The 144,179-nt window shown below is 40.3% G+C and overlaps 1 protein-coding gene across 3 annotated transcripts; it reads right to left on the reverse strand.

Moving 5' to 3' along the window:
• Positions 1 to 15,149: 15,149 nt before the first annotated feature.
• CDH6 (cadherin 6) lies at positions 15,150 to 118,741 on the reverse strand. Of its 3 annotated transcripts, none has more exons than XM_039548900.1 (12): positions 118,526 to 118,741; positions 65,936 to 66,291; positions 44,217 to 44,511; positions 42,668 to 42,787; positions 40,536 to 40,703; positions 38,824 to 39,011; positions 37,130 to 37,383; positions 31,278 to 31,414; positions 26,738 to 26,859; positions 25,819 to 25,936; positions 25,480 to 25,731; positions 15,150 to 21,843 (listed from the first exon to the last, which is right to left on the reverse strand). In XM_039548900.1, the coding sequence occupies exons 2-12, from the start codon at positions 66,161 to 66,163 to the stop codon at positions 21,353 to 21,355; spliced, it is 2,373 nt and encodes a 790-aa protein (XP_039404834.1). In that variant the 5' UTR covers positions 66,164 to 66,291; positions 118,526 to 118,741; the 3' UTR covers positions 15,150 to 21,352. The 3 variants fall into 3 exon arrangements, with proteins under 3 accessions (XP_039404834.1, XP_019141827.1, XP_010398470.1); XM_019286282.3 differs by lacking the exon at positions 118,526 to 118,741 and adding an exon at positions 118,164 to 118,182; XM_010400168.4 differs by lacking the exon at positions 118,526 to 118,741 and adding an exon at positions 71,545 to 71,642.
• Positions 118,742 to 144,179: the final 25,438 nt, after the last annotated feature.

Genomic DNA, 144,179 nt, shown 5'->3' on the forward strand with positions numbered 1-144,179 from the left:
TAGAATGGGGCTTTACCTAATCTCTTTCATACTGAAAGCTTATAAAAGTAATTTTAAAAAGTGAAAGAAAATTCAAGCAGCTGGTCCTGCATGGTGGGAGCTTCTCTCCACAGCCATCAGGTTCACAGTTGCTGCTGAGCTCCTGCTGTGGCAGCTCAAGCTCATAGCTCCAAGGCCACTGCTCAGCACCTCGGGACAGTGTGTGACAGGCATCACTCGGGTAGGAACCAGCAGCGTTGTCACCTTGCCTTGGAGCTGAGGTTTGGCCCTGCTATGCACACGCAGGAGAAAGCAGATCTCCCTGCTGGATTCACAGCCAGCTGTTACTGCCTGTAGTTTTGTAAAGTCTGTATCCTCCCCAGATCCATTAGAGGTTAGTATGACTCTAAGCACAGGATATATTCCAGCATGGTGACAGAAGGAAATAAGCATGCAAACAGCTGTGCTCTCATCTGTGAAAAGTACTTGGCTTCAAAGTGCCTAAGATACTTCCTTGGTTCCTTGAAAAGGAATTGTTTGAGAGCTTTTGGGGCTGCGGATAGGTAGAGGGGGCCATGGATAAACATCACAAAAAGAGAGGAGCATCCTCTCTTCTTGGTCTTGTGCTGCCACGTGTGCTGGTTGCTGCAGGAGGATTGGTGGCTGCTGGTCCAGGGCAGTAATGGAAGGTGGAAGTGCAGGCTGGAGCACGATCCTCACTGGGAGTGTTGTGTGCCAGTAGCAGGGCTGGTGGGAATATATCCTGTGCCTTTTCAGCTGGTAGCAGGCAGAGGAATGAGCACAGAGTTTAGCCCAGCCTTGACTGGCAGAAACCAGTGAGATGGTCGTGAGAGCTGGAAGTAGAAACAGGTTCCTTACTATGCAAGCTGTTGTTAACCCCTGACCAAAACACTACTTCCTGCAAGGCAGTGAGGAGTAAGGCTAGAGGTCCAGAGGACAGTACATCAGAAGAAGAGCCCAGTTCCATCAGCTGGTGCTTCCATACTGTTTGGTAATGGCCTATCTCATGGATTCCCATGTTTTGAGGGGATTTTTGCCTGGTCCCATGCACGCATGCATTGTACAGGCAGGCATATGTGTGCACACATGTGTAGGAAGTGAAACACATGAGTGTGTGTGTGTGTGGGTTTGTGTTTGTACAAAGAAGTTTGGGACTGTGCAAGTGTGGAAATGAAGGAGGCCCAGAGAGACAGCTGCATGACTCCTTTGCCTCCCAGGCAGATCTGTCATTTCTGGCTCTAGGATTGGTTTGTTTATTCTGTTTAATGATGCTGACCTTTGTGTTGGATAAGTTGGCCTGTTGCAAGGCTAGGATTTGTGGTCTTTTGGGACTTTAGTTGTTTGGAAGACTGAGGATTTTTTTACTACATCAGGTCCAAAGAGAATGAATTCTGATGACCCAGCTGCCCTTATAACTCATTTGCCCTTTACCTTTTGACAGAAAAAGTGACTTCAGACTTAGTCATATGTTAGAGACTGTCTAAATTTGAAGAATATTCTTGTAATAAATGATGTCCTATGGCAAAGAAAAATTTAAAGTTCTTTTGAAAGTTCCTATTTTTACAATGTATTGCATATGCTTTCTTGGGGAAAACTAATCTTGAATTTGCCATGTGAGTTTTAGAAAGGACTTACTTGGAAAAGTAGGAAAAAAAAATTGGATACATTGCAGGGAGTATTGCCTCAAAATTCATTGTCTTCCTTGAGAGATCTTATGCCTTTATATGTTACTTTATTGGTCTCTGTATGAACAACCAGTTTCTTAAGAAATGGCCCCCAAATCTTTCTTGATTTTGGGCCCCCCAATCCGATTCCAGAATCTCTTTTAGCTAAACAAATCCCTCAGGATTAGCACAGAAGTGTTTGCACCTGAGATGTTTTACAGCACATCAACCAACAGCTTCATCTCTTTTCCAGTCCCTAGAATTTTAGTGGCTACTGTTCTGCAATCCTTATGCCTAAGATTAATTTTAAAACACGACTGTCTGTCTCTGTTGAGCTGAGAACGTCAGCTGGAAGTGGGAAATCACGTTGTTTTCACTTGCTGTCCATGGCAGGGGCTTTGCAAGCTCTGCTGGCAGCTACAACTTCACTGTCGGCAGCCGGAGGGCCATGCAGGTCACAGCCCAGAGACCCACAGGCTGCCCAGGTGGCCCCGGAGCTCAGTTGACTGTCACATAAATACAAGAGCCAAAAATTCTGACCTGTTTACTTCCCCCCAGCTCCATTGGTCCTGCTGGGTGGAAAGCAGGGAAGGGGGAACAGAGAGATTTTAGTACTTTTCATGGTAAGTTAAGCAGCACTCTTTCTGACTTCTCACAGGAAAGGGATCTGCTGAGTAAGAAAGTGCTGATTTCACATCGTTGTTTTTCGCGGTAGAGCTACGCTGTAAGTACCAAGCCCGAGAGGAACGAGAGCATAGTCAAATTAATGAAAAATAGGTTATGATGATAAATTATTCAAGTGGATAAAATTACTTTAGGTTTGGAAGACATTGAAACTTAAGGGCCAGATCCTTTTCTGGTGTAAAAGGATTCAGTTTCATCCCTTTCAGGGAAACAAAGGGAACTTACATCATTCAGTTCAGGATCTGACTATGACTGGCAGCATAAGCACTCATTTAAAACTCAGTGGCATATATTTCATCTACTTTGGGTGACAGCCATAAGGTGAATGTTTTAAATTCTGGCATGGCATAGCCTTTCTTTTGAGATCTGTGGTGTGATTTTAAAGGGGATGAGATAAAAGCTGTGCCTCTCCAAAGGCACATTTTCTCTGATGTTAAAGGAAACAATGTAAAAATATGCCCACTAAATAAATCATCAGGGACTTTCAGAATAGATCACATCCTTACGTCTTAAAACTTGTAATACAACTGAAGTTGTTCACTTGAACTCAGTTTCTTTTGTTCAGCAATTTTTCCCTACAAGGAGGCATGTGTAGAGAAGGCAAGCCTGGAGGAGACACCCCTTCAGAACAGGTTCCAGTGAACAGAGATAAAGAAGCTCCTCTTTTGACTTCTGGCATGGCACTATCAGAAGTTTAGTCCTCATTAATCCCACTCCCCACTTCCCAAGGAGGTGATAGTGGAGAACAGATGGAAGGCTGTTACTCTGCTAAAGGTGAATACCAGCAAGCCGTGAGTGCACCTGGCTCTGCAGAATGGCCTCTGGATTTTTAAGTGCCTTAGCCAACACAGGGGAGGAATTGTGCTCATTTGGCTTCTGCTGCTCTAGGATGACTTTTCAGTGACATTTTCCTTCAGCTTGCATGCACATATGCACACAGTTGTGGAGGGCACAACCAGCTTTTGCAGGCCATGTTTGGAGTTAGAACTTGCAGTCAGTTGCACCCGTAGAAAAAATAGAATACCCCAAAATCAAGAACTTCTAGTAAGTTCTTTTATTGTACTGAACTCTAAGGCTGAATCACATCCTACCAAGCAGCAGACACTGAAGTCACAGCTATGGCCCCCTAGGCCCCTGCTGTGATTAGTGGAGGGAGAAAGCCATGTCTCCAGAGACTAGTTCATGTCTTAGGCAGGATGAATCACCCCCTCTTGTCTGAGAAGCAAAGGGTGACACTTCTTTTATCTTTCTGAACAGTCTAATGCCCATAGTTACATGAGTTGAATCCAGGTTTTAAACATTTGTGGCACATAGCTATAAGACACAAGTGCTCACATTAAGCCAGCGTGGCATGGCCTCCTTAACACTTTGCATAGCCATTGCTGTGAGGAGAACGCTTCTTTATCCCCAAATGACTCTTTCAACCATCCCCTTGTGTGCAGATGTGAAGAGGAGTGACAGTTTCTCCAAAGTGAGAGTATTTTCAAATGTCAAGAAGCTTTATTTTTTAATGTGTTAAACCATATAAAATCCCCAGATAATATACCTCATAAATGAAATGAGACTAATTAGTAGGAAAGTAATAAGAGAGCATTTACAGGGGTTACATCCTGAGGTCCAGTCACAGCTATAGAAAATGTGGGAGAGGGGTAAAAACTGCAATCTGCTTTATTCCTCTAGCACTGGCATTCATAGTTGTTAATTAACCCCAGCAAGGGCAACCTTAGAATGGCAAAATGAGGAGAAAAATGTTAAGGGACTATGAACTTTGTCTTTCCTTTCTCTCCCCTTTGTCTCCTGTCAGTGTCCCTGGGCAGGCACAAGCTCCTCACTGCTGAGCCAACCTGCCCTTGCATCCATAGCAGGGCTATGTCTCTATCCTCCTATCTCTTTGTTACAAACTAGGAAACTTGGGTTCAAGCTTTTTCCGTGAAAAGAGCTACTGGAACACCACAAAGCTCTTTTGGCACAGGTCATCAAGGTTATGTAGCTGCCCAACTCCTTTTTTTAGATGAGAGTCTATTACCCATTTGAAAAGGCAGAAAGAAGCACTTCTTGACTTTTGGAATTGGAAGGGTAAGCCTGTTATGGCTTTTGAGCACTTGCGTACAAAGGTATGGAGAGTTGTGTGAGGGCTTAAAACAGACTGTGGAATTGGAATACCATCTGTGACAGCAGAAGTGGAAGTTGTAGTGACTGCACAGTAAAGGATCCAAATGGCAAATTTATGTTCTGGGTTTCTTAAGCTTGAATAGAAGTATAAGGTCTCTTTCTTAACTCATCTGAGTCAAGAGGGTCCTTCCCTTGACTTTAATGAGCATCTATATTGAGCTGAAAGTTGAACCTTGAAATGAAACCTTGGCATCCAGGTAACTGAGATTTTAAAAGCATGAATTTACAGTTTGTCAAAACATCAAGGAGATACTGCTGATGAAACAGCATCTATGCTACGTACTAAATCATAATGTACTTAGTGAAACACAGATGTCTCCCGAAGGAAAATGCCTATTGAAAACCAGACCCAGGTTGAACTAGGGTTCACAGCTTTTAACCATTACCTACACCTGAACAGCTACAGGCTCTCTTGGAACAAGGCAGAATTCTAAATGCTTGAGGCAAACACAGCTGAAGGAGTGTGCAGTCAAATCAGTGTCCACTGCAAAAGCAGCATCTGTGTCTATAGAATGATTAAAGGAGCTGGATGGAAAGGGAACAAAATGATGAGGAGATGCTGTGGCTGAATTAAAACTGCTGAGAAGTCAAATAAGATAAAAAAATAAAGGACAGGACTGACTTCAGCTGTCACAAAAGAAAAAAAAAATTATGAACAAGCAGGTGCCGTGAGAGAACAGGCATGTTGCGAGCAACACAATTTAATCACTGTGCCAATCTGAAGTTTACCAGGTCATTGTGGAGAAAAATCACCAACAGGGTGCCAGGGAACACTTTCTTCTTTGTTTTCTCTCAAAACTTAAATTGTTTAAATTTGTTTCCTCTCAACTTTAATGGATGTGTTCTCTTAATCTTTTTATTTTTAGTCCAGTCTTCTTGAATATGTGCATTGATTGCACCTCAGCTACCTTCAAAATTTTCACTAGCCTAATTACTCTTAGAGTTTTGCTCATGTTTAGGCTGAACTTTTTCATTCTTTGTTTATGGCCATTACTTCTTTTTCTGTTTTCTTCTGAGACTTGGTGTAATTTCCTTCCTTCATTTACATTGTTACCTTGAAGATATTTACAGGGAATGTTTGTTTTCTTCCTGAGGTTTTCTTTTCCCCTGTGTTGATCCTTTCAGTTCCTTTCTTTTTCCTTCTCTCTCCCTAATTTGTATGCTCTCCACCTCTTATTACCAGTACAGCTAACATTTTGACTAATTTCTCATGTGATTTTTTTCTCATGTATTTAAGATTAATAGCTAAGTAGCAGAACTGACCTTAAAAATCTGTGAGGGACATTTCCATAAAAATACTGGATAGTATCTCTTTTTCACACTGCTTCATGGTTTTAATGTCCACAAGCAGCAAGCTTGTATTGCTAAGCCACAGTTACACACATGCACACAAATAAATATCTTTAGCTTTCATTTTTTTGCAAGTACAACTTTATATTCCCATTTCTTTAATACCTCCGTGGTGCATATCTTAAACTGCCCCGACCTGCACAGGTTCTGTATAACTCGTGTACATACTTGAGACCAGTGTGTGCATTTGAACAAGCAGAGTCTGTGCTCATCCAGGAAACACTGAAATGGCATTCAGTGGGCATGTCCTCCTCCTTTTTGGATGCCAATCCAGGTTTACAGCTGTGTATAAGTGTGTTGACCTGCATGTAGACATCTAACAGGATTTTCAGAAGTGTCTAGGCAGGCTGAGCCCCTCATTTCCTGATTTTACTGGTCTACCCCTGAATTCCTTCAGATGTTTGCTACCTATTCTGCATAAGCTTGCCTGGGCGGGAACTACCATTTTCTCCAGGCAGTACTGAGAAGAGCAGAGCCCTGCTGTAACCAACCAGACAGTGCCTAACAGCAGCAAAACAAAACCAGAGTGGTGCCCAGGGTACGTGCAGTGGGAATTAGCACGAAGCAGAAGGAGCCGAGGAAAAACACACCATGGAACTGGTTCATCTGATGATGAGGGAGTGAAGAAATGAAGATGAGATTTATCTTAGCACTTCAAGATGAGGCACTGTCTTTCTGTTCTTTGCAAACAGATCGATTAAAAATACCCCAAATAAAGGAAGGTGTTGGATGTATAAACAGTGCAAGAATGTACATTTCCTTAAAATCTCTGGCTGCACATTTGTGTATAAAAGTTACCTAATAAATGGAGAGATGCAACCTGAGAATGTGTCTGTGCAGGTAATAAGGTGCCAAGGAATGGGAATCTCGAGTCTGTCAGAAAAAGAAATGTGTTTAACAAGCCACAAGCTCAAGAAGATACAGTTCCTTTGCCCTGAACCCCTTGCTGTCACTGGCTGCTGTCAACTGGAGGGTTTGATTTCAATGTTGTGAGAAACCTCAGGCAATCTCACACAGTGCAAGTGAGAAAATGACAGCCCTGTGATGATGCAGCCAGTTTTCCTGATCAGCGTGATTGTATGAGAGCGCTGTACTTAGTTATATCGATTTGTCTCTGAGAGCTCTTTCTGCCACATAAATCTCATTGAAAATCTTTAAAGATCTTGCCCCAGAAGGCTATTATGTTATTTTTCTCTGTAAAAAGAAGCAGAGCCAGGAATTCATTTCTCAAAGTTTTAACTAGATCACTCCATTTATGAGAAGGTGTGAATTCATCTGTTTTACATTTTGAAACATCTAAAAACAGCACTGCACTTTATTATCAACCTTTACTTCTAAGCAGTACTACAAAGAGCTGTATTTATCTCCTCTCCCTTTCTTTCTTGGATAAAGAGGTCTGAATAAAGAAAATCACCTTTCTTTTAGATGGGGAATAGGAAGGAGCATTGTGCTTATTGTAGATCAAGCCTTAAGTACAATAGGCACCACATTGTAAAGATACTATTTGCACCACTTTAGTTAAAAAGCCTGGTAGTGCTTCCCTTATGGAAATTTTCTTTACAGTGGCTAAAATTATTTTAAAAATAAATAACCACTTTGAATTAAGAATCAAGCATTTCAGCTCAGCCAGAGCTAAGGAAGTTCAAAATACAGGTTCACATTAAGTCTCCATAGAATTATCAACATGTCTGAGTCATAAAGTGTGTCTTTGCACCTGGCAGACTCATTTCTTCTAGCATATATAGAAGTAAACATGAGAAAACACAAGAAGTTTGACCTTTTTTAACTTGACAAAACCACTTTTTTCAAATAAGTGAATCTTGAGTTTGAATCATCTGTAACACAGAAAGAACCTAAACACCTACATGTGTGTGAGTTTTAGGCTGTTCAGGTACAGAATAGATTGTATGACAGGACTATAAGGACTATTTAGTAATACTAAATATTTGGTACCATCAAATTTTTTTCCTCTTTAATAGCATACTATATTATATTATTCCTTGGCTTGCTCTGTCACTCTGCACAGATGCAGTAATCTACACACACCCTGTAACAGGACTGGGGACTTAATTTCCTTCTCCTCTTTTCTTCTAAATAAACTAACTCCAAGAACTTTTACAGCCAGGATGTGCCCCAGTGTCATTTATTCATTTAAACTGTGCAGCCTAGCGCAACTTAAATATAATTACTGTACATCAGAACAAAGCTAACTTCATAAAGCCATGACATGGCCAGCAACATCTGATTAGACAAGCATCCTCTTACAAGTGCAGAACCATTGGCAGCAAAGGAGGGTGCTGCTTTAATCCAGGACAATAACAGCGATTAATGCTGTGGTCACAAACTTGCTCCGTTGGAGGGGACAGCTACAGTGGTCATTTCTTTGAAATTGGCTTCATACAAAAGTACAGGTGTATCCCTCTGCAATAAATGACAAAATTATGTTCTGCTTAATTTTACTATTATTTCCTAAAGTACATTCACATTTGTGAGTTCTCTCCAAACCTTCTTGCTCTAGGTATTCTTATTCTGACATTATAGTAAATGACTTGAAGTTGCTACAGCAAACAGATGAGAAGTGTAATGCAGTAAAGCAGCAGGGTTTCTGAGGGCTGGAACCAGCAGTGCCCAACAGTACATTTGTTACACATATACCTTTAGTCACAAGTACAACTCTCATACCTGAAGCATATCAGCATATCTTCACAAGTGTGGAAGTGTTTTTTATAGTGACAGTTCAGACTGATTAGAGCTTGAATCCATGTCCCAGACTTGAAGAAAACAGGGCATGAATCTTGCCCAGATTGATGCACATATCTCACTTTATGCACCAGGACTAGTGCCTTTAGTTTCCCGGAACTGACAGACTAAATAATCATCATATACAAAGAAATTCAAAGTCAGTTTCTGAGCCTCCAGGCTATAGAAGCCAACACCATGTTTTTTGGAGCAGTCTTTAAATGTCTGAGCTCCCTTTGATCCCCCTTTCCCCTGATCCTGATGGTTCAGGTTTATGGGAGAGATGTAAATACGGCCACTAACACTTTATGACAGTCCAATTTATATTCCTGCCAGGCACAATGTTTCTCTAGCTGCCCCTCAACACTCCTTTACATTTCCTTCAGTGGCAACCCATTTTGTACTTAGGTGAGAAAAACACAGACTCTTGTCTCCCTCTTCCATGGCTGACAATAAGGGGATGGAGGGGTAGGAAGAGAACTCTAGCTGGCCACTCTGTTCATAGGAAAGAGGTTTTCCTAAAGCTACTTTTTAGGTCTTCCTTTCAGTGTTGGAGGAACCATATTTTTGTCTCTTTCCTAAACTCAACACCCCTTACACCAAACAAAAATATGTGCCCTATTTGCCAAGGAGCCTAGAAAGTGTTCTTGTGGTCTCTGTCTCACTGCTGTCCCAAAGAGATTGGGCAGTGGGAAGGCAGTCTAATGGGGAAGTATTTTCCCTTGAGTAATGAAAATACCTTCTGGAGTTTGCATTTTCTGACTTCATCACAACATTAGCTCCAGCAATGACAGTTGTAACTCGTGCTGACAGTACTGGACATATAAAAAAGAGCTTTTGGAGTTCACCAATTATTAAAAGGTATAAATGGTAGTGAGTGCCCAGAACTACCTGCATCAACGAAATGTGAATAGTCCATTCACACTTGCAGGGATAAATCAGACCATGGGCAAAATACCTGTCAGGGTTTCAAAAGACAAGAGAAAGTAAGATGATAAGTCAGTGCAATCATTAGCATAACAGCTTTATATACATATACGTATATAAAAATAATTAATACATGGTGTAAATGTTTATGAAAGTATGTAGGTTACCCAGAGGATAAAAGAAAGGAGATGCAAGAACAAGAGCTCAGTGAAATAAAAGTGTGCAGTTCAGCTTTGGTCCAATTGGTCTGGAGGCTGGGGATGCAGGAGGGGTGACCAGAGCTGGCACAAAGCAAGCACTATCTGCAGGAAAGACATGACCTTCCAGTGGAGAGGAATTGAGAGAGAGAAAGCAGACAGCTGACATGTTTTGATGATGTCTCAGCTGACATAAAACGAGAGTTTGCTTTTGGTTTTGGTTTTGCAAGGTAATGGTTAATGGGCAATAACATGGAATGCTGAATGTTTGGCACAATGTTGCATGTGTCATGACCTTCCTGCCAGAGATCTTTGTTCACATGTGTTTCTTTTATTTCATGGTCCTCAGGAGCAACATCTGTAATCTGAGTCCCTTTTTGTCCTCTGCTGCACTTCATGCTGGTCATTAAATAGTTAACCTGCACTGCCTTTCAGGAGTCCCATCTCCCTTCTGCCAGGATCAATGATAAAATTCTGACTGTGAAAGTGAGGGAGCCCGTGGGCCAGATGGATATTTGGTAGCAAAACATTTGAAAGACTCTTTCTGCAATAAAGAGCTACATGAAGTACTTGCTCTAAAGACAAGCACCAATCTCTTGTCTCCATGGTATTTGTAATCAATATTATATTACAGGTTGATTAAATACCAAGATATTAGAGCAGTGAATCTCAAAGTGTATTTCTGACTTTTCTTTGTTTCTCAAAAACAACTGTAGCAATTGTTTAGAGAAATGTTGACAATACCAGAAAACAACAAAATTAAAATAGCATCATAATCAATATCTCTGAACATGCAATCTTGGCAGGGGGGAAACACTCATCATTGGATCAGTACCTGGCAGATGCTGTAGGTGGGCAAGAATATTACAACTTCATGGCCTAGATGTCTGGCCCATTTACCCTGTGCAAGTAGACAGTATAACATGGAATAATTTCTACACATAGCTTCTTAGACTAGTATCCAATGTGTGCATAAAAGGTGGATGCCACTCAAAAGGTGATTACAACCCTGGGAAGCCAAACAGAATGGTTTAAATCTGTTGTCTTCACAGCTGCATAACAAAGGATATGTCTGGTGTGCATTTGACACTGGAACATAAAAATGGGTAAGCAAGAGAATGAAGGCCATGTGAAGAGCCACGGCTAACTGAGCCATAACTCACAGCAGGAGCAGGTGCCTTGGCCCTCTTGTCTCTGGATTACATTTTTCTCTTTAGGCTTTTGTCTTTGGCAATAGACATTAGGTTGGTGTCTGAACACAAATGATAAAGTCTGGGAGCAGTGTGAGAAGGAGGAGGCGGAGAGAATCTGGCTCTGTACTCTAACAGTTAAAAAAAGCTGGGCCATCAAAATGCCCAGCAGTGGCAAAAAAAAAAGATTCACCTGCCCCTATTTTTCATTCTGACAGGTACACCTTGGTATGTGGGGGATAAAAGTACATGAAGCAGTAACAGGCTGACGAATGCTCTCTCTGTGAGCTCCCAGAAAACAAACTTAGGGGAATGCTATGTCAGAGACCAAGCCAGTCAGACCCACACCGTCTCCTTAGGTTCCTACAGCAGCTTACTCACTTTTGATTTACCAGAGCTCTTTTATTCAGTTCTCTTTTCAGTGTCTTTTTTCCAAAGTTAAGGTTTGTTCTTTGGGGGCATTTTTGGGTTTATTTTATTAGAGGAGGTTTGAGAGTATGTTTGTTCTAATAAGCTGGAGCTGTAACTGGGAAATGGGTTAAGCTTGCTTCCAATTACGATAATTGACATGAAATACCCAATTGCACTCTGAGAGAGAGAGAAATAAGTTCCCCAGCTGAGCTGTAGAAGAGAGCAGCTTTGTCTAACAAAGAAGGTAGAAGCAGATGTTTAGAAAAACATGTAAAAGCAATCAGGAGGGGATTTATACATTTGGTTATTAATTAAGATGCATGCATGAGCAGCCATCCAGCCCAAGTTCTGAGTTAAGAAAGGCAAAATCCCAAAAAGGGGTACAAGGAGAGTTGTATTTAGGAGGTTCCTGGGGTTTTAATTTTTTTGTTTGACTGGGGGGGAGGGGGGGTGTTGGCTTGGGGTTTTTTATTTTTTGTTTGTTTCTTTCTTTCTTCTGTAAAGGAGAAACCGCCCCAAAGGTTTTTGAAAGTTTCAGATTAGCATGTCCCCTTGCATACAGTCCTGACTCTGTTCTCTTGATCACACTAAGTTTGTTTCTCTTTCGCTTAAATAAAGTAGGATATGATGATATGGTCCTATCAGGCCATGATTGTCTCCACAGCTAGTAAAAATATAAATGGTTTTGTGCGCTCTGTGGTTTGCCAAGGTTAAAAAATGTGTAATGAGTATTAGAGCAATTAGAAATAGTGAGTTACTGAGGAGTTCTGACGATGCTCATGTTTGCTTCTGTGTGGGGAATAAAGGAAGTGGAATCAGCCTTCTGATTGGAGGGACAGAGGTACTTGAGGATCTGATGTGGAGATAGACAGCTGCTGAAAAATTTAGTTGTAGCAGTAAGTTTGGAGAAAAGAAAATGCAGAGAGTGGATATTTGCTAGTAACTGTCTGTACTATAATCAGGGAAAGATCTACCAGTGTTGGCAAGAAAGAGGAAGAGCTTCAAAGATTTTGGATAGAATATGTTTCTATTTTTTTAATTTAAATTTGTGCCTTATCCAACAAACTCAAATTTCATTTGCAGCGTCAAAAGGGATGTTATCTGAGACTAAGATTGGAAGAACCAACACTGAATTCACTTGGCTGCTCATTTAAGTGATCGTTCCTGCAATTTTTATGCAAGTATTACAGCATCTTAAATGTTTGCTCTTTTCTTTGGTTCTCTTGTTTGAGCTGTCCTGGAAATTCATAGAAACACAGAATAGCTTGGGTTGGAAGGGATCTTAAAGATCATCTAGTTCCAGCTCCCCTTCCATGGGCAGGGGGGACACCTTCCACTGGACCAGGTTGCTCAGAGCCCCATTGAACGTGGCCTGGAACACTTCCAGAGATGGGGCATCACAATGTCTCTGGGTAACCTGTTCCAGTGCCTCACCAACCCCACAGTAAAGAATTTCTTCCTAATATCTAATCCAAACCTACTTTCTTTCAGTTTGAAACCATTCCTCCTTGTCCTGTCACTACCTGTTCTTATAAAAAATCCTTTTCCATCTTTCTTGTCAGCTCCCTTCAGGTACTGGAAGGCAGCAATTAGGTCATGTCTTCTCTGCTCCAGGCTGAACAATCCCAATTCTCTCAGCCTTTCCTTCCAGGAGAGGAAGCCCATCCCTCTGGTCATCTTGGTATCCCTTCTCTCTAAACTTGCTCCAACAGCTCCATGTCCTTCCTGTGCTGGGGACCCCAGAGCTGGATGCAGCACTCCAGGTGGGGTCTCACAAGACTGGAGATGAGGGGCAAAGGAGGGGGAGACAAACTCAACAAGAACTTAAAAAAAACCCCAAAAACGTTTTTGGCTTTAATGGCTTGTGTAGCTGACTTATCTCTGTGGTGACTTTGGTAGTATTAATGAAATGCTTATTTGCAGGGGGTTGTGGTTGGTGTGTTGCTTTTTGTGGGGGGGGAGTAATTTTGCATCGATAAACCTGGTAAATTAATGTTGGAAAACCAAATACATTTTCTGGCTGAAATGCTACCCTTTAGCTGACTTTTCTTTATGATTGAAGTGCTCTTTGATATAGTAAATCAAATAAGAAGGCAAGAAATATGACAGATTCCTCTATCACATAAATAGAAGTGGTTCTGCTTTCAGAGCCTCAGCACACGTGGAGGGTTGCAGAGTCTGGAGCACCTTTCACCAGGTGGACATCCAGGATTTCTTCTCCTGCTACTGCCATTGTTTAGAAGACAAAAAGCTCATTCTGATGTTTTGTGAAATCCTGTAGGGCTGCTCTGATGCACGAAGTGACAGAGCCGAGAGATGGGGTCACTGCAGCCTCTCTTGTGCTTGCACCTGCAAGTGTGTGTGTGTCCCCAGGGAAGGGTGTGGGGGCAGTAGATACATCCCCCATGTGCAGGGCAGTGCTCAGTTTCTCTGACTCGGGGTTCAGATGATGAGGTAAATAAAAACCGTGTAGACTTATGTATTTATATCCTTGTGATCTCCTATTGTTTTTAAAAGCTGGGGTTTTTTGGCTGTTCATACAGAGGTTTTCTTCTGGAGGTCCACCAAAGATTGCAGGTGGATATTTGGGCTAATTTCTCATCAGTTACAGAACTTCCTCAGTCCTTTCAAAAACCCCATGTGGGTTTCAGCGTTAAACTGTTTGTGATTCATTCTAATGCTTTTAATGAAGTATTACTTTGCTGTGACCTTTCTCACTCTTTTCTTTATCCTTGTTCTTTAAATATGATGGAATTTCTGGAGATACAGACAGCTCTTTTATTAAGGAAGTATTAAAACGAAGAATTTTCCCTGGAGGTTTTTCTCCTTATGTAAAAAGATACTGCAAATGACATTTGGATTCTCCATAAGTGCAATGAGACTAAATTTTTTTTTGATTCTCATATGATGAAAGACAAATAACTGAACAGTGCTATTATAAATTATGTGATCTTTATATGCTTAAAGAAAGGCATTCTGCATGCTTTACCTTGACAAAGCTTCTGCTGCCTTCCTGGGGAACCTTGGCTTGTGATCATAGACTAATATCCTCCTCATAGTAAGCATCACTAAATGGTGCCTTCTGGAATTACACCAGTCTAAGGAGGCCTCAATGATCACAGAACAGTGATCCTACTGCCTTTACAGAATGGTGCAAGCCAGACACTTAAGAATGGAATTTCAAAGACTGAGTCAATTTAGCCCTTTGTCTCAAAGGGATTGGAGAATCTTTTCAAAGGTTTATCTTTATGATAGTGTTGTAAATCCATAACATAGATTGAGAGAATTAGAAAAAAAAAAACAAGTTAGAAAAAACAATTTATTAAGTAATATCATATAAATAACTTGTTACAAAAATCAATTTGCAAAAAGGCAAATTCACTCTGTCTGTGAGAAATTGTTGTTCAAATTGGTTTCTCATCAAATCCTTAAATTTTATTTCCCCCTGCCCCCAACCCCCCAAAAAGAAGCCAGTACAGTGAACAGGAAATAGAAGGGAGAGAGTGCACACTTTCCATCTGACAAAAACGAATTGCCCATCCACGCTGCAGAAGAGATAATCATTCCAGCATGGGTCCCTTTGCAACACAGGGAAGTTCTAGGTGTAAGCCTCTTGGGTGACAAAATTGTCACCCACAAATGTCCCTCTCTGCTGAGCAATGACCAGATCCATCCAATGCTGAGGCTCCTTTGGCACAACCAGGGGATGACATCATGAGAGACTGTGTGGCTGGAGTATGCCAGCAAGTAAATCTTCCCAGGTGGAGGCATCATTTTCAATTTATGCTTGGGAGTATTTTTAATTAAAAAAAAAATCAATACCAAAAGCATTTATTTTAAAGGGTTTAAAAAATCACAAATCACAATAGGAGTTTGCCAGATCGATTTCGCTCAGTAACACAGTTAAGATGCACATAGCATTTATTATAAGGCCTTTCTTTTAATTTTTCAGAGCAATGAAAGTAATCACAGAATTAAAACAGTACAGTGATTCTGAAGAGTTTTTTGTGTCAAAATCCAGAACAATTTTGTGTTTGCAGTGTTCTTTCTTTGTTGTCTTCACCTGAATGCTTAATAATTCTATAAGTTTGTATCTTTAATAAACACTAAAGTAATAGATCATAGAAAACTAAAAGCTTATAGAAAGTGTCTCCAAGTATATTTACATAAATAGTGCAGTCTCATAGGAAAAGTCAAAAGCCCATGGGAATGGAAAGGATTTCTCTATATGCTGAACTTATGCCTTATTTGTCGAATCGACTTTGTGGTAGGAGAAATTTAAACATAGCAGCTCCTTTTTTCTTTTTTTTTTCTTTTTTTTTCAAATTTATTTTTAAAGAAAGCAAAAGATGCATGAAGAAAAAAAAGATAAGGGCAGGTTCTGTAAAAACTCCTTTGAAATACAGTAACTCTAAACACAAGATGACAGTTTTGTGGCTTTTGAGTGCCACAGGCCTGCCTTGCCTATGACTGATTACCTCCCCTCACCCCCCACGCAATTCACCTCTCTTCTTCTTAAAATGCTCAGTTCTCTGACACTTGTACTTCCTGTAACCCCAGCCACAGCTTTTGGATACCTACCATTGAATTTTATGAACTGTTCAGGAAACTGTTTAGTGTATGACAAACACAGGTCTGGGCTCAACAGTGTAATATTGCAAAATGATGGGCAGGATCGAGATTGTTTCAGCTGGCTTAAATAAAACTGCTGAGGGCAGAGACTGGTATTAAAGGATTGTGTTGGTGTTCTGTGTTTTTCTCTCTTCCTGGAGCAATGCATGAGTCTGTAGACATTAAATATGCTTTTGTTTCTCTTTAAGAATGGAAATGATCTCTGAGAAAAGAACTCTTTCTAAAGACGGAATTGAAAGCAAAAAATATTGCGGCTTTGACATTTACTGGACGAGGCTGCTGTTTCACAGGTGTAGATGGGTTGGAAAAATCCTGCCCTTCACAGCTCATGACATAGCTCATACTCACTGGAAGTAGCACAATGACTGTTACTTTGTCAGCTCTCATTTGATGAGGAAGCTCAGACTGCAGAGTTAATTGAAATGCAAATAGGCAGGGGGATGGCAGCATCCATTTGGGACAGTGGTCTTCTGAACCACTTCAATACTACTCATAGCCGAAGGAAACATGGAGAGACCTTTCTAACAGACAGGGGTGCTTGCAGAGAGTTACCTGCTCAGAACCACTGTGAGGAATTCTCTCTGCAGAAAACCACCAAGACAATTATGCTGCAGAAATTTACTTGCTTTCCTTCTGAAAGATCTACATGGAAATTGCCTGGATTCAAGCTGCTTGGTCAAAAAAGACGCCTTTCTCCCTATCCATGTAGATCTCCCTCTGGTGTGCCAGGAAATCTGAACGTGTTAGAAGTCCACTGTTGGTTCTGCTCAACTAGATAACTCTGGTTTTGAAACATGGCCAGCTTCCAGTGTTCATTATTTCCCTTCCTTTTAGTCATACTGTACATATGTAGACACACATTTCTAGAGCCATTTCTCTCTGCTATACTTTTTCATGACTGTTCTGGTTTTTATGGTACTGCAGATGTTCAGTTTTTTAGTCTTGCGGGATTATTTTTTGTTTTGTTTTCATAACAGGGAAATGGAAAAGTTGTAACTTGTAATGTAGACTGCTACTTCCTAAAGTGGGTTATTTCAAGGTTGCCTCTTCCATTCACATTTAACAGTGACAAAACACCCATCCATAGAATGAAGTAAGGCCAGAAAAATATATCTGTTTCTTAGGAAAAATTTAGAAAATATTGGTACAGGTGACATGTTCTTCTACTATGTATCTTTTCCAGCCCTTTATTAACAGAAATAACTGAAAAATACACACAATTTGGTTTTCTCATGGTTAGACACAACTCCATCTATGTCAGGTTTGGGAACACATCTCAGTCCCGTGATACTGCTGGCAGAGCCTTGTGCAGAGCTCTCTGCAAGTCTTTGCCTCAGCTCTCTTCCAAGCACCTGTCTACATGGAGGTGTCCTGGCACAGCTGCACTGGAGGCATGGGCTGCCACATCTCCCCATACTGGTGCTGCTGTGGGATGGAACTGGGTTTAACCTGAAGTAGTTCACCTGGGGTAAAAAACCCCCAACAAACACAAAGCAAAAACAACTCCCCACCAGTTTTCTGGGCTAAAGTGACTTCTGTTGGGAGTTGAGATGAAATAGTTACTGTAGAAACCTTATTCCATTTCAAGTGTAGAAATGTTACTGTTCTGCAGCAGCATGGCTGGCATGGACTCCCAGGTCCCTGTTTCATGTTGACTCCACAGAATTCCTTGGCATCTTTTAATACGTTTCCTGTTGTTAGGCCAGATGCTTTCCCAAATTAAAACCCAACTGCATTTTTATCTCTCTACCTGGCTTAGCTAAACTGCCTAATAATATTTCTTCTTCTGAAAAAGGCGTGGTTGTAAGAAGAGCAGGCTTAAAACAGCCTTGAAAGCCACTTCATAGCCCATAGTCCAACACTTGTTTATCTACAAATGACAATTGTAGCACTGTGTGAAAGCATTGTTAAATACTCATTTCTATCATCTAGCACGCCACCATGCAACAAAGTGCAAAGAAATACTACTGCAAAGGTTTGTATTCACTGCAATATGGCACTTTCAATATTTAATATGCAGTAATGATTTTATAAATTGCACTTTGTGGTACTGCCAAGCAAGAAGAACAGAAAGAATTGAACTCTCCTTGCTGTGTGAGAGGTGCTAAATCTGTTTAATTTGCAGGAAAAAACAGACCTTAAAATGCATAAATGATAATTTGGATGCAAGGTTGCCTCAAATTTTCTTAGAAGAATGCATTTGCTATTCAGGCACCATATTTGTGGTGACATAACATAATTTTATATATATAATGTATTTACATAACAGGCACGAGTAGCCACTCTCTATTATTTACTGTGTCACTCAATGGACAACATAAAACCATCTTTGAATTAAAAGGAAAAAAACCCAAGCCAACCCAAAACTTGTGTCTGGACTGCTACTAACAATCACTAAATCAGACAAAATCACTGTACAAACATAGGAAAATAGTTACAAGGAGTTCAGTGATCCTCCTGTCTCGTTACTCCACCCCAAGAAGTGACTAATGCAGGCTGACTTGCAGGGGGCCCAGCCCCTTCAGGGCACCAGGGCTGTCTTCAGCCAAGTGCCACTCATTCCCTCTTCCCAGTGAGCTGGGGGTGGCTCGCAGGGCCAAATACCTGCGTGGCTTCACTGCCACCTCTGTTTCCTACGGGCTTAAGGAGGGGAAGGGACAGCTCACTGGCTCACATCGGGCATCCAGCTGGATTCTGAGCTTGAGGCTATTTGCTGGAGGCAACCCCAGAGTGCAGGGTGAGAGAGGCCTGTGTTAGGAAGTCACTGGGAGAGCCCCTGGAGGGATATGCTGGCCCCACTGACTGTGTGAGGGGAGCAGCCTGAAGTGAGGGACCTGTGGCAGGTGGTGCTGAGCATCTGCTGCTCCTCCACATATCTGAAATCCAGATGGTCTCTCCTGTCTGCCAGAGCCAGCTTTGGACAGATTGCTTCCTAGAAGTTCTGATTTCAAGGAAGCCATGAAGAGCTAGGCTTTTATCATCTTAAATTACTTAGGGGCCCTCACGAGGACATAATAAAGCTCTAACCATGCCATTGCCATTATGATGGGTGCAACAGCTCAGCCCCCCACTAAGTGATGGAGTTGGGAACCACACTCCGTTCGACTTTAACACTCTGAGAGGCCTCCAACAGGGATGCCGAGGGCTCTGGACCCTTGGAAACCCTGGGCTCCTCTGCTCTGGAAGCATCCAATCTATAATGCTGGGCATCTGCAAGCCAGTAGCTTCTGTGCCCTACAGCTACAGGCGTGCAGTGCTCCTCCCTGTGAATGAGTCCTTTCCTGCCCAGCCAGGGCCACAGCATGGCTGGCTCATCCTCTTCCCTCTGAGCTGGTCCACAAAACCTAAAATTCTGTCATTGTGGTTGTAAAAGTCTAATATCTGGGACTCTTACAGCTCTCTTTAACTCACTAGGAGTAATGAATTCCAGGGACTAATTTTTAATTCCTCTTAGTTTTCTGTTCATTAACTTTTTTCTCATCTCTCTTTATTTCTGGAGTAAATTGGAGCTGTTTAATTTTCAAAATGATTTACTTAAAATTTGGGGGAGGAGGAAAATAGATCCATTCCTGTAATGCTGCTACTAAATACTGTTTCATGAAATAAATGAGAATAGTTACACGTGAGGTATTTAAAAAAAAAAAATCCTTCTCTCCTTGGCACAGTCCCATGGGCTGGTTCCCTACTTTGGGACACAGGGTGGCATTTAACTCCTGGAACTGGATATGCCCCATGGCAGTCCCTTAGGGTTTCCTCCAGATAGCCTCTCCTAGATGGCTGGATTTGAAGAGCAGCCACTACGTTTGACGAACCAACTGAAATACTGAGTGGTGTGCAAGCTATAAAGAAAACTGTTTTGGCCCAAGATTATGGCATTTTCCCCCACTCCATGCATGGACAAAAATTACTTAGCTTGGCAAAGCAGATAAACACACACAGAGAAACTTGTGGTTAAAATTTTAACATTTGGTGAAATCTTTAACAACCCTGGCTGAGTAGTTTATTTTAAAAAATGAGTGATAATTATAAACCCTACTTTTCAAGCTGCTGGAATGACCATTAATTCTCACTTATTTGTTCATTCAGGACTTGAGTCTGGAAGAAAAAAAAAGGAAAAAACTACCCGAAAGCATGGAAAGTTACTTCCTCTGGCAGACTGCCAGTGTTTTCCATTTCTAAAGCATTTTCCAAATGACTTACATAGTTCTTGCAACATCCTGATGAGGTAGGCATTATTTCCCCATTTTATAGACAGCAAAACTGGGCAGAGAGTCAGTTAGGAATCCACCCTGGACATCCAGGCAGGGAAGGTCAGGACAAAAAAAACCACTTTCCTCCTCAGCAGTTGCTCCTTTTGCCCCAGAGGGTGGCAGTCACCTTTAGGCCACTCCTCCCCACCTGCACATGAGAACAGGCAGGAGTAGCCGGATATGAACACCCTGACGCCAAGCTCCCCAGGACAGTGGCCATCACTGATGTGCAGGTGGGGGCTGACTGAGGAAGTGCAAACAAAAGCACAGTTATGATCTGTTCCTTCCTCCAAGTCATGACCTAATCTGGAGCTGCATTTGATGACGTTCCCTGTATCGCAAAGCAAGCCTGTGTTAGAACTGGGAAACCATCTAAGAATTAGGTATTGGGGCTACTGACCACACACACGTGCACACACACACATCTCTCCAGCGATGCTAGGTCCAACGAATATATACACAGCAGTCAATGAACTATATATATGTGTGTGTTAGTATGATTCAGCGCAATGGGGCAATGGTGAGTTCTAGAGAAACACTCAGGTTTAAATGACCATTAAGCGTCTCTACCCTCCTCATGAGTAAAATGTGTGTTTGATGTTCTTTTCTCAGCTTACTCTACTCGTATAATAAACCTTCATTCCATCACCACTACTTTTGACTATAATACATAGGGTAAACTAGGGTACCTCATTACATTGGGATGTGCAATACACAGTCGACAGAGCAGTCGTCTGAGCTGAATAGTCTGAATACAAGTAAAAAGCAAGTGAGCTTAAACAGTAATATACTCCAATTTACAATATAAGCAGAACAAGTAAAAATATTGCTCCCCATCTGATCTTTTTTTTCTCTCCACTACTGCTGTGCCTGTAAGATTGGCTTGGTAAACTGGATGCACTCAAAAAAATAAGGATTTTGCCTCTTGGAAGCTCATAAAATGATACTAGAAAAAGTTTTCTGATGGCTAACCCACACAGACTGCAGTCATTAGACAATTCAAATGGATAGAATAGAGAACCCTTTCACACAGCTGTGGAGAAACAGAAAGAAATAGCCACTTCACATATCCCAGTGCTGTTTCTGGGAATGAGGAAGAGAAAAAAAAAAAGAGAAAGAAAAAAAAAGACAACATATTAAGAGTCTTTGTCACTGTCCATGGAGCCATACATATCTGCCAGCTTTTTAAACCGAGGTCCCCAGTCACTGAGGTAATCGTAGTCCTGATCTCCGTCCGTAGTCACCGACTCCAAGGAGCTGAGGGACTCGGCCACAGAACCATTACCTTCGTACGCGTAGGTTGCTAATGAGTCATATGGGGGTGCTGTTGGATCTGTATCATTTTCCTTTAGCCGCTGGTTAATGAAATCTCTGACATCCGTGTTATCCCGCGCTGTTGCAGTCCGCCGTGGCATAAAAAGTGTTTCCGGCACAATGTCTCTGCGTAATTTATTGTCATCTATGGCTTCGGGATTCCTCAGCGTGCCAATATCAAACGCCTGCGTGTCTTCCTCTCCACCACCTTCATCGTTGTAACTGACAATGTTGTCTCTGATGTCTTCTTTGGAAATTATCAAAGGCTCTTTTTTCCGCTGCCGTCTCAGTGCTGCAAACAGCACCACGGTAACTACAAACAAAAACAACAGCGAAAGAGAAAGGGAAAGCAGGTTAATCCCCAGCTCCACTAAAGCCCAGAAGAAATGCTGCGCCTCTGCTTGAATTTGAAGTTTCAGAGGATGTTTTGCAAAACTGAAGATGTGCATGTCAGATTTTCAGGCTGCGCTTGCTGTGCCTGTGAGTTCCTTGGGAGATGAAATGGCATGGATGCACAGAAGAAAGGGGATGTCAAGCCTGCAGGAAGCCAAGCAGAATGTCTTTTTGCCAGTAGGCACTTTGTTACCCAGAGCCATACAGTAATTCTGTCACCTTGAGAGCAGAACTAGTTTAATGAGAGTTAGGAAGGAAGAACCACCTTCTCCACAATAAATAACACCAGATGTTATTTAGGTTGAACCCCTTGGACAATATGCAACTTCTGCCATGGACAAGGATGGTATCTACTGAGCTTAGCAAAGCTGAATTTCAAGATAACTAAATCTATCCTCTTCTGGGAAAAAAGCTTGGAATATGGAGTGGATTTTCAGTTAGCACAAAGTCTGAGTTTTATTAACTTCCCTGGAATGCTTTTACAATGTACATCACCTTAAAAAGTACACAAATTAAATCATGGGCTGATGAGTTATGATAAAGTTATTTTTTATTCTGACAAAGGCAGATTTCTAAAACATATTTTATGTCCTTTGTTTTAAAGTGTGCATGTTCATACACATATTTTTCATTTATTTGGAGGGGAGGAGCTCTTTCCATGACTCCAATCCGAATTTTAATATTTTTACTCAATAATGATTCTCATTACTGATGGAAAAGTGGACACAGAGGGAGGAAAGGGATATGGACAACACTTTCCTACAGAAGCTAATTTCAGATTTCTTAGCTGAATACTACATTAAGATGTAAATGGCTGAATATTGACAAATGAACAGCAACAAGGAACAGGGATGTATTTCTGCTGTCATTATTGCTTTGGTAGTCTGAAGTCTGCAATGCCCAGCATTTCAGCTCTGCCGTGCAAACTCCAAGGAAAGACACATCTTGCTGTCTTTACGGTTTTTTCATAGCAAAGCAAAGCAGAAATGCCTAAACTCATTGATGTGAGATGATAAGGCGGATCAAAATGATCTTTCATGTCAGCTTTGTTTCTAAAATGGCGTGTGAGTCAAAGCACAGTAACTGTTAAAGAATTTTTTTTCAGTCCCTTCCTCCGTTGTAACCTTTTAAGGCCAATGGCAAGGACTAAGGGTGTCCCCAACACAAAACTTTATTCCATTGAACCTGATCATTCTTAACTTCCTTTGACAGACAAATTCTGGTGGGCTTTTTCTTTTGGTCAGGGGGGTGGTTGGGTTTTTTTGTTTGTTTGTTCGTTTTGGTTCAGTTTTTTTGGGGTTTTTTGTTGATTTGGTTGGTTGTTTTTTTAAATAATGAGTTCCCCTGCGGGATTGCTTAGAGCAAAATACTGTCTGTAGCTGTGCCCAGGTACCTTGTAGGTTGACTATGGAAGGTCACCAAGAAGACAGGATAAAGTAGGAAAATGCTGTGTCTTACCACAGGAATACTGCAAATAAGGAAGAACATCTGTCAATATGAGCTGAAAGGAAATAGTGAAGTTGAAGGATTAGGAGAGGTGGTTCAGATGGCATTAGAATCTCAGCCTAATGATGAGGATTTACTTATGGTGTCACAGAAGGGTCCTAATCTGAGCGATGCTTCTTCGTGCTGCTGTGCAAAAATGCAGTAAGAGACAACTGTCTTCCTCAAGATCAAAAAGCTGTGGTGCTGTGTGGAAGGACTGGTGAAAGGTGTGTATGAAAGAAGAGAGGTAGCTGGAGAACATTTTGGAGAACTTGAAAAACCCAGTGTCAGTTTGGAATGGGCTTCTGGAACAGTGAGTGGCAGAATGGTCTGATAAAGCACAGGAATGACAGATTTTACAGCAAAGAGTTGCTGAAGTATCTCATTCCAAAAACAGTGTTACACAGAACATGCAAGGATGAGACTTTGATAATTACATCACGTCTGATATGTGGATTTTACTGTTTTGTGCTGAACTTGCAGGAAAAAGACCCCACCATAAGCTACATGTTGAAGTTCATCACCTTTATTTGCATGTCTGTGTTCAGCATATCTGAAGCCTCCTGATAAGATGCTAAACTTACTCAAACTGCATATAAACCTAGCAATTTACAGGCAATTTTTGTTGCTGCTAAACTTTGAGTTGTGGTTCAGGTCTGCCCAGAGTATTGTTTTTCACTCAGTAGTGGTTGCACATTCAAACCCTGCAACCAACCTGAAAATAGAAAATTATATAGTTGAGTTAATTGAAAATCTGCTTATGGTGCATGGTGGCATGAGCAGTAATTGACATAAAGTGCTGCTTAGCACACAGAATCAATTATTTTCGATTGACATAAAACAGGAAATCGTTTAATGTCAGATTGGTATTAATGAGCACAGTTTTACTAACGAGTGCAAGACTACCTGCAGCATTACATTACTTTTTCTGGTAAGGAACTTAATACAAAGTGAGCTCAGCCCTTAGGGGCAATGATACCATGTTTTGAAAAATGAATTTAATGGTGAATTAAAGATCAGATTGTTATTGTGGGAATCTTTTCTGAAAATGGGATAGTGCTCATTTGAGGAAGTCATGACTATACTGTTAAAAGTCTGAGAACCACAACATCATCTTTGACTCATTACTGGATAGGGAAATTTTGTTAAAAGTAAAGATCAGGATGACTCTGCAGTGGTGATAAGCATGTCCAAGGAAGATAGGAGTATGGTAAAAAGAAGTAGAATCATGAAGGAAACATCTTCTTCCCTGCCTGACCCTACTGCTGTAAAATTGGTCCGACTCCCTTCTTTCCTCCAAGCATCCTAATAACAACTCCCAGAGAACAGCCTACGTTGTATTGTACAGTTGTCCCCAGATGAACAGGTACAGCTAATGGCCGAGTGACCAACTATCTCTGTTTGCAGTACAAGAGGGGTGGAACCTGAGAGGAATGTGAGAGATGGTGCAAAGTGTCCTTATTTTCATATATATTAAAAAAAAATGTTGACCACCTGTAAGTGCTGTAGCCAGAGCTCTGCACATCCTCCACACTCAGGATCCAACCTCTTTCTAATCACAGGTGGGTGAAATGGAGGACCCTGCAGCGTTTGAGAGAGTCCTTTAGTATCATTCAGCATCCTTTTCCAACAGAACAGAAGCACTGAGACTTGTTTCTCTTCAGTTTAGAAATGAGAAGTTAATTCTTCAAAACTAAGTTATCTGCCCTCCTTCTGTGGTCAACAGAAAGGGATGGACACCTGCAGAGGGTTATGAGTAATGTGTCTGGTCCTCCTTAGATACCAATAAGAGATGGGATGAATGTCTCTCTACAGGTGTTTCTTTCCATTGACCAGAGGGTGGAGCCCAGCTGTCTCCTCTTCCTCATATATCGCTAACTTTTAGATAACTAAGGTTAGGTAGGTTGTGCCCTACACACCCCATCTGTAGCAGCCCTCAGAGGAAATACAATAAAATATGTACAGGATGAAACAACGATGTCTTTACTTTGCCATTGTCCTAGTCTGGGAATAATCATTATAGCAATGCAAAATAACCACAAAAGGAACAAAAAGTCCCTGAACTACTTACCAAGTAATATAATGATGCAGAGAAGAATGGCAATAAGAGCCCCAGTGCTAAGACCAGTAGGATGAATCAAGGCTTCTGCATTACAGGACAGCATCTTCCCTCGATGGTCACAAGCACACACTCGAATAGTCACCGTTTCAGTGCTGCTCTGGATGGGGTAATCATTGTCTGATATCACCACTGGCAAGAAGTAGGTACTTGTTTCATGCCGGTTATATCTGGTTTTTCGGGTGAAAATCCCTGCTGTGTTGTCTGGAAACATAAAGCATGCATTAAGACTTCATCTGAAGACTGAAAACAAGGATAAGATAATAAAGAAAAGTCTTCCTAGAAATTCACCTCTGTTGTCCTGTAGTGTAAAGTTTGAGCTGCTGGCTGCCTCGGGAGCTATGGAGAATGAAAACTGATGTCCATTGTAAGAGTCATCTTTATCAACAGCACTTAATGTTTGTATCAGCTGAAACAATAAGAACAAAATTATCTCCTAAGTCAGTGAATTTTATGTTTATTTATGTACTCTAAAAAAATCTTGTAAAAGCAATCTTTTGTATTTTTTTTTCCTTCTGCTTCCAGGCAGATGATGTTGCTATAATGAGCTAAAGAAAAGTGATCCGCATGCTGCTGATGCTGTTTAGGATCACCCTACTATCACCATGCTATACCATTGGTGAGTAACATAAGGAATTTGAAAGCTGGCAGGAAAATCATGTTGATTTCAACAGAAGGCTTGTGTTAATGCCACTCCAGATCGGCAGGAAACCTTTGCATGTGACAAGCAATGGAGATGAAAGGTGAGACAGTCCAGGATGACTTTATATTTGTCTACCCAAATCTCATGTCACAGAAATAGTTTGGCTGAATCTTCCAAATTATCTGCTGCTTTGAACTACTTCACAACAGGAGTGGTAGACTGAGAGTTATCTAGCAGGAAAATAGTTGTATCACAGACAGGACCTGTAACACTTATAGACCTGAAATTGTTTCTGAAGGAGACAGTGGAGGTACCTGAATAAAGCAGAGGATGAAATAATGAAAATAAATCAGGGGTAACAAGGTGCAGTACAGAAAATAACATTCAAAAACATACCATCATGTTAGCTGGAAGAATACTAAGTGAAATAGATACTGTGCAGCCACTGTTAAATTTTGCAATTAAGTTTGATGCAATGCAAAGTGCACCTCTTGATGAGGTAATGCAAGAGTAGTAGCAAAATTCATTTCATTTGGAGTATTTTCTTAGTACAAGCAGACAACACACCTGTTCTGCCTTTGCGTTTTCACAGACGAAGGTCTCATAAAACATGGCAAACTCTGGAGCGTTGTCATTTACATCCAAAACCTTAATGAACACTGGGACACGGCTGCTTTGTTTTGGGTTGTCTGAAATGACAAAACCAGAATGGAGATTTTATTTAGCCCAGTTACTGACTCAGTGCAATGGAAGAAAAGGACAGACTTGGAGGCTCGTTGCCTTAATTCTTCTCACTCAGAGCACTTCACTTACATTCTGTTTATTTCTGGTGAATGTGTTATGGGATGAATGTAGTATCATTAATTCTGCATAAACTGTAGAGTTAAGATAGATTAGGAGTCCAGGATTTACAAATTCCTTTGACCATTCCAAGTGTGATTATGAATGTATGTGTGATATATGTAAATATAATACTGGAACTAAATTAGATCTATTTATTAGCCTGACTGATACTGTTTAGTGGCAGTGAAGTATCTAGAACATATTCCCTTCCTTAACTCTCAAACAGGAAGACTGAAGAGTCATGAGGATGAGATTGAGTGGGTTTTTTCTTCTCCATTTGTTAAATGTAATACTCGGTGCTGTACAAATCTTGTGGCACAGTTCCTTAAGATACCATGATTATCATTATGTTATAGAAATAGTAATTGCAGCTGTGATCACAGATACTTTCTAACCTGTTGTGAATTGTTTTGCCTGGTGTTCTAGGGTAAATACCAAAGTGTATCAGCTGAGAAACATAAGCACTATATAAAACCTGCAAATCCCCCTATGTAAACAATATTTTTTTCCCTGTAAGGACTGCATAGTGCCAAGAGGTTGAACTTGACAAGGATATTCCTGAGCATAGAATACTAATGAAAATACTGTCATTGTTCTGGATAAAAATGAAAACATCTGGAAATGCACCATACTGTATAGACCATTCCTTTTCCTGTTGGGAGGAGACAGACCTTAGTCAAAAAGATGCAGAGAATAAGGAAGAAAAGCAGTGGCAGCAACCCTGCCTAGAGCCAGGCATGGTGAAATAGGCAAGATTCTGAGTCAAAAAGTCACACCGTAACAACCACTGACTCCTAAAAGATCGGTACAAGATCTGGTCCCAAACAAATTTTTCATCACTAATCAAAAGAAACCCAAGAGATATCGCCATTGATCTGTCTCCTTTGTGCTCCGTATCACACAATATCCACCTAGGAGTATGTGGGTATGGGAATGTCAGAGAGTGAAATCTGAGTGGAAGAGTGTGATTGAAATAAGTTTCATTTAAAACAAACACCTTCACCTCTCTTATATGAGGGCTCACACTGAATTTTCCTATGTTGATTTCCTACCCATGTTAATATAGTTTATTAATACATTTTAACCTATCATTCAAGTGAAAAAATAGTGCAATAAAATATAGCGGATCTAAGACTCTATATTCCTCTGCAAGCATTCATTATAGTAGCTGGTTGGTTTTATTATTATATTTATTCATTATAGTAGCTTCTATTTATTCATTATAGTAGCTTGTTGACTTTAATAAAAGTCCTATTAATGTGTTTATCATCCTTTTATAAATGTGAAAATGCTTTCTCCAAAATTGGCACTGCTTATTTGTATTACAGAGCTCAGTCATTTGGACAAAATATTGTGCTTTAAGGCTCCACAGTCCCACTGAAGTTAATATGATTCCATTAGGCATAAACCTCTAATACGAGCCATTGGGCTAAATTCATTCAATGTATAAAATAACAGTTTATGTATAATACAGACTAGGCTGAATTCTGTGCTAAAACACATCAATAAAAGAGTTGAATTTTTATAACAGGTAGAAATCAAAGGCACTCATTTGAAGTCACAGGACTATTGGCAAGGCTATTTTGTAGGGCATACTTTTCTAACAAATACATTCAAATATATTCACAAACATGTTTCTTCTCCTCCCAAGAAGGAGAATTGTTTTCTTTCCCGCTTTTTAAACCTAAACCTATATATTTTCATTTTACTTCTAGGTGCTTAAGGTTCTCACAATTTAAAATCATACTGTAATAAACAGAGGCTTCATATAAACTCTAGGCTCTTCGAACGTATGCCTCTTCTCTGGTTTAATGGAAATTAATATACATCTTCAAGTCTTTTCTTTTTGATATATTGTGTCATCATCTTTCAAGTTATTTGTGCAAATTAATTTATGTAGGTTCATTTGTTTGCATTATCCTTTAATTAATGCTGGGGTCCATCTCCATTGACTCAACAAACTGCTTAAATCTATTTCTCTCTATAGGGGTATGTTTTCTGCTGAGCCAGCAACCAAAATGTTAAAGTGGGTTTTTTTTTCAGAATACAGCCTCAAAGTCCTGCCAGTGTTTGACTTGCCCCTAAGTGTTAAGTAACAAATATTTAAAAACACTCTGGGAATTGTCTCTGGTAAATCACCTGTAATTCTGCAGCTGTGACTCACTAGACCTGTGTCCCCAGTTTTAATGCCAGTTTGCTGTCTGACTGTGGCAGATGTACTGACCCTGTGTTTCACCAACTATTTATTTGCAGCAGTCACAGCATGACTGATTCTCTGGGCTGCTGAGCAATTGCAGCTCATACTGGTGAAAAAGGAGAACGTTTAGAAATGGAGCAATCTAAACTTACTGACAATTCTAGACAAAGGCAAAACAACTTCTGTATCTTTTTTTTTTTTTTAACTACAAAACGAAATCAAGAGCAGTCATCACTGGAAGGTGTTTCTCTTTATGCCTTTATAATTTTTTTTTTTCTATATCAAAGGGAACACATTTGAAGGCATATCCTGCCTATAACCTGACTGGGTATTTCTTTTAGATTACTTCAGTGAAATATACTTGGAGCTTGGTGAGATAATGTCACTGAGAGTAATAAGTGATTCTATGGAATTTAGTGCAATGGGACTTTAAGTAGCCTTGCTAGAAATTTCTGGGTTTAGCCAGGAACAATAAGCAGTGGTATTTTCCAGTCTAGTCCCTTGAGACTAAAATTAGTGAAGTGTCCTGGATCAGAACAGTAACTACACTTCAACCAAAAAAATTGCCTTTGGAAGACATCTACCCTAGTTAGGACAAATTTTGTCTAGGCTTAGTAAAGCACACCCTGGGAAGCAGCCTGAAAGGATTCTGACTAAAGAGAAATGGTAATTAAGACAGAAGCCTGTGTCAGACACAAGAGGTTAAGCTGAGAGGGTTTGGTGCAGTAGAAGGTCTGTGCTTATGGGAGAAACCAAATGAGAACTTCCTATAGATGCTAAGCTGGATTTCAGAAAGAATACAGTCTTCTGTACTGCAAGTTATTTCAGCCCAGCTGGGGTCAATGCAAGTGTTCTTGCTATTCCCAATGCTAAATGTTCTTGCTATTCTTTCATTTTTAGGCATTTATTTTTCCCTTCTGCTCTACCCAGGAGCTGCCTATAGTGTACAATTTTTGACCCTAGAACCCTCCTTCAAGAACTTCATAGAAACACAACCATGCGACTAACATTCAGTGTTTGGCGTGCTGAAATCCTGTACCTAGCATTAAAAGGTGCAAACTTTCATGGGAGGGAGAAAACTATTAATGTCCTGTCATTCCTATAGGCTCATACCCACTACTCCACCATACAACCCCATTTACTTGCCTCAGTAGCATTGTTTTACGCTGGTTTTCAGTTTTAAAGAAGACTTACACAATAAAGAAAGTTGAGTTCTTTACACTCTTCTCAAATACAACTAAAGAAAAGTAGAGCTTACGTTGTCTCAGAAAAATCAAAAGTTTTTTAGCCTCTGAGGTGCAGAGAGACATTGTGACACTCAACAGAACTGGTGTTTATTTTAAAACTTATCTACCATTCCATCATAAACATAGGTACGGCGACTCTGCAAAAGCAAATAGAATTGCATTCCCTGCTATTTGAGCATGTGATGTACTTACAGATAATGTATTAAAACAAAGTGGATTGTTTATTAAGGCCATCTCGAATACATGCCCTTATCTTAGATCCCTGGCATTTCGACTTCTAAAATCAACAGGTCTAGGATTATCACAAGATTACTACTCTGTAATCCTAAACTAAGTGACAGACTGATTTGTAACTACACCTTGTAATCTCAAAGGATGCACACAAAGTAAAAAATGGAGATGCATAAAACTGATTAAGATCTGGGCACCTAGCTCAGCCCAGCCACCTTAGCCTTATTTGACAACATCCAGTCTGAATGAGATTGAATTCAGCCAAGGAATGCAGTTTGGCTTTAAACCATCTGTTTTGCTGCATGTCAGTTTCAAAACTCAGCAACCATGTTCGAAATTTGAAGTGGCTATAACTGATCAGAGAACACAGAACTGTCACATTTTCTCCCTGCTAAGTCACCTCTTCATGAACTGTGTCCCTAATAAACACAAAACTGCAGATGACCTCTTGCAGAGTTACTGCTTCTTCATTAGTATTGAGTGGGCTATCCATAAACCTGACATGTGTCCAGCTGTGCTTTCCACACACTCAGCTAGAAGGCTAAATTCATTACATCAGGGACAGGAGTCGTATTTAGGTTTAACTTACTGATCTCTGCTGCTATTACTGTAATGTTGTGCCACAGCAGCGTTTCCCGGTCAAGGGGTTTTGAAGTGAATATTGAACCATTTCCTGAATTGATGTTGAATACTCTGTCCATATCAGTGTGACGATCTACAGAGTACCTGCAAACACAGAGACAGGGGTTAGAGGCATGCTTTCCTTTCAACGTCTATGTTCTAAAACCATTTTCTAAGACTAGACATCAAACAGCGAGTAAATGGGGTTTCCTTTTGTTTTCAGCACAGGCTTCAGAGTCTTTATGTATTCACACAAAGAGCTAGTTCTGAGCTACTGGATAATGACACATTGGAGGTTTGATTTAGAAGGTGGAGTATTGTCACTGAATAAATGAATTGCTGCAGAATTTACATACCTCTGAGAATCATCAAAGCTTTGTTTTTAGTGAAAAGTGTGAAATCTGTGTCCTGAAAGATACGAAGTTTATTTTAAGGCTGAGTTGGCTTTTCCTTTATAAAGCCTTCTTTTTATGGTTTGATATCTCAACTGTTCCAAATAATTTCTGATATAAAATTTGACAGCTGGGGTGCATTTGTACCTTTCACTTCCCAGCATTTAAAAAGGCTGCCCGCCCAAACCAAGTCAGCACGGAACAGAGATTCATTATTCCATGGTACATATCACACAAAGGTTTGTTGTAACTCATTAAAACGAACATTCTCAGCCCTGCTTGATGGTATCTGTATGTGAAAATGAATGCTAACAAGCTCTGGATGAGCTCAGAGTTTAAATACAGATTCAAATTTTCAATCTGATCTTTTGCTTTTTCCCCTGAACTAAATCCAAGTTTAAAAGTAGAACTCTCCAGTTCCCGGGAGAGGGTGCTACCACCTTGATCCAAATGCTGTGACTTGGTTTCATCTCTCCTGAAGGGAAAATTCTTGCATAAATTATGGAACTTTTGACAGAAATATGTCTCTGATGTTGCCAAAGCAAGAATGCAATTGCATTATTCTGCTCTTGTTTCAAGCCCAACTCATGTACAATCCAGGACATAGGAAGCCCAGTGTGCTCCCTTGCTCTCCTTGCAGGCCACGTCAATGGAGACAAGGCAGCTACTGCTGTGCCTTGTGTCCAAACAAGGGTAAAGATAATGGCTGAGCTGGTAAGCAGTCAGATGAAAACTGGGCCAGGAGAATGACTGGCAGAGTTTACTGCCACTACAGAATTCAGGGGAACTCAGAGGCTGAAGAAAAATTTCTCTCCCCTGCTCTGCCCTAGAAGCAGCTGCAAGACACGTCCTTTATTCTGCACAGACTTCCTAGTGCTTGTGCAGTGTCTCTTAAATTCTGAGAAAGATCTTGCATGAAAGAAGAAGGGAATAGAAGAAACCAGCTGAACTGTGATTCTGACAAGCTTTAAAACTAACTTGCTAATTATCTTCTGATTTTTTTTCCTTCTTTGCAAATAAAAAAGTGGGATATAATGCCTACAGCAAATTAGACTTATTAGGTCTTATTCCAAAGTAAGAATTTAAGTGTAGCCTACCTTTCAAAACAAAACAATGGCAAGTATTAATTATTTGTACTAAACTGTTTTCCTTCTTCCATGTTAAATTCCTAGAGAAGCACCCAAATGACATTCACAGGTACTAGCACAAAAAGCTAACATTTTTTGGTAGGACTTGCATAGGCATAGCTTGCTAGGTCTTCAGGAGTCCAGATTTAGTTTTCATTCATTGCTGTCACTTCACTGACAGTACTGCAATTTTGGCTGCAGAAGTCAGCTGTGGTGTCCCTAACTTAGCTCCTTTATGCAGCAGTGTGACATTACCATCAGCTTGAAAAGTGTTGTTTTGTCCAAATCTAAATACCAGGTGTGAATCTGTTGACTTGGCTGAAATGTTTAATGGGAACAAGTTTATACAAACTGGTCTGACTCTTTTATATATTGACAAAGTAAGTATTTGGTATGGTAAACATTTCATTTTAACTTTCATTCATTCAGGCTTTTATATGATATTATGTTGGTATCTTCTGAATTCAATTATTTTCAGATATTCTGTAGCTCATTTCCATATCTTTCAGCTGTAATACTTTGGCATTTCCATTTTGCAGTTAAATCTAGATTCTGTATTCTTCTTTGAAATGAAATATCAGGATTTTCCATAGATTAGCTGTTCCTGCTAACTGTAATACTATGTTTCAGACTCTTATTCAGCAAGACATTTAAATAAGCAACTAGCTTTAGGCATGAGTTGTCTGTTCATTGGGGGTTTTTTCTTCAATTTTACTTTCACTCCAGCTTCATATTTTGAATGGACTTAAAATATCTCACTGTCTTAGCACATTTTAATGCCTTGGTGTATTGCAATCACTATCTTTGTAAGATTTCCCAAATTCAATCTCTGGTACAGTATCTGGAAGGAAAAAAAAAAAAAAAGTTCTGGACTTTTTCTAAGATTACCAGGGTTGTAACATTGAAGAGTTTTTCTTCAAGATATTACAAATTTTAAAGTATTTGTAAAGCCGTATGTATATTCAGTCATTTGTACAGCAGAAACTCAAACTCATAAAAATAAAAGCAGCAGAGACAGTTTCTTAATGGAATGTTAATTTTATTTCTTCATATGCCAAGGAAAATACATACAAGGCCAGTGCATGTAAAGTATATTCCAATTATAACATTAAATCTGGTCTAGAAGGATGATTTTAATAAGGTAGACTGTCACTTCTGTTTCTCAGTTTGCATAATCCAGTCTCTTTTGATCAAGGATTTTTAATTATGTTGAACTGGTGGTGATTCTGACTTCTGGATCACAACCTAGTAGGAATTAAGTAGACAACATCAAACTAATTTTTACATTTATTTAATGAAATTACTGGTGTGTATTTGTCAGATTTCAGGACTTCATCTCTTTCAAGCTTTGAAGAATTGACAAGCTAGGAAGTTAAAAAGTATCTATGCAGACTCCAGTCTCTCCTTGTACATAACAGGAAGAAGGGAAGGGTAAAAGAATCTAACACATGCAAATATGTTGTCAGTAAAATACACAAACAAAATTTAGCCTTACATTTGTTTGCAGATCATTTTCATCTGGGGTACTTTAGTAAATCAAATCACAGCAGGAAGACAGTTCCAGTGACTGATGAACTTCATTATGCCTCTGAGGAGTTACTATAGCAAAAAAACTCAGCTAACAATTTTAAAAGATCTGATGTACAATACAGCAGTGCCAGTTTCAGCATTATTTTTTCATCAGTATCCAGTGGTTCATATTATTTCTGTGTAGATCAAACACAAGTAGAACGCAAAACTTTTGTTTTATAACACAGCTGGACAGTAGAGTGCTACTCGGGAGTGTGCTAATGTTACTACACATGGACACATTCAAATATAGCAAAACATGTACTGGTGCTTTTTTGTGTTTTCTCAATGTCATGTCAGAGCAAAACTTACTTATAAGACTTAGGCTGAGGCAATTTAGCTCTACCAGTACACAGGTCACAAATGGTTATGCAGTCTTACAGCCAGGGCAGATATCCACTTCATTTTGCTATCGCTTCATTGTCTTGTGATGTTCAGCAGCTTGCTGTCTAATGTAACCACAAGTCAGGAAGATTTGTGGGTCAGGAAGGAATGTGTGTGAATTTTTCATAATGCATTTTCATAATGATATTGTGAAGGTTTCCTTTAATGGAAGATCAAAGGGGCTTTCATCTAACAGAGTTAGGGCTCAGTTTGTTTAAGAAGAGAAATCTTCACTCGAGTAGAGGAGAAAATGGAAGGTTTTCAATGTAATATCAAGTGTCTAAAGATTTTATTTTTAACTGTCAAGAAAAATTGACAAGCAAGTGACAAGTCATATATATACAGTCTAATTGCATCTTCCCCGAAGCTCAGAGTGAAAATCAGATTTCGCATCTCTATTGCATGATAGAAAAAAAAAAATTACCCTGTCAAAAAGATGCAGACTCAACCCATGCCCCTAAATTCTAGCAGATGCCCAAGATATTAGCACCATAAAATTACATTTATTGCAAGTTAACATCTCTCAGGTTACTGCTCTCTGCTGATTTCCTTTCTCTCTTACTGATTTTCATGTTTTTTCTTGCTATGTTTATTTCTATTACTCTAACCTCTTTCTCATTTTTATTTTTCTTCTCCTTGCATTTGGCTGTGGCATGCTATTAAGGTAAAAAGTAGACAAGCTTTCCGCTGCACTGCATCAGTTTTGACACTTCTACTAATTTTTGCCCAGTAACTATCCAGTACTTAAATATGCAAAGTACTTATACTGTATTTAAGAACTGCCCTTTGAAAGTTAGGTAAGTTTCAGCACACACATTCAATTAATAGCAAAGAGCCGGCAGGCAGTACTCAACAATGAACAGCATAGTCCCTATCCACTGTAAATCACTTATAATTAGGAGCTGGTGCTGATGTGAAATGCAAATGGTTGTAGTTATCACCACAGGGAAGGAGGGAAGCACTCCCCTTACTCTCCAGCACCATTAGATACAAAAAAGCAGGTTCCAGTGAAGACTGCAAGGGGCCAGCGTGTCACCCCAACTAATTTTTCACCTTCATGCTAGCATGTCCATGAAAATGTGCTACAAAAGATGTACATTCTGTCCCGGGGCTTCACCAAAGTTGGCAAAACATTATGCTGTTCTTTAAGTGACTGAGCTCTGCTGGCCCAGAATGGCATGTCATTGTTGCGTGTCACAATACAAATTTAAAAAAACCTTGATTACCGGTAGAAGGTATAGTCTTGAACTAGAATTCATGTGTAGGGCATGCTATGCAAACTGAAGATAGAGGGAGTTTCTGCCAGAAACATTTTAGAATTAGCATCTTTATCTAGGAAATTAAAATTATAATATTTACCACTTTCACAAGATGAGCTAAGAGCTTAAAACTTACTCATCATTGTAAGATATCTTGATGAAAGACAGTAGTTTGCAGAAGTGTAAAGTATTGATGGACTAGATTTTTATTAAACCTGCACTGTTCTATTATGATCAAAGGCTACTGTTGAATTTCCAAGGTGCCCAACTCAGAAACCTGCTGAAAATTGACCTGGATTTAATATTGCTGCACTTTTCAATTCCTCCTCTTGCTGCCTTGTCAGTAGCAATGAACTTTAATTAAAGCACACAACTATTTAGAAGTTCTTTAGCACTCTATCCAGTATGACTTAAGCACATTAAGCATGCACTGAAACAATACACAATTTACAAAAAAAGAAGTCTTAGGTATAGCTACTCCAACCTTAACATTTCCTCCACTTCCTCTAAGAACAGTTTATTGATTCATGGCAAGTTTAATTTATGAAGCTCATGAGACTGACTCTTATCTTACAAGCCTTGCACTGATATAGGTGAGATCAGAGCCTGTGTGTGCACATGAGCTGATTTTGAGGCATTTCTACTTGCAATTTAGAGAAGATAAATGTGGCCTCTGTTAAGCAGGTCTGGACAGATGGAAGAAGAAAAGGCTGCTGAATCACCACCCTGTCATATAGCCAAGAGGATGCACTGTGCTGCACTGGAAAATGTTAAAAGTGGAAGGAAAATACTAAGATTTTCTTAGTGCTCTTTTTGCAGTAAATTTTTCATGGTAGAAATAACCCCATACATTAGTTATTGAAGAGATTAGGATATAATTCAAACTGCAAAAGCCATGCAAAAACATTCACACATACCTAAACATGCCCAAGCATGAGAGATCATTTACTATGTAAAATACTCCATATTCAAGCATGCCCTACAATTCACATTGTTACAAGTGAGGATTTTTTTGTGTGTGCTGACATGATAAAAGCAAAATTAAAGCTGTAAAAAATTTACAGACAAGCTGAACTAGTATATGCTTACTTGACAGGGTTCTTGGCAGCATCTGGATCCTGAGCAGTTACTGTTCCTATTACACTGTTTAATGGAACATCTTCTTTCACTTCCATTATGTATGCTGGTCTGCTGAACATGGGGGGTTCATCTACATCCTCCACCTGAATTCTGACAGTAGCTGAGTCCTTGAATGGCCCCAAGTACAGGAATCGAGGGTCCACATGAGTATTGGTAGCTTCCACTTTGAGAATATACAAGTTTTTGTTTTCGAAATCCAGTGCCTGGGAAGAAAAAAAACCAGAGTTTGAGAAGTCTGTGGGGATTGCTGTGATTCTCAGCCAGATGAGCAGGATGAATGGTGGGAAGTCGTGGAGAGGCCTCTACTAGGTAACAGGAGCCTGAACTGGAATTAAAATGCTAAAAGAAAGGAGAAAGTGTGCCCAGCTAATACATTAAGAAGAAACTACTTTTTCAAGGAATTCTATGCCAGGAACTCCTAAACACCAAGTAGTTTTCTCATATAGCCTTAACTCTTCATGTCTGTTGTTCTGTCATTTTTGGCATTTTGATGATTTCTTATCTGTTTTGTGCCCATAAGCACCACACACTAAAGGAGGGAAGATTTTCTAGGTATTGCTTGTTTAGATACTGGCATTCCATCACTGAAATGAAACACTGTGACATCTAGTGTCTGGATATCCAAGACCACCTACAGCCAAAGCCAAACATGATTTTATGATAGGCTATGACTACAGCACACTCTGTTAAAACTATGAAGAAACAGTATTTAGAGACTCTTTGTCACTACTTGGGAGAAATGTGGGGACAGAGTAGTCACCCTGCTTTTCCATTCCATTTTAGAAGATTCACAGCTTCTGTCAGCAACAGACAGAAATACAAACGGAGTTAGACTGATATCATAATCAGCCCCTGGAAGGCATCTCCTAAAAAACAAGCAATGACAGGTGTCGTACTGATATCAACAAGCAAGTGCATGCTCGGAAAATCTACACAATGTCTATCTAGTGATGACTGAACTTGAACTGATGAAGGATGATATCTGTAACCTTATCAAGTTTGCCTGATAACCCACTGTAAACAATATTTCTCAAACCTTTTCTGACAACCAATGTGCAACCTAGTAGATGATGTCCACTGTGATCTCGCAAGGCACTGTGATTTTTTTTTCTAAAGCATGCTGATAGATTTATTAAATTTTTACAAAATGTGAGTCAAAAGAAATTTGTCTATATACTTTAATATATTATAGCTGCACTATTCAACATCCTCTGATAATGCAAAATAGGCCATGTGATACTCATTGCTTCTGTGGTCTTAACACAGTATTTTCTACTAAGCGAGCAAATCCTTTAAGCATCATAGGGAGAAAATCACAGTTGGATGGTGGTGCTTCCTTGAGTTTTTCTGTGGGTATGTTCAGGCTGTAGAATTTTTTTCTCAGTTGCATCACACTCCTTAGGTAATTTACTCTCTCAGGTCCTCCAAAGTATGTGCATTGGTTTAGTACAGGAGGTGTAAGAGGACGGACACCAATTGCTTGTATAAAAGAAACTTTACATAGGTAATGTAGAGATTCCCAACAGATAGAGTTCAAATTAACAAAAATGACATGTTGCACTAAAAATGAAAAACAAGTATGTGCTAGATAAAGGTCTGACCGGTGTTTCAGAGGCTGGGATTAAGCGTGTTAAGATGTGTACCTTTTTCACAGTTATAATTCCTTCCTGTGTGTCCTTGTCTGTGGTAATTCCAAACATGTCATATCCATCCCCCTCAGTGATGCTGTATTCGATCTCTGCGTTTTCATCCACGTCGGCATCGTTAGCTTTTATCCTGCCAACGGGGGAGTCGAGTGGTGTAGACTCAGGAGCTCTGAACTGGTACGTGCCTGCAGCAGAGAGAGGGAAATCTGGTTAGTCAGTCTCAACGTGCTTTGGACACCACCTCTCAGTCCACTGCCAGGGTGGGCATGTGTACGTGAGTTCGTGAGTCACTGTGTCCACAGGCCTTCCTGGGGCAAAAGCCTTCAGCTTCTGCCATACCTTCATGTGGATAAAAGTTACTAATTTTCCTATCTGTTTTCTCATATGGAGGATGGGCATTTTGCTTTGCTACAAACATGCAACTTTAGCAACAGATGTCCCTTTCTGGACGTTCTCATGGTCTCTGCTGGCCATATCAGAATTGTGTACGAAAAATGTCTTGAGGCCAAAGGGCAAATATTAAGAACTGTCAGAAGCCAGTGCAGCTTAGTAACACTAAAGCTGAATCCAGCTCAAATGCCTATTAAAAATGTACTACATTGAATTTTTGTCTGAAAAAAGCTACTTGTGGAATGTTGGCATTATGAAGCTGTATCTTTGGCTTTTATATTGAAGACGCTTATGCCCAGAGATGTATAATTAACTCATTGGGGGCAGAGTGCTATATTTCTTCTTAAGTTGCTCTAATTTAAATGGAAACTCTTTGCCCACAGCTAAGAACAGACTTTGAACCTAAATGACAAGTTGCTTCCAATAACTTTCCCAGCGACTTAACTGCCAAAGCTCACTGATTTGTCTGATAGTATCTGCAATTATTTTCTGTAACAGCTGCTCTTGACTTTGACACACACTGACACTGTGATACACACACATCATACAGAGAGCAGTGGTTAGACAAAGTAAAAAAGGAAAAAAATAGAGTGAGAAAGAAGGAGGTAAAGAGAGGGAAAGAGAAGAGGATGAAAGCTGAATCACTTTGAATCCCTTAAGGCAATGAATGGTCATTAGTAGGAATTACTTTCTAAGAGAGCTTGCTCAATTGATTCCCATAAGTATCACACGTGTATCTACCGAATTATTTGAGACAGGGGAAGTAAATAGGCAGAAATACCTGATATATTTATGTATGTGCTTTTCTTTCTGTATGCAAAGAATATAGGAAAATTCATTGAAGCAAATGCTTTCTGGTTACAAATACTCATTTCTACTGAATTTGCTCTTGGGGTATTTTTGCATACTTAAATACATTTATTTCAAAACTTAAATATATTCGATTACAACAGATACCTTAAACTGCAATCAATCACAAAGTCTGAAAGAAATAATAGCAAACAAGAAATACAGATCACGGTGATCAGAGTTACTTAACAGGTAGGAAAAACGGAAGCTGTTTCTGCACATTAATTCACCTCTCAAGACTGTCAACTGCAAATGGAGTAAAAATATTAAATATTTGTTTCCCAGTTACAGCAATTAACCTTGGCATGATGCTATTACTTAGTTATGTGCTCTCTTTTGCTTTCCTAAAGGAAGTTTGATACTCAATAAATTCACAATGGAAAAACAACACCTAAGGTGAACAAAAAACAAAACAAGAACCATTTTTTGTCCATTTTAGTGTTACAACATGGAATGTAAATATTCCATACTCTGGGGGAAGCGAGGTGGATTGTCGTTTACGTCAGTCAATGTGATGTTCACGGTGGTGGTTCCTGATAATCCGCCCATCTGGCCTCCCATGTCTTTAGCCTGGATGACCACTTGGTATTGCTCCCTATTTTCACGGTCCATGTTCAGTAAAGCAGTTTTAATAATGCCTGTAAATATGAAAATTGAAGAGTGGGGAGTTCACAGGTAGTGACTTTGATGGAAATTCTTATTAAAAGAACGAAACAATCTCTGTGTAGTAAGTAAACTTTGTCCAGTACAAATATTTACTGTTATGAGATGGTTCATTAAATTACAGACTTGTCATGCCACATCTCAGGCTACTGCCTATGTGACAGACACAGTATTAGTGGTACCCACAGAAAGATGTTCTAGTTATTTGTGAGCTGTGTTATTTTACATCACTATTTACCCTCTTTCAGCTCCATGCTAAAATTTCTTATTGAACTGGAAAAAAGCTGTTTGTTCATTATTTTGACAGATGTGGTAAAAAAAAAGAAGAGCTAACTTCAGCAAGACACCATTAAAGAGTGCAACAACATTAAATGGAAGAAGCAAAATTAATTAAGAACACTATGAGCATCCAAACATGCCTGAGTATATATATTTCTATTTATACATCGATTGAAACGATTTGCCAGTCACTTCCTTCTTCAAAGGCACAAGTATCAGTTATAAAGCCAACTCCTATTGAAATTCAATCATTCAGATTTACCATGAAGCAAAATGCTTGCCTTCTCACTGGGTCTCTTAAGGTGAGAACTGACTCCTTTGTAGGCAAAAGGGGTGAAATTCAAGTACGGAAATCCATGACAAAATTCACAGTGGCTTTGAAAGGGACATGTTTCACTCTAGGAGTTCTGCAATTGATTTCCATGGCAGGAAGATCAAGACTGTGGTTTACTTAGCTTCCCGTGCCCCATAAAAACCTCTCGATAGAAGTTTATTAGTGGTGAACTCCCAGCTACTTTATCCTTATTATAAGTCTGGAAGAGCACATACTGTACTGTCAAAGTCAGAAAAAGTGCATCAGTGCAAAAATCCTGGCTTGTGTTATCCAATACCTTGTGCTTGAAGGGAAGCTCCCTTTGAACTTGCCTCTCTCCCTTTTCAGAACTGTGCACACCCTTTCAGCTCAGGTTTCAGTTTGAGACATACAGTCTCTCTTTCCTTCTCCCTGCCTGAGCTTCTAAGATTTATGTAAGAAACAATCCTAAACCTGATTGCCTGGGATAATCTATTTCTTTCCTGTAAGCATGCTGAGGAGAACCAATTTCCCAAGCTTCCAGCGACCTAACACAGTGGATGTTTCCACTGAAGGAGTTTCTTGAGATTATTTGTTTCTTTTTGGAAAACTTAGTCAGAAAGCTTGGGAAGAGACTACCTATATTCTCAGGTAGTCAATGGTACACCAGATTCAATCAGACAGAATATGTATGTTGTACATGCACAGGTTCCAAAGCTGTCTGTTAGTCAGACCATTAAAAATTCGAGTCACTGTGTATAATTTAAACATCTTCCAAAAACAGAACTCAGAACTTTGGGATTCTATTTGTGATCTTCTAGTTTAGTGCAACAGTCAATTTTACCTCTTCCATCATTACTCTTAATTAAGATTTCTTTCATAAAATTAGCATTAAAGTGATATGTTGCAGATGTACAGAAATTATGATTACTTTAAACAAGTTTTGAAGAAGCAGACGGAGAAAAAAACCTCACCTGAACAAACCCTTAGTCTTAATTTAGCCATTATCAAGATCTATGAGGATTAAGCACTTTTTTCCACACCCACCTGTTGCTCTCTTTCATCTAAAAGCCAACCTATTTGGTTTAATTTAAGCATCCACTGCAGTGTCCGTACCCACTGCTTGTTAAAAATGATTGAAAACTGATTCACATCCAGTACTAATTGTATTTATTAGACTTTGCTGGTAAGATTAAAATATTGTAGTTGTCATGTTTACAGAAGCATCACTCTATTAAATTTGTCAGATTTTGCACTGAGTAAGATGTAATCTCTTCAAAGTTTTTTTACTAATATATCCTAGCTTGGCTTAGCATGTCATTTTGAATTACAGATATTGTCAGAGAATGACAGATAAGGTCCCCTGACCTGTCTCAGATTCAACGGAGAAATATGGTTGTCCCTGGAGAATGCTGTAGACAACTTTAGCACTGTTGCCATAAGTAGGGTCATCGGCATCAGTTGCAGTGACTTGCACAACAAAGGTACCTGCAATGAAATATTAAAAAAAAATAAAAATTATTAGGTTTTTTCACGGCCAAGGCAGTTTATGATGTAGAGAAAAAAATAATTCATGTTCAAGTTAGACTTGTGGCAGGAAGTTAGAAATATCTTATTTTGTAGAATTTTCTCTGTTCATGAAGGACATAAACTCAAAATGATACCTGTCTTATTCTCAACTCATTCAAACACACAGTTATTGATATGTGGATCCTTCATCGTGTTTCTCATGAAGGAAACAGAAAAGCACCCTTCTCCAGATATTGAAAGCATTCGGAATCTGAATCTAGGTCTAGAATATACTTTTGCAAATTTACTCATGCTCGTAATGTATTTGACAGAGGAATGTAAATACAGTTTTTCATGTGTCTTCTAGAGAAAGAAATGGTGTTGAATCCTAGGCAAAGTGTTAAGAAACAAAAAGTTAGCTTAGATTTTGGCATTTAAAACCATTTGTGAATACGGTGTTCACATATTAAAATGTGAATACTAGGTTCTCACTTCACCAGATGAGTTTTCATCCACATGACAAGTCCCATGAATGAGGGGAGAGAGTATGCCCCGAAGTCTTTATTTTCATATTGCTTGAGCTTTATTTTAATCTCATTCTTGATCATGATTAATTAATGCTTCTCTCCCTGGACATTATTTCAAATTAGAAATGTGCTTCTTGGAATTCAACCATCCATTGCTCTCTGACAAAGAAATCAAAATCATCTCCCTAAGAATCAAAGAATCAAAACCTGTCAACTTCTCAGGAAAAGATCCCATCTTAAAATAATTTTCCAAGGAAGTTCTTTTTCTTGTCTTAATTGATTTTTACAGCTCAATATATTTTAAATCAATAGAAATATTTCAGTGGACTTCAAGGGACTCTGGAGCTCTTTTTTTTTTTTGAATGGAAAGAACAACAAAGGTTATAGGAAGTTAATGGCATATCTGAGAACCAGTGGGTGACAGAAATGTGTACAACCCCTTCTCTACCTACCCTTTTCCATTTTGTTTACTTTCCTGAACTAAAGAAGGGTTGCTGAACAGATCTAGAAGTGGCATTGACACAGGTGACCATGGAATACCGTATTACTACACTGCTACTAAACCATATTAACAATGTGTGTTAAACTCTGGGGTTGTGTAAAGGAGCTCGACTCACTTTCATTGACGTTAAACCAGACAGTATCAACATGTATTTTTTGTGCTAAAACAGAGGGAGCATACCCAGCTGCCACCTCTTATTCCAGCAAATCGTTGCCACTATTTTCCTGGATTTTTATGTTTTTTAAATGTCTGAGGTGCTATTACTCCAGACTCAAACAGCAGATGTCTCTCTTCAACACTTGTAAACTCTGGGCTCTTCAATAACTCCACAGAAAGACGCCAGACCAGACACTGAAATCAGTTATTAGTTAGCACCTACCAACATCTGACATTTCGGGAATGCTGGCATTGTAAACGTCCTTTGTAAACATTGGCTCATTGTCATTGATATCATGGATCTTAATGATGAACTCAGATTCTGGTTCCACTGGTCTTCCAGTCCTTCTGTTTATAGCCTGGGCACGGAGTATGTATACAGGCTTTTCTTCCCTGTCTAGTCTCTTTGTGGCCTGGATGTCACCAGTGTTTTCATTGATAATGAAGAGGTCTCCTGCTCCATCTCCAGAAAGGATGTATTTAAGTGATCCATCTCCTTTATCCTGGTCTGAATGCAGCTGGTGGTGAAATGGGAATTAAAAAAAAAAAAAAAAAAAGAAAGGAAAATAAATAAATAAATATTTGGGACACAATTCTAGATACTTTAACTGATATCATGATATATGCTTTCCTATCAGTAATACTCAGCCAGAAGGCTGTACACTGCTTTTGGGAAATGAGTTGATACTATAGTAGAAGCAGTGAGTAGATAGAGTTGTGTCTTGATGTCAGAACTGAAATGGTCTGCAATATTGTAAGAAATTGCCTGAGGATAACCACAAAGTGAAGCTGCAGACCAATTTCCCAAGCTAAATATACATCAATCAAATCCAAATGCTAGTGGCTTAGGTGGAATACTAGGAATATTATATAGGGCAATGATATCCTACAGTGGAAAACCAGTGGATTTGGGAACTGAAGTAAGCAAAGAATTAAAAAGTGGCCAGTCAAGCTATTTCTTGAGTTTAAATTCCGGGTGCTTGGCTCTTATGCCCCATGGACATTATGTAATATATCACATAGTGTACAATAAAGTAATCTATCAAACACATATACAAACAGCAGATAAATACATGCATTCACAGATCTGGCAAACTAAGGGCAGAGGCAGGCAGGTATAATAGACCATTACAGCACTGGAAGTGATCAGTTGCCTTATCCAAAGGGGCATGGACAAAGCTGAAACATGGTGGGGGAAAGGGAAAGAAGAGAATGATGGCAATTAGCATACAAAGCATGAGCTGCCCAAACCATCATCTTTTATTTCCCCAGATGATTTCCACATCTCTTGAAATGCTGTTGAGTGGCACAAAACATGTAACTGACTAAATCATACCCCTATGGGCATTCCTTCGATAAAGCCTTATTTATTCCCCCGGCCTTAAAATGCAGGCTACTCAACTACAATTTATTTTATTGTTACAGAAAATAAAAATTTAACAAAATGAAACATTAAAATGGCTTCCAAAGAGCATAGGTACTGAAACTAATGGAGAAAAAAAACCTGTTAGGCAGCAGATTCCTGGAAATAATTTCTTTCATAGAGAAAACATGTTTATGAGTCAGAAGAGCTGGACTTTCTCAACCAGCTCTTTGCTTCTCTTTTCCTCAATAAAAGTTAGAAAAAAAAACCCCTGGTTGAGCGTGTTGCAAAGCACTTAGCATTGCTGGATAGCATGCAAAGGACAGAAAGATTTGTAGATTTAAAAATCTTGGCATAGACTCCAGCAGTGCCTGGCTATGCCCCTACCATGCTGGAAGGGCAGCCTCCAGCATGACCATATGGTCAATGTTTTGGGATTCCTCCAACTTTCTGCTCAGATCAGAAATCCACAGACAACACACTTGGTGGCACAGAGCTCCACTGTGTGTGCATATGCCAATGATCCCTAGAGAAAGCATTCTCCATGCAAAAACTCTGCCTTTAAGGGTAAAACTCTCTGTCACCACACATTCCAAGACTGTCCAATAATGCAAAATATTGTAACTTTGGCATGGTTAATCATTAGCAGACATGCTGAAGCGCTCTTCTTAATTTTCTCCTTCAGGGAGAAAATGGGTATTCTGTGTAATTTTGCACAGAGCCCTTTCTCTTGATAATAAGAATAGCAATAACTAGGTTCTGTGCAGAATTTTTCATAAACAGATTTCACATCCCTTCACAAAACCAGTCAATACCATTTGCTCTGTTTTTGGATAACAAAGTTTCCCAGAAGGCTAGTCTTGAAATTTGGAATAGAGTTCAGGTCTCTTGAGTCCTATTCAGTTAGCCAATTTCCTTGGCCGGGGGGCCTAGAGGAATTACATTATTTACTAGACATAGCTTCAGACTCTAAAAAACATCTATCAGACCAGCTTGTTCAGAAGTCAGACTAGAAGTCTACTGCAGGATGCAATTTCAATAGGTTGTTTGAATAGAACTTTCCTTAAAGGCAACCTGCAACAGAAAAGGCATGAAAATAATTTTATTTTAAAACTGTGTATTTTTATGATTGTTTCACATCAAAAATTCAATTTCTGTCTGCCTTGAAAGCCTGTTTGTCTGTATCAGAATGGCACAAAAACAGCCCTCAGTAACAGACTATTATTAATTCATATGAGTCATGGAATAGTGTGCTGTTTTGAGACTTGGTAAAGGCTGAACTCTCAAAGCTCATTTTTGTCACCATTTTAATTAAACTTGGTTTCAACGAACAAAGCAGCAAAAAAAGGTCAAGATAGAAAAGGTGTTGGAACCACTGGGAATAGTTTTCCATAATATTCTTTAACTAGCCTAGACTACTTAAAGAACTAAAAATGGAAACTTCGTATTTTCATGTCAATTGTTTATTAAATTTCCACTTCTCCTCCAAAATTAACCCACCTGTGTAAGACCCACTGTGATTCTGGATACCAAGACAAAGTATATCTCAGTGCCATCAACACTGAGAATGAGATGATCCTCATCCAAGGTTCAATCTTTAGACCGCCATCTAAATCACTAACTTTTGAAAAAAAAAGCTCCTTCTGACATAAACCTTTCCAACTTGGGTATCTTTAGTTTTACAGCTTTCCTACAAACTAAGTGCTCAGTTAGCCAGCCTGTACGTGGATAATTTACTGTGAGAACTTGACCTGGGGGAGGTCATGTCCTACATGTGTGTCACAGAGAGTTAAGGTTGGCTGAATGCTTGTTCTTCAAACCAACAATGAACTTACTGCGTATCATCACGTGTGGCCTCATGAACCTGGTTCACAAAGGGTCTCTAAAAGTATGACTGAAATTTATTTGATTACAGTAAAGGAGGATAGTTGTCACCATAAAGTACTTGTGGGACAGACCTGTATCACCTGCTTAATTCCTGGGACAATGACTATATTACCAAAATAGTTTGGATTTTTTTCCCTTCTATTCAGAAAAAAAAAAAAAGCCAAGCAGATCTCTAGAAACATTTCTCAAAGATAATAAATATGCAACATTCCTTTGTGAGGAAAATATAAAAAAAAAAAAAAAGAAGAAAGATTTATTATTTTAGATTACTTTATCTGTCCTTGACTCTTTCTTTGGTAGAAAAGTTCTACCCAGGTAAAGACAATCTTCTCTTTTACTTTTTCTTAAGTATCAGTTTATCTTGGAAGTAATATTTTCTTTGTGTGACCTGTATGAAGAGGGAAATTGCTACTGTTACCAGGTTAAAAAAAAAAAAAATTCAAATAAAATTAAAGGAAAAAAAATAGTGCAAATTGAGTCTTGATGAAAGGCCTGGAGGTGAGATGTAGTTAAAAATACAGTTGATGGGTTTTGTATATAAAACTTAGCACCACTGTGAGGCTATGAGGATGAAATGAATGGTAATAACAACCCCATTTTCCTTTTAAGTTGAAGTTATTTTTCACTACCCAGACACCTCATTGCAAAGAAAGTTTGCTGTAATGAAGTATGTGCATAAATTATACCGCAGATGCTTTTAGCAGGACTGTTGCTAGCCAACACAAGATATTATAGCTTCACTCTGTTTACTCACCCATATTGCAAAAGAGTGTCCATTATGCTCTGCATGAAGTTAGTCAAATAAAAGGGCCATGGCACATAGTCACAGGATAGAATAAAATGTTTGGGAGACAGCACTCACATAATCTGGGCTGTATCATATTACCATTCCTCAAGACAAAGTTACTTCAGCCAATATTTTAAAGACTCCACTTTAAGACAAAATTTTTACTTCCGTGGGAACTAAGTGTTACTGAAGGGTGCTCATTTCAACTGGTGGCTGAACTGAGCAATACCCAAAAGGTAAGCAAAATGGTGAAGAGCAATAAAAAGTAAATGCATCAGCAATTGCACTGTATTAATATTATAATAAATTGATTCATTCAGAATCTAATCTGGACAATCTTGAAACACTGTCCATCAATCACTGGCTAAGGCTGAGGATAAATGACAAATTAAAGATTTTACTATGCCCTAGGCACACTTTTACTCATTTTGCTTTAATACCACTGTAAAGTGAACCATCTGGTTTGCTTTTAATGACTTACAGTCAGAGAAAACTCTCCAGCCCCTATCTTTCTCCTGTTCCTCCCAAATGTCCTGGCCCAAACCATTCAAATACATATGCCTGGACATGGGGAAGGTTTCATTCCTCCTGAAGGAAGAGGTGTTTTAAGAGCCCTCAGGACTACAGCAATAGCTCCTTTTATCAGACATTCTGCTTGTTGTCATATACATACTAACTTTAAAGTAAGAGCTGGTCGTTCTTTGGTTTGGGGTTTTTTTTTCTCAAAATTAGCCACAATCCAGAGTAGCCTTGTTCTCCACAGTATCTCTGGCAGACCCTTCCAGAATATCCAAGGGAAGATGGACTGTCTTCAGCACGACATCAAGAAAAAGGGACATGAAATATCTGCTCAAAGTACTTTTACATGAACATTTTATTTTTTTTTATTTTTTTCTGGACTGAATATATTGACAGCATTTATGTTCATCTCCAACAGGTAGCATTGCTTCATTTTAAAGTAATACTCCAGGAAAACTTTACCAGGATTTAAAAAATTAAGTTGGACCCATTCTACACACTCAGGAATTCCTTCAGCAAAGCACGTGGGAAGAATTTAAGGGCATCTTCCAAGTGCTATTGCAACAGGACTATAAACTGCTGTGGTGCAGGGAATAGCATCTCCCCAGGTGGGCGATGGCAAGGCCTGGCAGCCATGGCCTGTCCCACCACCCCAGACAGGAGCAGGGCAGCCACAGGTGACCAGGACAGCCCCAGTACTGGGTACTGGGCACCTCCTGTGATGCCTGGGCAGGGCTGTGGGGAGCTGGAGACTGCTCCTGCTGTGGTGTTTCTGGGGCAGGGCCATGGGGCTGACTTGGGGTCCTGGGCTCTGGGCAGAGGGACAGGGACAGTCAGGGCTGGGCCCTGAATTTTGGGCCCTTTTCTCAACATGCTAAATTCACCTTGATATGAAACTTTATGAAACGTCAGGACCAAAACGGAATAATTGAAGTGAGACCCCATATGTTTTAATAGGTTAAGACTAACCACTAACTTTCTTGTGTGTTTAAATGGAATACACCAGAGAGAAGCGGCTTCCTAGTACGGATATTTGTAACAAGGTTCTACTGAAAATGTACTTCTACTGCTGTGGTAATTAAATTCCAAAAAACTGAAATTGCAGGCCATGGCTATTCTCCAGAGTTAAATAACACCCCTCCTCTACCTCATTCTGCAACGCTGATTTAAACAGCATAGTTAATCTCATTCATGAAGTGGCTTTAGGTTATGAAAGACAGCTGTAAATTGCAGTTTAGCTCCCACTAATGTCATATTGCTGGTTACGATACCTGGCAATTCAGTGGGTAAAATGGTTTTCTATTCACCCTACAGACCAAGTTCCCTTTCCTTTTGTGAATATAACATGCTTGTCACTGAATTTCAGAGCAGTTACTGAATCTCTGCAAAGATCAAAGTCAACTGACCTTGGGATGTACACACTGAACCATCAACCCACAATTATCCACAAATAAACTGCCTGTTGCATCTTATTATTTGTTTCTATTTTTACGAGGGACTTGATATTCTGGAGTTGGTGTGGTCACATTTTTGTTTCCTAACACATTAATGGAGATCAACTATTAAAATAGTAAGCAAGCAGTTGGTAGGTGGCTAACATAGAGAATCATGTTTTTACTCCTGTGAGTATTCATAGCACATGATTTTGCTCCAAATTTAATATATCCGAACACCAAAATACTGTCTAATAATGAACAAATTCAACTACATGTATTGTGTGAGGTTTCACAGCACAATACCGAAGCATTCAGAAAAAACAAAGCATGCAAAAAGAGACTGCTAATACTGTAATAGTAAGAGTAATAACAACCTTACACTCTTCCTTGGCTCTCCTGGGGCTCTTTACCCCTATAGCATCAACAAAACCCCTTAATTACTATAATAACCAACTCCTTTAGTATCCTCAAATAATCAGCACCAAACCTTTTTGCTCTACTTGGTGACTCTGTGTTAAGAGGAAAATGTCACTGGCTTTGTGCATTAGGTAATATTTATATGTATTTTGCTGAAGTTTAGGTATAGACTTCTTTCCAATGCACAATCCCCCCCCCCCCCCAAACACTACATATGGATTCCATATACCTCCATATACACAAAATATATCATGGGCAAACACATACACAAATAATTTATTTCAAGACATAAAAGATCCTTTCTTCCAAAAGATATTTCAGAAGGTCCATGAAGAGATCCAGCATCACCAGAAATGACAGATTTCCTGTGGATGTGTGAGCCATGGTGGTTTTGGTCTCCTTTAAGCTAAGCTCTGGATCCTTCCCTACACCACATAACCTCCCTATCCAATTTAGCCCTAAGCCAAAGCCTCCTGTCTCCCTCATATCACTCACCTCACTGCATGGTGCTGGCTACTTCCTGTTCTGGCCCTTGTCTTTAAATTCTCTCCTCTAGAAACTGCAAAATGGTACTATTCATGTTCCCTACATGCTTCCTGGAGAAGAACCATCATGGACCATAGTTGGTGGTGGTTTATGTGTGTATCTATGGAACAGCCAGCTGACCAGACAGTCAAGGCAAAAAGTAGGTTTATTTGCCTGATGTAGCTACTGTTCTTCAAACTGTACATGAGATTAATGATTTTGACACATTTATTCCTCTATAAAATTAACTGAAATAAGTTAATGGCTTTAGAACTATTTAGAGGAGGCCAGTGGACAGAGATAGAGGCTAGACTGCTGAAGCTGATGATCAGATAGCTAGATGCTTAAAAGTAGTTTGGAAGACAATGGGAGAAAGATGCTACAGTGATTCCAAATCTTGGTGCTTACAGAAACTAGAAGAGATGATTCCTTTCCACTCTTATATAAAGAAATTTGAAGATTTTAGTAAGATTTATACTCTGTAGCCTCAAAAATCAAGAAACAGACTTTGAAGAAAGATTCACACTGCCACTTTCAAAGAAAGTAAACCAATTAAAAGTATTTGACAAGATTAAAAAGAAATGTGAACAGACCCAGTGCTATCTGATCACGGCACCATGGTTCCTGATGTACAGCTGTCAGGAGTAATGCTTTTACACAGGGGCTGTATTTAAACTGTTACCATAGGTACCTAAAGTAGATTATCACTCTTTTGTATCTCCTCACTAACCTGAGATCTGCTATCCTAAACAATCAGCAGTCTTCATTTTTAATTACTTTCTTGACCTTACAGATGTCACAGTTTACAGAGTAATTGAATTGGCTAACTACAGTAAGTGATTAGTTTAGTATGGTAAGTACAGTTCCTGTACTATAGTTAATACAGTAAACCTGAATATGGTTCAGTGTGACTGATTCCTGAGTGCTTGAGGTTTTTAATGTAGTTTTATCTTGCTTGGCTCTCACCATGCCTAGCAAAGAAAGAGGTGCAACAGGTACACAGTTCCAGTTTGAAGAAAGTGCTGCTATAGAGATCAGAAAAGATCTTGTTTGCCGAACTAGATGTGCTGTTTTTGTGCCAGCATTATTTTTCTGTTTTAAGAGCTTCCTCCCACATACATATATTCTTCCTCATCCTGCATTTATAGATAACAATTCCATATGCTCTCTTTTTTTTGCTAGACTCCCAGCCTATATACAGCCTTTGCTTGCAAAATAGGCACTTCTGAGTCCTCAGCTGGAAACCTGGAAACATCAGTATCTTGTTTTCAAGTAAAGTGGATTCCAAAAAGAGCCAGTGAAGAAAAGGCCAGATAAGAAGGGCTGATGCTCCTAGCTGGTTTTCTGTAAATGCTGCATTTCAATTGGCCTTCTGTCTGTAACAACACACATAGATCCTGGAACAATCTGCGTTAGATTGTACAAAGATTTGCTATTTTCATTGCAGTATCAAACTAGTTCTTCCTGACTAAAACACTCAGGATTTTTCTCTTTCTCCTGCTCCTTCTCTTTCCATTTTATGACCATGCATTGTCTATTAGATCTTTTTCTTAATAACTCTTATTTCATGAATATTGCCTTTTTTTCCTGTTTTTATTCCTTCCATTTTAAATAGCTCTCTTTTACTACTCTCATAATTTGAGTAAATATTATGAGAAAAATATTATATAATAAAGGATAAGACTGAAATCAAGAATCATAGAATTACTGAATATGTTGAGTTGGAACGGATTTACCAGGATCGAGTAGTCGAACTCCTGATTGAAAATATTAAATTTATAAAAATTAATGCAATATAGCACTGAAGAATTACTGAGATTATAGGAGGTTCCTGCATTTTAGGGTGTTGGTTTCTTTGGAGTTACTGAAATATATACTATGTCTATTTGATTGTGCTTACTTTTTTGATCCATAAGAGTTAGTATAGCAAACCCAAGAATACCTCAAAACCTGGCTCACTCTGCTGTGGAATCCTATTAATATAATAATACATAGCAGGCTGTGATTTTATAGAAAGAACATATCTGCAAGACACCTTGTTTACAAAATGCGTATCAGCCCTGGTTCCATGCAAACAGGCAGATTAGCAGAAAAACTCAGTAAATATTGAAATATTACTAATAAAAAACAGTACAGGATATGGGAATTCCATACTTGAACTATTAAAACATAAGTTAAATGCTTTATTAAGATAACCACCTCAGTGCATAACATGCAAAGGGTAAAACAACAATATTCTGTATGGGTACCCTTTAACCGAAGTATTGGCTTTAAAAAAAAAAAAAAGAAAGAAGAAAGCAGCCATGAGATGGAAGAACAAAAAAAAAAAAGCTAAAATTGCACCCACTACAAACAGCGAAAAAAGCTGTAAGTGTTCAGTAACAGCAGTATCATCTGCAAAACATATTGTCCTGATATTAAGAATTACAGGAGAAATTAAAAAAAATATCACGGCGATGTTGTCTTTCTGTTTCTTGAGAGTATCAAAATGTCAGTGAACTTTCACGTTCATTCTCAAAAGCAGCAGTGCCAGTCTGTTCCCTATAAATGAATGACACTAAGTGAGGCGAAAATTGGTTTTGTGGAGATGAACACATTCAGAAAATGAACAGAACAAAAACCACTAAGCATATTTCAAGATTCAGAAGCAACCAGGTACTCGAAAGGCAAACTAAGTATAAAAGACAGAGGCATTTGATTTCAAAACAAATAGAACACAAAAAAGTCACTACCATAAGAATATAGGCTGTTGGAGTAAAAAAAATAAAAAGGATAAGAGATATAAAGGGCAAAGGAGTAAGAATTGGTCACTGGACCAGAGACAAGATGTAACGTGTTCTTTCACTTTGGAACCTCAGGCTCACACCCTTCAGGCCGGCTGGAAGTCTCTTTCTTTGAGGGCCATATGTGAGCCCACATGGCCTGAGATAGACAGGGACTACAGTTTGGCTGATGTTGGAATCCTTGGTTTAAGGAACAGGCTGCCCAAAGTGTGGTTGGGAACCTGTTGTTCTCTTTTAAATGCATGGAACTAAGAATAAACATCCATACTCTGGTGACTCACACCTTTATTACATACCCTTCAAGATCACAAATGGGTTTTCTAACCTGAAGTGCAAACATGCAGCCACAGCTAATCAGCTTTGCAAAAAATCAGTTGGAATATGTCAATCTGTTCCACATTGTCTGGGGCGTCTCAAGTCTTCTTCCTCTAGGGCTCCCCAGCTGCTTCTGCTCTTCATTGTGATTAAACAGGGATACTGGCACAAGAGCTTTTGTCCTGTGCTGCAGTACATCAAACTAGCAAGGTACCTCATTCTGATGGCCCTTCTCTCTAGGGGCAACTGATTATCAGATCTTAATGAGCATCTGGCAAAGCTACAAACCATGTAAAGGTACCTCCATGTTCTCCTGAACTGAGTGCTACTTAGCATTTCTGTGGTAATGCAGTTTTATTTGTTCCTCTTCCTCTTATCTCTAAGCCAAATTATAGCAGGAATTTACAAAGTTTGCCTTTACAAAGACAAATAGGTCTTTAATTTGTAAGGAACAAGAGACCGTGGTGTCAAGTCTGATCCCTATACATATGGGCCCTTGAGTTTCATGTCCTTTTATCAAACTTCTTGCTATTCTTTGAACTACTGTATAATACTAAGAAAGAAGCAGTCTTCCTTTCAGACTCTAAGGAATTCAAAACAATTCTGACTCTGAGTAATAACCGACCTCTCACTTAAAAAAAAAAAAAAAAAATCCATGGGTTGTATATATGAATTTTCCCAGTTTTACTTAGAGCAGTTGGGCTTCAGTATGCCTTTGAAAGATCAAAGAGCTCTCTTCAGCTAAACAGTAGTGTTGGTAACAATAGATCATCATACAGACTTCTGCAATTACCCTCACAAAAGCGTGGAGATCTTGTTCTTCTCTCAAGGAAGGCCAAGGCAGTCTAAAATCCGTTTTATGCTTTTGGTCCATCTATTTAATCACCTGGATTTCTTTGTCAAAGCAAGCATTATTTATTTTTGCTAGTGTTTTCCAACTGTGGAGTAGCAAAAGGACCTGATAGACATGAGGATTTGCTTCAGTTTACACATTAGCATTCACTTACTAAAAAGTAGAAATGACTTAGCCAACTCTAGACTTGTCACAACCTAGCTCAGGTACTAGGAGACCTCTCTTGAATAGCTGAGCAGAAGTTTAGAATAGATTTAAAAACTATTTTATCTAGTGTATACAATTCAGTGATCAGGAATGAAAATTCAAGCCTCTGAATGCTTGAAAGAGCTATACGAGGCGTATTAGGAGACAGATATTGCCACCACTGCCAATCTACCACCCTAACTGAGCAGTCAGTCATTGGCTTCAACAGTCAGACTTAAAGACTAAATGGGAAACTTAGTCTGAGACATCACTGATGATTTTCTTGGTATATATAAAAAAAATACAAACAAGGTTCACTCAGTGAAGTACCTTTAAGAGTATTTCTTCGACAAAAACACGAGCTATGTAAGGGAAAGACAGGCTTGTAACCACAAACACACTGTCAGGTTTTAATACTGTTTTTGTCACAGTCCTCCTGCCTACTCTTAGACAGATCACCATTTGATGCTTCTACATTCTCCCTGAAGTAAAATGTTAACAATGTCCAGTTCTGTATGCAATGATTATAACATGATTTGAGAACCTTGGGTGTAATTTGTTCTGTGTTAGTTCATGGAAAGACTGTGCATCATTTAACTGGCATCAAGATTAGCAATACTGTGGCTTTGCCACAGCTTGCTGTATTTAGATTGTGGGGGGATGGCCTATCCTTAATCCAATGGTAGAAAATCTAATTGTTCTCAGGTTTTTGTTATTATGCCCCAGATGAAGGTTACTGTCACCAAAGGTTTGAATGGGCAGGCAGGGGAGTTTCTGCATTCCAAGGTTGGCTATATTAGCTAAAGTAGCATTTTGAGGTATCTTAAAAATTCCCTGGAAAGTAGTATGTGTGCTTTCATATGTGAGGTTAAAGAAAATTAAGTGCCTGACTTGTAATGACATTCAATGGGAATACATGGAGTTCATGAAGGGATGCATGCCTAAACCCCATTTTTCAATTAGAACCTACAATTGAATTGCCTACAATTCAAGAGCACCAACTTTCTTTACAGCTTTTTTCCAAGTCAGAGGAAGTGAATTCCAACAGCCTAATATCCTTCCACTGACTATAATGGGACCTCTGTCCTGTACTGCATTAGTCAATTTAAAAAGGGAATAATATAGTAGAAAATGGCAGCAGGTATTCTCCTGAGATTAGGAGAAAATATTTTTTTTTTTAAAGAGTACATTCAGCAAACATGCACGGCAATAATAATTTTAGTATATTTGCCTTATTCTTTAAATTATGTGATGTGTAGATTTAGTGAAATCAGTCTGTATTGTATATCCAGCTTCATTTATCTTTGATTTCTCTGGGAAGTCACCCAGGGACAGTTGATTACTCTTTATCACTGGTCAGAATTATCTATTTAATCACTGACAAGATGTTTTCTTTGGAATCATGAACTTTTAAAAATGCTTCATAATTAAACTGTAAGCAAATACAGCATCTTAATCAAGGTATATGAGCACATACATTTCTAATTCCAAGAAAACCTCTATTCTCCTGTGGGGGTAGGAGGAATCTATCTGAAAGATGAACTACAAAACAAAACAAAACAAAACCTTGGCCTTATATCCAGAAATGTTTTTACTGGGATATAGTTGAATAAAACATCAGGCTTCTTTGGCAAGTAACAGCTTCTGACTACTCCCTGATGGATGCACTTGAAAGCAAATGCTCATCCTTTGCTTACTGACAAAGGTGACCCTTTGATATTCTGAGTGCTTGATGCTGACAATCAAACCCTGAAATGTGTGTATGAATTTTATATGCTATATAAAAGTGTGTGTGTCAGGGAGGAAGAAGGGGGATGAAGAAGGGAGGATAAAGACAAACGCTAAAACAAATGAGAACCCACATTCAGATTTAAATGAAGACTTAACAAAAAGGAAACTAATTCATATCCACAGGTTTAATTGAGTCTTTAATCTGTTTTCATGCCCCTGTCATTTAGTTCTATACATCAGAAGCTGGGAAAAGGAAAAATATTTCCATTCTCTCATGTTCCCCAACTTTGTTTCTAAACAGAAGTTTGTGTTATATAACCAGATAATCAAGGATATGTGAGACAGTAGATGCAATATAAAAGGTCATACATTTATCTCTCAACAGGACCCTCTTGAGGAAGACTCTTCAACTAGAAAAATGTTCATGGGAAACTTCAGCCAAGTCTGGCATTGAGAAGATACTTCTTCCAAATAAGTACTTCTCAAAGTGCAATTAGTGAAGCTGTAAATGGACAGCTCACATGACCTGAATGTTGCAGCAGAATGATGTAGACCCTTACAAAAGCCAGGTCAGGAAGGCAAGGAGGTGGATTAGCAAATAAACAGCACATGTAGGTGGAGCTTTGCTTTGGAACAGGTGACAAATCAGTTGAGATCTTGAGGATAAGAGGACAAACCAACAGAAGACATCACATTAGGTATCTGCCACAGACTGTCTGCTCAAAGAGATGAAGCAGATGCAGCCTTCTTTAGGGAGGAAACCCTGTGATCGCAGGTCATAGTACTCTTGGGGGACTTTAATCATTCTTATGTTTGCTGGAAGGGCAATATGTCTGTGTGCAAGCAGTCCAGGTTTCTGCAGAATGTCCTGAGACAACTTCTTCACCCAGGTGATTGATGAGTTGACCAGTGGGTGTATTATGCTGGACCCATTCGTCATGAATAAAGGAGAACTGCTCAGGGATATGGAACAGCACTTTGCCCAGAGGCCCCAAAGAGCCTTGAGTCGGACAGAAAATTCTGGTAGAGTGAAGCACTATCCACAGCAGACAAAAACTAATAAATCAGAAGCCTTTTAAGTAAATTTGAAACAGTTCTGTAAGCAAAAATCAGATGCATCTAAGGACGGTGACAGTAATAAAATATTTCTTTCTATAATGTCTGAAAAGCCACAGTCTTTGGGGAAAGTACTTAAATTCTGAAAATAGGGGAAGTCACACCAATTCAGGTTCAAGATCCAGCATAGCCTATCTAGGAATGTGTATTAATTTTGACTGGAGAACCTGGAATTCTTTTGATGAGAATACTTGTGTCTATGCTCTCCCAATTATATAATATCTATTATTCATGAAAGAAAAGAATACTCTCTGAAGCACATGTAATTGGTGTGATACTATCAGCCTAAAAATTCTAAAGGAAATTGTTCAGAAAATATTTCCATACATAAAATAACAGATATTTATAAGGTGAATGGCGTAGATCCTGACAGGATCTGCCTGGAAGTAGCATGAGGCTCAAGCTCACATGAGTCTACAATTACCACGAATATACATGCAAGAGTTTTCTTCCACAGGCATTAACTCTTTGCCGGCAACCCCCTGGCAGTTGTTATTCCCAAGATGTGGGAATTATGCTATTCCCATAGTCAGTAATTTTAGCAATTGTAAGAAGCATTAACTGTGCTTTAAGCGACTGACCTGAAATGTGTAAAACTACATGAAGTGGAAAGGAACTACGAATGGGTGCTCTGACACCTCAGTCTGCATGCCCTTTAAATCCTCTGCCAGTGCCCCGATCAGCTTGACTGCAAGGGCTGCTAGGTACAAGGAAGTATGTCATAGAGCCAAAAGTACAGCTGTGTTGTTTGGTTCTGTCTTTTGGGGGGAACTTGACCTTTCATTAATGATAAGATGATGCCAAACACAAAAGGTATGCAAATGACTTGACTGAACTTGATGTCGCCTTCCAACATGAAGATATAGAACGAGCAGAGATGACAAATATGCTGAAGATGACTGAATGATCATTATGTGAGCCTGAGCAACACATTAAAACCTTCTTTGTTCCAGCAGACATCGAATGTGAAACACCACTTGATGTTTCACAAAGAGACAAAGTATGAAATAATGCCAAAGGGACAATATTCCTATACAGAGAGGCCACTTCAGCTGAGCTCTCCAGGAGCCCTGTCCTGTACCACATAGCATAAGAAAGCTGGGGATAGAGGGACTTTATCAAATGATACGACTCCAAAATAAACAACTCTGTAAAGAAAACAGTCGGAATTATAGTTCTAACATAAACATTTGCTAACGTTTCCCCCTTCTCCATTAATGTAAGTTTTTTACATCTAGCAGCTCACTCAGTATTTTATTTCTTTACAACCTTTGTTTTGCTGTTTTGGGGTGGGTTTTTTTTAATGAAATTAGAAGACAAAAGAGAAAGGACTGATATTTTTTCCTTTTCCTTCTAGAGGGCAATTCTTTCCTTCATCTGCCACCTCAGACTTTCATGATAACTACAAGCTTCACTGCATCCTGAAGTACTTGCAAGTGCATGTTGAGGTTTCTTTCACCCCATTAATGGTGAAAGCAAGCCACAGTCTGCATTAGCGCATATGGATCGACAGTAGGCATTCACATCACAACACATTTTCAGTTTGTGTTTTGAAATGTTACACTGACTGGCCACAGCTCTCAACCCACTGCTGCCCCACTGTGAACCGATGCTCACCAGTGAGGGAAATGGCAGCAAAAGAAAAGGGAGGCACAGACAATATGTTGAATTTAATAAAGAGATTTCTCTAAGCTTTATGGTTTACTATATTTGGTAAGCCAACTGTGAACAACAAATGGTGAAGTAACAACGGCTGTCTTAAGCTTGAAAGAGGCATTTTATTTTTTAGCTATCGCTAGCCTTCAAAATTTACATTCATGATGTTGGAGCTTCATAGTGAGAATGCTACTGTGTTACAAAAACAAATAAGAAAATAGTAATTGCAGCTCCAGAGAACAGCGATCTAAATACTCCATAATAAAGCATGAACTTCACATGTAGTCTCTCTCTAGAGAGGAAGATTAATATGTTCAGCTGTTTTTCTATAGCTAGAAGTCTAGGGACACACAATTCAGGACTATATGCAGACTGCTAACAAGAGTAGAACAGGATAATCTGTGGAAAGATGTGATCCAAAATGTAAGCACTAGTATGAGTGGGTAATTAGCATGAGGAAAATAAAATCGTTTTGTTTGGGACACAAAAGTGAAAAATAAGAATTAACAGAACTATTGCCTTGAGGGTCCCAGGATTTGCTTGCTTTGTAGGTGGAATGGGAAGTAGGGGAGGAGGTTATGTATCGTTACACTGTAAGTACCATCATGTGCCATCATGTAGGAAATGGGGTTTGTTTGAAACAGATGGTTGCAAGGCTCTTATGTTGTGTAATATATTTGGATGCAAGGATGATGCCAAGTAGATTCACAATTATGATGATCGTAAACATTAACCATGCTGTATTTCCTGCCTTTTCATTTTCTGAGTAACATCCTTGCCCATCCCACCCATTGTTCATTATCTCCTTTCTTAGCCCCCATATGATGGTTTAAAACCTGCAAGCTGTTTCTGGATTGTCACCCTGGGCCTCTAACCTCTCAACTGTCCCTCATTACGGAGTTATCTCTATTCCGCAGAGACCGGCAGTACAGAGAACTTCTATCAGCACCAGTAAATCTTTCGAAGAGGAATATAAGACAAGTGTGTGTATGTGTGTGCAATTCAATATAGAAATGAAGGGCACTTGGGAAAGTCAAGTGGTGGAACATAAAATATGACTGATGGATGAGGAATAATGGAAGCGCAGATGTGCCACAGCATTTGTTCTACTTTTTAAGAGAATGACAAGTACTCAGTCTATTGACGTGTGAGGCAGGTGACCTAATTACATAAATTGGGGAGGCGGGGAAGGGGCTAGGAACTCTTGATTTTTTTTTTGTTTTCAATCTCTGTTTTGAAATTTCTGACTTTATTTAGCTGTGCAGAAGGACACTTAACCTCCCTGTACATAAGTTTTGTCACATGTAAAAGGCTGGTCTTAATGCTTACAGTTCTTCTGGATGCAGAATGCAAAATGTAGACCCTGAGAGAGGCTATTCTGATCATCAAAAATGAATGGAAAATTGCTTTGAGATACTCTCTGAATAAACAGAACATACAAGGGTAACTTTTAACTTTAGGCTTTGCAAAAATGCCGAATAGTCACTGTACTTGGAACAGGAAACTGAAGGCATTAGGCATATATCATAGTGCAAGTTACAAGGCAAGGAAAAATACTGAGCAAGTGTCTGCCAGTAAAGCTGCATAAAGGATGTTAAAAGTGCAGATGGGGGAGTCATTTTAGTTTGACTTTTCACATTTTTTTTTGGGAAAGAAAAATTTTAAAGGTAAGTGCAGAACACTAGTGCACTAAAAGCTGAAAGGGAAGATTTCTCTTGCTAGTTATCATGCCATACAATTAAGATACGATACCTTTTAAGCATTGGAGTAATGTTACTCACTACCTCCTAAAATGCTGAAAAGGCATGGACTGTATTACACGACAGTAATTTTCTTTGTTTAAATAGCCCCTCGTGTGTGCTCACAGCCAGATAATTTTGCCTCAGTACATTGCTTAGTCCCCCTACTTGCAATGACTTGGAGGGATTCTGCCTTTTGTTTTATTTGCTTCTGCTGAAATACACTGCTGTGCTTGCCTTCAGAATAGTTGTAGCCAGAAGTAAAATCAGACAAAAGAAAGAAAACACTGCTGAAACTATACTGTGGTAACATTTAGTTCATCCCCTCCTCAAAGCACGGTCAACAGTACCTTAAACCATTCCTTGACAGAGGGAAATTTATCTTTCCAAGTGGTTCTTTCAACACCAAACAAAAAGATTCTGGTTTTGCCTACAGTAACACAGTATCCTTTTTGCTTTGCCAAGCCACATACCAGCAGGAGTTTGACTTTATCTTCCTTGAAAAATGGAATTGTCAGCAGAGGCTGATTGTTTATGATGGGTTGTACAGGTAGTAACATCAGATAGCTCCCAGGCGAGCATACTGCTTGAACTATATGAACATCAATAAGACGCAGCAAAAATGAAAAGTATGTCTGGAAGTTTCCTTTTAGTGCCAGACAGACAGAGTGTTACAAACCATTCCACAGTTGTGCCTGTTGTTACCAGGAAAGCAAGTTGGTCCTTTCCATTGCAGACTGCCAGAAGCTGTTCCTGGGTTAATGAGTACGATTTAAGACTTGTTCAGATCTTTCTTTAGTCCTAAAGAAAATGGAATCCTATCCCTTTATGTAACAATGATTCTAGGTTTGTGCTCTAAACTCAGTGATGGATGCCAGTACATGGATTTTACATAGCCAGTGGGACAGTCATGTCAAAGCTGTCAAGTGTATACAAATAGTAACTATAGCTGTGAGTATAATCTTGGAACCGGGCAGAATTTTTCATTTTTTTTTCACTCCTTGAATATCTGAAAATATCTAGAAAACACAGTGTATTTTTTTATATGCAGCTGCACTACTACTTCATTGTTTACCTGTGATTTAAAGATGTATTCACCTCAGCCCTTTAAAATTGCACTAAGCAGTCACTGGTACAACTAGATCTCATTTAAAACCTAACCCAGATGTTGCAAATTTTGGCTAGGTAGTAGTGCTAGACACTTCTCTACTTTGATGCTCATGTAATTCCTGTATTTTATTTTTGGATTGAGTCCCTGCCAAGTGCTATAATTTCTGAACCAGAAGAAAAGATATCTTCAGGTTAAAATGTCACTATGTCCATCAGTCACACTTCAATGCATAGCTATAGTTCACAAGTTATTCAGCAGTGCAACGAATAATTCCGGTCTAGAACTTTTCTTCAAGTTCCTTATTAATGGGTCTGAGACTAGTGACTGGAGGCATGAATTCCAACTCTTTTAAAAAGACTTTATTTCACAAATATACAGGAATGAAATTGAGGAATACAAGGGTGGATAATAAAGCGATCGATCTGGTGTCAGCAAACATAAACTTCTATTTGTAACACTGTGAGTGTCTCCCTGGCAGCTGCACATCCTTGTCCAGTGAGACACAGTTGCATGTTTGGGCTGACAATGAAGTGTGCAGCATACAAAACTGGGGAGCACTTTTTAATAGCTGACAGTACCCATGGCTACCAAAAAAAAGTTTCATATGTGCTTGGACAACTAACTCTTAAAGGACAGAAAGCTCTGGGTTCAACGAATAAAGAGCATACAGGAGATGGAGAACGACAGTGCCCTGGTCTGTGACTCAGATGATGCTGCAGCATTGTCTTCAGTACTGCCTTGAGCTCTGTTTTCAGAGAGATTGTCTTTCTGTTTTATTATCTCAAACCTGAATCCATTCCCTTTCACTGTTTTTTCCCTACTCTCTAAAACTACTATGATGCAAATATGTTTTTTGTACTATAAACAGTTACAGAATTTTACAACTGTAATTTGGGTAGCTCATAGAAATAGCACTGTTTTTTAGAATCTTTCACAACGGACTTCTTAAATCTCATATTTTGATGTAGATATTTGGATTAAACAGATGCTAAAAAAATGAAAAGAAAAAAGCGAAACTAGCATGAGTAAAAGATTTTCTTTTGTAGCTTATATAGAATCTTTTTATTTTTAATAGTTATGATGTTAATGCTCACTAGCTTTAACCACTGAACACAAAAAACCCCAGAAGATTCATGTCTGCCTGTTTATACAGTAAGGAATAAGCACAATTCCCCTTTATATACATATATTGCTGTTGTTTTAAAAGATTTTGTGTTCACATTTCTTTTTTTATATTCCTAGCATTTTTAAGTCCATATTTAAGGTTAACATTTAGTCCTCTGAGGAAAAAAAAAAAAAAAAAGCTTGATAAAAATGATCATTATCCTCATTTGCCCACATCAATCAAGTTTAATTGCTCAGTTAAATTGCCTGGTTACCTCAATTTGGAGACATTTAGATGTTTCTATCATTTCCCCTCACACCAATCTTCAACTTTAATAATAAAAGGCTGCTCTTCCATGCCTCTTGGCTAATTGTTCAGTTACAAGAGTGTGAGCAGTTCTGGCATTTGAAAGATGTGTGAAAGGCCACTTGTGAACGGCTTAGGAACACAGAATCAATGACATTTATACATTATGTGTTCTTTCTGTGCTTTACAACAGAAAGTGTAATAAAGTACAAATAGGCGGAACAACAACTTTTAAAAATAACGTACATTTTTTTCTCTCTCTCGACTCCTGTTGAAACTGTCTTGGTTTTCTGGTCCAACTAGACCATTTTTTAACTGTGTCTCAGCAAACTTATCCTGCAGGAATATTCACTTCCCCATCAGTCCCTCTGAAGTCAATAGCTTGTACTCTAATTCTGCAGTGGAAAGAATGTGGGGCTGAGCAGGTTTAATGTCAAAATTCCCAGTGAAAATGAGAGACTGTAGGACTCATCTCAGGACCACAAACTATCTTTGAACTAAAAGATCCCCAATACCCTGGCCACCCTCGGCAGACTGTGAAACACAAGAGTGTGTGGGTGTGTGGAGGACTGTTGTCTTTCAATTTGTTGCCTTTTTGTTTTCCTTGACTCCATGTTTCATACCTGTTGGTTTTTTTCCTTCACTGTCTCATCTTCTGTTTTTGTTTTTGCTCTCTTTAGGGAAACTTTCTCCCAGCTCTTATCCTCTACTCCCATTTAGTATCATTTCCCCCTCCTTTCCATCTTGATTCCTCTTTGTAAAGCTTCCATTCCTTCCACCTCTGTCTTTCTAGTTCTTTTCTCTTACTCTTTTCTGTTTTTTTTTTTTTTCTTACCCTCTTATCTTCCTTCTCTAATTCTCCTCTCTGAGGACTCTCTGCCTTTGGCCTTTTCCTGTAGATTGGGCTCAGTGGTTCCTTTCATGAATGCTGATTATCCTGGCTGGAGTTCTATGAGTATTACACCAGCTCTGAGTAGCTCTTCATTTGAATCATGCCTTGCAGCCATTTAGCAGGAAAGGAGTGTCACATCCAACTTTGACTGACAGCTGACTGGCAGGAAAGAGAAGCAGCCACCATCTCTCATGGGAATGCTCAGAAGCTTGCAGAGGGAGATAAAATGTCAAACCACTGTGATCTGCAACCTTTGCTAAAAGGCTTGAGAGATCAAACTAGGATCAGACACAACCCCATTTTAGTTTGGAAAACTTAAGCTGTATTGTTTCTGCTTTGAATGTCATCATCAATAGCACAATTTCTGTGTTCTGCAAGACATATTCCTACAGACTATGCCACCTTGGGCAGTATAGACTCTCTTTAGGCTCTTAACACAGATGCATTAGCTCTACAGCTCACATAATGGTTGTTACCTACATGGGGGTCTGCTGCTCAGGGAGGCGGATGTTGTTCTCAGAGTTAAGCTGTGACTTTTCTTTTTTAAACTTTTTTTGAACCCTTTCCCAACTGTCAGCATGCTTTGAGATTAGAAGTCTTCAGCTGCCTGGTGCCTCTTAGTATATATGCAGAGTGTGCTTCAACCAGGCTTTGTAGGAGCATGGCTGGTGGTGTGAAAGTCACGTCACGCAGTCCTCAGTGGCACCACGAAACCTCCTCAGAAAATGGCTGCATCATTGTTGTGTGCAGTGGGGAATAAAAATGGAAATAATTGCCTTTTGCTGGGTAGAGACCATCCTAACCAAAAATTCAGGTACTGTGAATCCTAACTTATACCTAAACCTCTTCTGGTTTATGTAGTTTGACTGTAGCAAAATTAATGAGCATGAGGGAAAACACATATTCCATTTTGAAGCTAAAAATCTGGCCTATAATTAAGCTGCATTATTTCCAGACACAAAATAAATTGGAAAATCTTTAACAGAATTGCCAATGATTTGCCATGGGACTTCCTGGTTAAATGAAGAACTTCTTGTTGATGACAATTTGAAGTTGAAACATACTAACCTTTCCGCTGAATTACTCCTCAGCAGAAGCTGGGCAAACAGGAACACGAACTAGAAGTTGTAGCAGGCATTGTTCTTCCCTACTTGCTACTGCTGGCTTTCCAGTGCTTCTAAAATCAAAACTTAGATGCATATGAAAGAAACTTACCTTGCCAACATACTGGTAGTCAGTTCCTGTGTATTCCTCCAATAAAAAGAACTGATTCCACATCCAGCTCCTTTTGGAACGATGGAGGTCTTGCCTGCTGTTTCCAGACAACACCAAAACCTTTTCCTTTTCTGGAAAGCCACTAGTCCTCTTGGATAACGGAGTTAAGAAACTTTGGTGGGGCTGACCAGCCCAAAACAGCAGCCAGAAGCAATGGTAAGTTCTCATCACGGCAACACAAGATGGTCTAAATAATGATTTTTTGTCTTGTCCTCAAACTAACCTACTTTACTGCACTGAATCCAATCTCATGCCGTCCTCCTTCTTTGAATAGTCTTTGCAGTCTCAAAGGAACTCTGAAAAGAAAAATAACGACTTTTTTAGCATTTCCAAAGGTACTTAAGTGTCATCACCGCAGCAAGTAAGTCCACAAAGCAGACGAGTAATAATGATTGTTGAAAACCTGGGCTGTTTCTGAATCAAAATGTCGCAAATGGTCCTTCAAATGATCTGAGTAGGCAGAAGGAGTCATGATGTTTGGATTTAGGGTATGTGTGGGTCCCCCTTAACTCCATTTACTTCCCTTCATCAATAAAGGCAAGCCAGATATTTCTCTCTTTACTGCCTGAACTTTGGGATGTAACTGATTCCTTTCTGATTGGGGATCTTGATGAGGTTACCTTATTGCATTAAAGAAATGCTAGCAAAACTGCACACTGTCTTCCCAGGATGCATTCTGTTGCTATAGTTATGGACTGAAGAGACTGGACTTAACTCCAGGATTTTCTTTTCACATTGAAGGAGTTTTGCCTTTGACTTCATTTAGAAAGGCCTGGCTTAACAGGTTAGGGAAATAAATGTGTGTATTTGTCATTATCTCATACATAACAGACCTGCTTGCTATGGCATACGAAATGGACACCTTGGTTTTCTTATTATCTGCTGCCAGAGTTTTGTACTGAGTTTTGAATCTTTACATACATAGTTATATATGCACATTGTCTCACTAATAAGTTCTAAAAATAGAAAACAAACCCCAGCTAGTACATTGCTACCTGTGGGTTTTTACTAGCTACTTCTTCCTACTATTATTAATATAAAATATTGGTGCACCTACAAAATAATTATGAAAATGATCTCTATCTTTGAATACTGCGTAATTTTCAACATGCAAAAAGCTACAGATACAGTACCTCAGTGTAGTGTTGACGGTTCTTCTGTTTTTAAAAAAGCTGAAAGCTTCTATTCAGAAGGAAGAAAATATACTATGTGTCTCAGGTAACCAGTCATACAGAATGCCTAATGAACAGCTTTGGAACATTTTATAATGTGAAGAAATCAGAATTAGTTGACAGAAACATTCCACAACATATGTTTTTGTTGTAAACACTTCATTATATTTTTAGTTCAAACAGATCTATAATCTCAGATAAGGATAATGTGATTAACTTTCATTTGCTTTCTCACTGATGCTCTTTGAAAAAAAGTTTTGGGTTTTTTTTTCAGTATTCTGATCAAAACCCAATAAATCATTCTGAACCAGCTCAAAATTCACTACAGCATCTCTCAGTATTTGTAAAGAAAGACTGTGGAATGACAATCTGACTATACGAAATGGAAGAGAAAATTTTTGTTTGTTTGTTTCACTGCATTTCACGCAACACTACTTGGATCATATTCTATATCAACGACCATTTTTTCTCCTTTATTATGTGTTTACCTATTTAAAGGCGTACATTAGACAGAATTTAGCCCTTGAGCTATGCTGAAGGAGTTACAGTACCTACAATCCCTCGGGTTAGCTACTCTTCCGGCTGTCGTTGTTCTTGGTAATAAATTGTATAAAATAACCCTAAGTCTCTCAGAGTTCCTGTTAATAAATCATTTTCTATAAAGAAATACCACTTAGCTTTTATATGAGTAGTAGGTAATGGAACAGGACTGTTCAAACAATATTATTTTACTGCTTCAAAAGGTAAAATTCTGTTAAGAGGTAACATCTGTGTGAGAAGGAAAAAGATTTTTAGCCTTAAGAGGAAGAATGTAAATAGTACAATTAATTCTGAAGCAGTTTACTTTCTTCTGGAGAAGAGGGAAGATTTGTAGTTACCTCCTGTTAGCCAGGGAGCTTTCTATAGGAAAAGACAACTCTGTCCTGCAGGTCATGGGAGTTGTGTCCACACACAGCTTTGAGTGTTGTGAGAGACACAGACCCTGGGTGTATTCACACATACACGTATCTATACACACAGAGACAGAACAGCAAGAACAGAGCTGCTGCTCACAACAAGGCCTTCCCAGAGGAGGAACAGGAAAAGCTGGCATGACTAAGCTCAATGTGTTTAACAATTACTTTCATTGCAACTGATGGAACAGTGGCGAACTAGCGTACAGGTTGCTACAGCAGGGCACAGGCAGCAGGTTCAGCAGATTCAGGCACCAGGACAGGGAGAGATGAGGTGGCTTTAACTTTCTCCATACCTATAGTCTCTCTTCTCCTCCTCCTGTACCCTTCCAATCTGTGTAGGGTCTTGTCCTTTATCACTCTGCCAACATCCATTCTAACCCTGCCTCTCATTGGACTGTATTCAAGTGGACATCTTCCTTCATGTGATATGGAAGAGAAAATTACGTCTCATACAACATTTTGACTTCCATTTTCTTGCCAGGTTGCTTTGGGGAGAGATTGGGGCCTGCCCAGGGGAGATAAGTACTGCCCCAAGTAGGGGCAGACCCAGTGATCTACCACGTATCAAGATGCATGTATCATCAGGATGATCTGTGTTTGGAGGGCAGATACGGAAAGATGGATTAGACGGTGGTTCTGGCTGGGTACATGTGTCTTACCTTACTGGGCAGGCAGGGTCTGAGGTAGGGAGTGAGCAAACCTACAACTTTGCTATTAGTAAGGTCTGGATTTTTGAGGCATAAGTGAGTGAAAATCATCACCTGACAGGCTCCTCTAGTGCTCATCCCACCACCCCTATGGCCAGATCCTGTGGTGGGGCTCCATACCTCTGCTCCTGCACTTAACATTTCCTGAGAAGTGCTGCCTGGAGCAGCATTACCTAGACGGGATTTGTGCCAGCCTTTTAAAGGATCAGTCCTTCAAACGCCAATTGCCAGGAAACAATTATTCCTGTGGGGGAATTTTCTGCAGTTGAAGTCAGCTATATTTCACAGCTCTGATGTCATGGGAAAGGTTTTATAGTGGCTCATGCTGAATTATAGCTTACAAGAATGATATCATAGCTGTGAAATACAGCCTTTTACTCTTCCCTGCAGAGATGTGTCCAAAATGCTGAAATAAGGGCATGATCCCGTAACGTCCTTCTTGACTGCATAGCCTGCATGATGCAGCAGAGCAGCTAAGCCCCAGCAGCTTCCCTGTGAGTGGCAAGAAAGGAGACACACCTTTACAGACCCTGGCTCAAGCGTGCAATCGGGGTAAGTACCAACTGAACCCACGGTGTCTCTGCCCTATGGGTGCTGATTACTCTTTCATGGGGCATAGTGATAAATTCAGTTGAGTGAATAAAAAGGACAGAGCACTACACTCTGAGCTGAGGATTTAGTAGAGCGAGCTCTTGTGGCTCTTAAATGCCATTTTGTGCTCCAGTCCCAGTGTCTCATGCTCCAGAGAGGTCTCTGCAATCTCTCTTTATTTTGAAAACAAGTCATTTACCAGGGAGATTCTTTAAGGGTAGATGTGCAAATATAACTGATGGGACCTGGGGATGGGAGCAAAAATTGGTTTTCTTCACATTGCACAAAGACAGGTAAAAGGAGGCACTTTAAACATGGCATTTCTCTCAAACATCAGCTGGTCAGCTGGCTGGGGAACTTGCTGTGTTAATCAACTGTCAAGAGTGAAAAACAATTTTAGTGTACAACAGCCTCAGACAACTGGCTTAGCTCTGTCAGCTCAAATATATAGCAAATCTTGGCTTTTTACGAGAAAAGAAGAAATGTGTACATCCAGACTTAAAAAAAAATCCCAGTCTAACTTTAGCTATGATCACTGTTAACATAAAAGCAATGTAACTTGCAGCTACAGAGCTTTCTTCAGTGTGATGAGTTGCAGATCTAAAGTTTATGTCCATGCCTCTTTGAAGGATTAACAGCTCAGACAATTGCTTAATCACTGAGTATCAACTTCAAAATTACTTCCCCCAGGCGATAGTAGTCATAGTCATATTCACCCTCTCCTCCAATACTTCATTAATGTAATGTCTTAATGTGAGAACTCAGCGCAAATTTACATCCTTCCAGAGCAATATCCAAGTATTTCAACTATAAATCAAAAAAGAAATGCATCCATTGGAGTCACTCCTATGAATGACGGAGCCCTGCCCTGGAGATGCCTTTCTGGCGCAGTGACAGGCATCAGCTATAGATTCTTGACATGAGGAGCCCCAAAGAGGTTCCAACTCTGTTCCTGCTCAGCACTGTGGGTTGTAATGCTCTTCCCAGCTGGTTGTTAAATAAACCAGACTAGCAAAGAGCCTGAGAGGCATCAGCAAGGAGAGGGAAAAGCGATTTTCTTCATTCCTTTCTGTTCAGCCCCACAGTACTCACTCCATCGGCAGACTCTCAAAGGAATATGCTTTATAAAGCAGACTAGACTCTGGACTCTTATGCTTTTTACAGAAACAATTATGTTTCTTTATGAATTTATACATCCTGGATGTTATGGGCTGCTGATAATTAGATTTTAAATAGCTTCTAAATAGGCTAGCAACCATCGGTGTCTCTAAAGTTTCTGATACAACCTTTACTCAAACAGAAGTGCCAGTTTAATAGATCCTTTATTCTCTAGTCAGAGAGGTACAGTTTCACTGTTTCAGCATTGGATACAAAGCTTTGCAGATTTGGATTAAGGTCCATTAGTAAACTGGAATGAACATCAATTGTGTTTTGAAGAACTGATAATGCACTGCTATTCTCACACAGCAACTGAATGAGGAAGTGAAAGTTAATATACGCTTTGGCATAATATATAGGAAACTGAGCACGGGAAATGTTTTGGAGCTTGAGGTGTGACTATTTATTTATTTATTATTTCTGTGACACAACAAATTGCATCAATCCTTATGGAGTTTCCTTGGTGTGAGAAGCCACTTTAGTTTGAATTCAGCCATTTTAGTTTGCCTCAACTCTGGCTGTCAGGGTTGTCAGAGGCATGTGGGGTGAGGGAGCGTACACCTGCCACTTGCAGGAGGCAGCCAGGAGTGGGGGAAGCCTCGGCTCTGGGTAGGCTTCGCCTGGCAACACCCCCCCCGAGGCAGGCAGCGGGAGACACTGCGGAGGGGCTGCTCCAACCAGGCCGCGGAGAGTCTCCTCCAATGGACGGCACACAAAGATGGAGCGGGACCAATGGTCCCCTGTCCTTGGGCGGACTTTGGGAGGGGCCAGACGGCTAGAAAAACCAACTGTGTCAGGGCTCGCTGGGGCTTATTGCTGTTTATTGCCTGCTCCCGCTTGCTCCCCCCTTTGCCCTGGTCCCAGCCTGCCTTCTGGCTCTGCTGCCCTCGCTGGCTGGCCCTCGCACCTGTCCTGCCTTTCTGAGCCCCTGGCCGCCGCCTTGCCTCTTCGCCCCGTGTTCCTACCTGGGCTGCTTCCTTCCCTGCCGCCCCGGTCCAGCCGGTCACCGCCACCCTGTCCAGGCTCCTGCTCCTCCCGTCCGAGCGCCCTCTCACCGCGTGTCCGGGGCCGTCGCCGCGGGAGCCGCGCCCGCCGGGAGCCGCGCAGGCTCGGTGAGAGCCGGGCAGGCAGCGGCACAGCCCCGCCGGGACAGCGCCAGCACTGCCCTGCCTCGCTGCTGCTAACGCCCTGTTTCTCGCTCTCGCTCTCCTCTCCCCCATTCTTTTCCCGTTTTCCTTTCTTGTCTCTTCTAGCCCTCTTTCGTTTGGGCAAGTCCTTTTACTTTCTGTTCTTGTTATCAATAAACGGTTCTCAGATACAAGGTTCGCCCCGTTAGGCTTAATTTCGTTCCCATCAATTTTTAAAAGAACTCTCCGCAGTTCCCCACAGTGGAACGCGACACTTAGGTTCTTAGAGAAAGATGCACCAAGACAGAGAATAGACCCTACTCTCTCATTCTAGCAGATTACACTATGAATGCACAAGTATATGTGCCTTTACTGCCCCTGAAACAGTTCTAATTCAGAGTTCTTGGTGGAAAGATACAAACTAGTCCCTGGCTTCATCATTGTATGAAGTGTTTACCACCAGTAACTTTGGAGGAAAAGGAGGGTTCTACCCTGGAAGCTCTAATTTATATTTAATTTTGTAGATGATGTGGGAACGCATTGACAGTATTCTGACATTTTCTAGAGGCTTACCCAGCCAGCACCAGTTAAGTCTGTCAGGTAAACTGAGCCTGCTTAAATCCCAAACAATTCTACAGAGCCAACTAGCAGTGACAGTAACGGGACTGCAGGCTCTGGATTCACAGCTTCCCTATGCAGGAGAGTCACTTTCTAGTCCCCCAGCAAGACCCTGCAGCAAGAGGAACTCTCTCTACTCAGTCCTTGCTAGGAGGACTCTCCCCTGGCTCAACCGTCACGTGCTAGTGTTAAATCTGTCAGGTCTGCAAGAGGGGAACACATCAACATCTTTGTCTTAGCCTGAGGAACCAAAGGTGAGGAAAGCCTTAATAGGGGAGGAGAAAAATGGCTAAATAGTGACTTCTGCATTTACTGTGTCAGATATGAGAGTCTGTGGTATGGAATGAGACATTCTAGGTAAGGATCTGGTCATCTGTTGTTTGGATTTTACCTTATTGCAAAGCCAAGCCAAAGGAGCAATTCACAAGTCTCTAGGAGAATTTGAGTCAGAGAAGCCAGGACCCTAGGGTGTCCTTGGGGCCGTCCTCTCTAACGTGAAGGATGTGATTCCTCTAGCCTGGAGGCAAAACTGCAGGGAAATGATTAAGTCTTTAAGGAAAATCTGCAAAAAAATTACTTTCTTACCATGGAGGGGGAAAGGTTAAAGTGACATTAGTTGCACAAAGAAAAAAAAAAAGTATTCCATCTAACTTCAAAAAATAGAAGCTTCCAAATTTAGCATATTCACTTCTTTTCAGTGTCATATTAATATATTTTAATAAATCATATTAGTACATTTTCATATATAGCAAAGAATTTCTTGCTGGATATTTTCAGTAATAGCTGAGTTTCATGTGCTCAGAAGCTGTAACACTGCAGACTTGTCCATAATTGACTTGGACTTAAAACACAGTTGTTGAGTTTGAGCTCACTTTACAATTATGTCTCTCTTATGACCATTTAAATCTGAAAGTCTCCATCTAATAATTTTCTCAAGTGTGAATAAGCTTTTACAGCACTGAAACCCAAATGCTTTTTTTCTTTATTGTCCATGAGGCTTGCCTTTGTAAATATCAGTCATAAATGGAACAAAATGTCACTTTTCCAGTGCAAAGATAGCTGATGAAATTTTAATCTTCTGATAGCTTTTTTTTTTTATCTCTTTGTTATATAAACCCATATACTCTAGCGATCATTCCTGTAAATACACCACTGAAATAACAAAACAGAACAGAGCCAAGAGAGAATTCAAACTGTAAGATTTGTGGGTTTAAACTAGAGGTACTTTATGAAGACATCAAGTACACAATGTAATTGCAGCCAGCAGCCGTTGATTATAATGTCTTTCAAAGTCATTTTTTTATTCAGTTCTCTCAGCAGGAAAAAAAAGGTGAAGAACTATAAAAATAACTAAATGCAGCAGAAATACTAAGATAACTACTACCTCCATCCTGCACTGGGGACTATTAACATGGTGGTTTTGTACAATACAACTGATTTAATCCTAGTGGACCTAGTGAGAGCACCAGGCCTCACAAAAGCACACACTGACAAAAGAGGGAAAGTGAGAAATGTATCTCCTTCTTTGATTCGTGAATGGCCATGGCAAAAGATGACTGTATGGATTTATTCAATAGCTGGTGAGTGAACTGATGATGATATTTGTCTGTTCTCAGAGATTTTGATTTTTTTATCACTTGGTATTTGAAAAGAGCCTTAATGTCATACTGTTCCAGAGATGCCCCATCTCAGTCTCTGTAGTTAGCCACACTGGGCGTGTATCTTTTATCCACTGTGCAAAAACAGTCTCAACACACAAGACAGAGGAACGACACAGAAAAGGAAATCTTGTTTTCACTGTATGGCTGCATTAAGTGACATTTCTGTGGTCATTCAAGAATATCTATGGAAGGGCTGGAACCTGGACCTAGATTCTTGAGGCATACAGCAGTATTCTAATCACCAGGATATTATTCTTCCTTTCTGATGGAAGTCCAAGTCATCCTACCTGTGCTTTAAGCACCACAAGCACCTTTGCTGCATGTACTGGCTGGACATTGGTGTGAGCTGGAGGATATGTGGACACTGTAGCTGGAGCACCTGGAAAAGGATCTGACGTTCTCTGGGTGTAAAGGCAAGAGCAGCAACGTTACGCAGGTATCACAGGCTGGTCACCTCTGCAAGGAGTGATACGGGAGAGGAAGGACAGACACAGCTCTAGCTGATCCTGTCCTCTTTGTGAGCTACCTTTGTGTGGCACTAACAGGGAGCAGGAGCTGGTCTTGCAAAATGCTTCCAGCTTCTTCTGCCTTTTCCAGGTGATGTGGGGACAGGCCTCCACAGCATTTCAATGTCCCCCTGCAGCAGGAAGCACCCTGCTAATGCTGCTTTCTAATCTAAACCAGGGACAGGTATGTGACTAGCAGATAATACAGACTAATACTGTAAATTATATTAAGTTGTTCCTTGACAGAGAGAAGACTAAAACAGCCAAGCAATCAACTACGTTTAGTAGTTGAAATCAGTAGTGCTCCTACTGCTATGCATATCTGATATGCATATTTTTTATTCCTGATGAATACCTTAATGGCAGAGAGTAGCAGATGTGCATGGAACTAGAGCCAGAGTTTTCAGCAGTACCCAAAGCAACCCTGAAGCCATGAAAATGCTTGTAGGAAAATCTTATTTCTTGTTGCAGTACTTGATAGAAGTCTGCAGTATTGTCATCTTGTTGTCCAAGTTACTGTTGTTCTCAGACATGCAATAAGCTACCATCAAATTATAAGGTTGTGCTTTCCCCTAACCCTTTTTATTTATCTGTTTAGGTATGTTAGAATACAGAACTAGCAGGCTCTTCAAAACAGGCATGTCGGCAAAAAGAAATTCAGTCTACACTACGCATCAAAATTTGTTGTCTGAAAAGGAGCCTAGCTTCCCTATCCAGACAATAGAAAGACTCTTAGGTGACCATCAAGTGCCTAATTTAAAGTGCTTTGTCTCCCACTGAAAAAGCTACATGGTCTGAATACCTGTTGTTATATTTCTGTTTAGACACTGGAATTTGGAAGTCTCCTAGACAGGCTCTTAGAAGTGATCAGTGACATTTTAGGCTTTCTGTTGTAAAGCAAAAATAGAGCTATTTTAAACAAGACTCCAGTCTGAGGAAGGTATGGGATGCCACCACTCAACAATATCAGGTAAGGAAACTACTAAAAACCTTTGGACACATTAAAGAAAAACCTGGTCAGCTTCTCCCTTAAAACTGTTTTTCTTGCTCTAGGGGAGATACCCTGTTTTGCTTTATTCCATGCACACTCAGCCTACCATTTATTAGGTATCTACCTTCATGCCATCTGAGGAAAATTATCCACAAATTCCCATAAATAAGACAGAACCATAGGCAACAGATCCTTTCTGTGCTGAATAGCAATTATTCAAAGCCAAAGTGTCAGCGATACTCTCCAAACACAGGAGAAAAATCTGGGCTTGCAGATGCTTCAGTGGCATTGCAGTTCTCCCTCAAGTACTGTAGAGTGATAATGATACTGCCACATGCATAGCCAGGAATAAAAGAAAGGAGGAGGTAAGGTGTCTTTTCAATAAGCACAGGCATATCTTCTCATGAAAGACTGACTATTTTTGACAGTAGCAATTAGGCAGTTCAATAACAGACACAAGTAAAAGAAAATTCTTTGACAGGAGTGTTTTGGATGTGCTTTGGGCAGTGTATATTGTTGTGAAATATGATATTAATTGCTAAAATCCTGATTTATTTCCTTCAGAAGAAACTCAGATACTGTAACAACAGAACCATTTTAGCAAGTGAGGGCAAACAGGTAAGGAGATTTCCCACAATTCTAATTTAAGCATGTTAGAACATATGCACTTTTCCTAGGTACAAAAGAGATTATTCTTTTCTACTTTTTATTTACAACTGTCTGTAACTTCACATTTCTAGGATAGCCACAATCCCAAATGGTATGGCTGCTGTCTCTTTTTTTTTTCTTTTAGTGACCTTAATCTTTTCTGCCTACGTTTTGCAGTTCTCCACTACAGTGACTCTCCTCGCTACCCCTGTTCCCAGTGTGCCCCATTTCATCTGTGGTAGAGCAAAGCAGTTGTCTTTCTTAAGCAGTTTTCTATTCACCAGCTGCTGCTTGCATTTTCCTCTCTGCTAGAGGCTCAGTGCTCAGTACATTTTTCTTGACTTCTTGACAGAAACATATGCTAATTTCCCACTCTGAAGTTAGGCAAAAACAAACGAGGTGGGACATAAGGTACTGGAACCTGGGCACGATAGAAATAGCTAAACTTTGACTTCACATTTGATTGTCAGGAGCTTTCTTATCTCTCTTAGACTTTCATGGCCATTTACCAATGTGAAATGGGTGCAGAGTGCTACCAAATCAGAAATACCTGCAATGCTCAGCTCAGTGTGGGCAAATGAACTCCACTTGTGCAAATATGCTCCAACAGGAGAAATCAACTAGCAAATAAAGAGATGCCCATTAAGACTGATTTCATTTTGAATGTGCTATTAAAAGAACTGTAGATTAGGAGGTCATGTCTCTTTTTTGATGAAAAGGTCTGTTATTTCTTTGATCGTGATAGTAACTGGCTACACTAAAACGCTCTAGATTCTCTAAAAGCTTCTTAATGTTACCCTTATTAACTACACAGCTGAAGAAGCTGTAGCAAAAGAGAGGAGAACTAATGAAGATAGGCTGGCCTCCCTTCTTAGATCTTTTGATCCTACTTGTGATCCTGTTAAGGATCTAGGAGACCTTCTCAAGCAGGGCTAGACTGGATGGCAGAGGGTGGAGATAGCCACGGGGACAGCCCCAGGAGGCCTAGCATGAGGAAGCAGCTGCAGCAGCGAGAGGGACTGACCATTTCTGAGTCACTTCAGAGTTACTAGGACAGAATAATGAGTACTAAAATGGGAATAAGGCATGCTTGTGGTTCATTCAGGTGAATAAATACCATGCCATGCTGGCAGGGATGTTCTAGCAATTTGACAAGTAGGACATTCTGTTTCCAGTAGGATGATATTTATTCATTGTTCAAGTGCATGGCAGAAGCAGCTACACTCAACCTGCAACTTCAGGTGAGGCAATAAACTTTACCACTTCAGTGTATATTTCCAGCCACGATGACTCATTACTTAACTGAGGTTTTGTGAACAGTGAGTGATGTTTCTGAAACTCTTGAAGTTTCATGAATAGGAAACACACATACTTGCTTTTCAAATCACTCATCTGAGAGGTGGCTTTCTTCTTTGAGAAGGGCCTTTTAATATGTTTTTGCTAGTAATTTTATGTTTCTCAGAATATGAAAATGTATAAAAGAATAATGTTACTTATGACTGAATAGCTTCTGAAGTATTTAATAATGCCACTTATGTCACTAGTTCTTTGAAAAACCTTAATGAGTTGCTTAATTAGAAATACTGAGGAAATTTGAATGGCAGATTTTTTCCTTTTTTTCTCTTGGTTCATACAGGTCTGCATACATACATTGTGAAAATCAAATACGATAGAGGTGACTAACTCCTTTGCTTGTATTGTTAAAGAATATTCCTCTGGTGAGGAGTTTTCTCTGGGCATTGAAACCAATAAAATGTATGTGATCAAATGCCTGTAAAAATGTTTCTTCTTAGGAATGGGAAAAAAAGAAAACAACATCAACAAAGACAGGAAAGACTGCAATCTGACTTAAAACAATTGGTGTTTCTGGTATCGTTAAATTCTTTGCAATTATATGTGGAATCTCTTTGGGATATAGAGAGTTTGTATTTTTTGCAAGTGGAGTCTACAATGGAATTACTGAAATCTTCCCCTTGTGTAATGGACACTTGAATATGGTGCTTTATTTTTAAAATCTGTTCCAGACAGACTCTTTTCTATTGTTTTCCATGTAAGGGAGCTGAAGCCATGCTGCAACTCTTAACTATATTGTTAATGCTAAATAACTGTGATCATCATATGCAGCAAATTGGGGATTAGAAGCTTCTAGGACAGCTCTGCTTTTATGTTTCAGACAACTGAAGGAGCTAATCCTAAAAATACAGAACATGTGATTCAAGTGGTTGTTCTCAGTCCAGGATTCAGTAGAACATTGCTCTGTGCAAGCCAATGAAGACAGCAAAATTGGCCTTTGCTCACTGGAGTTTTTGATTTTGATTCTGAATTAATTCCATGGAGCTGCCAGGATTGATAGCCAAGATCAAAAACACTGGAGAAGTAGCTTGGGAGAAGCAGAATTAAAAGAAACCATTTCTGTATGATTTGAGCTTTTATGCCTGTAAACAGATGTCCCTGTTTAAAAAACAAAGAGATACTAATCTGGACAAGAGAGACTTCTGTTTCAGAAAATCCTTTTCATCAGGCATTCCCCTGAGTAGTTAATGCTAAAGAAAATTATTCCCAGTAAGAAAAGAAACATGACCAACTGAGGTGCCAGTACAATCTCTGATGCTTCCCTTCACATCAGAGAGGGGTAAATCATCTATTCTTCCATTAATGTAAAGACTCCATGTATTTTAAGTATTTTCTTGAGCCAAAACTAAACTTCTCTGATGCTCTTATGGAAAGCAGTGAACAGAAACAACCAGCCTCAATCTTGTCGAAACTGTTAAGAATTTTGTGTCAGTAGAGCCAGCATGTCACTCTTAATTTTTTAAAAATGTTTCTTAGTTCTACTATTGCTTCTTTCAATTTTTGCTACTCTTATTGGCAAAATTTCTGTTAGCCTGATTTTAATGACAAGGGCTTAAATGACTGGAACTTAAGTATGACTTGAAGTGATCAAATGTTTGCTGACTATATCCAGAGAAATCCATGCTTTCTCAATAAAGAATGCAATTAGTTAAATCTCAAACATTTCTAAAAATTGCACTTATTTGCACTCATAGTATGTTCTACTTCAGTATCTTAAATATTGCATGCATTTCTAGCGCGTTGTGACTCTCATGGGCTTGGGCTGCTTCCTTCTGGAGAGATAAAAGACTTCTTCTCGTCAAGGTCACTTAGCTTTGATCCTAAAGTCCTCCCAGTTTCTGCTTTCCTGTTTCCTTCCCACCTCTCATTATGGGCAACTGATGTAAGCTGAAAATTGTCAAAGTGTCCTGCAAACATGAGTGTTTATTCACCTAAGGTACCCACATAGTCTCCATTACCAAAGAGTTTGATCACTTAATAATCTTTACTGTATTTATCCTCAGCGTAATTCTGTGAGAACTGCGAAGCTACCATTCCTGAACACGGAAAGTGAATATAAAGACCAGACCTTCAAAGGCATTTAGAAACCTCACTCTTACTGCAATCAAGTCAATGGCATTTAAGCCTCTTACACCCTGACATTTTAGACCTAATGCAGAAACAGAAGGCTATAGGGACACCAGAAAGTCTGAGAAATTATTATGAACTGAACATGGATAAACTTTATAAATACATACAAGTTTCTTTGTCATTACTCTCTAAGATTGAATGTGTTTCTACACAAGTCTTGACAACTTTGCTTTTATTGATCTCTTCTTAAAGAAGCTGTAAAACATTTACAGTTTTATGACGTTTCTTGCCTGCTGGATGAAGACAAGTTTAAAAACAAAATTGAGGCTATCCCAGCCGTTTGTTAGCCCTATCTACACATTATCTATTTAATTGTCTTGTGATGAAATGTTGTTTCTTCAGTTACATGAGAAATCCATAATTAATCTGTTTTATACCAGAAATTAGATTCTTTCTCCTATTTAAAGCCCTTCCAACTTAGCCACCACACAGGTGTTGGGTACACACAGGTAATCTGAGGGGAAGTCTTCCCCAGAATTATCTGCCTCTTCTACCTTCTCATAATTGCTAACCAATACCCTATTCTTCTGATTTACTGCAAGCTGGTTTAGATTGTAGGTGGTAAGATGACTGTTTTTCAAGCATGGGCACTTGTAAAGCAGTAGGGATTACCCAAGATTCAGTCTGTGTATGGAAATACAAGATTCGACCTACTTCAGTCTAAGATGTATGGTTTTAGATTTTCATTCCATTGTTTATAAATGCCTGAAGTTTGTCACAAATGTGATACATCATTTAGTCCCGTATTCCAAGTGTTGAGCTTACATGTGTACATATATGTATTTAAAAAATATATGTATTTAAGTCTGTACCTTTGTGCTGTACACTACTATCTAAACTGATCATGGCTATTGTAATGCTACTATTGTCAGTAGAAAATGCACTTTAATTTCAGTGCTGAATAGCTCACGTGTTTCCTTGATGTTAGTATCCAGAATAGGATGGAGGCTTAAAACCACAAGTCACTGTTCCTCAAAATGGAAGTGTGACTCTATCAGATGTGAACAGCTTGAAAGAAAACCTCAGGTGTTTGGGGGAACAACATGGAACACTTTGACTGCAGTTTATTTGGCTGTAACTGGAAAAAACAAGTAAGAAGAGTTTTACTGACATAAGCATTGATGTAATGGGCATGTACAAGACTGCATCAGCAGTACCAGTGTGAGCACAGCTTTTATAGAACCTTAGGAAATGTTACCATTGCTACCAAAATCTTGCAGATTTTGTTTTACCTTAATACAGGTCACTTTGGGCTTTGCCTGGTCCTGAGCTTACATTAGCTTGTTTTGGCTGAATCAGCAATTGCCCAACAGATGACTAATATCCAACTTATATTTGGTGTTATCTTCACTCTGTAAAATTGCGTGGTTTTACCTTAAAGAAATTACAGCATGCGTGTTGTTCCAACACCTCTTAAGTGAATAACCAGTAACTAAAGTTGGGCACTAATTAAAAAAGTGATATTAACAGACTGCGTAAAAACCCCAAGCAGACCCAGAACTAAAGATATTCCTCCCAGTGAAGAATTTAAGGTGCTAATTATTTGCTTTTGCTACTCATAAGAAAAGTGAGTGTGATGTAGCAAAAGGAGGTAGATAATAGGAGGTTGGTGACTAACAAACTGGGTACTATTAATGGGAATTAGCAATAATTAGATAATATGGACTATAAATGTTAGCATCATTGTAACTGGACTTGGAATAACTGTTTGATTAATTTTGGTTTTACTGCTGAAATAATAATTAGACTAACAATAAACTCCAATTGTCAGCTCTGCATAAAAGGTGTGTCCTCAGGTGCCCATAATGAGATTTTGACTCTTTGTCAGATGGGCAATTTTTATGCAGCAGAAGTGTGGAAAAGGGGAAAATAATAAGTAGCAGCAAGGAGAAAGAGGAGTGGCAGCAAAGAGGCTTCTAGCTTGGCAGTGCTTCAGAGCTGGGACACAGCTGGTTATCCAGCTGTGATCCTGGGATGCAGCCAGACAAGGAAGACTCAGGGCACACCCCTCAGATGTACCTTTTCAGGCATTTATATTAATCTCATGCCAGCAGCACTCTGACATACCAACCGTCAATGCAGGGGTTGGGTTCCAGCCCAGCAGGGGATTCAAGTGGGTGTCCCTCCCCTGTGCCATCCTCTCAGAGCAGCATTGAAGGCAGGGCACTGTGTGCAGTCATGAGGGCTGTGATTGCTCTCTTGGTCACAAGATAATTTTTGCTCTGGAAGCAGCCCCTATTCTCAGCAGTTTTGCACTGCAGGGAGGTGCCCCATGCCAAAACAGACAGCGTCAATTCATTAGTCAAGGCTGACTGAAATTCGGAGCCGCATCTCAGAGGTGCAGCCTGTACGGATGCCTGAGGGAAACGTGGATGAGGGTGACTTTAAGCAGCCTTGCTTTCAGCTGTGCTCTAGAGCCTGAAGTGGCCTCTGACAAAGCCTAGGCAGTCCTGAGGAGCTCTGTAGTCACCACACCAACCTGGGTTTTGCAGTTTGGCCTCTATCTCTCCAAATCCAAGATCATCCTCGGACATGCGCCCATGGCTGATAAAGTACGTGAGCAGAGCTGCTGAAATTCAGTTCCTGTGCAATGAAGTCTGAGGGAGTGTGTCCTTCCTGGTGGCGTCTGGGGCTTCTAAAGTTCCTTTATCAGCTCTTTAAACAGACCCTTTGGCAAATACGGAAAATTTGGGAGTGATGGCTGGGTCCCTATTCATCCAGTTGCAACACAAGGTGTGACAGACAAGATGGTTTTCTCCGTCATAAAAAACCTAAAAAGCAACACGCCTCACTGCTCTTGAAAGCTAAACAGGGAAAGAGAGCGTTTCACTTCAGCGCAGTTGCATACCCATTGAACTGACATGGTGGGGAAAGGGCCAGGATGCATTCCTGTGGGGGCTCCCACTTAAAATGCACTCAAGTCATGTGTCCTGAATAAGCATATGAAGGAAAATGAGTTGTCTTCAAGGAAAAAATAGCAATGTCTGGCCTGCCTTGCCATTCCTTCTCAAAAGGGGGAGTGCAATATATCACCCCTGCTTAAACTGCATATTTTGTTAAGCCTAACATTTGGATTTATTAATAGTACAACTTCCCTCCTCTATTCCCCCAAGATAAGAATTCAATCTTTTTTTTTCCCAGAAGCCGCATTTATATGCATACTTATGGGCAGGCAAGGTTTGCAGAAGGTGACTCCCTACAGAGAACGTGTGGCTTCTTAATGTCAATTTGTTTCTGCATTTGCTGGAGGACCCTGTAGTAATCTGGATGAATACTTGCTGTAAATTGATAACAAGATATGATGTCCTAGAAAGTACATGCTAGCATAAAACATGAGGGAAAAAGAATCCTCATTCCATTTTAAATTAGCCAAGTTGTTACAAAATGGAGAGATTCCCCTTTGTGTTCTGAAGTAATTTATAAGGTGGGATTTTTTATTACAGCTGTTTGGTGAATGGGATGGGAAAGAGACAGATAATGGATGAATGTGCTTTTTCTGGTGTGGAGGGATGTAAGCACAGCTTGTGGCTGGGGGAGAAAGGAAGATTAATTGTCAACTGGTCTATTGTGCCAGATTTTGACAAACTTGTATGTAGTGTAGTGTGGAATCTACACTTTTTAAATATCTTTTTCTTTCCCTGAGTATATGTGAACATAATACTTGTAGTGCTAGGTGTAGCAGGAATGGTGTTAAGATACAAAACTGCACAAAGAAGATCAGAGTAGAATGGGTCACTATTTTGCTTCTGAACATTTCAGAGCCTGGAAGGAATGGGAAAAGAATGGCAGACAACTTTGGCTTGGTCAAACAGAATTTCCTTCTGGGTTTAAAAGGGACTGTGTGCTTCCATTGCATGTCTTTCAGCCACTGTGAGGGGACAGTACCCCATGAACACTCCAGGTATCTGACCCTATTCCTCATCCACTTGGCTGGGTAAAATCAACCTTGTTGCTGTGGGTCAGTCCTCTTCTGCCTTTTGCAGCTGCACTTGTTTAGTCATGATTAGCATTTTGTCCTGAATTGCTTCTAATTGCACTTTAAGGCTGTTTTATCTTACTTTATTTTCATCCTAATAGTAGAAGGGCAAAATCCATAAATTCTATTTTAGACAAGGAAAAATGATCTGAACAAAATTTCAGGCTGTTTTTTATACTTACTGTTATTTATAGGCTTGATCTCCAACCCCATGCCCCAGCTCACCTCTGTACCAAACCACATTAAGCCTTAACGTGAAAATCTTTAGGGTGAGATCATAACAAATAAATAGCTGTTAGCCATGAGCCCTTTCTATTGTTTCTCTTTTGTGTGTGTGTGCGTGTTATAGTATTTCTGTGGTTTAATGGGATCAAAGTAATCTGACTTCTGTATTCTCATAGCTGGTCACAGGCTATATGAACATTTTTCAAATTCAACCTTCCACCCAGGACATGTACTAGCTCTCAAGGAGCTCTTAAGGAAACATCCCAATCCAATGACTGCTGCAGATGTGTTCAATAAAAGCAGAGCTGTAACTACACAAATTACCTTTGCTAAGCTGCAGGGTGCTGCAGAACTGCTGGAATGAGTTTCTCCCTGCCACACTTTTCATTCTCTCTGCTGGTTGTGAATGAATACAAATTAAGAAGAAATCCCCGAAAGAGGTTATAGGCCTATACAAATATCTTACAAGAGAATTGGGCTGCTCATGCAGGTTGTTTTTTACATTGCAGAAAGTTTTAGGAAGAAAGGGATGTCACCTTAGAAGCCTGAGTAGGGCAGGAATGTGAGATCATCAGACTAGCAATTTCATTACAAATGTTGCAGTAATTGTTATTTTAATTAAAGTCCCAGCTCTTGGAGATGGGTTAATGTTGGAGAAATTCCATTTTCTTTAAGGAAAGCATGTTTCTAGTCTGATAAGTTTGTCAAACAACATTTGGAAATATAACCTGTGTTCTAGCCTGCTAGCTGGGCTCAAATGCAATGAAAGCTGATCTGAATGTACAATGCATTTTCATTATTTGAGACAAAACACCTCTTGAGTGGAAAGCCAAACTAATGCATGTTGGGGCTGGGCACCAGACTTTCAAATGTGGCATGGTTAATTCTGGATGTTTAAATTCAAGACCTGAAATGTGCTGAGATTGAGAATGGCAGATGGAAGAGGCTGTGGCAGTCTGTCGTGGGAAGGAGGATATGGTAAGGGTGCAAAATACCTGTTTGTGACCAGGAGGAACAGAGCAGTCGTAGCAAACTCGATGTGCTAGGTGTACTTCCAGGAGGAGCAAAAGCATGCTCTCTGCCAGGGAGTGAAATGCTATCAGAGAAAAATTGCTCTGCTTTTACTGCTGAATCCAGTTTCTTGCAGAGACTGATTTACTTGATCTTTTGGCACCAAAATGCCATTAAACAGTGTCTTCAAAATTGTATGAAATGAACTAGGCCCTGGTTTCAGTCCACAGACAAGCTGTATTCTCTCCAGGCTTCTATACCTGGCTGGGGCTCAGGCAAGTTCTTTCACCACTGGCACCCTCAGCTCTGCAGGGTTTTAAGAAATTCATCTGCTTCTCCTTCTCTGGTAGTGGCACAGAAAGGAACTGATTATATTTTGGCTTTGTGGAAGCAGGATTTTAACCATTTTCCATATGTACAGGTTTGTTTTATTTCTCCTAGCAGCTACTTTGTAGAGTCTCTCCTGCTGCAGAAACCTGGGAAACAAGACCAGGAGTTTACCTACACAAGAGAAATTATGCTGCCATAGTTTGTTTGTGGGTTTTGTTTTTTTTATCCTCTCCTATGAATTTGTTATGCATAATCAATTTCAAAATGCCATAAAAAGAGCCAACATGAAAGAAATTCAAAACCCTTAGTGGAATGTTGTCTTTAAAAATAACAACATTTTGGCTTCAGGCCAACCATGCTGAGAACGAGTGGAATAAAAATTCTCCTAAAATATTTAATATTACACAGTGGATTATACTGGATTACAAATAATCAAACATGTCTGTTTATTTTTAAAAAGACATTCATGTCAAATGCAGCTCTGTAGCTTTCATGTTTGTTTGTTACTACTCAATAACATTTTAATAAGAGCCTCTTATTTATGAGAAAATAGTACTTTATTACTCATTGGATTTTGCCTTTTTCTTATGCCTACTCAAATTCAGAGGATTTCTTACATGCACTTCCAAGAGGAGTAGGATGGAATCTGTTTCCAATTGGCAAATTGTACTTTCTTCCTTCCCCTACCCCATGAAACCTGTCACAAACCCATGGAAGATGGTCATCGAGTGACCTAGTTTGTTGGATCGAATCAGTGGTGAAAACACACCAATTTTACATAGTATCTGCTCTGGCATTAGGGAATTTGATGCCTCTTCTTCTCCCAAACGTGGCTGGTAAGAGTCTCCACTTACATAATTGGCAGAGTTTTGGGAACAAGCTTTATTAATTTGTCTGCTTTTAAAAGGACGAGTACATTAGGAAGAATGGGATAAAGGAATGAAGTAAGAGTGGCTATTATGAGGGATTTTTAATGGATTAGTGACATTTGAGGAAGTGGGTTCCTCGAAGTGCAAAAGCACCTTTCAGATTATGGAAGTAATATTTGTCCAACCATTGAAATAAAATAGCCAATATGATCAGTGTTCCTGGACAGAGAATTTGGACCCTGAGGCTCAGTATTTAGAACCTCTTCTCAGCTGCCAGCTGACCCTGGTGGTGCCAAAATTCCCCAGGCACTTGTACTTCTGTCATCAAAGCCCTCCAGGTGCGTGCACTTCTGCTATTGAGAAAGGGCAAAATTATGCAAATCTGATGCAGGCAGGCAATGTGGCAGCTAACACTTGGCATGATTCACAGGCTAGACCCTCATTTTCCTATTTCCCCTCAGGAGCCTCAGCTGGGACATCAAAATGCATCTAACCATATTGGAACAGCATGCAAGTCCATTTCCCACCTCCAGCCACTGTGATCTGGTGGGGCTCTCGGAGCGAAATCCCCTCCAACCGCTTGTGCTAAAGCTGAGTACCACACTCTAATATTTATAGTGCCCAGGCTGCCCATCTGACTGCACAACCACCACATCTGAGACCCTTCTCCAGCCTTTCTTTGGCGTGGTAGCAAAGGGAAAGTTTTGGCTCAAGTTCTTTCTCCTGTTTTCCTTTTCCCTGCTCCCGCCTAAATGGATGGAGCATAAAGAGCACTGCAGCTCTACCTTACACAACTGAATGGGCTCAGACGGAAGGAGCAAAGTCTTGTCCACGTGTTCTCTCTCAGCTGCAGCTGTGTTGGCTTAGTTTTTGTCACCAAATGCTCATCTGCACACCCTGCCAAGAGGGAAGGTTGTTAAGCTGTACTATACCTTAACCTATCTCAGTCTAAATAAACTCATTGTAGCTTGCAGATCTCAAAGCAAACCTATACAGCTGACACAAAGGAGGTGGGGAGGGCTCCCAGGAAGGAGTCTATGTGAACAGTTCTGGGGAGGTAGCCTGCAGGTGGAGGAGGGAGGAGGTCTCCTTCACCAGCACAGCACAGCCAGAAAAGGATGTAGGAACAAGACTTCAGCCACATCAAAAAATGGGGGCTGATGCAGCTTCTGTGGAAAATTGATGAAGGGACTGAATTGTGCCTGAACTCCTGTGCTTGCTTTTATTTCTTGGCCTAGTCTGCAAGATGCCAATTTAGCTATTAAGGTCTAATAACAAAATGGAAAGCTTAATTATAAATGATTAAATGTTCCGTTAGAGGTTAATAGAATGGTCTGATAAACAAATCTGTTGTTGCATTTCATCTCCCTGTTAACAAATTACTGGTTTGTCAGTTGCCTGCTTCCACCCTTCCTACTTTCTTTCTGGGTTTTTTTGTTTATAATGCAGTTGCTCGCATATTATCTGTCTTTTCTTTGAAGATAACAAAGTATAACTAAGACTTAGCTACACAGCTTTAGCTAAAATATCTCATGTTGTTGCTGAAACCACATCTCCTGCTTCAGTCATGCAGAAATGGATGAAATGGGAATCAGACTCAGGGGATTTAACTGCAGTGCCAAAAGGCAGGGAGAGCCGTGGGGAATCAGCACCATCTTTTAGCCTTCTGACGTTGACACCTGGGAAATTTGAGATGAATGTATCGGATAGAACAGAGCTTGCACATCATCTCCATAAAAATCCCCTGTTTCCAGTTTCATTGAACTCTGTACACTTACGCACTTCTGCCAGAGTTGAAAAGCACTTTATAGGCACTGAGAAGAGCCTTGCAACACACCTTTATGTTAAGTGCTGTCTTTATTTAAAAGATTGAAGGAGGAAGGAGATGAGGGAAGGGAAGCCAAGAGGGAATAGTGCGGAGAGGGACTTATAAAAATACTTGTGCAAGTTAACTTAATGGGAATTAGGCACCCATCTGACTTCAATGCATCCTGTGAAGGAATCTAACTCCTGTGGATGAACTCCCTCAGGGACTTTTGCAAGTCTCTTGAAGTAACATTAAATCTTTGTAAATCTCATACAGAAGGGTATGTCAAGTCTGAGCCAACTGTGATTATGGCTGAATGTTTCTACCTTTCACTGTAGTAAATGGGACTTGTGGCTATACAAGAGGTCAGCCTATCCAACTCTAAGGAGATGACGGTGAGCCTGGGTAATCCAGAAGCCTGCCACATTAGCTGGCCAAGTGTGCTCAGACATGAAAGGCTCCATGTGTTCTGACTGTGTGTTCAGAATCAGTATTTACTTGGTACTGAGGGTGGCCCCCAAAAGACTAAGTCACCTTGCACATGCCAGTCTGTAATTGAGCCGGAAATAAAATCTAGCTCATCTTACACCAGCAATGGAGGTAGTGCTACTTCTTGGTGTAGTTAATGGCAGGGTAGGGAAGGCACTGAGGCAGAGAAGACTACAATGAAGCAACCTGCTTCCTCTGAAGACTCGAGATACCTGGCAGCTCTTTTGTGCCCGAGTTCAGAAATGTTCAGTATTTGTGATGCTAAGTTTTTTCTTCTTCTGGTCTCTATGATTATAGATAGTCTCTAAACAGGTCGTTCAAATTACAGGATGTATTTTTAAATTTCATTGTCTCCTCAAAAATCAAACATTTCCTTTCCCCCAAGATCTCAGCAAGACAGCTGGCAAATCCACGCTTACAGGCAAAAATTACAGAAAACACAAAAAGTACATGGACAACAAAAAACAAGGCAGGAATTCAATGCAGTATACTGCACTGCCTGAGCACAACTATAAAGATAGCTCAGTATAGATGAGACCCTGTCAGAGCTTTTGAGACCTCTTCATACATTTTACAGTGTGCTGCAAAACTAGCAGGCTTGGCCCCAGTGCTTCTCTGATTACAAAGCCAAGAGAAAAGCAACAGCAGAAATGAGAGCTGTGTCTGCTGATACAGTGAATGCTGTAGAACCTGCTGGAGCATTGCTGCTGCATGTACGAGTGTGTCTGTTTGCTCAGGTGTGAATATATGTATTACCTCCCTTTGTTTACATGGATGCTTTGGTTTCCTGTGTTTATACAAGCTTGTTCTAAAGCCTGGCACATCTCATCTTTGAAGCTGTGAATCCTGCAAATTCCATCCAAGCATACTGCCAGCAATCCACAGCTGTACACAGCAAGAGCAAGTGAATAAACCAAGTGTGACTGGAAGGAAAGCAAAGCTGCTTTGCTCTTGTGTGAGCTTTCTCTTCAGTTCTGTGAAAGACCCAATTTAGCAGAGCACTTTACTTTCAAACTGTATGCTTTTACTGAAGGCTGCTAGAGGACGTAAAGATGTACCTGAATGCTTTGCTGAATCGAGGCCTAAAAAGGAGAGCATAACAGAGAAAATGTTGATCATTATCTAAGAAATGATGGGCTGGCATCATGCTGATAGAAGTACTTTTTCAGTGCACATAAAAACAGTAGGGATTACAGGTGAGGAATGGGTTTCTGCACCTTATCTCTCACTCATTGAAACAAATGGTTTTATGTTTCCAGCAAGTTTATTTAACTTATTCGTTCCAAACAGGCATTTTGTTTTTTATTCAGGTAGGAGCAAAGGAGAATGAACTCTTCTGATTGTCCTGCAAGTTCAGAGCAGCCTTAGTTTTTCTCCAGTGACACATTTTGTTTTACATGTTGGCAAACCAGGGGTAGGATGTCTGTTTATCCTCTGTGCTGGAGACCAGCACACCATTTGCTAAGTACAGAAGCATTTCTGAAACTAGGAAAAGCAAACAATGTTCTGGGAACATAAATGTCTTCCCTGGTTAACAATTTCCCTTACAGAGAAAGAGAAGGGAGAGGAGAATTTGAATTTGAATGTGCCCCCACTCCACACACATGCATATACACCTCCTGCCAAAAGATGCATCTGGTTCTATAAAAATCCCAGATCCTCTTGCATGAATGCAATCTGAAGTCATAGGTTTGCATAAGAACCAAATCCTCAGCCAGAGGGCTGTGAAGTATCTGTCAGCTCGTCAGCTGGATACATACAGAGAGAGCTATTTAGAGCTGATGTTGCTGCTTGGAAGACAGGGACTTGCTTATCTTTTTACTTCTGTGCACCTGTGGCCTGTCTTGCCTATTTCATAATGCTTCTACTCACTTTTACATCCCCTTGTTTGAGCTAAGGGCAACTTTAAAGCAAGTGGCTGATGTTTGGGTGCTCTGATCCTTGGGAATGGCAAACCTTTACCCAGGGGCAGTGAGGCAGTGGGGAGTGGAGGTGCTTCCTTGTGAGATAGGGAGGAAGGGCCCTACATGGAAGGAGAGTCAATGAATATCTGGGAGAGAGGTAGTCACCAAAGCCAGTGGGAGTGCATCTAACCCGTCGGATCTACAGGGATGTAGCTTGGGAAATGTTTGTTTTTATGAAGGAAGCAACTGCAGCACAAAAAGCACCACATGAAATAATATTAGGCACGATTCACAAGAACCTCCTGCCCTTGTCTCAAGATATGCATGCCTCGCTTTCATTTCTGTTTCAAACAAACTACAGTCTTTGAACAAAAATTCAGCCAAAACAATGCAGGTTAAGCAAAGAGGCTTTCAGAAATAGTGCATCATTGACCATACCATCCTGCAAATAACCAGCTTTGTAACAGAGGGCAATAGCATCACTGACTCTCTACCCTTTTAAAAATAAAAGGAAAAAAATATGCTTTTGGTCCCATTGTCTCTACATGTCAGCTACAGGTCTCTACAAATTATCAGGATGTTACTCAGAGGAGACACTACAATGCCTGTAATGCTGCTGCTGGTAAGGTATCAGAATCTCTTTCCAGATTCAGGTGCTGGCCAGCAAACTTGAAATTGCATCCCACTGTGATGTTCTTTTCCCTATTCCACTGAAACAAATGGGGTAGTGGTTCACTGCTGACTCTTTCTCAAAGCGTGGTGTGTGGCAGTGATCTTGGAAAGAGGTCTGTGAGGCGAGCTTTCCCATTCCTGCTCTGAAGTGCTCTAGCAGATTAAAAACAGTGGGATGGTGAAAGAGAGGTTGCTGAGCAGTTAATGGCACTAGAATGGAGAAATTGCATGTTGTGATGAACATTGTCAAAGTTTGTGACCTTGCCTAGTGCATGTTGTGCTGATTATACCAAAGGAAGAAGCAGATGTGAGGGAAAATTGAGTTTCATTTCCTCCCAGCCATCCCAGGCCCTCTTTGATAAGTGGAGGATTATGCTGCTTTAGGAAAATAACATATATATCTCTGTGTAATAATGATGGATGTTTTCCCCCAACCCAAGTAACTGTGATAGATGCAGCTGGCTGCAGCCTGTGATGAACATGAAGGTTAATTGGCAACAAGGGCACAGCAGTCCCTAAGTAGCATTATTCTGTGGTATATTCACATGCTGTCATTAATTTTTCTATTTGCTTGACTTTACAAAAACACATAGCAACAAAATCTGAAAAGAACAGCAGTAAGAGCTCAATTATACCTCTTAGCAAGGTAGTACTGAGGATGAGGAGGAGCTGAATTAACCAAGTGCTTGATGACATTATGCCTCTGTACAGCCTAATGCCTCCAGGTAACGGGAGAGCACACTGTGCAGTGGCATTTGCTACATCTGTGCTCTTCTGTCTCTTCTACCTGGTTTGTTAAAAGATTGATTATCATAACACTTCCAGGCCACGGCTATTTTGTTAGAGTTCAACCTGAGTCAGAATTTGAACTCTTGAAGCACTGAAAAAGATATATGGAATGTAGGACTAGAGCTGTTGTGCAGTGTGAGAGTGAATACATGGCAGATGGAGTCTGGTGTCTCTTCTCTGAAGGTGGCCAGCATCTGGTGGATGATCTGCATTTAGAGGAATGGTCAAAGACCCCAGTAATAGGCTGTTATGGGGATAATTTGCTTTCCACATGGGGAGCCAGCCTCATCTGGTAGAGTTACAGACTTCTTTCAGCTCCAAAAATCTGACGTATTGTGGACTTTCCAAAAGAAGTCAGGGGGAGCGCAAGGCACTCTCATTCCCAGTTTACTGTTTGTCCACACACATGCCTTTTTGGACACCAGCAAAGTTGGGTTTAGCAGGATAATGTGTAGCGGTGGTTCCTGCAATACATATTCCTGTTAGACAAAAAACCCCATGTTTCCTATACTCTATATTTATATATTTAGGGATGGGGCCATAAAGCTTAGAGCAGCGGAAGGTTCTGCAAAGCAGTTGTAAGAGTAGAATGCAGCAGGAATTACAACAGAGATGTGAATGAGAACCAGTGAAACACAGGTACCTGACAAACTATGTTTGTCTCTGCTGATCCCACAGGGTTGCACAAACATGCAAGACAAGTTGAGCCCATACAACATGTGAAACAATATGCACTTGTCAGAGCATTCCAAACAAAACCCTACCAGACTGCTCACTCCCTGTCCACCAAACAAAGCAGTTTAAGACCTTTTGCTTTATTATAAAAGTCAACAAGTCAGAAATTATCCATATTCTTAAATAAAACTGATTTTTACAAGGTTTTATTTGAGCAAATGGTGACTGTCAGTATATGGGTATATTAGTATGTGTACAAGGACGGCTTTCAGTGTAAAGTATATTCAGATAACAGGGAAAATTAGGTCCCAGTGATCCACCTCAAGTGAGACCATAACTTCTAATACCTTTGCAAGATTTCAGGGGGAAAAAAATCGTGTCAGATGCAAAACCTACTGCCCAATTAACTCCATGAAAATGGCCAAATTATGAAATTTGGCCATCAAAAATAAATACGCACACCAAGAAAAATCACAAGTGTCTGCACTGCCTACGAGTAACTCTATGTGTTCTTTTTCACACTTGCACCCTTACAACATATTGCAAGCACATGAGGGAGAGGACGAAACGGGAGCGGGGGCAGGATTCCTGCATGTTACAGATACTGCTAACAGGTTTTTTTTTAGCCTTTGCTTAAGACCTTCTGGTTGCTGTATTTCATATAGGAGAAAATTTCAAGATCCTTCCCTTGTTATCACTGGTTCTAACAGCTATGTGTGCCCTGATGAGACTATTTTCTTGGGCATATTCCTATTAGTCCTCTTAAACATGTCTCTCCATTTGCCTCTTTTGACTCAACTGCAATACAAAGCTTTAGGCATACTGCTAAATGAGGACGTAAACTTTTCCAGACTTTTGCAAACAACTAGACTTCTGAAGAAGATAAATTGTTATTGCTTTTGCACTGCTCCTTTCTTGGGAAAAATGAAACTCTGCCACTGTGCCAGTATTGCATAGAAGTTTATTGGGTGAGCAATAACATGTCATTGTCAATTGAACTAATAAGCAACGGAAAAGCTGGCAAGTAAAATTCAAGCTCCTGAAAATAATTTCTGAATCTATTTCACATTCACATACTTAATTATTCATTAAAATAAACCAGAATGACTGACAGGAACACAATCCTTCTCAGTGGGCCCTAAAAATTAATCAAGATACTAACTATGCCTGTGGCATTTTTTTTAGTGGAAATGCAGCAAGAAAGTAGGAAAAGTATAGGTACAGCTTGAGGGAATGCACTCCTAAGCCATTATTGTCACATCAAAGACTTTAGAATGGTGTATTTCCTGTATTTCAGAAGGGGATATCTTGACAGGGATGTAAGACTTGGGGCAGTACATCACCATGGTGAGGAAGATCTTGCTTTTGGCCAGTATCAAACCAACCTATTTTATGATGCATTTTTCAGCTCACCAGTATGACATTACATGATTCAGCAGAAACCACACAGTGCAAACTCCTACACGGTTGCAAGGCACTCTGGCTTTAAAATGAGTCCCACAAATCTATCTGTCAATGCCTCAGACCTCTAGAAAGGATTACGAAGTTAGCACTGCACAAAAGCAGCATAGGGGAGCCTGACTCATGCCAAACTGTGGCTTAAGAGCAGCTTGGGGAGCAAAGGTAAGGTTAAAGGTGGCTTTACTACGTCCTTATATACTACTAGTTCTCTGTCAGTTTCTTCCAGGTCATACCCTTGATCGCTTCCTTTCCTTTACTGCAATGTTTTTGCCATTTTTAAGCTGCTCCTGCATCTCATACTTCAGGTCTCAGGTGGATTACAGGATGTAGTGAAGTTCCCACAAACTAGATGTGTATTGTGTGGAGACCTGTGATTGTGGAAGAGCTGGACTCAGTGTCCCAAATGATTCCTTCTAGTGCTGTGGGAACATAGCACCAGAAAGTACACTAGAAATTCAGCAATATTTAGTGTAGTCTGAAGGCTATTTAAAGTTGTGCCAGCTGCTAAACACAGCAGGGATTCAACAGGGTGATAAAGGACATTTCAGACCAAGTCCTGACTTACGCTCTCTGCAGGGAGGTAATACAGAAATTGCTAGGAAAGCTCTGCTCAGTCTGAGAATTCACCTATTTTGGGATAAGCCTTCCAGGGCTGAGTGAGGGCAGATTTATACCAGATGAATGGTGCAAATCTACAGTAATGCAAACAGGGTCTGAATGTGGAAAGGGAATAACAATAGAAGAATCACTTAAAGCCAAAGATTGGTATTTCAGACCTAGCTAGCTGGAGGCTGGGCTTTTTTTGGCATTTGATTTTTCATTCATTAAACTGTTAACCCATTTTCTGTCCCTGTTAATGCAACTCAATTGCATCAGTGCTTTAACAAGCTGTTAAAGGAACCATCATATAGAAATGGATGGGCAAAACTGTGTCCATATTACTGCACTTTGACTCTGAACATGGGCATAATGTACTGAGCATGATACAGTGCTCCTTCAGTACTCTCACTGGGGGTAGTAAAAAGTAAAGAAAGGCTGGGATGTTTGAGGGAAAATCTCTAAACCCTGAGCTTTATGTGTGATTCAAAAGCCAAGATTTTGAAATGATGCTAGCCGGTTGTAAATTGAAGCTGCGAGAAGCAGCAGTGTGTCCAAGTTAAAGTATGCTGCCTTGTTATATGTATTGAAAAAAGAACACCGAAAATCTTGAGGAAGAGTTTGATGCTATCAGCTCTTGTGACTACTTGTGCTTGTTAACTTGGTTATTTTTTGTGCTTGATCAAAAAGAAAATAAAATTTATCCTCTGTGGCCTGCACATTGCTAATATAAGTGGCAAAGAAGGGCCAAAACCACCCTCTTCACTACTCAAGGTGCACATAGGCTGACCTAATACACAGGCTCTGGAGCTCGCTCAGGCAAGGGCTGTAGTCAAATGATGGTGGCATCCCTGCAGGGCTCAGACCCGGCCAGCCACAGCACCTCAGATGGAAAAGTCTTTGTCCCCACACTCAAACACAGAGAGGTCCACACAGGTGCCACTGAGACACAAAGCACACTTCATTTACACGTCAGTGGAGAACAGTTTGAATAAATCCAGGCACTGAACTTAACACTGTGCTCTATCAATACCAATTGCTGATAGCAGCATGGCAACATTCAGCTGGTGTCGAAACCTTTTAAGCCATTTCCACGGTGCCGTCCCATGGCTGAGTGCCCCCCGTTCCTGCTCAAGGGGAAGATGGGGTATTTTTCAGCCCCCCACTACCTGACTGTGCTGTGTTTGGTCCATCATCAGCTCTCCTGTATGGAGGCTCCTCTTCTGTTAGGGAGTGTGACCTCACAATTGCCACGGCACCCCACGTCCCCTGGGTCACACCTAAGGGCTGTGGTACCCAGGGCCCCTGGGGCTGGGGACGAGGCACAGCACAAGGGGATGCTCAGGCCTCTGAAGGGTGACTGCACCGCGCTCCGGAATGTTCCCCCTCCTCACTGCTCTAGGAGAAAACCTTGCAAAACGAGGCACAGCAAAAACGAGGAAAAAAGAGGTTTTTTTGGAAGAAAAAAGGAAAAAAAAATCAAAAGCGGAGCCTCAGTGCAGTCTTAACAACGCATGTTGGCATTTGATGGCAGGGCTGAAATTCCGGTCGACTTGTAAAGAATTCCCAAGGAGGGAGACGCGGGATCCGGCCCCGCTGCCGGCCCCAGCTCCGGCCGCAGCCGCCACGGGGGGGAGCTCCAGGCCTTGCAGCGGCCCCGGACTGAACTCGGCCTCAGGCCCGGCCCGCGGACACTTTGAAAAAAAATAATTAAATCGGCGCTTTGATGGGATATCGGCAAATAATTTAAGAGTGAAAGGGAAAGGGCCGCCAGTGTTAAAAAAACCCAGAAGAAACAAACAAACCCCCCCCCCCCAATCTCCTTCACTGATACACATTTTAAACCACAAACAGCTAACCCTTACACTTGTTTCCTAGTAAACTACTTAACTGTAGTTAAAAAAAGGGTGGACTTTTTTAGCATTTTAAACAGCTCAGCTGGAAAGCAGAGAAATTAGCATGAAGTGAAATATTTGTGGGCGCTTAATACAGTTAAAAGATTGTTATTTTCCCTGACATAAGACACCAGGGCCAATTAACCATTTCTAACTAAGTAGCCTAAAACAGAATAGCAAACAACAAGAAATAGTAGCCAAAAAGTGATGACCAAACTGTGGAAGGAAGAGAGACTGGCTGTGAACGTGAGGTAAATAAATTTCTAATACAAAACTGTAAAACTACTACAGCATGGAAAGGCAACAACTGGATGGAAGAATGAGGATGAAGAAATTATACTCAGAACTGACATTACTAAACAGAGTCCTCTCCAAATCCTGCCCGTTAAATGTGAAGCTTTTGTTCATCTGGATGTGCATCATATTGCATGGCATAGCTCTCCTACACAAATGTGTAATGGAATGCGTTTCTTTCTACTCATCTGCCAAACTCCAAACTTTCATCATTTTTGTTGAGATTTCTATACAAAAGAAAGTTAAATGTATACAGTAAGAAACATGTATTTTGTTTTGTCTTTGAATGACTCGAAAATTGCCTAATCAGGGTGTCACCAGACTGTGATTATGTGCCTTTTTATTACTCTGGATTTTTTAAAATTATTTTTTGTAATGTTTAAAGTTTTTGGTCTCTAAACAGTTGGTACTGGAGTGGGCAATTTGTATGTCATGGTCTGGAATGGGAAAGAGAGTTAACAATTTCTCTGAAATGGATGAGGTAATGTTTACAGATTCATAACCAGGCTGTTGCTGGTGCTGTTGTTTGCTCTTCAGGGTTGGGTTAACAGTGTAACTGCAATGGTGACTCTCTGGAAACCTAGAAATGCAGAACAGCACTTTAGCAACTAAAAAAGACTGAAACCTAGTGCTAGCTTACAGTTCTCGTAGCTAGGAGAAAATTTTGGAAGAAATCCTGCAGTCCCAGAGGCTGTCTTTATTTTCACATTGGTGATTTATGATGACAATTTTCTCACGCTTTGTAATGACACCTCAGGTAAACTGTCTTGCTCACAACACAGAGCTTGGCCACAATGGGGAAAAAAAGTGCATTGCAGCCTCACATGTAGAGCCTGACAAAAATCTTAAGATACTCTGACACTTTTGGGTGCTAAAAAAGCAAGCTCAGAGTGTCTTTCCAAAGGACAAATGTTTTCCTGCAAGCCTAGGATGAATATATACATCAGCAGCTATTTTTCAACTGCCACTTTTTCACAGTTTAGCCAACTTTGAATTATTTGTGTTGGAACAGCATCTTAAAGAGATGTAAAAAGGTGTGGGTTTAAGCTACATTGATTGTCATGATGATCTTCCTTAAGATCATTGCATGTAATGATTAGATCTTCCCTGAATCTCTGAATGATAAGCAATTGGCTATACATATAAGGGCCTGAGATTATCTGTGTCTCTAAAATTATCTATGTGCGTAAGTATTTGCAAGATTGGGCTTGTCTAGGCTAACTTGTGGGCAGCAGAGCTAATTCTCATTTTAGCTTAAATTAATTTTTTTTTGCACTTGTCTGGTACCTTGATAGCTTTGCCTTGCCAGTACAAAAAAAAAAAAAAAAAAAAAAAAAAAAGCAGCGACTTTAATTGCAATGCAGTGTGAGAAAAATTCCAAACTCCTGAGACGAGCGAGATTTGCACTGACCTCGCATCCACGCTTCCCAGCGCCGGGGAGCTCACTGTCACGCGTTCCTGCTCTGGTTCCCAAACCGGGATAAGATGCTGCGCAGCGCAGCGCTTGCTGCCTGCCATCCTACGGAGCCGTGCTCTTTGTCTGCAGCACTTGTAAGGGCAAGCCCGCGGGGCTCCGCAGCCAAGTGCGCTGCGCAGAGCCCCCAGCCCTCCCCGGCGCTGTCAGCAGCCCCGCCGGACCAGCACCTCATCCATCCTGCTGATGGGCTGCTGCTGTGGGATCTCTGCCTGGCGCAGGACTTGGCCCTTGCACAAGTACCAGCCAGCGCCGGGAACTGCAGCACAGCACTGACCCCCTCCATAAAGATGATCTTACCACCTCGGCATCAAAATCAACACTACTGCTATCAAACACTGCCTGGGAGAGACATCTGCTATTTAAATGTATTCCAGCAGATGAAAGGAATGGAAACATAAAACCCAAACACTTCCCTTTTTTCCTAATGTAATCAGTATTTTTAAGCAGTTTATCTGCTTATTAATAGGAAGGTTTTAAAACATTTTGCTTGAGCTGACATTCTTTAATTATAATATTCACACTGCTGAATATGCAGTCACACCAGCAGAAGCTCTATTGTGAAAGAACGCGCAGATTCAATCTGTTTCTTTCTCTGAATTTTTCTGACTTGGTCTTATTTTTCCATTCATCATTATATTTTTGTTTGCTTCTCACATTTCTTTTCAAATGTGTGGGTTTTTTCCTCTTACTCTGTTGTTCCACTTGAAAACACCAGGATTAGCATGCAGATGTTTTTTTGATCAGAGATTTTTTTTTTAATCATTTTCATTTCCCACAGTCTATTTGGGTAGCTGGGGATTTTTTTGTTTGTTTGTTTTTGACCCTGTCTTGTTGGTTGTTTTTTTCTTTTTAATGTATTACCCTAGTCTGAGTGTAAACACCTTCTGTTTGCTATTGTTTTCTTAAAACAGCATTTTAGAAAATTAACTTCTAGTCAAATAGATCATGAGCTATGCTAGGTCTGGCAATAATCTAATAACTTCCATGTTTTTAGTGCTTTGATAACCGTGAAAACTTAGGTCAAATAGATATTGGTTTAGGAAGCTTTTGGAAAAAAAATAAAAAAAAAGGATAAGGTTTCAGCATGTATGTTATTTGTGGAAAGATTGTGCAGTAATACCTTTAAAATGGCTTTTAGAATTCACCTAAGTTATAGGATTTACTGAACACGGGTTGATGAGAAAAGTATTAATACTCCTTGCCAATAAGAAAGGACCAACTTCCTATTTTTTATTTAATTAAAAGGAATAATGACCTCTTTAAATGAGCTCCAGGTGGAATTTGGGCTAGGTTGTTATCTGCAGGCTATCATTCACAGGAGTTGAATTACACTTAATTTTTAGAAAGCTGAGAGGAGAAAAAGACATTCAGCATCTTAGCCCAGGGAAACTGCCTTCGAATGCTGCTTTAAGCAATGACAAGCAGAAAGAATACAACCTAAGCTGTTACCACCCATGAAACTTGCAACATCCACCTTCATTAAATCTATACAACAAACACTGAAGAGGTTCAGGAATGCCTTATCTCTTGCATTAGAAGCAGTGATCAATGGATTTTACAGGGCCGGTATTTCAAGATCAATTTTTAATGTCAAGAAACTAAAGTTGGGGGTAGGTGTTCTTCCATAACCCTGAACATTTCCAGTAACTACGATATCCACCACTGCTGTTTAGTGGCTGCATATATTTTTAAGAACATCCATGCCTGAAGCATCCATGGATAGGGAAGCTCATCTCCACACCATCCCTTACAAGGAAAGGCAAATTTGCCCGCAGCGATGTGTGCTGGGCCAGCTCCGAAATGCCATGAAGATGTTGCTCGGGAGCTTGGCCAAGACAAGAGAAACTCCTGTTCATTTCTAAAGTTCATTTAATGCCTAAAACTTGGTAAGGTCCCTCTTATCCAGCATGACTTTGGTCCCTGAGGGGCCACAGCAATTGCATCACCATGTCCTGGCACCCCGAAGGAGCAGCTCCGGGGCAGCGGCACAGAGCCTGGAGTTCAGTACTGAGCAAGCACAACATGCACAATTTAGTTACCTCTTAGGAAGTATCTGCTACCACCTCTCCCATGCAGTCGACTTAATTCCTGGAAAGGGTTATTGGCTAAAGTTAAAAAAAGATTATATTGAAATGTGAATTGTTCCTTCAAGGTTTTTCTACAAGTAAGCAAATGCAAAAAAAAAGGATGATGCTTTTTCCTTTGTTTCTAGACACCTCATTAAAAATGGGAAATTTTTTAAGTGTTTAAAAAAGCTATCTTTTTTTTCCCACAAGATAAAGCATAAGGTTATCTATTACCTGAAGCTATAATCAGGTTAATATAACAAATCTGTTTTTTCCCTGCAATCCTATTTCTTTTTGCCCAAGTAATCAATTTTTTGTGACATCACATACTTCAAGGAGAAAACGGAGGATGACTCTGCTACAGCAGTACAGCAGAGCAGCAAAGAGATTTTTTTTGTCTTGCTCCGCAATATGTAACTGAAAATGCTTTAGGGGTTAGTCAGCTTTCTTTAGAGCTGTGGCCATTAAATAATGTTTCCCCAACCCTTCTTCTGTGTCCTATCACAAACAGACAAGGGCAGAAGTTCCTGTAGCCCCTTTGCACCAGCAAAGCCGAAGCAGAAGCAATGCAGTCAAGGGACAAACCTCTCCCAAGCAGATGTTTCTGGGGAAACGTGGATGTGTGCCATCTCATGGGAGGGACCTGGGTGCATGAGGTTACAGAGGGATTATCCTGAAGTTGCTGCCTTCTATCTTGTAATCTAGTGATTTCCTATCCCAGCACAGCAGTTTATTTCAAGAAGAGCACAATTTAGCACCTCTTTGAACATCCCATTATGACTGAATGTATTGTAATTAGTTCCTGCTTGTGAAGCACTCTGACACAGAGGAACACGCAAGTGTTAAGTGTTGCAATCATGACCATTCACCTTTACGTGATACTTTTCTGTTTTATTTAGCTACTTGTGACCAAGGCATCTGTGTGTCTTTGGCCAGGCTGCACACGGGTGAACTAGTGAGACCACAGGAATGGACAAGTGCAGTCCTGAAATATGCCCTGCTCCAGAAAGCTGAGAGATAATTTTGCTGGTAATGAAGAGGCAACTAGTTAGCAAGGCATTTATAAATGATTGCAATTAACTTTACTGCATTGCCACCTCCAAGTCTCCAAGTTAGTTGTAAACTGGACTGACTTAAAAATAACCTAAGATTGTTCTTTTCTATTCTTTCCTTTGGTAGACTTCATGTTTTCAAGGCTTTATTCACATGCAAGAGCTACAGATTTTACTTTTTTAGTAAAATCCATGTATAAAAACATCTTTGCTTTGACAGATCAGAGCTTTAAGGAAATCAATGCTGAGTGGACAACAAGGATTGACATACACAGTAAATTTTCAAAAGAAACAAACACCACCAAAAGCCTAAAATGTAAAATACTCGTTAATTCTAGTCACATAAGCTGACAATTTCATTAAATTCTATGAGTTAAAATCTCAACCTTGCAAACTCATAGAAGTCCACTGAAAATGTCACCAGGATCTCCAGTGGAGAGGGAGGACCAATAATTCAATTTAACTAAGAGTGATTGTAGGTCCTGTCATTTGGCCAGACAATCTAAATGACAGAAAATAGGATCATGTACTGTTATAAATTTCATTGGGTTTGGCTTTGCCTTTTCCTTGGAAGAATACTGATGTGCACGTCTGATGAACTGAAACTCAAGGCCGAGTTTTAGATCTGACTTGGATTTTAGTAGAAGAAAAAGATGTCTGTATGGCATGAACAGATAAATGCATTCTAGATGCAGATGCATCTATTTCTGTGAGGGCAAGAATCAGTTTTACTTACAATTACATGCCATGGGCTTTTTTTTACATGCCTGTGCTTCTGTTAGGGTGTATATCTACAAAGCTTGCACACTCAGACAATCTTCAAACCCCAGTGTCCAGGTCTGCAAATACCTATTCCAGTGAGTCATTGCTAGCTTCATGAAATAATTTTCCATTGTAAACTTGCAAGTGATCTGCTTTGGAGTATAAAGACCTTAAAAGGAAGTGATAAAACGTACTTTGAGAAAAAAAATTGAACTCAGCATGAGATCACTCATGAAAGGCACTGACACTCAAACCTCAAGTTATCAGATTCCTTTTTAAAAACTGGTGTCTAATGGGTGGTTGCAAACCTGTATCTTTAGTGCTCCTTTCCTGTTCCTCCTCCGTCAGAGGAGATATCTCAAGTCAAAGTTTTACAATTTAAAAATGTAGCCTAAATGCATCAGGTATATATATACTGCAGGTCTTTCACTGTATGCCTAGAATGTGAGACAAGTAAATTCCACCCTGAGATTAGAGACTCCCCTGTAGTTCTCTGCAGATATGCGAAAACACAGACCACATGCTCTTTCAGCAATTCAGGGGCCCAAAAGTATAGGACATGTTCCTATGCCCGTCTCCATCGTAAATCAGCTACCTTAGAATGTGCTTTTTCCCCCCCCTTTTAAATCTTTTTATGAGTGCAATGTTTCTGCAGTGTAGACACTGTCATCTTCAGAGGCTGAAGGTTTATTTGTCCACAGAACAGATAATGCATAAACAGCAGCAATGAGAGTTTATTCAGCCCACCTCATCAAGGAGCCTAGAGATCACTTGGCAGTGCCATCCTCCACACCACTTCTGCTTCTGGTTCATGGGCCAGTGCCACTGAAGTTCTCAATAGATGATGCTATCGGTACAACCCACTACTATTCATCTTTTTTTTCTGTATGAAAGGGAATAAATACTTGTTTTGCTTACACAGTCCTGTGAAGAGCCATTAAGGTGGTACTAATGGTGCTTTTGACTGCTGGCATCTGTTCCAGATGGGGTTTGAGTAGGGGCCTTGAAGGTAGAGGGCTTTCAAACACCCGTTTGCTTGCCAATCCCCTGAGGAATAACAACTACATTGGTATCAACATACTGAAAGACGTGTGATACCAGCCAGCAAGCCAGGTGTTCTCAATGGCCGAATAAAACTTTATTGAAAGAGACAGGCACGTGAGGGCAAGCTGTGAAATAAAGATCAGAATTTCTTGTGAGGCCTTTTGAAACACTCTTACTGAACTACCTTGTCCAAGTAGTACCATTTAAAAACTTCTGGAGAGTATTTTATTCTGTCCAAAAATATCACTCCCTCCAAAGTGATTTATCAATCCATCATATTGTGGGGGGAAAAAGATAAATTCTAGGAGTCTCTCTTTTTCTTTTTGAAAATAGACAGAATTTTAGATGTAAAATACACACATATTCTTTACAAATTCTTACCATTTGACATTTCTTGTGTTGACATTCTGTATTTTTTTCCAGTGCCAGTGGCCTGAATAGTAATGGTGTAGCACAAGCCAGGCAGTCACATGCTACTTGTCCTGAGCAGGACTCTGGGTAAAACACTTATTCCTGTGACTACAAGAACTGGTGTTATAATTTTAATCTTTTAATTGTGTTTGGGGCTTTTTTTCCTGATAGAAGAAAAATATCCATTAGACAACTAAAATATCCTTTACAGTGTGAGATGGTTCCAGATCCTTTTCCCTCTTTGCTTGTGGCTTTTAAAGAGATCATTTCTGCAAGGAGCTAGGATTCAGCATCCTATTTTTGGCACAGTGTCCACGCTTCTGACTTTGCATGGGAAGGGTTAGAGCTGAGAAAGCAAAGCTGAGTATTTATATCACATAGGTATGTGAGCTGTGCTAGAGCCAAGCAGTACAGAAGACTTGCAGTGCATAGGTACACACCCCATTCTGCACAGTGGACAACAACCAGAAGGCTGCCTCCATGAAAAGGTATTCCTTCCTTTTGGCATCTTTTCAGACAGGCAGAAACAATGCACAGCCCAAATGCTCCGAAGCATTCTCTGCTTTGCAGTCGCAGAGGCCTTTTCATTAGCTGGTAAAGGCAATGACAGTTCCTTAAAGTTACTAGAGTTAGACATGGATTTACTCCAAATTAAGCACTTGGCCGAGATTTTTTTCTTTTTTTTTTAATGCATTAGCAGATGGCAAATATGCACTGAGCACAGAAAAACTACTGGTTTTTGAGGGCAATGGTTGCTTGCAATGCTAATTTGGGGCTTTATGTTTATGCAAGCTAACCTGGAGGGACACATTTCAGAGCTGGGTTGAAGCAGCAGAAAGACTCAAGCAGCAACGTGCAGAATACCAGGACCCCATTTAAAGCCAGGTGTGTGAGTGCAGGGTTGGGTGTCTGATCGTCCTGAAGAGATTCAGAAAATAAGGCAGGAGCAGATGACAAGAGATCACAACTTTGTATATTTCCCTCATTCAGTCATGTCAAGATAAGATCATTTGTAAAACCTTCAAAACAGGAAGGTATTTAGCTTTATGTTTGGAGTTGGGCTAGCTGACACTCCACTGCAAGCTGATATCCACACATTCTCCTGGAAAGGATGTCCACCTGAGAACATTTTAGAGCACTGTTGTGTGGTAGAAATCAACTAGTAATGAGCATCCAAAAGCAGAGATTGAGAGATGTTTACAAACCGGGTGCTGACAGATTGTTTTCATTTAGCAGTTCTTTTGACGGATGCTCCGTATCTGCAAACTGTGATGACACAGACAACCTTTCCCTCAAAACTCTGTTAACCTTGATGCAGAAAGCAACCTGGGATAACCACAAAATAGCTATTGACCAAGGTGGAACTGACCGTGCAGTCACAGAATAGGAAAATCAAAGCCCAAAGAAGAGGTCATTTTCCTGGCAACAGTCCTACCCACAAATACAGTGGAAAGATGTGTTGCTCTCAGAGCAAAATTTATCCTGAGGACAACTGAAGTCACACAGTATGGTCTCCCGTGACTCCCAGCAAATGTTTTGTACCTCACTTTTTATTTCTTACTTCTTTCTGTTATTTTCTTTAAAGAGTTGTGATATCCTGTGTTATGCCTGATACCATGCTGTTCCTACACACAAGACATTCTTGTGTGTTATGGTCAGACCTGTTTTTTGTTTCCATTTCTGATTCATTTAAGGGACCCAGGAAGCCATTTTTGTGAATGAAAAATCACACTGACCTCACCTGAAAATTCTGTGCACAGAAGACTTAAAAACCATTGCAGTGGCTACAGAATGAATCATAATACAGCAGGTATTCAGATACCTTTTTAATAAGTGTGCTTTAATTGGACAAAAGTGTAGCTGATGGAATTTAACTTACACATCTATTACAGGGTGGACACTCAACTAACCACTGTCTTCTAATATGAGTTCCAGTGAAGTTAGCCATATTTTGGTGAAATAATCCTGCAGTTAAGACTGATTTCACTGAACATACTTGCCAGCTGGGACTCTATTAGGTTAGAGCACTGCTTCACACAATTAGGACCTGTGGACAATAATGTCATACAAATAAACATGTGTTGCTGTAGAATAGTTTTGATAACTAATTCACCACACAGATTAGGTATGAACCATCCACTTGCACTGTTGATTTCTGTGTCTCTGGCCACAGAAGTCCCATGATATTGCTCCTGCTCTCTGGCTACATGGCTGAGGATTTTTTAACAGGAGAGAAAGAAGAGAGAGTGAGGGGAGCTGACTGCTCTAAGTTCCTGGGCATGTCCACTATTGATAATTTATTCATGCATTTTCTTCTGCTTCCTTGGTCTGGCTTTTCAGCTCATATTTATCATTACAGCTCCTTGGAAGTCAATGGAATAATACTCGTTTGTCCTCTTTTGACTGAGAATATGACTGGATAAAATTTTAGTCAGAACTGAAGAATAAGCTAGAAACCTTGAATGTTGTTAATACAGCATCGAAGGGGCTTATTCCTTACAGGTACTGCTCCCTGATTCAGCACAATCTTTTGAGCACTTGTTTAAATCCCAGTCAATAACGACCCACAAGCACAGGCTGAAGGCAAGCATCACCAGAAAATACTCTGATTGCAGTTCTTGGAGTCTTTGTAACAGCAGATTATTGAAATGTGAATGCAGCCCTAAAACTAAAACTCAGTTTAGCACATCCTGAAAAGCCAGGAAAATGAGAAATCTTTCTCTGAATGTCGTAATGCTAGCTTTTGCTTTGAAGAACCAGCAGCTTTCAGATGACGGCTCTAGTCTTTTAAAACTTAAAAGCCCTCAAGACCAAGACAAAACCCATGCTATTGATTAAAAGGAAAGCCATAGATATGTTTAGAGTTGAAATAAAGCAATGAAGATCCTTAAATATCAACATTTCTTTAGAACCTTAGTGTCTTAGTGACGAGAGGATCGCAGGAAGACCAAAATAATGTCTCCCTTGTTGTGAGTCAGTGGAGCTCATAGCCCCTCTCTGGCAATCTTTTCCCTTAGCTCTACACACTATGACCACCACATTCAGCCCTTAGTGAAATGAGTGTTAAATCCACTGACAAGTATCAGGAATGGAAATACACAAGGGAAAAAAAGCCACACAAATTTCTAGAGCAGCTGAACTTGGGGGGGACAGTCAAGGGGGGAATTAGGACAGCTTGAAAATAGGTAACAGAACAGGCCATTGTTATTACTGTCTGTTTGAACATTTAAACAAAAGCAATCAAAAATAGCCTTGCTAGAAGTAGAATAAATTCTACTCTGTTCCACTAAGCTGCATGTATTTGGCCTGATTTCTTACACAGGAGAGTGAGCAATGTTTGGCCAGCAGATTTACTGGTATCTACTCCCCACCCCTTTCCCACCTGGTAGCATGCTCCTTTCTGGGCTGCCTCAGTAAGAGCAAAAAGCAACAGCTCCTGCTCTGTTGTATCCCAGAACACAGCAGCAGAATCACCCTGTGCTTCTCTCCTAGCAGAGGTGGCCTAGAAGCAACCTCATAAGCAGGACTGGGAGGCTTATAAAAGACTGGGACAGGGTTGGTACTTGCTGCACAAAGTAAATGTCAAACAGGAAAATTCCCCTCTGGGAAGGTATGTCAGGCGAGCCTTGGTCCTGTACATCTGGATTTTACTCCCCAAAGTAATGTTAGCTGGACAACATTCAGCTCCTGGTCTTGCAGATCTCAGCCTGACTGCCAACTGCAGATCACCCTCTGTCCCAGTGGACTTCAGGGATAGTGAAGAACAACTGAGTCCAGCATGAGACAAAAGCCATCATTTTGCAGGATCAAGCCCATCACAGGATGCAAGAAGCAAGTTGTCCCTCTGACACATGTGAGGGGATGAGGTACCAACAGATCAGCACAACAAATTGGTGCCTGCAATATTCACATAAGCAATATTTCAGAGGCAGCAATAATAATAATAAAAATAATAAATAATGAAAATATAAACCTGGGTATGGTTTCACTTAGATGCAAATCAAGATTTAAATATAAAAATGATAGGCTTCTGTTAATCCTTCTTAGGAAGTCATAAATTGTTAATCAGACCTTAGGCAGTGTTGTTTAATACCAACTTTAATAAAATAGCTGCCTGAAGCAGAAAGACAGTTGGGATCCTGACTCTAAAACTTTGGTAACCTCATCCACTTTTTTGTAGCCTGAGGCTCTTACACTACCATTGATACTAACTCCTTTGAAATATGCTCATTTTTTAGGTTGCTAAATTATTAAACACCTTATTAGTTGAAAGATTAGATGGAAAAAAGTCATCTCTGTATGACGGAAAATGGATTGGAAGAGGAAGGAAAAGTTGAGGGAATATTTACATAAAAGATACAGCTCTGTTGTTGATATACAGAGGTAATCCATAATCCATAATTCATTTAAGAAATGAACCCATCAAATTACATAACTACGCATGACAAATTGCTACTGTTGAGCTATCCTACAATAAATTACAAGGAATCATTCCTGTCAAGAATGTATTTTGTTTAAGACTAAAAAAAGCAATGTCTCTTCAAGGTTGTTTTCCCTCTTGTTCCATAGGATTTGTCTATCACACACAACGTCTCACACTTCTATCATATAATTTGATTGGGGTAGAAAAAGTTCCCTTGTATGGAGCAACTGCAAAGTCTCTCAAATTCAAACTGCTTTGAAAATTGTGAGAAAAGGGGAAAGGACAAAAAGGAAGAATGTTTCTTCCTCATTATTTCTTAATACTATTTGTCAGTCAGGTGAGCACATCTTTAGACTAAAGAATAAGAAACAGTCATTTCCTGAAGTGTGATGTCTTTTTAGTGTATGTCCAGAGCAGCTTGCTAGCATACTAATTGTTTCATTTAATATGCTATGCAGAGCATACTTACTACTTTGAAGTGCTTATTCATGATGTCATGGATATTAGTGTATATTTCTTAATTACACAACAGAACAATCTTCCCTCTTTCAACCTACACTTTCTGCTGCTCTGATTGGTTTCTCTAACTAGCCAGAATAATCATTTTGCCACACAGAAGCAGAAAAGGAAAAAAAAAGTAAACAATTTTAAAAGCCATTTTAATTTAATAACAAATTGGGAGCTGTACTTTGTGTTAAATTAGCACTGCAAGCCTCATATCAATTCAAGGCAAGGTTCCCTGTTCGTTACTGCTTAATTAATCAGTCCTGTTTCCATCTAAATGAAAAGTTTTCTCTCTTCCCTATCATCTCTAATATCTCATTTCAGGCAGCTCATCAAGTTAATCTTGCTTACATTAGCAACTTATTTCTAATGGCTCAGTTCAATTATTTGGTTGGAGCACGGTGCTAATAACACCAAGGTTGTGGGTTCAATTCCTGTACGGGCCATTCACTTAAGAGCTAGACTTGAAGATCCTTATGGATTCCTTCCAACTCAGAATATTCTGGGATAATTTATCCTATCCCAGTTTGCAGATGAATCCTGCTTGGTCTCTTTGCTTTGTTTTGGGCAGCTGGAAGTCAATTGTAAAACAGCAATTGCAGGAACAAGGTCATCCAGCCCTATGATGAGCCCACTATGTGAGGACAAGGACCTCCTTCAAACACACTGAAGTCTACTGAACTTTTGGCTTCCTGGTGTGCCTTGGCCTCCCTGAGGCAATTTGGCACCTAGAGATATGGTTCAGTGATGGACTTGACAGTGCTGGGTTCACTCTTGGACTTGGTGGTCTTAGTGGTCTTTTCCAACCTAAAACATTCTATGACTCAAATATGCACGGGGCTGAGCAAAGAATTGTTACCTTAAAAAACAACAGATGAGCATGAAACATTCCCATGGAAGAAGAGAAATCTGCAAGGGAAGGAGAATATGGAAAGTTGGGTGGTACCTGAAAGCATGTCCTCACTACCCTTTATGCAACATATCCTGGAAATAAAGTTGTGATAACCATGAGTTCTGCACTACCATCAGTAGTGTATATAAAAAAGTATCAAACATTCCACTATGTCACCTTTGAAGGAAGTAAAGAATAGGACTTGAACACCATCTGGTTGAGCATGTCCTCCTTATGCTGACCCCACCATTCCCAGAGCTACCATAATCTGGTACTTTTCTATCACCAGCAGCAAACCACACTAACTCTGGGACTTAACAAAAGACCTCTGGTGTTTTGGATTGCACCAAGTTGGCCCCAGTGAAACACCTACTGAAGCTGCTGTCACTTGTATGCACTAGTCTCTGTGCTTGCCTTGCTCAATTCAGCTTCCAGAATAAGTTTTCTGGCTGCTTCTAGTGCTGGGATGCCTGCCCACGTCAGGATGCCTGTTGTTAACACTGCAACCCCCCCATGCACCACCATGGCTCCAGCAGCTCCCTCCGTAGAGACCCACAGCCTACGAGACGTAACAGATACTTGCTCGGGTCAGGGCTCGAAACTAAATCTGAGCCGGAGGTGTCTGCATCACATGAAGGCTGATTTTAATGCCAGCTTGACAAATATAAATACTTTTGTGATAAACACAAAACACACAATATTAAATGACCAGCCCAAGAGGATGAAACCTGTTCTTCCTGAATAATCCCAGCATTTACTTTTGCTCATCCAGGACTCAGGATGTTATTGCAACAGGGAAGAAGGATGTGCAGCATATTTTAACCTTCTAGATTTGCAGCAATCAGCCTCTGACCTCACATTTACCAGCCTGGTTGAAATTACAACCTGCTGCTAAGGAAAACTCTGTCATACTTTAAAGTAACTCAGATATCAAGTAGCTTTGAGATATCCGAGATATCCAAAATGAATTACAGTGGATTAATGAGTAGCTGCTTCAGAAATCCTGCAAGAGACTCTAACATGTTACAATATCGTAATACACTTCATTTAATAGCAATATAAATTATGTGCTGAGAAAAGTGGGAGCCTGTTTTTGTGTTGTTTTATTGCATTTGGTTTTTTTTCCTAAGAGGAAGAGAAATCCTTCCTATAAATCAGAGTGCACACTTCTGTTTCTGATGGGAAACACTGCTCTGAAAATCACTGAATTTCAAAGATGCTTGAGATTAGATTGTCTGCAGAATTGTGCTGATGGCTGTAAATATTAATAAATATGATACACCAGGCCAGCTTTTTTCTTCAGATGCTTATGCCCTGCTTCCTCTTAAGTGCAGATGACCTGAAGACACAGGCACCAGGAGGAAGAATCTGAGCTAAGAACTGATTTTAGAGATACAATGCACAGTGACACTTGCACAAAGGAAGGATCTTCCCATTACATGCCAGCAGAAAGAGCCAGGAAGTGAAAATCTCAGTCCAGTCCTCTCTATCCCCTCTGCAACTGCTGATGGGAGCTGTCAGACAGCAGAGAATCCTTCCCCATGCTGTACAAATGATCCAGGGCTATATTGCTGAAGGGGCTTCAATGGGAAATGATGATTCTTCCTTACACAAGTTTTCCTTCCATCCCCATTTTGCGTAGTCTGTTATTTAGGGATATAAATTATACAAATATTTGGTGGTCATGTTGTGGTCACTGTGAAAATAATTGCAAAGTTGTAAGCACTTCATTACAAATCCTGACATCTTGATCCAGAATGGTACTTAAGTATTCAAACAGCCTTGTGGACTTCAGTGCAGTTTATTGGTACTTTTAAAAGACTGCTCTGGGACCAGGTATGATAAGATAAGTCAGAGAGAGAGAAGAACATGCTTTGTTTATGGCAGAAATAACTTGGTAATTATCAGCAGAGAGAAGGGAAATACCATAGCAGGGCATTCATATTATTTAGACTTAAATGGAGTTTAGATGAAATACAGGGTTTTATAAAACTGGTTGGCACAGCATGAATTGCTTAAAGGGATCTGGCTGGTGGACTTAAGAGTTGCTTCTGCATCTTTTTCCCTTTCAGCCCTGGCAGCTAAATTGAGCACGAATTTCACAAAAGAAATTTGCTCCCTGAAAGAGATTCTACCTCTATATATTCCTGCTCTGTGACCTGCCAGAGCACTCTTCACACTATGAAAGTGAGGAAATAGGTTCTCTTGAATTCTTGTAGAGCTTGATCAGTTTGTCAGGCCAGCTCCAAAAGCATTAGGTCATATTAGCTGGCACAGAGCTCAGGACCTGGTACTACTTCGATCTAAACTGGCCACATAAATTGTAAATTTACTGTGTCTTTTTTACGCATCTTTTTCTACTTCTCCCTCTATTTTATTTACACTAAGATCAATACCTATGTCAGGGGTATTGGTGTATACACCATGTCCTTATTCAAGTAACTTCCCTTTGACTCACCTTCATATCTATGTGCTAGGAACACTACTCCTTAGATGTTTACAAAGCAGGGGTGCTTTGAAATGAACTCATACAGGCATGGACGTGAACGAGAGATAGTGTGGTATGACCTCTGGCTGCCCCAAACCACAGGGAGCAGCATGCAGAATAGGCAGCCTTTTATGAGATTTTTTTTATCCCCTTCTCTCACACAGGCATAAGTAGGTGGGAATGTATGAGGCAGGGAATGGTAAAGAAATTCTGTGGCCAGTCCAACTCGGCCAATGCAGAGAGTAAGGTCACTGCCACCTTGCTTAGGGACAGCTCAGATTACTTTCTCCTGGGAATAAGACATTCAGTCATGTTTCAGACAGCTCTGGAGCTACCCAGCCTCCCCCTTCCCCTCCACAGAAAACATGGCTGAACAAACAAGCAAAAAACACCCAGAAAATCCTTTGGGGAGAGAGTGTCAAAGCAGATGCAAGGAGTCCTTGAGAAAAATAATTGGCTTTCTTTTGGATGAAAAAAAGGACCCAAATCTGACTTTTTCCCCCCCATCCATTATTGGATCAGTTCCAACAACTAAAGAGAGCAGGAGGGAGGCAGGAGGGTTGACTGCAAGCTGTACCTGCTGTAAGATCCTGGTTCAGCATCCCTGCTGTGTTATGATCTCCTCCTGTGACCTTGGGCAAGTCACTCACCTCCGTGGTGATTCACTTCCCCTGCTGTAAAACATGGTCAATTATCCAGGCCAGCCTCACAGTGGGGCTGTGTAGTGAAGACGTGGAGTTGTGGAGTACTTGAACAGGTCTTGCATGAAGGCCTCATGTCGATGAACAATACCTTGTCCCTTACTTGAAGCGAGACTCCCAAATGTCCACTGAGTATCTGTGGGTTCTTGGTTGGTTTGGTTTTTTTTTTTTCAGACTACTTCAAGCTATATCATTTTCTTTTTGTCTGTGAAGATACTTTTGTCAAATAATGATTGCCAGACTAATGACACCCTAAAGTTACAAACCACCAGGCACTCAAAGAGAATCAATTCAGTGAGGAAACAGATTTTACCTGAGTCCTTAGGGCAAAACTAAAAGCAACCATACTTTTAATTATTTTTGCTATGGTATTGGATCTAAGGGGATGAGGGAGGAGGACACATGGATATCTTCCTAAGCGACAGGGCTTTCCCTGCAGTGAGACTGTCAGTACAAAGTCTGGCCCCAGTGCAACACAGTGTCAGCACCCCAGCTGGGACCCACAGGCACAAGTGGTTCTCTCACCACTCCATGGCCTCTCATGCAAGTCTGGATCACCATGACCTTCAATGCTGAGTGGAGTTACCATCAGAGGCAAGTATTCTCTTTGAGTTTGGTGTTACCCTCACAACAAAGCAGAGCTACATGCTAATGATTGTGTTGATCAAGCAGCCTTTGTGCTTATAGTAGCTATTAGCTGCCAGTTGTAATGAGGGAGCAGGAGGTTCTGCTTTCCACCAGACAGGCACGCACCTGCATTACCTGGGGAAACCTGACTAGTGTTTAATTTCCGAGCTGATTTTCAATTCCTGCTGACCCTTCTCCTAGGTCCTCCTGCTCTGGCTCTGCGATTAGATGCAGAAGGGGGAATGCTGGAAAGATACACTACCTATTATCTCAGAGGCAGCTGTAAACATTACATCAAGATAATGAAATTAGTTTAGCTGAAAGGAATTACGGTACCCAGATAGTACAGGACGAATCTCATTCATAAAGTGCCCTCTTCTGTGCATTGCGGTGTGTCACTAGGGAAGAGCTGGGGGGTTACGATGGGTATTTATGTTGCAAATCAAATCTGATAGTCACGCTGGCTAGAATTAAGCATTTTCTGACTATATATAAATATATATGCATATCCTGACAAAGCAGGCTAATTAATCCATAAAATATTTGCCCACAATGCCAGAATAAAGCCATTATTGAACAGGTTACTTAAAACATAGCAAGGCTGGCAGTGTTCCTGAATGAGACCAGACGGAAATGTATATGCACTTTTGTCTATGAGCCGGGCGCAGAGGAGGGTGTCTTGTGGCTGGGTGTGAGGAAAGATAATGCAGTATCACTGCATCTTGGATGTTTCAGCATGGTGCTATCAAGTGCTCTGGCACTATCACAGTTAAGCAATCACTTCTTTGCTTAAAGCTTCTTTTTGGAGGTCCACCATACTAACTCAGGAAGGACACCATGCCAGATGAGCCTTTTCCATCCTGACTGGGCTTACAGGCTCCCCTCACCCTTCCCCATCAGCATTGCTCCTCACTGCTGCTAAGAGGGTTGCAGCTGCAGAAGAAACTATCCTTTATGGTTTGTTTTGAGAGAGAAAAATACTCAAGGAGCAGGCAGCTCCACAAGACTGGATGTACCAACCGGTAACATTAATTCACACCACTCTATAAACACTCCTGAACTTCAGTTATCTTAATTTTCTTCTGGTAATGGTCTTTCTAACAAACAAACAAAAGCATAAACTCAAATATTTACAGTCCTTGTTTGGGCCTTTCAGTGCCAAATGCACAGGCAGGAAAATAAATAAAGTGGAAGACAGCAGTGGCAATCATCCCCACCTGGAATAAGGAGATGGTCATGGGTACAAAGAGGGATAAGCCTGCCTGAAATGGGGAGGGGAAGTAGGTGATGGGTGATCAGGATTAGGACAGACAGCAGTGCCCTAGAGAAACTTAGGAACCTGAGCCTGGATGGATGCCAATAACAACCAGTCATTGGGGAAGAACCAAAAAGCAACTCTTAGGCTGAGATTTACAGCATAGAAAGCCCAACTGGATGTGAAGTACTCACATTCAAACTTTAAAAATGCTTTTATACAGCCTTTCCCCACCTAATTCCACTGCGGCATCACTCACAGCATAACTCAGAGAGGATGACTTTTTCTGCTGATGTTTTGCATTAATTATGCATTCTCCAAGGGTGTTTTTTAAAACAGGGACTAATAATCTGCCCTGTACCTTTTGTTACACAATAAAAACAACTAACAGCTGGATTTAATACTAAATGTTCAGTCTACATCTCATCTCTCCCCATTCCAAATGAAACAATGCAAGATGCCATACCTTTCTCCTCACTCAGCATAGTTTTTTCAGACCCCTTGGAAAGGTCTGCCATGACTAAGCATGCAGCATGAGCAAACCAGCTGCTACTGGATTTTTATCTCAAGCAGAACACATTTAAACTGGAGAATTGTGTTTATACTGCAAACTGAATCCTGCACAGAGTCAGCAGAAGAGATTCGCTCTGTGTGCTGCAGAACTCTTTGCTTCGTGCCCAGGATGGGGCACTCACTTTAAAGATTTATGCTGAAAAGATCCTGAATTTGGCCCCACCATGGCAGTCAGGATAACCACAACTGAGTTTATCAGCCCTGTTTCTAAGAGCTATGAACCCAAGAAATTATACAGGAAAAAGAAAAAGGAAAAAATAAGTAAACTCCAAATGACGCAAAGCTTTTGAAGACATAGGAACAGTTACTGCAGCTATCTAAATCTTCAAAGGGTTAATGAAGAAGTCTCCCTAACACCCAGCTTTCAAGGCAAAGCCCTTCCCGCACACTTATGATAATCAAAAGATACTGAAAACCAATTCTACTTCATTCTGGTATAATTGCAGCAGAGCCACTAGAGGAATTGCAACCATTATGTAAGATGAGGCACCATCACAGTGGGGCCTGCTGTTTCCAGTGCATTCTACCCACTCTTTTTTATAGATTTCAGCTACCTTTCATTTTAGTAATTAGCCACCATTTCCAAGGAGATCCATAAGTAATTTCCTGCACATCTTGAGCCATCTAGTGCAAGATTGCACTAGAAAGGTAACATAATTTAGAAGTAGTCAGCAAAGGGCAGGTGACACACTGAAAAATTCAGTTAAGCATGAGACAGGGACCACCATTTCATTTAACAACAGATAAATGTTGCTTGACCACCACATAGCACACGGGCATCCACCAGAAAACCCAACGGTGGTTCCTTCCAAACCCCAAAATACTGCAGGATTCTATTAATAAGCAGCATATCAGCATGCTGAAAACTTCTTCAGTCAAAGAAAAGACGATGTAGCACACTTGAGGGGACAGTGGTCTGGAGGAAGGCTCCTGCCCAGAGAAACCCAGTGTGCCCTTGAGAAGAGGGTTGCTCGTTTAGTGAAAGATCTCAGCTGGTGAGAGTACAGGCATATTCATAACTTCTATCAAGTTCACATTACTTTTGAGATCTTCTGCAGAAAGCAGGGGAAAAAAAACCCCACATTTTTTAACATGTGTATGTTTTGCTTTGAAGGAAGTCTCTCAACTAAATATTATTGAAACAGCAGATGGCAAAATGCAAACTTTATGACAGGGAAGGCTGCCTTGAGCGGCAGGTTACTATGTGCATGGAAGAGCTGTGCAAGGAAAGAAGGGACAGAGGGAGGGAGGGAGGGAGAGAAGAGTCAGAAGTTAAGATGCACATTTCTAGCTGAACAACTTGGTTAGAAAATGATGACCATGTCTATAAATGTAATCTTTAGAGTGCTGGCATGGAGATATGCAAGAGCTGTGAACTGGTGTGAAAACTAAAATACCTAGAGGGACTAATAAGTCCCTACGGGGACCCCAGTTACTTAAATGGCTGCAAAGGATAATTGCAGAGAGCTACAACAGGACTGAATCAATGCCATTTTCTCTGGGAAATAAAAAAGGGAAAAAAAAGTATTGCTGCTCTGATTACGTTATTCTGAAAAGACTGGCTGCTTTCCTCTTCCTTCCCCCAGCTCAAAAGTCAACTGCAAACCACTAGAAATATGTCCAGAAAGATTATGGTGCAGCTGAAAGCCAGAAGCATATGAGATTATATATTTACTGGTGCTGTGTCAGATAACATCTGAGAGAAGAGGAAAAAGAGATTCAGCCTTGCAGTCTTTATTAGCATGTTTGGGCTCTTTAAAGGAGCTATCCAATTGTGTCATTGCTGCCAGGCCTTTAAAACTGTATATATCCATGATAAAGGAATCTACTTAATCGTGATCACAAGCCTCCGAGCCCTACCCGACTCTCCTGTGACATGCAAACTTATTGCCTTTAAACAGGAATTAGAAAAAAAGAAATGAATAGAGATGCACCATTACCCATAGCATTATATTGCTCAGGAACAGATGTTAATCAATTTTATGGAATGTTTTAAGTAACATGCAAGTACTTTTGCACAGAACTGTCTGCATAACAGACATTTCAGCCCAGCAAATACATGAGATAAGCCTTTATCTTGACTGGGAGAGCTATGCCTATTTTGATTAAAACCAAAGAGGTCTCCACGATCAAGCAATTTTATTCCCTTGGAATTATGTCATTTCCAGAATGCTACTACACACAGTCCTGTGACAAAAGGGAATGGAAATAACCTTGCTCTTGATTGTAATGTTCTCCTTGCACAAATGTTCATGCGTGTAGCTCATGAGGTACACACGTAGGATGTACATTCCATCCTCACAGATTCCTGAACAGACAACAACCATACTCTATTCCAGCTGTTCCAGAAGAAGAGTAAATTTGGAGAAAGGACTGACCTTACACTCCGTAAGTAACTTGTACTACTCAATCTCTCATGCAGTGCTAACAGAACTTTAAAATCCCACACCACACACAAGTAAAAGGAAAAAGGTGCCCTATCTTCTTGATTTGTATAAAAGTAGTAGCTGTGCCATCGTGCTGGGAGTAATTTCGGTCGTTAAACTTCTCGAACCTTGAATGTCATCAGGAGTTACTTAGGTGACCATCCACTTGCACTTAAAAAGTACTGCATTTAACTCTCCGTAAAATATGGATTTTATTGCAGCAGTGACAGGACTCCTTTCCACAGCCACTGACCTCTACTGCTATTGCTTACCTCTTGACTCAACCTTTTGCATAAGAATACAGAGATGTAGTATGCAAACTGTCTTCCTCGCGTGTGCATCTAAGTAGGTGTTATATACATATGAATACATAAATAGTTCAACCTAGCTGACACAGAAAGTATGTTACCAGCTCCTTAAAACATTTACTACACCACCAAATTCAGTGCTTGCTTTCTGCAATTATCCAACTTCTTTCCTGTAAAAATGCCTCTACGCCTACCCTCTTATTTCCACCTCCTCCAGCACTCCCCAGCCCGTTCTTTTATCAAATAAAAGACTTCACATTTGTCAATTCCTGTAACGTCCCCAGATCTGCCCGCTCTGCCCCCTTCTTTTCACTGAGGGAGCGCCTCATTTCAACTGTGCTCTACATTCAGTTCTGCACTTTGCCTCGGATTTCGCTCATGATCCGAAGGGTTTTGCCCTGTATTCATTTCACAGCAGCTAGGCAGTATCAAGAAACCGAGACAGACTTTTAAAATTATTATTTTCTAGTTATTCATCATTTTGTTGTTGTTATTACTTATTACTGTTATTCTCTTCCAAGCACACACGACCTTCGCCCGCTCTCACCACCTCTCCTCGCCCGAAGTGTCTTGCTGGCTATGACAATCCCAGGAAAACGCCGCATCCCTTCGCCTGACTTACAGCGCCAGTAAACGTGGTCCCACACGTCCCTGAGCATCGGGCAGGGCGCGGAGCCCCGGGGGGGTCACCCCGGCGCGGCGGCGGGGGCAGAGCCCTCCGCAAGACAGCTGCCAACTTTGCAAAATAAGTGCTGTCCCCCCGTCCGTCCGCCCCCCCGCCCCCCTTAATTAGCATTCCCAATAAACACGGCAAAAAGAATAAGAGAGAAAAAAAAAAAAGGCAGAAGGCAGCTGGCTGATGAGAGCTACAACTTGCCCCTCCAGAGGTGCAGAGCCGCATCTCCTTACCGGCACGCAGGGACGACGCGGCCGAGCCTCGCCCGGGTCGGCGGCGCGGCAGCGCAGCTCCCCGGCCCCTTCTCCCGCCGCTCAGCCTCCCCGCCTCGCACTAGGGCTCCCGCTCGGCCAGCAGCACTTTTTAACTCCGGCATGCAGGCAGCCCGAGCCGAGGGGGCTCTCTATCTGATTGGTTTCCATTCACTGCTCCTGATTAATAAAAAAAAAAAAAAAAAAAAAAAAGGAGGAGGGGGAGGGGAAAAAAAAAGAAAAGCCAAACTCCTCCTCCCTCTCCGCTTGGCTCCCTGGCAGGCGCGCACACACACCCGCACATACGCGCACCCGCACCCTTGGCGCCGGCGCTGCGGCTGCCGGGGCCGCCGGAGCTGCCGCACTGGGGCCGGGGGGCGCGGAGCGGGCGCGGAGCCGATTCCTCCGGGCGGGCAGGGATTTGCAACTGAATGCGGTGGGAGGGCAGAGGGGGAGGGCTGTGCCAGGGAGCCCCCCTTCCCCCCGAGAGAGCAGCTCCGTGCTTGGGGTGGAGAGGAGCCAGCTTCTTCCCAATCGTTTGGTAGCGATAGCTAAAGCGGAATAAAATCGGGGGAGGGGGGATAAAGAGGAGGCAGAAGCATGTTCCTCTGTTTGAATTGTGTGTTTGTGCTGTGCGGCTTCTCATCCTCCGAGCTGGTCTTAAGTCCTTCTCTCGACACCTGAGATGCCCTGCTGGTCTTTTCCCACACTTCCCAGGAAGTTCCTGGACTTGATGAATCAAGATATTTCGGTGAATTTTTAATGGAGATGGCACTTCGTGGGGGTGATCGCATGTGGTGGTTTCTATGTGAATGGAAAGCAGCGGAGGGGGATTTTCCAGGTGCCTGCCTTTGCTTGGTCCCTCTCTTCCCAGAAGGCTCCCCACTGAGGAGGTTCTCCGTAATGTTAATGCAGAACGGTCTGAAATCTCAGCTTTTGCTGTGGGACTCGTGGAGCCTCTCTGCACGCATGCATTTTGTACAACCTCTCCCCCCCACAAGCCCCTAAATACAGCCTGAAATAAGGCTTTAGGTTTTCTTAACCTAAATATTAAATCACAAGATGGAAATTGCCTGCCAGTTTATTATTTACCTGACAAGAGTCCACTCCAGCTGCACAGTGTGTCCCCTTAAGATTCATGGCAAATGTTGCAAGAAGTGAAGCTTTCTGCCGTTTGCCTCTCACATCTCCACAGTCTTATGTTTGACCTTTATGATTTTTTTCACTGCTAGTAAATCTAAAGTCATCTTGTTTTTCTTTCTTCTTCTATTCCTTTTTCTTCCCTTGCTCCTACCCACAATTTCACAATTTTTGCATGCTGTATGTCTTAAGGATGGGTCTGTGCTGGCTCTAAGCCATCTTTGTGTCCTGTTTCTGAACTATTTCAAGGCTTTAGTATGATTTAAATACCCTGAGCGCCAGGAATTCAGGTAGCAATCTTGCTGCTTGTGCTGTAATTTCTACAGTGCTGCAGCACCATGTCCACAGCATAGCTGAAACTGGTGCTGGGCTTGTAAAATGTGGACAATGTAAAATTTTCTTAAGGAAGGTTGTTCTTTAAAGTTTGATCTTTGTGTGCTCTCAAGACTAATCAACAAGAAGGGAGATTTAATCCATGAAACACATCTAACAAGCACTCTCTAAGTGATGTCCAGGTGTTAGAAAAACAAATTACTTGTTGGTAGAATTGCCTTGTTAAGGTTTAGGGCCTGACGTGCTACAGTGATCTCCGACCTAGGGGAAGGTTACCAGAGCTTGGGAAAAAGGATATCCATTGATAGTGGACACAAAGAATGCAGAATTTGTAGGCCACAAGGACAACTGGGAGACAAGGTAAGGAATAAACTAATAAAGCTAACTCAGCAATTGTGCTGAAATCAGCTCCAACTGGGTAAAAGGTAATTCTGGCAGGGAGAGATCATGAGTGCCGACTCACGGACCATCGACCCAAGAAATCCAACAACTCAAAAGAAAAGAAAGATTGAGCATGCAGATTAATTGGCATGAGAAGCAAGAGAATCATTAACCAACAGAAGATAGGATACTAATTAATAGAGAACTATGTAACTTGTCGCCAATGAACACGAATTCATTTGTTTGCTGAAATGTATAAATAGTGAAAATTTGATTGTTGGTGTGCTTGATTTGTGGAATACCACCAAGCACCCAGGCTTGTACAACTGTGAAATAAAGAATCAATGTCTCTCTTGAGTGTGTAATTATTGTCTTGTTGTACACCAGGTAACAAATCAGATTTTTGTGGACAACAGGCTCCTTAAGAAAGCCTTCAAGCTATTCCGCACAGTCACTGTGTTGGCAGAATTCTTCTTTTAAGGACTCTGTATGATACCTACAAAAGGCAAAGCAGTGTAAAGAAGCTGGATTCTGCTTTGCATATATTTGTGAAATCTACTTAAGCAAATCACCTGGAAAACCCACTTAGATATGTACCACTGCCATTATCTGGCCATTTTAGTCTTTCCACAGCTGAGTTTTTCCAGCCTGCAGATCATTCTGGTTGCTCTTCTTTGAACTTCCCCTAGTTCCCTCATTATTTTCTTTTTTTTTTCAGCAATGACAGGTCAGGAACTCAGTGAGTATTTGCAGAGCATTCCCATGGGAGCTTTGTGGACACAGTCTATCTCTCTTTATGACAGACCACATTTGCAGGCTTTCTTATTCCCTGCCATATTGCATTGTCGATTCACTGCCCACTCTAACCCTGAGGTCTCCTTGGGCATTATTCATTCCTAGATGTGTCATATTCTGGTTAGCTTTAATAAGGCTGCTTTAGTTATTTATTTTATTTTATTTTATTTTATTTTATTTTATTTTATTTTATTTTTTCAGCCAGAGTTATTATTCAGATTAATATCGAAGGAGGACTTCTGTGTTTTTGTTAAAAAGGAAATGTTAGTGCAGGAACTGTTGTGTTCTCCATAACATGTGTGTAAGATATTTATCTTCTAATCAATTATATGAATTTGTGGTTCACAAATTGAAGTCCATAGCTGTGTGAAGAAAACTTCTTTCATTTTTGAGAGATATTGTCAGGATGGTGCCTTTCTTCCTCAGCCCTCTTCTATTGACAGCTATAATGATAATAGAATTACCAGATTAGATCACATCATTAACCAATGAGGAGTCTTGTATACCTGATACATTAGCTGAGTGAGGCTCAGCTAGGATTGTGAAAATTGATCAAGATCAGCTTTGGCTGAAAACAACTTCCCTGCCATGAGGTGGAGAATATAAGAAGGTTCAAAGAACAACTCAATGTTTGCAAATCTAAGACTCCAAGATTGAAAAGGGGACAAACATTTTTTGCAGCTCTTGAACCAATCTCATATTTAGAAATCAGAATGGGTACTCCAGGTAAAACATACCATCTGACACCTATCTTGTCTGTGGCTCTTCTCTTAAGCAAGCATTCCTGCTCGTGAACTGACAATGAATTAGCCAGAATGAAGATCCCAAGTGGCAACTTCTGCCTCTGCAGTCTCTGTGGAATATCCAAACCCTGCAGACTGTGACCAAAATGCCCGTGAATCTCAGTCACCAGCACAAAAATGAAATACAGTGTGAGCTAGGAATATATGATGATGTTCTCTAAGCTATTTAGGTGAAATACAATAGAAGATATCTATGTGGGGTTTAAAGACTAAACAGCCACTCATGGTTCACTACAAGCTGCAGTATCTATGAAACAATCTGAATGTCTCACTTCGTAACTCCACACTTCAGTTTGCCGAGCCTCTTCAAAAAAATGAAGAGGGACCTTACTCTGAATTTATAAAGGGGAAACCTCAGTCTAAGAGAATTTCTCTTCACTCTTTTCTGGTTTTTTTTTCCTAGGGGCAGGGAGCCTTGCTTTCTCAAGATTGAATGCCACATCTTTCAAGTCTTTAAGCCCAGTCCTGTAAATCTATGTGCAGTGATCAAGGATTAGCCAGGTGATTGTAAGGACTGACATAACGTTACATTTTAGCATTCCTCAAGCAAGATGTGCTTCTCATAGCACTGAAACAGCCCTGGTGTTTTCCTAGTCCTAGTTTGATGCAAATAGCTAAGAAACGTAGCACAAACCAGTTTCCCATCTTCTGTCAGTTCCTCCTGGTCTGCTTGGCCACTGGAAGAGTGATGGTTTGCCCAATGGATCCCAGTGATTGCATGCAGCCCTGCGTAGCATATTTGTTCTCAGTCTCTGAATAGTTTTGTTCTTTGTCAATGTTCTTCTTCCAGTGAGGCCTCCAAAATTGTAGAAGGAGATTATTCTAATGAACCTGAATACCTTGTTCTAATTGGAGTATGTTACATGTTTTAGCCCCTTCTAGAAGTGATGAAGAAAAGCAGCAGATGGTTTGATTGGTTCCTTCATAAGCCACATGAGGAACTACTCCATTTCTGCCTATCCCGTAGATATTTTCGGATGAAAAAGATTCCCACTGCGAGATAATGTTACATTAACAAAGAAAACAAAATGTGAATCAGAGCTTGCTGATTTTGTGGAAAGATAATGAAACTTTCCTGTTTTTTCTTAGCTTGCTGCCTGAACCTCTCAGCTGATTCCCAAGTAGGGAACCTGGTACTGCAAATTCCTGAGGTTTCATGGTTTCTTGAATGTCTGTCTTTCCCCATTTCAGTGGTGAAAGCCAGGGAATGATGGTAATTAGAAAATAGTAATAACATTTTTGGTTTATCTTGAAATAGTTGTAATTATTCATTAATCGTGCAGTTCCTCTGAGCAAACTGGAACTTCGGTCTTCTTGTCTAGGTTGAAGATGAAAATTTATTTTCAAAACTATTCTGTAAATTTGATTTTCCAGTCAACTACCATGCTATCTATTCCTCTGCTTCTCTGGGTACATGTAAACTGTTTCAAAGAAACACAGATTTTCTTTAAGAAATAGCTTTAGATCTGAGGTGAATAATCCTGACCATCATGGTCCCTCACCAGTTTTTCCTTCAGTGTTTAGTCCATGCCTTTTTTGCCTAGGGATAGCAAAAACAATCTCATTTTGGATTGAACTCATACTGAAATAGATATTTTCAAAACTGTCATATACTCCTGAATTTCTTAGCTCTCCTAATTCCAGTGGTATTAAAATATCGCAAGAACAGCTGTTGTTATGTTGCTTTTGGAGTCAGTAATTACAGAATTGTTTTGTGAAAGTAACAAGCTGAAGGATGGCAGGTAAGTTTCACACACAGATAGTTTAAATATGTTCAGCTGAACCAAACCTTTGTATTTCAGGCTTCACCCCTCACTCATGGCAAACTACCAAGAAACTCTGCTGTTAAAAATAATATAACAGCATCCTTCACCTTTTGCATTCCCAATATGTTGGATTGATCATTCCTGACAGAAGCATAAAAATGTCAGCGTAACAAATAAGATGGGTAAATAGCAGCTAATGCCTCGGGAGTTTCATTGCCTCAACAGGTACCTGAAGTTATAATTGCACTAATCAGCATTCCTGCAAGCAACCAGCACTTCAACTTGCCCTAGAAAAGGCCTGAAAGGACAGAGACTGCTTCCATGCAACACACCATGAAGATCAACTACACTTCAACCAGTATGGTCTTTAAAAACTAAAGCTTACATCATTAGGATAAATGAGGAGCCAGCACACATCTGCATCCATGGGACTGCAGCAAATGAAAAATCACATTCTATCCCTCTAGCTGAATAATCATTATACAATAAAATCAGTTCACGATCAAATTTCACTCTGTCATCCAGCTGCAGTCAGAATCTTGATAACTTCCCTGGAACCAATAAGAAAGGTTATCAGTGATAATCTGATGCTGCTGTTGTAGGAGTTGTTAGTCAGGGCACTAGTCAGAATCTGGAGCTACTACCCCTTTCCACATGCAATGTTATTGTAGCAAAATTAGAAGGCAATGCATTTTTCCATATCTGTCAAAGCTTTGGATGCTTTGGGAATATTTTACGAGATACATATACACATTTTTCAAGAAGTACTTAATTTTCTGTTAAAAAATCCTTTTAATTTATTGTGTAACCTGCAGAACTCTTCTACATGATTGCATTTGTTGTCACAAAGCCCCACTTTGGCCACGAAACCTATTCCTTATTTGTGTGAAGCTAATGTTCCTACCAGTCCCCTGTCTGTTTGCATCCATTGATTCTCTCTTCTCTAAGGGCTCAGACTTTCTGTGTAAGTTACCATGGTTTAACCAGTTCCTTGTCACTGCCTGAGCCACAGTGACTGTCTGTATGTACTCGCAGATGGTTGAGAACACCATGTAATTTGATTTTCTCAATCCCTTTTCACTGTGGACTGGGTTAAAAGAATTATCTTCCATTTGTTCATGACTAAGAGTGCCTCTGTGAACAGGTACTATGCCTCAGATGATGTAGGCTACTCACTGTGCAGTAATAACTTGCTTGTGAGTCTGACATGAACATACTTTGTATTTTAATAACCTGTGGAGAAATAACTCTCTTTTCTACCTCAGCTTGCACATATCTAGTGCAATGGGAGAAAAAGCACTAAAAAAGTCATGCAAATAATTAATACATCAAAATCACAGTGTATTTTTCAGTAGTGCACACATGCACACATCCGTTTGCAGATTTCCTGGCCCAAAGGATTTGTCACCTAAATAGAGATGAAAGGCAAATGCTGAAAAGGTAAATGAATAGATGAAGTGAGTTAAGTTTCATGCAGTGGTTCAGTTAAATCTGGGGATAAAATCCATACCTGGCTCCTACTCTGCTCTAGCTCACACCACTCTTTTATCCCCTTATTCAGAGTGCCTGTCATGGCTGGTTCCTACCAAAGGTTTTAAAGAAAGATATGCAGACATATCTTTTTCAGTTCTCAGATAAGTATTGCTGAGAACCACAGGTCACTCCCCCCAGGCTGATCAGTTCCTCGTTTTCAGGCTTAGGACTTATTCCAAATCTTCATCTTTCCTGATACCAATGTTGACACATACACTGTTAGGCTAGGTTATTTACACAATTAATAGTAGATAATTTTCGAGTAGTTTTCTAAAAAGTGGTGCTTTGCTTTCCCCCCCTCTCCTCCACTTTTTGATTCATATCGTCCCAAGTATGTTCCTTGCGTGGCTGCGGTGACCTGTGGGGTTACACCAGTGCTGAATTCTGCAACGCACACACGCCCAGCCACGCACACACGCACAAACCTCCCTTACACTAAGGCTGCACATGCATATGGCATTTTTCTTAAAAAAACAGTTTAAGTCATTTCTCCCTCTACCTATGGGCTCGTCATTCCTGCCTCTGCCCCTGCTCACCCCTCTCCAGTTTTGTCATCAAACCATCAATGGTATGTGCTGTAACCTGGTCACAGAAATCAATATGGTCACAAATTACTCTTGACAAAGTTAGTTTTGTAACTTGGACCGTTTGAGTCACCTGTTACAGTGGTAAATCTGAGAGTATTGTGAACCACTGCACCTCTCTGTGTGTGCAGGAGGGTGGTGGTTGGGGGAAACTTTTCAAATGACTGTGTCACTGGAAAAAATGTAGTGTCATATTACACATTAAGAGATACATTCCCTTTTCAGCAGAAATTGTGTAGCAGCATAGTAATAAAAATGATGAAAAATCCCCAGGACACTTGTGAAAGATCGTTCTCTAGCTATATACAGAATTTGAAGTGAACTAGAGTTTCTTATTAGCATTTACTTGAGCTAATCAGTGAATCTGCTGCTGCCTTTCGGCTTGACAACTGATATTGTCATCCCAGAAGAAACAAACACCCTTTGCACCACATCTTCGTGAGTTCTTTGTATTCTACTTCCTTTATCTAAGAACATAATTTGCTGCTCCTGATGTTTGGCTGAAGGCAGGGGCCTAGCAAAGTTTTTGATGACGTTTCACATGGGCTACTTTATTCTTCTCTGCAACAGGTCTTTTTTTCCCACTTCCTTCTTTTTGGAATTCCTCTTATCTGCTTCATCACAAAAGCCTTCATCTAAACAGTGGAAATTGCAGCTCTTTATGCCTTTCTTTGAAGCCACCAAGTGAACTTTGTGATTCCAGTTTATGAAGTCCAGTGACCAGAACATTTTCATAACTTTCTTGTCCCTATCTCTTGTGGCTGTAAAACTTTTGTTACTGTAGGACAGTGACACTAATCTCAGTCTGCATCTTAAGAAGGCAGGGGTATTTTGAATTTAAGCAGATCTCTAAATTTCAAATGAAGGTGTGATAGCAGCTGAAAATGTACAAATGCCCATGCAGTGTCTGTAAATTCATATACTTTTCTTAGAAGGCTGCAACGTTTTTAAGATTTCCACCTCATCTGCTTCCATGCTGGTAACTTGTAACCCCTCATCCTAATCCTCCAGGACTGCTTACTTGGTTTCTCACTCATCCTGCAGCCTGCATCCTCAAGCCCTGGCACTTTCAAGGAACTTATAGAAACCAGGAGCCAAACTCTTGGCAGAATTTTTTATATTCCCTTCAAATGGAGTTGCACAACTACCCTGTGTGTGACATTAGAAGTAATGTCCCTAAGGATGAGGCAGTTCCCTAATAATTGCTATGAAAGGCAAAGGAAATATTGAAACTGCATAATGCAGCTGGCTACTCAGCCTGGTATTAATATAATTTTAGGTCATTTTTCCTTGAATGAAGAGAAGCATTCTCTCCTCTGTTAAGGATTTCCAGTCAGAAAGAGAAGCGGCAACCTTTTATTTTGCATTTAATGAGAATAGTCCCCACTAGGAAAGAACATATTGTCAGGACTTTTTTTATTTACTTTCTCAATTAGTAGCAAACTGTGATAGTAATTCACAAGAGAATTAACACACTGCCTTCTGCATTTCACTGTCTCTTTTTCCTGTAGCTATTTCAGGAACTGCAACACTGTGGGATACACCTAGATCCCGTTAATAGGTAGTATACTGAAAAGGAAAAAGCTAAACATCCTCTACTAGATCCTCTTTCTATTTAGATAGAAATATAGATCTAATATAGATCCATATTTCTAATATAGATCCTCTTTTGTTCAGCTGGCCTTCTATTAGGGTAGAAAAAATTTCAGCAGGAATTAGAGTGAAGTAGGTGGAGTTCTGTAGGAAAAGACCATGTCGTAGTTGAATGAAAATAAGTATACTAGCAAGGACCCATGGTAATGCAGGGGAAGACAGAAGCTGCTTTGGGATTCCTGTTGGAAATCCTAGTTTATTGACCTAGGTTGTAGCTCTGCAAGTTAATAGAAACAGACTAAACTTTGGGCACCTGAGTAGTCCACCCAAATCTGGAGTGTTCACCTTACATCTTTGTTGAACCAGGGCTCGAGGTACTATGGGGATTAGCACTACAGTAAAGCTCCGCTGCAGACTCTGAAGAGTTAAAAAATCCTGTTTACGTGTTCTCCTTGAACTGGATGAGGAAATATTTCCTGAACCCACAGGCTTTGTTTCACACTTGAAATACTGTATAGCCTATCTGAATATTTTTGTAGTGCTTAACATTAGCATCTCTCACACAGTTTACATTACTTTGACTTATGGAAGTCCCACTGTGGAGGATTGGGAAAAACTAAAGTTCTGTATTAGTAAACCCATGACAGAAAAAAGAGGCAATTATCTCTTGTTTTAAAAGCTCTAAAGTGTAATTCTTGCAGTTAATTCCTGCAAGTTTCAGAGAATCTAGGGTGAATTTGGTTCGTGATAGATATTTACATTCTCTTTGGATCAACTATATATTTATATATAAGAACAGTGATTTCAGTAACAATCTTCTACTTAAACTTGCAAATCAAATAGACCCTATGGGGAATCTGATGTAAATTAGTGAACTGTTGTTAGAGGTCCAGCTGAGTATCTGATGCTCTGGATAAAAATAGGTTTCTTGTCATGTCCTTGATGAAAAAAAAAAAAGGAAAAAGAAAGAAGAGTTTATAAGGCTCTTTCTTACTAGCATTAATTTCCCCTTTTATTTTCTCCCATATGATTAGTTATGTATTAGGTAAACACCACATCAGGGAAAATGCTGAAGAACGATTTGGAGACATAAAATCAGCCTAATGTAACGCACACCCAGTAGGAACATAACCCATAGGAGCTGTTGGGATGGGGCCTTAGGAAAGAGCCATAATTTATAATTGGCCACTGTACATCTGACAAAAAAGAGAGAAACTGTGAGTTCAAAAGGGACTTCAAAATGTGAACCTGTCAAAGCCTGTGCATTGTATTTGCTCTGGATGGTGCATTAACATCTCTAGTGAAGCTTATGCTATTTTGAATGATGGAGGTCCTACTGTGTAGGGCTGGGGAAAAAGAAATAAAGTTCTGTATTAGTAAGCATGTGACTGGTAAAAAAGGCAATTATCTCTTTCTTTGAGAGCTACAAAGTACAGTGGTGGTAGCTTCTGACAAGAGTAAACTAGATGTGCACAGCTTAAAGGCAAACTGAGGACATGCAGATGAAAAGTTCAGCCCTTTCCTCCTTCCCCCCTCCTTTCTTTACCCACCCTTGTGATCTCTTTGCTACAGCTGGAGAGAAAATCTGGGGCACTTGTTTCTTTCATTTCTTCCAGATTGTTATTTTATCCTCATTTTTGGTAGAGTGGTAATGATATCCAGTGGCTGCTTAGATGAATCACTGATAGATATTCCTTAGGGATATTCCAGAAAAATGCATCCCAGCCAGGACTTATTTCCTAAGTCACAGCATGAATTTGAAACCTATACAGTCTGCCAACAGTAATCAGCTCCTGTCACTGGTCAGGTTTCCATTATTTTTTTCCTTGGCTCTCTTCTTCAACCCTTCTGTTTTATCTACCCGCACCAGCAATTAAAGGCTGCAATGAATCTCTAATGCACATAAGGAGGCAAGAACACACAGAGAATCCTTTCTTACCCTTGCATTTTATCTCCAGAACATTATGGTTCTTTCCGCCCTTTGCACTCACTAGCTTATGCTGGCTTGGTTTGGAATTTACAAGATACTTCCATTTCTTTTCTTGGGTAGTTTGCAAGAGAAAACCTGGCTAGACATTTCTCCTCTCTGGAATCTGCAAAGGAATAGGGGCATAATCAACAGGAAAAAAAAAAAGATCAGAAATATTATAGTGAAAAGACAGGTGAGCTCTATTCAAGGATCCAAAATCTTGACATGCAAAGTGACAAAGGCTGTACAAAGGATGTACAAAGGCTCCATACCTGTTAAGGAGGTGAATATTGCTTCTGAAAGTGCAAAGTAATCTCACCAAGTGTATTTGTGTCACAAGATGACCAAAGGGTGAGGTGGGGGTTTGTCCTGCTATTTCTGCACCAGTTATCTGAACCTAAGCTGTGCTTGTTACCAGGATTGATTTGGAACTGGGAACTGATTGTTGCAGAAGCTGCCCTAGACACATTGCAACATCTCCCTGCAAAATCTCTGAGTTGCGGCATTACCTTTTATGGAAAAGTTCCCCTTCCAGTACAGCTTTTGGAATGGCACATCAGCTCTCCCTCCTCGAGAAGGCCTTTCCAGTTGGCCTTTGCCGACTGTGTCAGCTGCCAGGTAGAAAGCAATCCATCACTGCTTTCACTCTCTTACACAGCGGGCAAATTTTTAAAGGAAAACTCTCTTAGAGCTGGATGAAAACAATTTCCCAAGCTTGCACGACACCGTATCTATTGCCACAGCAGTACTGAGAGCTCCTGCGGCCGAGCTGACGTGGTACTGGGTGAGAGCTGCTGGGCTTCCTCGCGTGGGCCCATCCTGCTGGCACAGAGCTGAGGCAAGCCAGGTGTAAGGCACAGGCTTCACACCAGCCCTGCCTAGCCTGTAATTCCGCACTCCCAAGCAGTGGATCTGTGGACTGGGTTGCTGCAAAACAGGCATCTGGCCTGGATCAAGAACAGGCTCACAGTTGCTTTTTCTTTGGTCGTTGAACAGAGCATAGATTCGCAGTAATGAATGATGATGTGTTGGTACAGTGGCTTCATGCTGGCTATAGGGCAACAGACAACTGCTGATACAGCCAACTGGTAAAAATTCACCTGTCACCACTGGCAAAGTGTATTAATACATTACATCCACGATCTGTGAAGAACTCTGAAGCCAAATGTACTATATTGCCAAAGCATGGCCTTGTTATTTTTGGGATTTTTAGTAAGAAACGTCCAGCTTCTAGGGCTGCAGAGGCTGAGGAGGGTGTAATTACATGTTATATTTGGGAAGGATGCTTGGGAAATGCTGAAGACTGCATTGCAGTTCACCGTCCCAACTCCCCCAGCTCTGCTGACGCAGCTCAATGAGAGCTGAACCAGTGAGCTAGGTCACTGAAGTTATTTTCCTGTGACTTCTCAGGGTTAGTTTTAACCCCAAGCATTTGAGTGATCTGGTTTACAGGGCAGTCAGATAAACAATTGCTGTGGCTCATCAGGGAGGGTAAGGCTGCAGCATGAAGTGAGAGGCAGAGCGGGTAACTGTGCTGCCCCAGCCACTCTGTTTGAGCTCTCTGGCAATCCCTCTGTGTCAGAGTTGAAGAATACAGAGTATATTTTGCAGTACTGCTCCCAGAGGTATGAGTATCTTAGGAACAGCCACTTCTCACTGTACAGTCTTCATCTTAAAATAGAGCAGGCTAAAAGATGTTTGTTTACAGTAAAACAAAAGCTCTAGATGGAGCTAATTAGCCCTGTGGTATTTAATTTGTGATTCAGGCTCATCTATGACTCTTCCAGTTTCTCTTCAATTAAAAGAGCATGTAACTGCACATAAACATTTAGCCTAGTCAGATTTAGACAACATTTAGATTTGGATGCCAAACTGCTTGTACTTTTCAGTGGCATTTGGGTGGTAAACTCTTACTTCTTCATTTAAAATCAATGCCAGGATTCCAGGTAGGCTTTTATCCCCTTTAATTTTGTGACTGGTTCTCATATTATAGAGATCAGGTAAATATATGATTCTCACATTAGTATTGCAATAACAACTGCATGTAATATTGGCACTTCTGTAACAAAAAAAGCCACACACATAAAATTTTTAGCAAATCCTAGCTAACTAGTACATTTGCAGGGTGCCCTGTCATGATCAAAACGTTCTGTTATCATCTCTGTAGGAATGTCCCAATGAGGTCACATTGCATTACCCCCTGCAGGGGATTTTCCCTCTCATGTCTCCTGCTTGAGGCTAAAAAGATTTTAAAATGGGTGTTCAGTGTCCCACTGAATTAGCCAAAATCCCACATTAGAAAGCAGCGATTTCTACTTATTTTAATCAACTTTGTACCAGTCTTGTTCATCATCCTTTCAACAAAAGAATTGTTTATCCCATTTTTTTAATTAGATCTCAAATTAATATCTTTCAGGGGAGGCACAGAAATTAATTGGAATAATAACTGTACTCATATTTGCTGATGTGTTTTAGCATACTACAATTCAGATACAGTGTATGAATAGTACTTAATAAAAGTTTGCCTGATGAGACACAGGCTAAAAAGATACCTCTTTTTTTCTTTAGATCTGCCTGTAGTTATGTGAATTTCTCGTGTTATACTTCCCTCTGCCTTTCCAGGCCTTTGTACTGCTGATGAGCAGAAGGTAGAGCAGGTAAGGTCACTCTTCCTTTCCTGTTTCCCTGTCATCATCATCAACTGATGAAGTTGAAACAGAAATGGTATTATTCTTGTTTGTTCTCTCCTCTGAGACCACAGAGAAACTCTTCTGAATGTTAACAAAATGCTCAAAGTATCTGTCTGGTATGTAGAGAAAGGCCTCTGTCATCCTGTTTCCTGCTCCTTAATATTGAAAGTAGCTGCCAGAATCATAAGCCCAGCATGGTGGCAGTTGCCTCACACAGTGACTCCGTTTATTTTGTTTGCATGAAGGTTTGAAGTTGGATCCTCATGGTCCTTTAATCAGGAGAAACTCATTGAGTTTTTAGACTTCATTTTCAAACACTGAGTTATCCAAGAAGTGGGATGAAAGAAATGGTGTGGAGCAGGCAAAAGCTGAGAAACACAAATGTGATATTTTCTAATTGTTTATTTGGATGACTAGAAAGTTGGGAAGTAGACAACATCCTTTTTCTTTCCTTCTCAGTGCTTTATCCCCTGTTACTATGTACATTGCTACCTATCCATGCCCATGATCTATTGTTGTCACCAAGGTGTTCTTGGGCTGCAAGGCACTTTTTTATATTACTGGCTTTGTAATCACAGTAAACAAAAGCTTGTCATGACTACTTTGTAGTGAAGAATAAAATCCTTTTCTTTCTGTCTTTCCGTATTACCTTACCACATTCTGCTTGCAGAAATATGTGCATTTTCCGGAACAGACTCACTAATAAGGTGCAAATCCATCTCCCTGCTATGTATCCATTAATTCCCACTGATATTATATAGATGTCTTTAAAAAAACCCAAAAAACAAACAAACAAGAAAACGCAACCCAAACCCTAACTTGCTTTGAAAAATAATCACCCTCTTTCCTTTATTACCAGTTTTTATTATAGTTTGAAAGATTATCACTTGCATCAGTTACCACCAATCCCATTTTTTACTCTGCCCCATAATATGCTCAGGAGAGTCTACCTGTACAGTGTTTCAGTTTGCTTTTTCTTATCTCCACCTATGAATTAAAACAAAGTTCAAGTGTACCAATGTGTTTTTCTGATATTGGTATGAATGAGTGCAAGAGTGACTGATAGGTCAGGGGGTCATGCTGCCAGCCAGAGGGACCTTGACAGGCTGGAAAAATGGGCTGACAGAAATCTCACGGAGTTCAACAAGGGGAAGTTTAAATTCCTGGACCTGGGGAGGAACAAGTCCATGCACCAATATACGCTGGGTGCCACCCAGCTGGCAGGCAGCTTTGCAGAAAAAGACGTGGAGGTTTTGCTGAAGACCAAGTTGAGCGTGATCCAGCAACTTGTCCTAGTAGCTAAGAAGGCTAATGTTATCCTGGGCTACAGTCAGCTAAGTATTGCCAGCGTGTAGAGGGATGTGATCCTTCCCATTTATTCAGTGCTTGTGAGACCACACCAGTAGTACTGTGGACATGGCCCTGGACAACTGTCTCTAGGTGATCCTGCTTCAGCAGGAGACTTGGAGCAGATGACCTCCAGAGGTCCCTTCAGCTTCCACCATTCTATCATTCTGTGATTGTTTGATTTGGCTACTCTCCTATTTAACCAAGCACAAACAGTCTGCAGTTATGCAACATAACCTATTCCAAAACACTGCCCCTGAAAGATGATCACCTAAGAAATGTTTCTGTCATTTGCCAGGACAACTCTATGTTTTCACTCCTGCCCTGCCACTGCTTGCGTATCAATGGCTTTTTGGTCTTGCGACAAAGTTTAAACAAATGCCAAGACTTCTCCAGTTCCATGGGCCCTTATGAGTTCCAGTTCAGGCCATTATCAGTAGTCAAGGTGTATGAACAAAGGGTGAAGTTGCACATTTAAACAGCTATATTTATTGTCAAGAATATGCAGTTTTACATACTCCTGCAGAGACGTGGAGTGGCAGCAAGGTCCACCAGATCCCTTTCCAGCTGACTGTGGTGCTCCACAGTAGGAAAATGAATGAGTAATGCCTCTGTGGCAGGAGTGGCATCTGCCCAAAGAGTGCAGAGCAAAGTACTCCAGCATATGCCATTATCTTTCTGCTTTCGCCTATTCACAGGAAATAGAGAAATGCTTCCCCTGTTCCCCTGTCCAAGGATCTCTGAGGAATCAGGCTGTAGGCTGACAGTTGAATTATACCATAGAGTGAGCTGAAAAATACAATCTTTTCTTTTTTATACCGCTCTATAATTTCCAACCATAAATTTAATTGGAAATTTTAAGGATAAGAGACTACTGAAAGTGAAGTGGTTTAAAAGTTGTTGACTGAAGTAAAAAGAATTGTGAGCTAAACAGGGATCTCAATTGCGAAAAAGAAAATTAATCTATATATTTAATTATTTGCATGGGTAATATCATCATAATATCTGAGCACTTTAGAGGTATTATGAATTTTCTCAGTTCACTGTAACTTCATCAGAAAAAGTTCATGTTCTGCTTTGAAGTGGGACTTACTGAAGGTGTGCAACACTTCTGCCACGGAACTATTTATTTTAGTAACTGCCCCTAGAAAGGTTCAAATTGTTACCAGTTTTCCTCTGTTTTAGAAAGTTGTTTGTCTTAGTTTATGTTCTAATCAGAATTAGGTGTAAAGCCTACAGAGCATTTTGATTTTAGAGTGACTTCTTCAGTAAAAGATGTAGGTAGAGCACCTTGAAATGTCTTGCTCATATGGATTCCCTCCCATTTTTTCACACTAGAGGTATTTAAAACAAACTCTTCCATAAGCTACAAGTTGAAGGAAATTGTATAGGTGTGATACAATTTCCACCCGAGTATTCCAGTCCCAGAGCAGGTGGGAAGCATGCTTTGCTGAAGCTGGTCTAGATTATCCTAGCTCATTATGTGCAGGCTGGCCCATGTGGGGGTACATGCGCTGCAGTCGTGCACCTCAGTATTGACAAACTCTGGGATTAGAGATAATGGATGAGAGAGAGAAAGAATGAAAGCATGTGGGTTTATATTCAGAGTTTATTCAGGACTTCTAGTCTACTGGTTCTGCTGCACTGACTACCTCTGACAAATTATCATGAAAGTACTCGTGTGGGTTGGAGTCAATTCAGTGTGGATGAATAACCTACACTGACCTCCATGTTGCTGTGTTAAGTTTATTGTGCCTGGTACTCACGCTAATTGGGTGGAAACTCGATTAAGTATCTCCACACTGTGCTGAAGCCATGGGTGAAGCTGCAGTGTCAATCCATACCTAGAGACCTGCTAATGCCAGTGGGAAGGACTTCAGTGGACCAAGTCCTTGTCGTGCAGTGAGCAGTGTCAGGGCCCAACACTCACCATAATGTTTGGCATCTACAAAATTCCAAAGCTTTTGCCTTGTAGGGTTTTTTCTTTTATTAAAAGTAGTTCAGAAGGCTATGTTTTGAGCTAGTTACGAAGGCATCATAATGCTACCTCACATCTGGGAATCTTTGCTACTGTTTCTCATCTGGTAGGTACAGTCTCTTTAAAACAGATATATGGACATTTCCCTCTTCTAGAAGGAAGGTAGCCCATGAGCATTGGAGGCAAGCCTTCTTCCTTAGAAGTGGGTGATTTGAGGTTGGAGAATTGTATCTTATGATTAGGTCACAGCCTTTCAGTGATCCATTCAGTAGTAGGATCTTCTTACTCTGTCATCTCTTTTCATCAAACTCACAGGAATGTAAGACTGTTACAGCCTCTGCCCTTTTGTTCAGCTTGTCTAAATTTGGCCAATGAGTTCAAAAGTCATGCTAAGAACAAGCTCTTGGAGAGATGAATATCCACAGAGCAGGAGCACTTTGGAAAACAGATTTGAAAACAGTACCACACTATAATAGAAAAAGCTGCTTTGGTTTGTGTGGTTTGTGGAGCATAGCAATGGAGTTGCTTGAATATGTGATCTGTCTGGGCAACAATTTCACTGAAGTAGGATTTTATGAAATTTTATGGAGATAGAGCTCATTTATCTGTGATTGGTATGATAACTGAAGCATTTGTTTTAAATTTCCAGAAATCGTAATTCCTAGATATATAAATTCACCTGGCAGTCAAAACAGCTATTAGAAATCCCACCAAAGTCTTGTTGTTTTTAATCCCATATCCAGGCAAGAAGCCAAACTGTTCAACAGTTTGGGCACTGAGCTTTTTGAGCTCAAGAATTGAGTCTGTGCTGGGTCCAAATAAGCAGTCTGTTGCTGCTGTCATTTTATATGGTCAGTTATAACTCTACATTGCACTCTCCAATCCCCACAGCTGCTCATTTTAGTGGTACCAGTGCTGACTCAGCCAGCTGGGATGAAGTGGTCCTGCCTTTGTAATGAGGCAAGGAAGCACACAGGCAGGAGGACCGGGTGTGAAGCAGCCTAATCCACTTTAATCGACACTGGTCACCAAACTGTATGCCGTTAAGAAATTATGGGAACATCACAGCCAAATCTAAGGAAAGAATCTAGCAAAAAACGCTCCCAAAGGCTCTTGTGAGAGCTCTGAAATTGTACTTGTTTCAATGAATGGCCTGGGATGGTCTGTCCAAACCTGACATGAAATGAATCTGACCTGATTTACGTGAATAATTTGAGTCATAACTTCTTCTAACTGATGACTGAGGCTCTGGCAAGAGTGATCATGTCATAATTTATCAATGAAATGGGCTTCCAGCATGCAGAATCAGCAGGATCTTTTCCTTAGCCTGAGTAACACTTATTGTTACCTCTTGCTTGGTCAGAGGTGAGATACTGCTCATTTGGCCTCATTGAGCTCATCGGAGAGCCTGTGGGTTATTTAGTTAGACTTTAAATAAAACTCCACTGGAAAGCCATTGCTGCTTTGGGACTTACCATTTTTCTCACAGTTAGGTCTGTTTCTGTGAAATGCAGTCATGCTCTCAGGTGTTCCTTTCAGGCTTTTTATATGGATCACCATGAAGGACTTAACCAAAGCTGAACATAGGTTTTTGTTTTAGTCTATGTACTATGAGTTTATGTATCTGCTTTTCCATGCTTTCTATAATTTTTGGCTAAGGCAAAATGAAATGTAATATATTAATTTTCTAGCATGCTTTCTAAGCTATTACCTCATTTGATTCAGGGTTTTCTGTTCATACTGTTTTGGCCTGATCTTGGTATAAATTTAAATGTTTCACATACAGATGCCAACTTTTTATTAGCCTTTATGAAGATTTTTTTTTCCTGCTACTGGAGAGTATGCTATATTTCTGTCATATAAGCATTTGCAATATCTTAGAATATTACAGTTTTCAGGGATGCAAAATTATTTATTTCAATAGTCCCTCATTTACCAATGCTGAAAGTCACAAAGGCCATGACCATCAGGACTTTAGCTCCCCTGACTGCCTGGGAGACTCACCTCCCAAATATGAGATAGTCACAATGTTGTTCTCGAAGTTTGATTTTGAACTTACCTTCATTGCTGCATCATTTGCAATTTCAGTTACCTAGTCGTATGTCAGAAGATAACCTCTTCTCAGAGGTTGAAATGAGACCCCAAAGTATAAAGGTTTTCTTTCTGCTAGTGGAATGTGTAAGTCTCCTTGTGTCTACAGGGTTTGCTTGTCAGGACTATGGCTCTATTTGGCTCATATAGGGCCAAAAATCTTTGAGCTAATTTTTGAGTTAATTTCTCTGTGACCAAGGAACGATTTGTGATCCCAAAGACACCCGTTGATACTGCAGCCCCAAAGACGCAGAGCGATTTGGAGTGTTTCTTTTTGCTTCGATCCAGCACAAGAGCTAAAATGAGAATAATGTACAGGTGTGAGTACTCTTCTGTTCAAAGCTTCTATATACTGGTGGGAATGACTGATCTCCTTCATATTTTCTAAAGCTCTGATAATTAGGACATGGTGGGAATGGTGCTGTTAAACACCATATAAAGCCTAACCACTGGCAGTCTTTAGGACATGCTCAGCAGATGAAAGGAAAACAATGGATGAAAGGAAAACAAACCCAGAGTTACAGATGGCATTCAGCTATACACTGTGGACTTTTACAGGAGGAGTTTTTTCTTGCATTCAGCATGCAAAATGCACAGCCACAAGAAACACTATTGTGAGCCCCTTCTTCTGATCTCAGTAATCATGCAGGCCACAGGAATCTCCTAATTGACTTGTCATATGAGCTTGTCAGAAAAAAGAGGCATCCCACCCGTACTTTGAAACACTTCCAGTGATGGAGATTCCACTCCATAATACTTCTAACACTTTGGTAGTTAATTATCCTTATTGTTAAAAATTTCTGCCTTATGGCTTGCTTGAATTTTGTCTAGTTCTGACTTTCAGACTTTGACTTTTCTTCTGCTTTTGTTTGCTTAGTTTAGGTAATGAAGAGACATTTATAAAGAGAACTCAAGATAGTTCTCCCCTGCTTTTGACCAACCCATATCCCCATGCCCTTGTCATAAGGCACCATAGGGCATGTGTTTCAGTGAATATAAACATCCAAGCAGCTCTTCTCATAGCTTTTGTCAATTTGTTGTCATCCCCCTGTAGTGTGGACATTTGAACAGGACGGTATCCTGGCTGTAGTCTCAGACCATGCAAAACACCTGTATCCTGTACCTTAATCTCAGCTGGAATCCTCTTGCTTATTTACCCAAAGACAGCATGAAGAACAGAATTTGTTTAGCAGAGGATTTTGACAGAGCTGAATACTGGAAACTGTTAGTGGCTATCACACAGCTTCAATAGAGTACTTAGGCATTTCATGAGGCATTTCATAGCTTGTAAAAACATGTGGCTAGTGCCATGAATAGTGTGTATTTGCTTTTCAACACCCTTAGAACACTTCTGTATAGGAGTATGTCTTCCCTTTCTAGTTTTCCACATACTCCAGCTCTTCTGAGCAATTCTTATACAGTCATGCACTTAAGTATGTTAGTAATAGTTATACTGGATTAATCATGTTACAGAGGCTTACTGGTGCTTTCCTGCCTCCCCCTCAGTGGCATTAATTGCAATGTCTGCTTCAAGGGCTTCAAGCTTGAGATGTCTTATGCTTGCTACTGCTCCCGAACACCAACAATCCTAATATTACCTGTTCTTCATTTGTTCTGTAAGCTTGTCCTACAAAGTCTTCATTTCTTTGGATTTTCCCCCTTATTAGCTTCAACCTGAAAGTGAGCTATTAATTCCTCTGACTCAGTAATTTACTTTTTAAGTCCAAGTTTCTGCTTTTGGGAGTAAGAGATTCAGGTGTAGAGAAACAGCTCTTATGCATTTAAGCTTTGTTTTGTTGACAGCTAGTCATCTCATCCCCTCTCTGAGTCCCTTGAGCTCCAAGACAAGGAAGTGCTTGTTTTAAAGCAGAGAGTTTTTCTAAGGCATCTTCAGTGCCCAGGGATGTTTGAGCCCCTTTTCTTTGGGAGAAGGACCATAAGAGATGTCTTTCCTCTTGTTGGTGTAGGCCTAAGGGCTACATGGCACATGGACTTGGGTCTTTCTGCATCTAGAGGGCTCTGCAGCAGCATCTGGGTCTTGATGAAGAAAGATTATGGTGAGGGAAGTTAGGCAGGATAATTGTAATGCACCAGTAACTTGCCTTTCCTCCCTTGCTTTCCATCACAAATTTTACAATATTTCTTTGAACTATCATGGTGCCCTTGGGGAGTTAAAAATTGGTCTGAAAAATCCCTATGCCTATTTTTTTTTTTTTTGAGAGATTTCTAGAACTTTCTCTTCCAGCTGAGCATAACAACAGCTTTTGTCTTCTTATTTTGGCATCTTCACTTCTACTCCCAGCTGGAAGTGGGAAATATACTAGCAAATGAAATTGAACAATAACAAGGACAAAAAGGGGAAAAAATAATAAAATAAAAAGAGTCACAAAGGGTTCATATGTTGTGTTGTGTGTCTTCCTCCTGAGGTGGGTCTTGATCCTGCCAACTGTTCCCCTGTAAGAAGGTTTATGCCTGTGGGTACTCCTGCTGAGTTCAAAGTTGCTCACATGAATAATTGATTGCAGGGTCTGGGACATAGTTTGCAATTCCTTTTTCAAGAAAAGTTCATTATCATCAGATTTCATCTTGCTCCAAACATTGCTGGGTTAGGGACAAGTAGGTCAAATGGATACCTGTTGGGATTTTTTATTGCAGGAAGACCAAGCAACTGGCAAACTGAAACAGTGATTTAATAATAATAATAAAAATAATGAAAAAAAAGAGTCACTGTCACTCTTTTGTTGGGGTAGGTTTTTATCAGAGTGGTGAGCTTTGAACAGCTTGTTCAACAAGAGTTCAAGTCTCAGGGGAAGGAGAAGAGCTCAGAAAAGCTTTACGTTTTACAAATGTTTAAGTGGTATTGTTCATAACATAATACGCTACCCTGGCATGTGCTTCAGAGTTATGCTATTGCATCTTCTGACATATAATTTTCCAGAAATCACACATCTTCCAATTTATATTCATGGTAATCAGAGCAACATAGAGAAATTAGGCAATAATTGAAGTGGATTGAAGCTATTTCAGCACAAAGGGTCTTATTCTGGTGTATTTTTAGCAGTTAGTGTAGCACACTGATACAAAACATCAACTCACAGAGGGAGAGGGGGAAAAAAAAGTGTGGAGTTGTAGAGGATATGAGAAGGAAGAAAAGAACAAAGGACTTTTCTCCAGTTGCATGCAAATGGAAATGACCCTAAAGATTCAGGGAACACAGGCTTTCTCCTGACAATGAAGATTTTCATGCAGTGAAATCCATTTTTGAGACTCATTAGCAAGTGCTGTGATCTTGCTTATTTTCTGTAGCAGTGTCTAGTTATTTCAAATTGATTAGGAAACCTCTGATGTGAGAGTGAATCAGGAGCTATTCCAGGTATTTCTGTAATTAGTTATCATGCTTAATTACAAATGTTTGAGTACAAGTAGTTTGCTCTGAACTTGATTTTTCCTGCCTTTCAGTTGCTGCTTAGTGTATGTGTTAGCAAAAAAAAAAAAAAACCACAAACCAAAAAACTTCCAGAATGATTTTGTTCTAAAAGAGTTGAAGATTTACAGAATGATGGATTAATTTAAGATGTACTATCAATAATGATTTAAAAACAAAAGAACCAGACTATCTATCTATTGATCACCTATCCATCTCAAGGTCATCTGTCTCTGTCAGTGCTACCAGTCTGTTTTGGGTCTAATTACAGTTCCCTCTGCATGGCAACTTCTATTTGCCACTTACTGGTTAAGGCCTTGGTTGCTGAAAAAAAGGTCCTGGAGCTGTTCTCAGTTACAGTGAGGTGCCAGTTTTGTGCTGCTCTGCATGCTAAACTGCGTAGTACAGAAACGGGAAAATGCAGTAACCTACAATCCTTGTGGGAACTTCATAAAGAAAAGCATCTATCAGGACTGTGGTAGGTTGGGGAAAAAGCCTGCATTTTGAAGGGAAATGAGACACTTGGAAGAAAGGTGGTGTCATTTGGCATAGGCACCTGGTTGGTTTGCAAGATTACAGCAGCCACTGACAGCACTCATAAAAAGAGAAACAGGCAAAGCACCAGGACAATAGAGAACACTTATGGTGACACAAAATCATTGTTTATCACAGGCTGCAGAAAGTTGCTTGATCAAGTTGTTTATGTCCCTAATTGGTTGCAATATTCCTATTACCTGGATACAAAGACCCTTTTGAACTTTTCCTCATCTAGAGGGAACAGCAGGTCAGGGAACTAGCAGTTACGGATTTTCACCTATAAAGCTAAAGTTCTGTGTTTTGTGATACACTTAACATTCTAAAATACAAGAAAATATATTTATCTCTCAACTCTGTCAAGAGACTAAATATTGCTAATGAGGAGACTGTACCAAATGTTCCTTCCAAAACTTAGTTCTCTTTTGCTCAGTCATAGCTTTAGGCATCATCACCTGTTCTGCTGAGCAGGGTAGTGCTGTGCCCTAAGAGCTTTTCATTCTCATTTCCGTAGCACTGACTGGTAGGCTGAAAGGATCTCTGAAGAATGAATAAGATTTAATGACCCAATAGCACAAGTGCAGTTAACTTATCCACAATACCTTGCAACACCTGCATCATCAGAAGCATTTCTGTGTGCTTGGATGTCTTCTCATTAAATAAGCCACCTAACCAAACTGTGTGTGTTTGAGTTGCAAGTTGTTGCTCAAAATGATCTTTATGGAGCTGTTCTTTGGCAGGGAATGCTCTCCTGCATCTTCTTCCGAAGGCTTCTTCCAAGGGGCCACACAAATGAGAAACTGGTATTGTCCTGCCAGATTGAATCTCTGTTACTTACAGTAAGCTCCTGGACCTCATTTTCAGTAACTTATTTTGGGGGAAGAATATGCAAGAAGAGTGTCTGAAGTCCAAGCTTGTCCTTTGTCCTACATCAATCACTGCTTGTTCTGTGGTGGTGAGACCTTCTGGTGTAACCTCATAGGAAGCAGATTTCTAGCAGACAGTAATCTTGCGCATTTACACGTTTCCCAAGTTTGTAAGAATTCAAATGTCAGCTAAATCTGAGGAGATACTAAATGTTTTTCCATTTGATAGTTGGTATTATAGGGAAGGAACATGGGATTTCTGAATTAAAAGGGAAAAAGTCTGCTCTAGTTCAGGCAGGGTTTTTTTCATCATTGTGAATGTGAAGCAGAGAGAAGAAACTATTTGCTTTTTCATTTGATGTTGATGTAGTCACACCAGCATTCCTTGGTTGCAGACTAGAGAGAACTGTAAAACTTTTAAAAATCAAAACCTTAATTTAAGTCTTAGCTAAATGAAAATTTTCATGCATGCTTTTGAAGAAGAAAAGGCAAGCTCTGAAGTCTTTTTCTCTCTGTACGCAACTATCAGTTTTTGCTGTCCAAAGTATTCTCTATCAGTACTTCAGTTAAGCCTCTGTGCTTCTGCTGGCACTAACATTTTTCATTAGATTTCCTAGCGTTTGCACAGCACTGATTCACCTCTCTGGGTGATAACAACAGTTAGAGGGGCTAACTGGGACTAGCTGCTGGCATTTTAATCTTGCTCAGAGCAGGCAAGAGTAAAAATCCTGTCACTGCCTAGCCTGTGCTTATCCTCCCTGTGGTGAAACTCTGCTGTTGGCTGTAGTGCTGCGGAGGTTTTGAGAAACTGCTCATATTGTGAAAGTCTCTTGGCCCTATGACAAAGGAAGAAACCTTCGTTTGACAAGTTAAAATGTTTACAAGAGAACACAGGTGTATATATGAGGGAATAGGCAGACCCTGAAGTAGCCTGAACAGGTATAAAGGAGAGTTTCCTACTTATTCTGGCAAAGAATGTATCTGCAAAGTCTGAACTTTGATATTTGTTTTGAGAGTTGAATAGATATTTAAATGAGATAATTTCACTCTGTGGATTTACTGGAGCATAAGCTAACTGTTCGTCACCTTTCTTATTAAAAAAAAAATACAATTTCTATGGAGATAAAAAGAAAAAAACAAACTTCAGAAGACTTGCATGAGGATACTTTGCTGAGATTAGTGAAGACTAAAGCACACAATGTGATAAGAATAGAATTGCTGGAGTCTGCTCTCTTCTCAGTGGGTGCCCATTCTCTTCTTTCCTCAATATGCATACCCCCCATAAATGTTAATGGCAGCTATTCACAGACAAGAAGAGCCCCACAGACTCCAACATATGCAACTCCCATTCACCATAGGGAGGTTTGATTCTCTTGGTGCCAGACTCAGGTCTCTCTGAGAACTTGTGCAAATAAGCTGTGGGTAGGGACACCCAAATAAGTTTCTACAGAGGAAGTGAAGCTGTGAATTTGCAGTGTTTCAGCAGCTCCATGGTAACATTTTTGCATGTATACCCTTGTGCCATGGTAATTGTAAAGTAACCTGAGGTATTTCATCCTTCTGTGAAAGAAGAGAAAGTATAAAACACAATGAATTAATCATAAGTTTAAGAATGTGGAGAAAGGAGGTCAATGTACTGCAAATTTATACTTTACCTTGCCCTGCAGAACTCTTTGGGTGTCTATAGACTGAGAAAAGACCTGGGCAGACTTAGGTAAGCAACTGAGATGGAAGGAGGTTTTGGTGAAGGGGTTGACTGGGAGGCCCATTTTTTGAGGGTGTGAAGTTTCAGCAGCTCATGGATATCAA

This window comes from Corvus cornix, chromosome 2 (genome assembly GCF_000738735.6).
Source record: "Corvus cornix cornix isolate S_Up_H32 chromosome 2, ASM73873v5, whole genome shotgun sequence".
In the NCBI taxonomy this organism is placed as follows: Eukaryota; Metazoa; Chordata; class Aves; order Passeriformes; family Corvidae; genus Corvus; species Corvus cornix.

Coding starts and splice junctions, on each gene's coding strand:
- CDH6 (XM_039548900.1), bottom strand. CDS start 66,163: ATGAGAACTTACCATTGCTTCTGGCTGCTGTTTTGGGCTGGTCAGCCC. Junction 31,415..37,129: donor GCTGCCAAGAACCCTGTCAA/GTAAGCATATAC, acceptor CTGTGTTTGCAG/GTACTCTGTAGATCGTCACA. Junction 26,860..31,277: donor AGTAATAGCAGCAGAGATCA/GTAAGTTAAACC, acceptor TTGTCATTTCAG/ACAACCCAAAACAAAGCAGC.